Below are 144,179 nucleotides of genomic sequence, written 5' to 3'. Positions count from 1 at the left end.
CATTAAAAAAAAAAAAAAAAAACTAGAAAAAAATCCAACAAATTAAAAACTCTTAAATAACAAATTAGAAATTCTGAAATTGAAAGAAGAGGTTATTATATTGAAAATAAGAAAACTATTGAACTCAGTAATAAAACTAGGAGTTGGTTTTATGAAAAAAAACTAATAAAATGGATAAAATTTTTGTTAATTTGATTAACAAAAGGAAAGAAGAAAACAAAATGACATATCAAAAAAATGAAAAGGGTAAATTTACCACCAATAAATAGAAAATTAAAGCAATAATTAGGAGATAATTTGCCCAATTGTATGCCAATAAATTTCATTATCTAAATGAAATGGATGAATACTTAAAAAAATACAGATTGTCTAAATTACCACATGAAAAAATAAATTAATTAAATAATTCTATTTAGATAAAAAGAAATTGAAGAAGCTTTCCCTAAGGAAAAAAAAAATTCCAGGACCACATGTATTTCCAAGTGAATTTTACAAAATGCTAAAGAACTATTAGTCTCAATACAATGTAAACTATTTGGGGCAAATAAGGGAAGAAGCAGACCTACCAAATTCCTTCTATGACATGGTACTATGATTATTATTATTATTCAATATTGTATTAGTGTTATATACCTTTTTAGCATTAGTTAATAATGTTAGCATTAGCAATGAAAGAAGAAAAAGAAATTGAAGAAATTTGAGAGGGTAATGAGAAAAGCTAATGATCAGTTTTTGCAGATGTGCAATTTACCACTTTAGCTGTTCAGGACATAAAATAAAACCACATAAATCATCAGCATTTCTATATCTTACCAAAAAATCTAGTAGCAAGAGATAGAAAGAGAATTTCCATTTTAAATATCTGTAGATAAAATGAAATATTTAGAAGTCTATCAGTCAAGACAAATCCAGAAATATAATTAAAAAACACATTTTACACAAGTAAAGTTATATTTAAACAATTGGAAGAATTTCAAGTGATCATGAGTCAGTCGAGCTAATATAATAAAAATGACAATTCTACCTAAATGAATCTACTTATTCAGTGCCTTCTCTATCAAAGTGTCAAAAAATATTGTATAGACTTAGAAAAAAATAATAAAATTCAACTGAAAGAATAAAACATCAGGAATTTCAAGAGCATTAATGAAAAAAAAAAAACATACGAAGGAATGTGACCTAGCTGTACCAGACATAAAATTGTGTTATAAAGAAGCAATCATCAAAACAATTTAATACCAGCTAAGAAATAGAGTAGTGAATTATTGGAATAGGTTAGGTTTCCAAGATACAATAGTCAATGACAATAGTAATCTAGAGTGTGATAAACCCAAAGATGCCAACTTCTGGGATAAAAAATCACTGTTTAATAAAAATTACTGGGGAAATTAGAAAATAGCATGGCAGAAACTAGACACCGATCAACACCTATCACCCTATACCAAGATAAGGTCAAGATGGGTTCATTATTTAGATATAAATGGTGATACAATCAGCAAATTGGAAGGATTCCCTACCTCTCAGATATGTGGAGAAGTAAGAAATTTATGGTCAAAGAAGAATTAGAGAATATTATGAAATGCAAAAGGACTAATTTTGATTAAATTGAATTAAAAAGATTTTGTACAAACAAAACCAATGTAGCCATGATTAGAAGGGAAGCAGAAAGCTGGGGGAAATTTTACATCCAATATTTTTGATAAAGGCCTCATTTTTAAAATAAATAGAGAATGACTCAAATCTGTACAAATAAAAGCCATTCCCGAAATGGCAAATGGTCAAAAGTATTAACAAACAATTTTCAGATTAATAAATTAAAGCTATTTGTAGTCATATGAAAAAATTCTCAAAGTCTCCGTTTATTAGAGAAATGCAAATTAAGATAACACTGAAGTTGCATTTCACACCTCTCAGATTGGCTAAAATAACAGCACAAGATAATGATAAATCTTGCAGGGGATTTGGGAAAGCTGGGATACCAATACATTGTTGTTAGAGTTATGAATTGATCCATTCTGGAGACCAATTTAAAGCTTTGCCCAAAAGGCTACCAAACTGTATTAAAAACCCTTTTCATCCATCAATGTTTCTCCTATGTCTATATCCCCAAGAGATCATAAAAAATAGAAAAAAACCCATATGTGCAAAAATATTTGTAGCAACTCTTTTTGTATTTGCAAGGAACTGGAAACAGAGTGGATGTCCATATATTATGTTATCTGAATGTAATATTATATTATTGTTCTATAAAAAAAAATGATGAATAGGCTGATTTCAGAAAAGCCTGGACAGACTTATATGAACTGATGCTAAGTGAAGTTAGTAGAACTAAAGAACCATACAAAGCAACAACAAGATTATATGATGATTAATTTCGATAGACTTGACTCTTTTCAACAATGAGATGATTTAAGATAATTCCAATAGATTTTTGATGGAAAGAACCATCCACATTCAGAGATAGACTTTGGGGATTGGCTATGGATCAAAGCATAGAATTTTCACCATTGTTGTGATTGTTTGTTTACTTGTTTTTCTTTTCTCTTGTTTTTTTCCCCCTTTTGAACTGATTTTCCTTATGCAACATGACAAATGTGGAAATATGTGTGGTAACATATTTAACCTATATTGGATTATTTGCTGTCTGGGGAAAAGGGAGGGAGAAAAATTTGGAACACAAGGTTTTGTTAAGGATGAATGTTGAAAGCTATCTTTGCATGTATTTTGAAAAATAAAAAGCTTTTATTAAAAAAAATAAATTGAACACACCATCAAAGAGCTTTCTGAGAGTAAATCCCCAAAGCCATATTAATTTACATGTTAATTCTAGCAAACATTTTAAAAAATGATATAGCTAATGTAATTTGTACATTGACAATATGAATTGTTATTAAAGTAAGTTGTAATAAATTTTCAGTTTCATGTACAATTATTTCTCTTCCCCTTATTTTGTAGAATTGTTTGTAGAATTGTTGTAGAAATTCTTATTTTTTTTAAATTTGGAATTAAACAATTAATTACAATAGTATGTAAACTCTTTAAAAAAAATAGACAATGAAGGAGTCCTACCAATTCCCTTTTAAAATTATGCTATTACCTAAATCAGGAAAAATAAAAACAGAAAGAAAAATATAGATCAATTTCTATAAGGAATATTAGTGCAAAAATTTAAATACAATACTTGCAAGGAAATAATAGCAATATGCCACAAAAATCATACATGATATTCATAGCTAGACTCCAGGACTGGATTAACCTATTAGCCTGGTTCAAACTATCAATAACAAAGAAAATCAAAATCATATGATTATCTCAATAGATGTAGAAAAAGCCTTTGAAGTAATATAGCATCTAAGAAACATATTAAGAAACATTAGAGAACATAGGAATTAATGGAGCTTACCTTAAAATGAAAAGTAATATTTCAAGCTACCAGCAAGCATTATCTACAATGGAGATAGACTAGAAACCTTCCCAGTAAAATCAGGCTTGAAGCAAAAATACTCATTATCACCACTATTATTCAATATTGTAGTAGAAATCCTAGCTATCACAAAAATAGAAGAAAAAGAAATTGAAGTAATTCAAATAGACACAAAGAAACCAAACAATTACTCCTTGCAGATGAAATTATAGCATATTTAGAGAACTCTAGAAAATCCAATAAAAATGACTTGAAATAATTAAATATTTGGAGAATACAAAATAAAAAATCCACATAAATCAGCAACATTTTATAAATTACCAACAAAGTCCAGCAGTAAGAAAGAGAGAAATTCCTTTTAAAATAACTGTAGACAATATAAAATATTTGGGAGTCTACTTGTCAAGAGAAACCCAGGAACTATATGAATAGAATTACATAATACTTTTTACAAAATAAGGTCAGATCTAAAAAATTAGGAAAAAAATCAATTGCTTATGGATAGGCAAAGCCAATATAATAAAATGACAATTCTACCTAAACTAATTTTCATATTCAATATCATAACAATTAAACTACACACACACTCACCAAAAACATTTTGTAGAGGTATAAGTGATAACCAATTTATTCAGAATAAAATGTTAAATGTGAAGGAAAGTGTCCTATTTGTGCCAGTTCTCAAACTGTATTATGAAGCACTCCTCCTCAAAACTATTATGTATTGAGTAAGAAATAGAAAGATGAATCCTTCAGATAGTTTGTATATATACAACACAATATTAGATTACCATCATAATTAATAAATACAAATAATGAATTTTGGGGTATGGCGGAAGCTAGGTACAGACCAAAATCTCATACTATATACTACTATAAGGTGAAAATAGGTACATAATTTATACATAAAGAATATTGCCATAAACAAGTTAGGAGAGCATGGAATATTTTGCCTGTTAGATCTATGGTAAGGGAAAAATTTAGGACCAAATAAGATATAGAGATCATTATGAAATATAAAGTGGAATTTTTTTATTATATTGTATCAAAAAGTATTTGCTCAAACAAAACCAATAAGTCTCAAATTAGAACAAATTCAGAAAACTGGAGAAAATACAAGTATCTCTGGTGAAGGCCTCAGTTCTCAAACATATAGCAAATTGAATCAAATTTATAAGAATCCAAGTTTTTTCCAAATTGATAAATGGTGAAAATATGAACAGTTTTCAGACCACAAAATCAGAGGTAGCTGTAGTCTTATAAATTAAAAAAGTTCTAAATAATACCCAATTCATTTGGTATGCTCTTTCTCTTTTACTAATATAATTTAGAGATATAACTTTTCCTCCAATTGATTCTTTTGTTGTATCCCATAAGTTTTGATATATTGCCTAATTATTGTCATTCTCTTTAATAGAATTATTGGTTATTTCTATGTTTTATTTTTAACCCATTCATGTTTTTAATATTAGGTTACTTAATACTCAATTAGATTTTATTCTATGTTTTATAATATTGTGGTTTGAAAAGCATATTTTAATTTTTTTTGCTTTTGATTATATGAGAAAAAACTGTATTCCTTTATCTTTTCATTCACTTCTCCTCAGATATATATTACATCTAATTTATCTAAAATTCCATTCACTTCCTTGATTTCTTTCTTATTTATATAGATATATCTAGTTCTCAAAGGGAAAGATTAAATTCTCCACTATTATAGTACTACTATCTTCACTTTTAATTCATTTGACTTAAAAATAACAGACATTATTTGACACATGTAGATTCAGTATCAATATTATTTCAATGTCTAGGGTATCTTTTAGCAAAATGTTGTTACCCTGTTTATCTCTTTTAATTAAATCTGTTCTACCCATAATTTTGTTTGAGATTAAAATGGTTTCCCATGCCTTTTTTGCATCAGTCGAAACATAATAAATTTTACTGCAACCTTCCATTTTAACACTGTGCATCTCTTATTTTAAAATGTTTTCTTGTAGACCACATATCGTTGGATTCTGATTTTAAATTCATTTTACTCAATATTATCCTTCTTAGATTCTCTTTTTACCCTTTTAACCCTAACTCCACTTACCTTCCTATTTCTTATAATGCTCATCCCTCTAAGAGCCCCCACTCCATTCTCTTCCTCATCCTCCTGTACATACCTTTCTAAAAATTCCTCCCTTAGCCTTCCTCCATTTTTTTCACTTCACTACTAGCCCAGAAGATTTTATACTCCTCTGCATATTCACATTGTTTTCTTTTCAATTCAGATAAGATTAAGATTCCAACATTATCAATGTTCCACCCAACTGTTCCCTTTGTAATAGTTCTTTCTTTCACATTCATTTATTATGATATAATTGCTACTTTTTTATTTTTTCTACCCAATTTTGTATTTTAGAATCACCCCTTCATACCCAACTCAGCCCCAATCTTTCTTTCAAACAACCCTAATAATGATGACATTATTAAGAATAGTAATAAAATTTTCATATATAATTGTAATGGGCTGAGGCTTGAGTTGATGCACTGAGGTCCCAAGCACCTGAGGCTAATAGTAATTGGACTATACTCTATTAATATATATGTTTGGAGAAAGAATGTCCCCCCTCTCCCCATGCAAGTCCTGATGTGTTGTATAGGAAATGACGATTTTGGTGGGTGTAGGTAGCGAGATAGGAAGAGAGGCTGAGAGAGATTGCTGGCTAGGTTTGGTCTGGTGGCTGCTGATCTCTTGGCTTCTGGACTGTCTAGCTTCTTGACTCAGCTGCACACATTGCTATTGCCGATTCCCTTCTACCTCTGATCTTTCTTCTTCTCTACTGAGAATAAAAGATTGATGATTTTCCCCTAACCTGAATTCCTGATTCCGGCTGATTTTAAAATACGTGGTCTTCACATATAATAAGCAAATAATTTGACCTAAATTAGTAATGTCTTTAATGTTTTCATTCTATTTGTCTAAATCTTTTATGTCAAATTTTCCATCGAGTTGTAGTTTGTCAGAAATACCATAAGTTTTTCAGTTTGTAAGGAAAAGAAAAGTTTCCATTTTCCTTTTATTCAGGAATATCAATGAGAAAAAAAATGTGAAGGAATATGACTTAAGCATATTAGATCTCAAATTGTATCATAAAACAATAAATCCAAAGATCTAAATATTTGGAAGAAGAATCAGTATTCTACAAAAAATTACTGGCAAAAAAAAAAAGCAGTATGGAAGATATTAAATAAAGAACAATACCTCACACTATATATGACAAGATAGAGTCAACATGAGTACATGATTTAGACATAAATGATGACAATATAAGCAATTTAGGTGAGTATGGAATAGTTTACCTTCAGATTTATAGATAAGGAATGAATTTAGGACCTGAAAAGAGGGAGAAAGCATTGCACAATATAAAATGTCTAATTTTAATTATGTCAAACTTTTTAAAATTTCCACAAACAAAATAAATATCATAAATTCATTTAGATTAGAAGGAAAGAAGAAAACTGAAGGGGAAATTTTTCTCTAATGAAGGTTTCATTTTTGAAATATATAGAACATGGAGTCAAATTCATGAAAACACACATCATTTCCCGATTGCTACATGGTTAAAGGATATGATTAAGCAATTTTCTGATGAAGAAATACAACCTATCTATAGAGTTATATTTAAAAATCTATAAGTCACTATTGATTAGATTGCAAATTAAAACTCTGACATACAACCTCACACCTATAAAATTAACTAATAAGATAGAAAGAATGACAAATGTTGAAAGAGCTGTGGAGAAATTGGAATATATTCACTATTTGTGTAGGGTTGATCTGATCCAACCATTCTGGAGAACAAATTGGATCCATGCCTAAATGTCTGTAAAACTGTGCATACACTTCGGTACAGAAATATCACTAGTAGGGCTTTACCTCAAAAAGATAAAAGAAAAAATTGTATCTAATAGTAGCCATCATTAGGGCAAGGTGGGGTGTGAAGGGAGAAATAAAAGGAAAAAAAAAGATTTGCATGATAACTTCATTATATATTTAAAAATGAATAGCAAGTTTTATTTAACAGATTCATAGTTTCATTGCAATCACCTTTTTATTATACTGTGTTGTGGAAATATTTGTTTTATTCCATAAATGAAAAATAAAGAAAAAAAGAAAATATTTGTAGTAATTTTTTGGTGGTAATTGCAAAGCATTGAAAATTTAAGGAATAGCCATCAACTGGTGAATGGTCGAACAAGTGGTGGTATACAATTTTGATGCGACAACTTAAATGAAATGGAAGAATACCTTCAAAAATATAGCTTGCCCAGATTAACAGAGGAAGAAGTAAATATCCTAAACAGTCCCATCTTAGAAAAAGAAATAGAACAAGCTATTAACCAACTCCCTAAGAAAAAATCCCCAGCACCAAATGGATTTACATGTGAATTCTACAAAACATTTAAAGAGCAATTAACTCCAATACTATATAAACTATTTGAAAAAAATAGGGATTGAAGGAGTCCTACCAAACTTCTTTTAAGACATAGACATGGTACTGATACCTAAACCAGGTAGGCTGAAAACAGAGGAAGAAAATTATAGATCAATCTCCCTAATGAATTTCGATGCTAAAATCTTAAATAAAATATTAGCAAAAAGATTACAGAAAATCATTCCCAGAATAATACACTATGACCAAGTAGGAGTTATACCAGGAATGCAGGGCTGGTTCAATATTAAGAAAACTATTAGCATAATCGACTATATCAATAACCAAACTAACAAAAACCATATGATCATCTCAATAGATGCAGAAAAAGAAAATTTAAATTTATTTTTCTTTCACAAAATGACTAATATAGAAATATTTTTGCATGACTGCATATGGAAAATTTATATCAATTTAAATTAATTATAATATATAATATAATATATTATAGTAAATATAATATATTATATATTATAACAAATATAATATATTATAATAAAATTTATATCAATTTTTTGCTTTCTCAGTTACATTGGAAGGAATGAATAGAGGGAGAAAGGAAGAGATTTTGAAATATTTAAAAATGAAGAAAAATAATTAGAAATATATATATATACTGCTCTTTTGCTCCTCATCATAGTCTAGTGAAGTTTTTTCTTTTGAAAATTGCTATCAATTTTAAGTTTTGAGAGACTATTTGAACTTCTTTTTTTTTCCCTGCCTTGTACCATTGTCATGTGGATGCAGACAAGACTTGTTTATACCAGTTCTGTTCTTTCAGTGGGATATTCAAGAAGTGTGGGTTCAATTTATCTTAGGTAAATTATTTCATCTCTTGGACCCTCTATTTGCTCATCTCTAAAATGAGGAGAAGAATAACATCTACCTTCATATGGAGTGCTATGAAATTCAGCTGGTATTATTTTACCTTAGCATGATAAATATGTCATGTGTGCTTTGTGTGTATTGCATGTTAGATATTATAGCAATAAAAATGAAATATTTGTTTGCAATAATGTTAATATTCACTTGAAGTCATGGGTTGTTTTTATTAGACACCCAACAAGGGGACAAAATTAGGACTGAATTTACTATTATTTTTTAAGTATATTTGCTGGATATATACTATGGCCTTAGCCCATAATTCAAACTTAGTAAATGGGTATTGATTTATTTACTGATGAAATATACAGAAGAATGTGTTCTTGGTCCTCATAGAGTTTATGATGAGAGGATCCAAGTTGAGTCAAGGGATGTTGAAAAATCCTCTGTAGCTGAAGAATGGCTGCTTCTTCCTCTTTCCCAGCCCTGCACTCATTTATTCTTATCCATTTTTCACTAGGACATGTGTCTTCTAGTCCCGTACCACCTGAAATAGATGCAAACAAAACCCAAAGAATCTATGGACAGAATAACACAGAGCCTGCCTGATTCTCTGTTTTTTGTTTGTTTGTTTGTTTGTCTACCTACATGCTCTCTCCCCTATTTCTCTCCCATCCCCCACTTTTTATTTTTCCCAAACCTAGATCTATGTTCAGAGACATGGAAAGAAGGAAGGAAAGAAGAAAGGAAGAAAGAAAGAAGGAAGGAAGGGAGAGAAGGAGGAAGGAGGAAGATGAGGGAGGAGGAAGGAAAGAAGGGAGGGAGGGAAGAAAGGAGAATGGAGGGAAAAAGGGAGGAAAATAGTAAAGAAGAAGGAGGGAGGGAAGAAAGAAGGAAGGAAAGAATGGGAGGAGTGAGGTGAAGGGAAGAAAGAAGAGAAGGAGGGAGGGAGTCACTTCTGGGTCCTTAGAATTAAGGTTAACCCCTACTCCAATTCCCCTATGATGGAGAGGATCAGTAATATGACCTTACAAGTGTTTCCCTTACACACACACACACACACACACACACACACTCATGCACATTCCCCCTCTCTATTTTGCAACAGAGTCTGGTGTTCATTTTTTTATTCTCTCTGCATGTCTCTGCCTGCCTGTCTCTCAGTCTCTCTGTCTCTCTTCCCCTCCCATTAGGTACAAACCCTTTTTTTCCCCTTCCACTTTGAAACATCCAAATTTACATCATCCTCAACAAGTATAATAGCAACAACAAAAGACATTTATCTCATGATTTAAAGTTTGAATAGAGTCCTGCGCACACTGTCTTATTTGATTTGAGCTCATAGCTGATGTAATAGTCACTCCTCTAAGCTATTAACTTGTCACCCTCTTCAACAAGGAATCCCAACAATTTTCTTTGAATTATTTCCCCCCAAATGTTTCCCTTGGACATCTCACATATAAAAGCAAATGTTTGCAATGATTTGTTCAAACCAAAAAATGGTGGGTATTTTTGGGAGCAAATGATCCTGGCTGAAGAATGATTTCTAGGAATTGAGAGTATTTATATTGGTTGACTTCATAAAGAACGAAGGCTCCATATGTCCCAAACCATCAATTGTATGCTGAAAAAGGAAGAAATTCTTAGATTAATCTAAGGTTTAAGGTGATCTTTCCATTTATTTCTAATCATCCATATCATCATTTTTCACTGTAAATATATTTGGGGACATAAAATTTTAAAAAAAATGTTAACTGTATGGGACACTAGCATGTATGCATAATGCCCATCAAAAATGAAGAAAAAATGCTGAACATCTACTTTGTCTGGGATTGTTAGATAAAAATATCAGAATTTGATAGTAATCAATAGAAATGAATGTCAAATATATAGTAATCTGTGGACAGATTACTGTCTTGCTTTGATAAAAATAACAAATGATTTTTCAAGAACCTTGAAAGCTCAAATTTACAAATCAGAGCTTGGATTGGATTCGTCAATACATTTTCTATAGCAGTATTTTTGTGACATTCTGATGTTAATAATAATCTTTCAGTCCTGTTTAGCATTTTTCCATTTTGAAAAACAGAAGTTATTTTAGAGGAAATTATTCCAAGATGCTAACTTTTTCCCCCTGCTGCAGAGTTAACTGCAACATACCTTTTTATTTTTATTTTTAAAGGAACATCAGAGATGTACCAATGTCAGAAGTCCACTGCTCCCATTTCCCCAACCCAGAAGTGAATTGATGTTTTAAGAAAAAGTCAACTGGAGTAAGAAGAGTTCCTACTCATGTGAACTATGGTCACTGGGGAATAAGACAAGTGATTCATTCGGTAACTTCTTAGTGATCTAATGCAAAGGTAAGGGTTTATTTGGTAGCTCAATCAAATTATTTATCTTTATCTAAGTGAAGAAAATGATATATCCTGAAGATATATTTGTTAGGTGCAAGCAAATCTCCATTATGTACAAGTGCTGAATCAGGCATTGTAATCCCCTTAGGTCTAACAGAAAATGTGTTTGGATGAGTTGAATTGCTTGGTCCTATTCTTTGACCTGCATAAAATCTTCAAACTAGTTAAACTCAGGAAACTAAATGTCTGGAATCAGGGAGCAGAAAGAGTACCGTTTTAGCCTCTGGGAAGGAAATAGTTGGAGAGGGAGGGGAGAAGAAAAATGCTTTGTCCTGGATCCAGATCTCCTCTCCATCTCTCTTGATCATGGGAAGACATTATGAGCTTCAGAATGTTAGAAGAATTTTGTATGATATTACCTTTTTCTCCTTGGTATTCTAATAGCACTCCTACATCATCTAATAGTGGCAGAAGCTCAGGGCAAAGTAGATGAGAAGCATGAAGCTAATTTAAAGATCCATAAGGAAACCAGAAAAAAAAAGTTCCACTATACTTAAGGAAAACATCTCAAAATTTCCAGGAAAAAAAGACTTTGAAGAGCTGTGAATAATCTCTTGGCTACATTGACTCTTTAAACTTAAGCCCAGTTTCCCTTGAATCTTGTCCTAGATTTTATGAAAAGTTTGTGCCAAATTTATTATTATGGTAAATACCTCTTCCTAAAAGGTAATGAGCATTAGCTGATTAAAATTTATCAACTACTCATCATGGTGAGGAGATGTGCAAGATTCATGATCAAACAATTCAAGTGAAGGCTGGGAGAATTGCTCCAAAGAATGTACTAATTATTGAAGTGCTGAGCTTCATTGGTTCTATGCTGCTGCCATTGCCATTTGAATTTTTGGCTCCCTGGAGAGAGAAAAAAAGATTTGGTTACCCCATCCAAGTAGTGATCTTTATTATATGGTTCAGCATCTAGGTCTACATCCATTCCATTTTGCTAAAGTGTTCCCACTCTTTTCAGAAATAGAGATCAGCTACAAGGATCTAAAAAGGCCACCTGTAGGTAATATGTGGAGAATATCATGTTGAAGAAATATGCAGATCCTCACATGTTCATAATCTCCCCTTTTAAATCATTTTTCAAAAAATTTTTGAAATATTTTATTTAAAGTTTTGAATTCCAAATTCTATTCCTTCTACCCCACCCTTCCTCCTTCCTGAGAAAGTAAGCAATCTGATATGGGTTATAGGTGGGCAATTATGTAAAATCTTTCCATAGTAGTCATTTTGTTAAAAAAAAAAAAGGACTCAGATAAAAGAAAAAGTGAAAAAAAAGAAAATGAAAAATAGAATGTTTTGGTTTGTATTCAATCAATATCATTACTTTCTCTGGAGACAAATGTTCCTTTGGGATCCTCTGAGGTCATTGTATTGCTGAGAATAGTTAAATCATTAACAGTTTTTTTTTTAATCAAACAATATTGTTCTTCCTGTGTACCACATTCTCCTGGTTCTGTTCACTTCATTCATTATGCATCAGTTCATGTAAGTCTTTTTAGAATTTTTTCTGAAACCATTCAGCTTGCCATTTCTTATAGAACAATAACATTCCATTTCAATCTTATAATAGATCTTGTTTGGCCATTCCCCAATTGGTGGACATCCTTTTAATTTTTAATTCTTTAGCCACCATAACAAAAGCTGCCATAAATATTTCTGTACAGATCATTCCCCCCTTTTTTGGATACTGCCTTAGTGATCCAGAAAGATTTTTGCCCCTATCCTGAAATTCTTTGTTTCCAGAGTATCTTCTCATTATGTTGGAACTTCTAGTTGATGGTTCTGATGACTTTCCATCAGCATCACAGATAAGTTGGATATATGACCACCTTCACTTCTTTTTATAATATGAATTTTTGGGGTAGCCCTCATGGCAGCTCTTTCATATTTTTTTCATTATTCCCTTGATATGTCTCAGTATTGTAATAAAAAAATCTCTCTATGGACACATCCCAAATATTTCTTTTAGAGATCTCCCAATTTTTCTGCATTTAGAACAATAATTTATGTTTGCTCCATCCTATGTAGGCAACTGAGAAGTAGGTTAGCTCCCTGTTTGGAATATTTTAGAGAATCTCATCTGGCTAAGAATTTGGGAAACTTCTTATTGCCTCTTTTTTCATGGAGTGGGTAGGGAAGATAAGGCTCTGAGAAAGTAGAGAAGAAAGCTACTAACCCTAACCCTAAATTCGCGCTCCATGACAATATTCAATATTATTCCAGTAGATGTGGTATCCTATCAATGAGACGATCCCATTTAATACTTCAGATCTCAGATAATCCATGTGTTAGAATAATTATCATCTAATTGTTATATTATATTCGGGGCTTTTCACACATAATATTTTATGTCCATCTGCTGATAGGAAAAACACTCAAATAAGCATGTTCTCTACATAATTCTATTTTGTTAACTCCCCCCAAAAAGGGATTAATTGAATTTCTTGAGATCATACAGTAATTCCAAAGCTGAATCAAGATGGTGACTGCTACTTCATATCATTAGGTGCAATTCTTCCTTCACCAGGCTCTGCCTTATTGTCTTGTCTGTATTCTCCTTGCAAGGTCACTGCAATGCTTGGGTAGCTGGGATTTGAAATTGGATTTTCTAAGTCAAAACTAGAGAGTCATTCATTTCTTTGAAGTTGACAGATTTCCAACTACAAAGATCAGGGTCAATTCCCAATTCAGGTGTAGGTCCTTTCACTGTGTTTCAATTTCATCTTGCATACCATGGGGCAAAATAATACTCAATAAGATACTTCATGGATGTCTACCAGGAACCAATGAAATAGTGACTCCCCAGGAAGATAGAACTAGGGCTGGGTGAGTTACCTGGTTATGTTTACAAAGCACGAAGGAGTTGGAGATCTGTTAGATAAGTTCCATGAGGGTTCTATTAAGTTATCTGAGGTTCTGTCAAGTTGTAGCCTATTGACTGGAGGCAGCATTGTAGTACAGCCACAGCTCTGTTTTCTTGTGGTTCTTCTGAAGTACAAAATGAACCCCTGATTGAATAAGTAATCAAAATTATCCCTGGAATGGAATTCCTGATTCACTGACCTTCTTGGAATCTAGGAAGACCCCTAATGTTTCCAAGTCTCTGATCAGCAGGCCATTACCTGTCTTGATATGATGTATTTTATCTCTTAAAAGTTTCTTGGTGACTGCGATGAGCTGACAAACAAATGCCCAAGGATTCAGAAATCCTTTTGCCTCAGAAAGAGCTATAGTCAGAACCTCATTATGCTCATCTAAAAATAAAATCAGTTATTATGACAACTGATGGGCCAGTTGAATATGGCTTGGCTCTATCCTAGTGACACTCCCAGGATCTGAGAATTCTAGGAGGCAGCAGATACTGTCAGTCCAGAAATTTTCCTATAATGTTTTCTCTGCAACTAGTGGAAATTGTTTATTGAGTTAGCTGGAATCTACAATCCTACAATACAAAGGAACTCATGATGAAGTGGGGCTGTGCTTTTGCTTCTAAAAGCAGCTCTATAATATTCATGACCTGTGAACAAATACAGTTATTCTCACAAAAGTGTTGCTTTTTACTCATATATTTTCATTTGTAAATGGATCTTTGAGATCTTTCCATTGGGACATTCACAGTAGACACCTCACGCCTGTATCCCTAGTAATCCAGAGAGATTTTTGTCCATATCCTTCAACTCCTTGTTTCCAGAGTATCTTCTCACTAAGTTGGACCCTCTAGTTCATGAATTCTGATGACTTTCCATCAGTACCAAAGATAAATATTTTTTGGATATACAATCACCTCCAGTTCTTTTTAGAACATGCATTTTTGGGATTACAACATGCATACAACATGGCTGCTTCCTGCTTTAAGACAAAACGTTCTGCCTACTGTGTCATTATATTCAGTGTAGCTGATTCAGGGCTGGATGATTCACCACCATGCTTAGTCCTTTAGAGGGTCTTGTTGGTTTTCCATGCATTTCACATGAAAATAATTGTTCATGTGAAGGCCCAATTGACTCCTGAGCATTCACATGAATCTGAAGTTATTCTTTCTAGATATGGATAGAATCAGATCCTTCTTGGGGCTTCTGAAACTCCCCAGGAAGTCAATACATGTGCTCCCTTGGACAATTCACTTTCCTTCTTGGGATGTCAATTTCCTCATCTATAGCAAGAAGGAATCAGAGTAACTATTCTCTAATGTCCCTTCAAGCACTAAAGATGGACTAGTGAGAAGCAGGATTCAGACCCAAATCAATCACCTTTTTCTCCTCTGCACTGTTGCTTTCCTAAAGAGAGAACAAGTTCTCATCGAAAACATTTGGAAAATTCAAAGGGAACCAAAATCACATGGAGATCTAAGTATGTACTCTACACATTCACATTAAATAGCTTCTTCTATAAAGAGGATCAGTAATATGATGCCTCATCTTTCCCTTTATTAGAAACCTTCTCTGTTGATCTAACAAAGTACATGAAAATAGTTACCATAATGGAGTGATAATGGCAAAAAGAATGGAATAATAGCTATGTAATCATGAAAATAAAGTTACCTAATAACCTAGTTTAAAATAGTGTGCTAGAAGGTAGCAGGTTTCTGAAGTCCTGTGATACAGTCAAAGGAAGAAACATTCAACACCTTTGCTATTTGTTCATGTTTCATCTATATATATACTTCCCCACTCAGTGCATCTGAACTTCCACATATGAGGGGATTACTTCCTCCCTGAATGTGTTCTCTATGGAATGACCCGTACGAAGTATGACTTTAGAAACTAGTTTTCAGCTAAGGCACCAAGAGCAGCTGTTTGATTCAGTGTGTTCTAAGCAGATAGTATTTTCATCTTTATATCCTATATATAGTTCCCCTTTTATCTTCTGAGGACAATCTGGAGTACATACTTAGATCTCCATGTGACTTTGGTTCCGTTTGAATTTTCCAAATGTTTGCTATGAGAACTTGTCCTCTCTTTATGAAGGTAATAGTGTAGAGGAGAAAAGGTAATTGATTTGGGGCTGAATCCTGCTTCTCACTAGTGCAGCTTTAGTGCTTGAAGGGACATTAGAGCATAGTTAGTCTGAATCCTTCTTGCTATAGATGAGGAAATTGATGTCCAAGAAGGAAAGTGAATTGCCCAAGTAAGCACAAGGTCTAAATGACAGCATAACTCGAACTCAGGTTCCCTGATTCCAAATCTAGCACTCCTTCCACTCTGTTCACTTTTGTTGGTTAGTCATGTGGCCTTGAGAAATGCTCTTAATGGCACACTTTCAGTTTTCTTGTCTGTAAAATTGAACTTCACAGATGTTGCAAGAGCAATCATGAGGATCACATGAGCCAATGTGTGTGTGTGTGTGTGTGTGTGTGTGTGTGTGTATACACACATACATATATATATGATAGATATACATTAAATTTTATAGTGGTGGTTAGTATCCCTAAATCAATGGAAACCCAGGGGCTCCAAACTTTAAAATGGAATCAATCAATGATATAAACTAGGAGCAAAGAAGTTCTTAATCAATTGAAGAATAAAGAAATTGCATCATTGGATACAAGTACATTGGGATCAAGTACATAGTGTCTTTGGCTGAAAGCAGATGATCCCACACATGAAATAATTTGTAATTGGCAGAAAGAATCTGACAAAGATCCCATTCTTTTTTGATATAGGAAGCCATTCTAAAATAGTCAAGTAGAGACAATCAAGCTTTGGAAGCTTCTGAAGTTAGAAGTGTCTTAGAGAGACCATTGTACTGATGCCAGAAGGTAGTGGAAAATGGGTGGGAGAAAAAAAGTCAGGAAGAACGCTATACTTTTGGCACTTCCTTCCCATTGGCCCCATCACCAGACACTGTATTGATTTCTGGGAATGCAAGAAAAGGTGTGAAACAGTTCCTAGCATTAGACTTCACAGTCTAAAGTAGAAAACAACATTCAAATAACTATGTAAAAACAAACCAAAACATTATAACAGGATAAACTGGAGGAAATTAGTGGAGAGAAGGTTGGCATTGAATGGAAATCTGCATGTCATTATAGAGATTAAGCCAAGGGGAGACAATGCAGGCAACAAACTATACACATTAAGGACAGAAGCATCGGGATTCTGAGAGGGCAGGTTCCGTCAGATTCAATCAAAGCTTCAACCAAATTTATACCTAAAGAAAACTTGGTGAGGTCCCCATTAAGGGAGAGAAATATTTCCAATAATTTGAAACAGAAAGATACCTCTTTAATATATGGGTATTATAACTATGACTTGGATGCCTCACCACTAATATATTATTGTTGAAACTACAAGTCTGAACTCATTCTGATTTGTATATACTGGTAGGAAAGTGAACCTCAGACTTTGGGGACACATTTTTTGTCAAGTATTCTTTTTATATAATTTTACAACTATGTCTTTTCTAAAAGATGATTGAAGTTACTTGTGGATAATAAAAGGGAAAAGCATTAGCTGGCCTCAGTTTCTTATCTGTAAAATGAGCTGGAAAAGGGAATGGCAAACCAATGCAGTATATTTGCCAAGAAAACTCCAAATGGGATTATGAAGTGTCAGACACAGCTAATTAGCTTAATGAAAAAGTACTGGTGGCTGCCTATGGGGGACAATAATCAAAATCTTTGATTACTCTTGATTACCTCTAAAAGCCTGAAAAGAGAAATAGCCCACCTGCTTTGGCTTCAACATGCTACTGTGAGAAGTTGGATTAATAGTCCTTAAAGTTTGTTACATATGTCCAAATATTTGTAAAGAATAGAATGTCAGGTCAATACTTATGTCAAAGACTGACCTCATTCAAGGCCAGTTAGATTTTTCAGGAATAAAGTGTGAGTTTGGAGTTATTGGCAATGGACAGATTGTATCAGGAACTGAATGTCCTGAGTTCCATTTAAATGGAACTCCACAAAGCCATTATCCACTCTGAATTTCATCTTTGTGTCTTTACTCCAACTTGTTCTTCCTTCCCCTTCATTTTAGCATGGGGAATAATGGTCCACATGAATTCTAGGCATTCTCATTCTGTTCACTTTTAAAAAACTTAAATCACCTGGTCAGCATGATGATGACAGCATCCTATTGCTAAAAATTTTAGCACTTGCTGAGAAATGATGCATAATGTAAACACAACTAAGCAATCACAATAACAAGAGGCAGACCAAATCTAAAGTAAGGGCATAGGTCTAGATAACAATTGAATTTACTTCTAATTTAAAACCCAGGATTCTTTGATCTCAGGTGATGTTTATTCCAATTTTCACCCACATGGTCAGCTTCCATTACCAGATTTTCTTAATTAATGAATAACTAATAAAATTGTTTATATTTTAGTCTTTCTAAAATTTTAAAAATTATTTTTGATACATTTTAAATTCTGAACTGGCTCCCTTCCTTTCCACCTCACACTAAAGAAAGCTACCATTTCACACAGATACATAGACACACATTTATATAGATATAACATATACACACATACATACATGCCCAAATTAGGAGCATCCTTTCAACTTCCAATAATTTGCTACCACAAAAAGGGCTGCTACAATTAGTTTCCCTTTTTTATGGTTTCTTTGGGATACATACCTAATAGTAGTATTGTTGCTTAAAGGGTATGCATAATTTGGTTGCCCTTTGGGCATAGTTCCAAATTGCTCTTCAGAATGGTTGTATCATTTCACAAATCTATCAACAATGCATTAGTGGGCCAGTTTTCCCAATCCTCTCTGACATTTATCATTTTATTTTTTGTTATACTACTATACTATACGTTCTTTTATTTGTCAGTTCTTTCTCTGAAAATAAATAGCACTTTCCTTCATGGGTCCTTTATACTTGGTTTCAGTATTTGATATTTGAAATAACTTAGTTGTTCACAGTTGTTTTCTGAACAATATTTCATTACTGAATATAGTATTCTTTTGGTTCTGTTCATTATATTCATTATTTCATGAAAGCCTTTTAATGTTTTTTAATCAACCAGCTCATCATTTCCTATAGCACAGTAGTATTACATCACCATGATACACTACCACTCGTTTAGCCATCCTCCAATTCATGAGAATCCTTTTACTTCCTAGTTCTTTCCCAACACAAAGATAGTTTCCATAAATATTTTAGAAGATATAGGTTTTTTTTTCCTTTTTGCCTGATCACCTTGGAAAACAGACCTAATAATGGTATTGCTAGGTCAAAGTGTCCACACATAGGTATATTCTCAAATTCAATAATGCAGTGCAGCTAAATCCATTTGCAAAATTTGAAGTGTGATAAAAGTGCTTATAAATATAATAAATATTGCAAAATGCTTATAAATATAAATATTGTGATTATCCTTATATTATCTATTGACCCATCCTGTTGTTTGTCCTTCAATTTTAAAGAGGGCCATGGCATTAGGGAGGTGATAACATAACACAGTAATGAAATGGATTGGAAGTGAGGTGGGTCTGTGAGGCACCATCCTCACTCTGTCCTCTGGAGTCCTCTGGACCCAGTGACAAGATACAGATCAAGATAAATGGAGATGATCCTGGATACAGGACCATTCTGTGAGACCTTTAGTAAGTAAGTCATTTACATGTTCTCTTTCTTTTCAAAACTAATTCTTTATTAAAAATATATTATTTTATTTTCCCCAATTGTAATGCAAGGTGATTTTTAGCCTACATTTTTTAAACAAGATCTTGAGCTTTAGATTTCCCCCCTACTTTTTCTCTCCTTTTCCTGAAATGGTAGACAATTTGATATGTTATCTACATGCATTTATGTAAAAGTGTATTTCTGTATTAGCCACAGTTGCAAAAGAACAAAGAAATCAAAAGGGAAAAAAAAAGAAAAAAAGTAAGTTAAAAAAGCATGCTTCCAGCTGCATTCTGAGTCCAGCAGTTCTTTGTCTGGATGTGGCTAACATGTTTCATCATGAATCTTTTTATTTGTTTTAGATTATTGTGTTGCTGAGAAATTAGTTATTGTCATACAATGTTACTGATACTATGTTCAACGATTTCCTGGTTCTGTTAATTTCACTTTGCATCAATTTGTCCTAATCTTTCCAGGTTTTTCTAAAATCTTCCAGCTCATCATTTCTTATTGCACAGTAGTATTGCATTACATCCTTAAACCAAAATCCATGCAGTCATGCCCCAAATAATGGGTATCCCTTCAATTTCCAATAATCTGCTACCACAAAAAAGGGCTGATATAAATAGTTTCCCTTTTCTATGGTCTCTTTAGGATACATACCTAATAATAGTATTGTTGGATTAAAGGGTATACATAATTTGGTTGTCCTTTGGGCATAGTTCTAAATTGCTCTTCAGAATGGTTATATCAGTTCACAAATCTATCACCAATGCATTAGTGGCCCAGTTTTCCCATTCCTCTCCAACATTTATCCTTTTACTTTGTTGTCATATTAGCCAAATTGATAGGTGTGAAGAGGTAATTAGGATTGTTTTAATTTGCATTTCTTTTATCAAAAGTGAACTAGAGCACTTTTATATGCCTAGAAATAGCTTTGATACCTTCATCTAAAAACTACCTCTTCATATCTTTGATTATTTATCAATTAGAGAATGGCTTGTCTTCTTATAAATTTGACTCTGTTTTCTATATATTTGAGAAATGAGGTCTTCATCAGACCTGTTTACTATAAAGATTATTTCCCAGCTTTCTGTTTCCTCCTAGTCTTGGTGGCATTATTATAAAATGCCTTTTATTTAATATAATAAAGAGTATGTATTTTACATTTTGCAATGCTCTCCTTTTTTTCATGGATTCTTCCCTTCCCCATAGGTCTTCCTCATAGATCCCATAGAAAGGTGGACTCTTCCTTGCTCTTCTAATTTGCATGGGTGTCACCCTTAATATCTAAATCATGTACCCCTTTTGATTTTATCTTTTTATATGGTGTGAGATGTTGGGCTATATCTAATTTTTGTCCTATTGTTCTGGTTTTCCTAGTAGTTTTTTTTTTTTTTTTAATCAGATAATGAGTTTCTATCCCAAAGGCTGAGATTTGGAGGTTTATCAAACACTAGTTTACTATGGTATGTGTGTGTGTATACCTAATCTATTCCACAGTTCTAACACTCTATCACTTAGCCAGTACTAGATAGTTTTGATGATTACTGCTTTATCATATAGTTTGAAATTTGGTATTATTAAATCACCTTCTTCCTTTTTTCCTTCCCTACTACCCTTCTCCCCTTCTTCTTTTCTCTTACCTCCTTTTGCCCCCTCTTTTTCTTCCTTTCTCCCTTCCTTCCCTTTTTTTCCCCTTCTTTCCTCCACTCCCCTTTTCTCATTTCTCCTGTTGTTTTCCTTCCGCTCTCCTCTCCTCTCCCTTCTTCCTTTTCTCTGCTTCCCTATCCTCTCCTTTCTCTCTTCACCTCTTCCTACTCTGAAGGTAACTCTGAGACAGTTGTTCCAGTTGTTTACACATGTAAACGCCAATGGGGGAAAGGGGGTAGTTGAAAAGGGCTCCACCCACCAAGTCCTTTCCACTTGTGTAGGCTTCAAAATGTCTGAAGATTAGTGGTTGGCACCTTGCCTCAGCATAAGTGAGAGCTGGGGTGTAGGGTGGAGAATTGCACATGCAAAGGTGCAGGGATTCTGTTGGGAGATAATAAAAGGGGAATCATTAGACCTTCCTGAAATAATTATCCTTAAAAAACAAACAAACAAACAAACAAACAAACAAAAAAAACAACTCTTGGAAAAACTGAACCAGCACCATGAAGAACCCAACACCCTGGGGCTTCCTTATAGGATGGTGAGTACATAAAATATTTTCTTTTCAAATGCTAAGTTTACATGTCATAACTATTCTGGTTACAATATGAATTTGACCAGCCATAGTTAGACATTCATTCACGATTTCTAACCGTTTCATTAAAAAAAAAGAAAGAAGAAAAAAAAAAAAAAAGAAAAGCATTTTATTCTGGGGCCTGCATCTGAGCCACAATTCCAGTAAATTATTCTTTCCTCCATACTCTTAGCTTTATAGGCTCTGTGTGTCAGCTCGCCTCATCCTCAGCATCCTAGGCTAGTCTGTCTGAATCTACCCTTTGTTCATTTTCTAGCCTTTGAATGAAGACAAACAATATTTCCATGCCTCACTGCTTTTTCTATGCCTCCCAATGTGCAAATGTGATTTATTTTATTTGCTGTTTGTAAATGCTTTTAGAACCAGATTATTGTCTGCGACATCAGACTAAACACTGATCCTAGTGGTACCCCAAGAGATGAAATATATTGTTACTTATCATGGTCCCTGGACCTCATTCTATTTCAGCTCTGCCTAATGGAGATTACTTTCTCTGCAAAATCTTCCCTCCATGTCCTCTCACTTCATTACCCATAGTCCTTACAGTCGCATGCAAACGTGACAATAAACAGATCATCTTTGATTTTTTTTAAATTTATAGCTTCCATCTTTTGTTAGACAAATGATATTTGTTGTTTTTGCTTACCAAGTAAGAATCACTAAACAAAGCATGAAATAATAAGCAAACATTTTAGTGGGGGAAATGCTGTTCAAAATGGCATTGGGTGCCCACGTCTCTTCTACCCACCCTCCCGGATATGTTTCAAATGTTCATTTTTAGCTCTGTTCTTTCTCTAGAGGTCCAGTCTTGCACCATCAATTGCCTGCTGGACATCTCTTCCTAAATACCTGCAGGCATCACAAACACAATATTTTTTTTAAAGAAGCTAATTATCTTTCCCTTAGCCTCTAAGGCTCTTAATAATTGAGTCAGTTCACTTTTCAGTCTTATTCCATTACTTTCCCCCAGTCTGTTCACATTACACATTCTATTTCCATTGAGTATTGTGGACTGTTAGCTGTTTCCCCAGTTCACTACTCTGTTTTCTGACTTGTGCACTTAAGCTTATTCCATGTGCAGAGAATTCATTCCATCCTTGGGTGCCGATGTCATCCAGAAATTTTGTTTTCTTTCAAGCCCCAGTTCAAATTCTCCCTTTTCTGGGAAGCTTTTGATTTTCCTCCTGTTCTCTCTTCCTGGTCTTCACAACCTAGTACTCACATGATACTTATATGAGATGTCTCTGCCTACAAAATCTAAACCTCTTTAGGGGAAATGCCATTTTATTGTATTTTTTTTTTTTTTTGGTAGCTCAAATGACTAGCATACATTCCAGAAATGTGTGAATGATATTGAATGGATTTTTTTTTTTATTTTTACTGCTGTGAAATCATAGCAATTTCTTCAATATGATTTTTCAGTAGTACTTTACTCAAATTATTTTTCTATTGAAATTTCAGTCAACTTAGATTTAGCAGAGATTTTTGTCATTGTTATGAAAAATTTTGGTTAGAATCTAAATGGAAGATTTTCTGCAGATGGTGAGGTTTTATAAATGCTCCTGTGTCACGTAGTAGTTTTATGATTGAATTCAATTACACCATACCAAAATCTCTTAAGTGAGATCAATTATCATTCAAATAAGGAAGGTCACTTCTACAGAGAAAATCAAATGGTATATATAGCCCACATAGCTATTCACTCAATATCTATTCATTTAACAGACTTGGAAGATGATTAATGAACTATATTCAGAATTAGTCAATCAGAAAACATTTGTGAAATATTTACTTTATTCAAGGTTTTATGCATAGCTCTGGTAAAGAAACAAATTCAGTCCTTAAACAAAAGGAGCTCACTTTCTAAAAGGAAAGACAATATTCAAGCAATCAATATATACAACATATATTTATTATAAATGGGAAGTTATCTCAAAGAGGACTCTTGTATTTGAGCTGAATCTTGAAGGAAGCCATGGAAGTCATGGTAGCAATGGGAAAGGCAAACACTGCATCAGTGGGAACTATCCAGTGGAAATATACTAAGTAGAGGGATAGAGTGTCTTAGGAGTGGAATGACCAGAAGGCTAATTTCATTATATTGTAAAGTACTGGGAAGGGAGGAAAGTGAGGGTGGGGAAAGCTAGAAACATAAGAAGAGAATGGGAGCCATTGGATTTTGTTGAATAGCGGAGGAGGGAGTGACATGGCTTCATCCATATTTTGGAAAGATAAAATTGGCAATCAATGGACAATGGACTGGAGTTGGAGAGACTTGAGGCAGGGATATCAACTCACAGGCTACAATAAAGCCTATGTACAATGATTTGGACTTGTTGCAGGAAAGGGTTATGTGAATACAATGAAGAAGATGCATGCAAGAGACTTTGTAAAGGTAGAAATGAAGGGACTTTGCAATAATCAAAATATTCTAGGTGTTTATTAGTGAGGCATGAAGGATGACACTGAATTTGAGAGTCAAGGTGAATAGGAGGATATTATTGCCCTTTACGGTAAAAGGAAAATTCAAAAGACAAAGAAGACCCACAGATTTTCAGTAATACAATGATACAAGGAAATCCCCAAAGACTCATTATTAAAAATGCTGTCCACTTCCAAAGAAAGAACTAATAGCACTAAAACATACTATTTTTTAGCTTTTTTGGGGCTCAGTTTTCCTTCATAAAATACCTAATATGGAAATATGTTTTACATAATTGAACTTGTATATCATATATCACATAGATTACCCCATCAGAGAGAGATAGGGGAAGGAGAGAATTTGAAATTCAAAACTCAAAAACAAAAATAAAATGATTGTTTTACATGTAACTGGAGAAAGTAAAATATTATTGTAAAATTATGAGCATCTTTTTCTTTTATTTTGAGGGCATCATCCATAGGAGCACTTATTATAGTAGACAAGGATGATTTTGATTGGGTAAACCCTAAAACTTCTTTCCTGTTTTTTTGGGGGGAAGCTGTAGAGATGAACTCTGAGAAACTCTCCTCTGGGAGAGGCCTACCTCAGGAATCAAGATAAGTGGCTTCATTTTGTAATCTTGGTGGGACTAGTTGCATCCTCTATTGAGTTGAAAATTAGTCCAGGACTACTCCTACTTATCTGGAACTTAAGTGGTCTCATTCAGCTGGAAATCTAGACATGGGGGCAGTGATAACATTGAGGGAATCTCATTCAATAGGAACCCCAGTCTCAGATCTCATATAAAAAAGACAATTTTAAACTCATAACTTTGCAAAAGTCCAAAGTAGGAATATGTTTTGTCAAGGGACCTCTCTTCTTGGTACAGTTGCCCAGCAGACTCCTGCCTGCTGTGGAGACCTTCTTCTCAGTGATAACCTTTTATTATTTCTCTGCCAGGATCTTATCATTAAGAAGTCTGTTTTCCTAGCAAAGCTGACTTCTCAGTGGCAACAGGATAAACTTCCCTTTTGCCATTCAAACTTTTTAGGTTCGTGAATTCTTTCACATTGACCTATGTCAACCAGAGGGGGTTCCCATAACTCTTTGCATTGCCACTAACCACATCACTTTTACAAGAGTTATTCCTCAGGACATATAGATGAATACATGACTTTTAGTAAAAGATATCACTTTATTTTTTTTAAAACTTAAAAAAAGGATTTGGTATAGCAAAAGAGTGCATTAAAGATGATTTTCCAAAAATGCAAATCTTTCTGAAATATGTAACAATGGCAATAACTATTTGGTGAATGTTTTATTTCACATACAAGGTTAGAGATGAAACAAAGGGAAATTCATTCACTCCAGAGGTTTCTCAGCTGATCAGTGGTATAGAAATCCTGTGGAAGATGCATTTCCTACACATGATATTCTCCAAATGCTCCTATTTTTGGTTGACATTGAGCTCTTTTCTTCATGCCTTGGAGTATGATAGCACCTCCTGGAAGAGATCTGTAACTACTCAAATGGATGAAACATTCACATAGAGGGAAAAAAAGGGGGAGAATAAAGGATATATATTATCCAGATTGTGGCATGAAATTATATGAATTTGAAGATGACTATCCTATAGAGACTAAATGGTATGTGTGTGTATGTGTTTGTGTGTGTGTGTGTGTGTGTGTGTGTGTGTGTGTATGAGAGAGAGAGAGAGAGAGAGAGAGAGAAGGTGATATTACAATAAATAAGAGATTCAAGGAATAGGATTAATGAATGAAATGAGGAAAATGTATAATTAAAAAAGAGAATAAGGTGATCATCTGATGAAGACAATTAAAATTCCCTGGATGCCACATGGCTGCAAAACATGGAATGCTACATTTTCTTTTTATTTTGGGGGGAATAATAGCTTTTTGTTTTTCCAAATACATACAAAGATTGTTTTCTATAGTCACCTTTGCAAAATCTTGTATTTCACTTTTTTTCTTCCTCTCTAATCCCCTTCCTTCTCCCCTAGATAGCAAGCAATCCACTATAAGTTAAACATGTGCAGTTCTTCTAAACATAAACATATTTCCATATTTGTCACGTTGCACTAGAAAAATCAGATCAAAAGGGGGAAAATATGAGAAAGAGAGAAAAAAAAGCCAACAATGCCACCAAAAAAGGTGAAAACTCTGTGCTTTGATTCACATTCAGTTTCCAGAGTTCTCTCTCTTGATGTGAATGGCTCTTTCCATCACAAGTCTATTGGAATTGCCTTGAATAACCTCATTATTGAAAAGAGCCTATTCCATCACAGTTGATCATCACATAATCTCGTTGCTGGGTACAACATTCTCTTGTTTCTACTAACTTCAATTAACATCATCAGTTCTTGTAAGTCTTTCCAAGAGAAACCACATAGTCCAAAAAATTAAACTTGCTAATAATGAAAGAGCAATAGAGAGCCAGTTGTTCGATGTCAATTAGATATTAGCATGTTACCAATGAAAAGCTATAAAAAAGTGATATTAAAGATATAATCCCAGGGAATGACAGCACAAAGAAGGAATGGAATGGTTATTATATACTAAGGAGTAGCAGAGACATATCCTGTCATTTCCAATGGTATCCATGATGTTAAGAGAGCTGGAATAATCCTTTTAGGAAGTCCTCATTGCATAACTTCCAGAGAGAAGGAGATAAATGAAGAATTTTTTTTTGCTAAGTATCAAATATGATTTAGTTATTGGAAATCAAACCACAATTCTTTTAATGTTAATGTTCTTGAAATCCATGGTGCAATACAATGGCCAATTGGCAAGTGTCTTTTAGACTTTTCCTAAGCAATAGTACAGTAGTTTAGCTCTCTGCTAGGGCCTGGTTATAGAAAGGCCACAACCATATCTGTACATAGAAGTTGGGAGTGTATGCCTATATACAAACAGGCATGTGCATATGTATATATGCATATGTATACAAAATAGATGGAAAAGGAAGATATTAGCAGTGAGATTGGGATGGAAGCTGGAAAGACCTATTGGAGAATGGGGGAATATGAACTAAGTCTGGAAGGAAGCTAGGAGACTAAGATGTGGAGGGAAACCTCTCTAATACATAGTGAAGAACCAGTGAAAATGAATGAATTTGAGTGATAGAGATTTGTATTTGATCACTAGTAAAAAAAAATTTCTTTAGGCAAATCTTTGGGAATATCTGTTTCAGTGAAGATACAACCAATTTGTTTGGTAAAGGGAGCTTCCTCATTTCCAAGTTCCTAAGTCAGTGAAATTGAAGGTCTGATTCCCATCTCAAATAAAACACATAAATACACATACTATAAACAAATAGTGCCCAAAATGAAAAGATGACTTCAAATCCATTACCTTACCAGACTTTTGGGTGCCCCATGAGAGTGATCCAACCAATAATGCAGAGCAGTGTATTCTAGGATATTTGGGTAAAGATACAAGTACTAATTCAAAGAAACTGTTCACCTTTGAGTCTAAACTTTTCACTTGCAAGTAAAGTGATTCCCATGATGTCTTTAGGTCAGAGTCTCTGGAAACTAGCAGCCAGTTTGGAAATGTGAATGTCACTTTTAGTCCCTCATACTTCGTTTTGGAGTCTCTTTATGGTTTAATTTGAGGAACAACCATAAATATTGATTTAGTGCCTAATAGGTGTAAAGTCTAGTATTGCCAATGGCTACAAATATGAAAAACTATATACTTCTGGCTCTCAATGGGGTTTGCTTTTCTTGAGGGAATGGAATGGACTGTGACACATACAAACACATGCACATTTCCTTTGACAGTTACCAGGAAAACATGGAAACAAATCACATGATCAGATATAGCAGTTTCATGATTCTCTTGGGCAGCAAATAAGTCTAAACTAATAAAAGAACCAGTCTTTGAAATTAATAAATGAGCTTTAATGTGATTATGAGAAATCCAGTTTTAGAGATAGCCTCATTTATTACAATTTATGGGAAAGTAATATGTAAAAACAAAAGAAAAAAATAATAAAAAAATGAAAATAACCCAGCTCTGAGAGTGTTGGCTTATAATTTCTATGGGGAAAATGAATCTTGTCCTTGGCATCCATGTGACTTGAGGGAAAGCAAATGAAAAATACTCAGAAACAAAAGGAAATTCATAAGAAAATGTTTACGACTCATTTGCACATCTTGGCCATTTTTCCTTCTTTCAGCACATCCAATTTCTTTTGATAATAATCCTTGCTTACTTGTGCGAAACAGCAAAACATTTTGTTCAGCACTGTTTTTCATATTTCATAAATGCAGGTGTGTATTATTATAGAATAGGGTTTGATCACACTTGGGAGAAAACAAGCAGGCAAGCAGAGGAAAGGACTGGACACCTCTGAAGGAAATATCTTCCTTCACAAAGGTCAAGGCAAATAGAAAACCTGTTAAGAAACTCTCTTACTAACCCCAGTCCTCTCACCAAACCATGTTGGAGATCACTGAGCATCATCTATTACAGACAGACAGTGTAGAGATCTTTCCATGATTTCCAGGATGAAAGCATGACCTTCTCACCATAGCCAGGGTCAATGGGACTCCAGGTCCAGTGCTTTATCCATTGAGTCAACTAATTATGACTTTAAACACAACTCTGTACTTAGCAAAAAGTCAAAAGGAATAATAATACCATATGATCTAATCTGAGTCATATTGTCTGTACCTTTAACTCAGTATCTTTGGTAGAGAATAGATATACACTTATGAGACCTTGCCAAAGAAATGCATGAGATTGGAAAATCCATGTTCTCAGATCCCTCATATTCTGGCTTGAAGGCTGGGATGACCTTGGCCTTTCAGGAATATTTACAACACTTAAAGCTGTTTCTACTGTTTATCTACTGGTCCTTGGCATTCTACAGCTGTCAAAATACCTTTACTCAAATTGAGATTGCATTAACATTTATCTTCTAACTTAAAATCACTCTCAAAAACACATTGGAAATGTGTTAAGCTATTAATCTGAATAGTAATTCCCATTAAGTCATAAAGCCACGAAGCTTATCAAGGCATCTATTCCTATGTCTCTACCTATGATCTGTTACTTTCTGCCCGGGGAACACTATTTAATGAAAAGCCTAAGTTGTTCATGACTCCTCTTTTCTCCCAGGCTGCTGGACTTTCTTGGCTTTTTCTCTTTATCTGGGTATTGGTTCCCCACCAACTTCCTACTTCCCTCACCCCCAGGTTTCCTGCTCTCTTTTATTTGTTATCTTCACAAATTAGGCTTCTTGAAGGTAGACATTGCTGTTTGTGTTTGTATTGTCTAAATTTTATATAGTGCTTGACTCATCATAAGCACTTAATAAATCCTTGTTCTATTTGTTTATTAATTTCTATCAGCCTCATCCTCATCAGATTGTTTGCTTTTGGACACTACAGTCTAGCCAGTAACTAGTAGCTAGTCCAGTCAATTGTAATAACATTTAGCATCAAAACAGCTCAGAATGACTCTTTGGATTGTTGAAAACTGCCTAACCATTTTTTTAAAGTATAAAGCTATTGAAAGGTTCGAAGAAATCACAGGGTTTCATCCTATAAATTAGCTTCAAATTCTCTTTTTCTTTTGTGATTTTTCTCCTTAACCAGAGATGGTTAGGGTGGTAAAGAGCATCAAGTACTTCTAAAAAGTTTCATTTTTTTTTTCTAATTTCTAGGAGCACTGAAGAATAATATCTAGAGGCAAGAGTTTGTCTAGTGAGGTTGAACCTCTGTTAACTAATCACTATTGAAGCCTTCTGTAAGTTGACCATTGCAATTGCTTCTTCAAACATATACACAAAGACACATACACAACAACAACAACAACAAGAACAACAACAACAAAATTATTCTTTGGTTCCTTAGTATTTACTTTAGTAAATAGTTTTTACTTTCCATGTTTTTCCTCTTCACTTTAGCCCTCTCATATTTTTTTTCCCTTTTATTGTCCTAATTTAGAGCTTCCTGGCACTCAGTGACTCATGTTCACTTAGAATTTAAAATCACCACTATTTTCCCTATGACCTCAATTAAATTTTATTAATCATCCTTCAGTCTTCAATAATTATACAATCTCTTCTCCCTCCCTCCTTTCTTTCCTTCCTCCTTTCTCATTCCCCCTTTCCTTCTTTTGTTTCCTCTTCCCTCCTTTCCTTCTTCAATCCCTTGCTTCCTTCCTTCTTCCTCTTTCCTCATTCCTCCCTTCCTTTCTCCCTTCTTTCCTCCTTTTACTTTCTTCCTCCCTCTCTCTCTCTTTTTCCTTCCTCTTTTCCTTCCTTCCTTTCTCCCTTTTCTTCCTCCATTCCTTCACTCCTCCTTTCTCATTCCCTCCTTCTTTCATTCTTTTATTTCCCCTTCCTTCCTTCCTTCCTTCCTTTCTCATATACTCTCATTTCTTTTTTTTTATTTATTCTTTTAAGTCTTAAAAACAATTAAAGCCAATAGATCTAAAGATCTAAAGAAACATAATTCTCCAAGTTCTTAAAATAATTCAACATCTCATTATTTTGCTTAAAATTAATTTTTTCTTATTCATATTTTTCAAGATTTAATGTATAAAATGTATTTCTCTATCTCAGGGGTCCTCAAACTTTTTAAATAGGGGGCCAGTTCACTCTCCCTCAGACTGTTGGAGAGCCAGACTATAGTAGAAACAAAAATTTTGTTTTGTGGGCCTTTAAATAAAGAAACTTCATAGCCCTGGGTGAGGGGGATAAACATCCTCACCTGCCACATCTGGCCCACGGGCCACAGTTTGAGGACCCCTGCTTTATGTAAAGGGCTGAAACTCTTGAGTCCATGCACTAAGATCAGGACAGCCCAGCACTTGAGGCTAACTACCGATTGGACAATACTCTATGGACATATGCTTGGAAAATGGCCCTTCCCACTATCCTGTGCTGGCTCGATGATTGGTGTATACAAGGAATTGTAGGAGGGACTAGGGGGTGGAGTAAGAAGAGACAGAGTCACTTTTGCGGCTGTCGAGAAAGAAGAGGTTGTGGAAGATCCCCTTCACTTCTACCCCTAAAGACCAAGAATAAAGACTAAGGACTTTTGCTTATCCTGACTCCGGCTGATTCTAAGGTATCCTGGGTGCTAGTGCAGATGTCACACCTTTATGTCATTGAAAAATTTTATACACAAATGAGTCATTAGCCTACATTGTTTGAAAGGTAATTTAAGTCTTTATAATTATACCACAGTTCATTTTTTTTTTTTTGTCACAAGTTGTTTAAATTCCATTTTGCAAATCATGTTTCTTTATACACATATCTTAGTGATTTTTGTTTAACTACATTCATGTTTTTCTTTCAGGAATCAAAACAGAGGCAATACCTTTCATCTTTTATTAGCTGTTATAATTATTTTTTCTTTACATAAAAGTACTCTTTCTATCCCATCAGCATTAAATTGCTTTTTATAAAAAGAGAACTACCACACAACATCTTTATGTTACATATGTAAAATGCTAATGACTGGTATTCAGTTCAATTCAACAAGTGTGAGCAAAATTTATTATATACACCTCTAATACATAAGGCATTATCCTAGACTTTTGTATTTCCAAAATAAAAATGGAATGGAATGCCCTCTAAAAACTCACCTTCTACTTGGGGTAGACAACATGGATGTCAATAACTAAATGCAAATCATACACAAAATAATTTCAAAAGAAAAAGTACAAATGGCTGGAAGATTAGGAAACATTTTATGTAAAAGATAGCACCTGAATTTTGCTTGGGAGAAATTCAATGATTCTATATGGAAAAAACCCTTTACAGAAATAAAATGCCAATTGTCCAAAGCAGGAACATTGGTGATGAGATGTGCATGGTGAGCCATATCTAGGAAGTTTGAAGATCATATGAAAATTTGATGATCATTGCTGACTATTGTATCTAGTGACCAGTAGCATCATTGTCACCTTTAATGGGACCAAGAAGTTAAGAGAACACAAATGATCTAGATAATATTTGGGAATATATACAACCATTTGCATGAGTCTAAGCCGAGTCCACATTTTTAGATTTCAAGTTCTCCCAAAGATGTTGTATAGATCAGAGTGAGGAAATATAATAACTGGTGAAGGATATAACTAGTAGGAGGCCAAATGGCTTGAGAAGACATTGTGAACCATCATGATTTGTATTAGAGAAAGAAAGACAAAATTAAGAACATGTTTGAGGAAAGTTGGGGCTGGGTTAGTCATGTTCCATGAGTAAGGACTAGAAGATGGATAGCTGACTTCATGTCCTTTTCATTATGAAAGATCTAACTCTAAAAAAGGCTTCTTGATTTTTATTTGGATACTTTATGGAGGGAAGGGGTAGAGATGGGAGTTGTTACTATTGAGTTACTAAGTGAGAATATAAAATTCCCCTCTTTTCATCCCTTATAAATTGTCCCTCCTCTGCTTGGAATACTTCCTTTAAGCTCCAACTAAAACCCGACCTTTTACAAGACACCTGTCCTAACCTCTTTTATTTCTGTTGTTTTCTTTCTGACCTGTCTTGACCTGACAATCTCACTTCATTTTTAACTAGCTTTAATGTCTAGGATGAATATCTTCACGTCCATTCTACATGTATCTCTTTGCAGCTTTTATGAAATATTCTTACTTCGGTCTTTTGGATCCAAACACAAGAAATAGACCTGCTCTTCCTTGAGATAACCCTGAAGTACTTGGTTACACCCTTCCTCCATCTTCATTTTGTTTTTCCCAAATAACCCTCTGACATGATCTCCATTTGCCTCAACATCCTGGCTACCTTATATTGTCTATTGTCTACTTTGTCAACAGTTGGGTCCAGGACCCAATATCCTGTCTGACCAGCACAGGTAACAAGACACTATAATTAGATGATAAGGGTTTTCCATGTGTAAACAGAGGTCCAGATAACAAAACAGCTTAGTTAATCCTATTAGTTTCTGTGACAACAGGTTTTGGATTAGTGAGAATTTCAGAGCCCACTCCTTTATTCCCCTCTTCCAAGACACCTAAACAACACCTAACTTCATTTGACAAGTTTGATAAAAATAATCTCGCCTACACCCATATTTTATTGCAATTTATGGGATACTTATAAAGGCATGGAATACAGAAATGCCCCTCATTTAGGTTATTTGATGAGAATGAGTTCTGACAGCCCATGATGCAAATTGTAAAAACTGTAAGGGGTGGTTTTTATAGGAAAGGAAATAAAATGTTAGTGATGTCCATTTTCCCCTGTCTTTTATGCTCCTGTTAAGAGCCCGTGACTCCAGCAATCAGCCCAAAGGGAAAGGCCAAAGCTAGGTTATTATGGATTTTTTAATGACTTGAAGTAGGACAGGCTTCTTAGGATTTAATCCCACATTCCACACTTAGGCTTTGCCTTGGATGGACAGTAGGGTAAAATGGGAACAAGCTGACCTTGGACTTTAGAACTGGTGGGGCTAGATGTGGAGCCCTGTCTTTGACTCTCAGCAAATGTTCTGAGACTCTTGTGCCTCTATTTGCCCCTCTGTACAATGGAAAAATTAACATTCAACTCTTATCTTGCAAAATTATTGAGAAGGAAATGTCAAATACTGTGATTATTCCCATTGTTGTGACTCTTTAGGATGTCCAAACCTTGTTCCTTACAACAACCTTACTGGGTAGGAGAGATGCATTTTCCAGGCAAGAGAACTGAGTTCTCTTGAAGAGTTTCAGCAAGAGTGAGGGACTTGCACAATATTCCACAGCTATGAAGTGTAAGGATCAAGATTTGGCCCCAAGGCTTTCTTTTCTGTTTTGGTTTTTGAACAAACTTTTTCTGTCATATTTTCTCTTAGATAAATCAGAAATTTCCTCAAATCCTGCTCTCCTGTATCAGTCATACTTATTGAGAACCATGGCATTCAATCCTGTGTGTGACTAGAAGTAGAAAGGAACGTTTGCCTAAGTTCATGGTACCTTCACTATGATAAAGTAGAAGAACCAATGGCTCTTTCTTCTAGTGAGGGAAGTGGGGCAAACCACTTTCAGTTTCTGAGCCTCAATTTTCCCATCTGTGAAATGAGGATGAAAAGTATAACTATCCCAGATGTTTGTTAAAACGATTAAACCAGAATGCGGGTTAAGTGTTTAGTATGCCCTAACAGGCTATAGAAATATCATCTGCTTTGTTGTTGTTGTTGTTACTGTTATTATTATTATACAAATTCATGTATGGGAAAATTGACAGTCTAAGGTAGCAATGATCCTGACAAAAATTTTCAACTAATATAAATAATTTCAGATTATGAAATATCTTTTTTTTCCTTCTCCAATAGGCCATGTCTTCTTTTCTTTATGTCCTTCCAGTACTTGGGTATCCTGTGTGTGTTTTTCCATTGCTGTGAGAAGTAATAATTCTTTCCTTCTTGGTACTTTGACCCCCTCCAACTTTCTTTTACTATAACTGGAGAAGCAAACACCATAGCAGGAATTAATTTTAAAGACAATAACAAATTCATTCCCTAGTGACCCACAAGAGGATTTCCCTGGAATTAATACTGACTATATTATGCTTATGAAATCCTTTCTGGGGTTGATACACCAGATTAATGATTGACTATTGGAGCTGTGTCTCTCTCCCCAGGAGGGAGGCACAGGAAGGAATTCACCTGACAGCTGTGTTGGGGCTCTTAGACAACTTTGGTTAAGGGTGATACATCATGGTATATTGGGGGAGGGGGAGAACCAGGAGGCCAAGAAGGAACTGCTGCTTATATCCATGGAGGGCTGTTGTGATCATATGTGAGCTGCTGGCTATATCCACGTAGGACATATTGCCATCCACATCTTGGGAGGTGGTGATCACACTGGTCCATCAATAACCCTAATTCTGTTTCACCTCAGGTTATACAAAACTCTTTCTTTAGTAAAATCCTTAATAAATAAATACTCATAGAATTAAGTCAACTAATGAATTTAATTGACCCTACACAAAAGCTTTAGGTCTATAGGTAAGGGTTATTTTCTTCAAGAAGAATATCAGGAAGCTTTGGACATGAAATTAAAAAAAAAATGATGTAAAAGTTCCTCTAGCTCTGGAACCAGAGGATCTAACTTCCAATCTTGGTTGGCCCACTTATTATGGGTGGGGTTTGGAGCATACCATGTAATGTCTCTGGGTTTCCATTCCTTCCCTGGAAAATGAGGGGAGGGAGTTACATAGTTGTTGCCATCTCCTCTCTCTCTGGATCTAGTTTCCTTTAGTGTAGACAGACATTAATAGGAGAAGCGTACAACCCCCAATTGTTGTATACAGTTTCTTCATCTTTTCCCTAAAAGAGAGAAAAGAAATCTCCAGACCTAAAACCGAAGGCAAGTTTGGTGAGACAATGTCCTCCGAAGGAAAGGAGGCTTCCACTTCTATTGTCAGCTGTTTTAAGCATCAAACCTTGAGGAGTTCATCTAAGAGTTGTAAAAAGCAGGTGTTTGTTCTAAAACCAGTCTAGCAGAACAATGAATACTTCTAAGATAAAAATTAATGAGAAGAAAACTCATAAATGTGTCACAAGAAGATAATCAGTATTTCCCATACAAGCCAGATGCTCTCCTTTGGAATGCAAATTTCTCTTCAGGCCTGGAAGCTTTACTTTAGTGTAGAGTTTTGTGTTGTGAAAGGCTCTCACTGCCTGGCTCAGCCCTGAGACTGGGCCTTCTCTGGGTCCACGAAGGACACAGACTCTTTTCTTCAGGAAGAGAGAATGCTCAATAAATAAAAGAAGAGTTTAGGGGCAGAATCTTTTCATAAAGTGATTTTTGACAAGAATTCTTAAACTCCGGCATGGACCTTTCTGAAAAATTGTATATCCTCTGACTGCAAGCAGTTTATCCTGCAGTAGGTGATGATGTGATGGAAAGCGCTCACAATGGGACCTGGACAAAAATAAGTCTACTGTGGTGAGGAAAGGAGAGATCTGGACCAAGTGCTCTGGGCCAGGCTAAGAAGGGAAAAGGATTTTTATAAAGTACCAGCTCCTCAAAGGGGCACTGATTCCTTTCATCTGCCTTCATGCCCCTCATAAATAAGTGCCTTTTGCATCCTCCTTACCAGAGCATGTGTCCTAGCAAACACTGCCCTATGGAGCTCGAGGCAGCTAAACTGATCCATGTCCCAAGCAACATAACAACATTGGAAATCCCTACTCTTCCAAATAATGGAGGACCTGACCCAATCATAATCAAAATGAATGAAGTCAAAATAGCCAGTTAGTCTAGCCTAGGGTTAGATGAAAATGCTTTTCCAGGGTTTCCAGATAAATAGTAAGCATAAGACCAGTGCTCCCAGCCCCACCCACCCTCAGCAAAGATGGGTTCGGAGATTTGGTTTTTCCTTCTCTTTCTCTGCTCTGTCACTGGATGATCTCACCAGCTCCTAGAGGATCAATTACGGTCTTGGTCTTATCATTGCAATTAAAATGATTTCCAGAGATATCCATGGTGCTCTCTCTCTCTCTCTCTCTCTCTCTCTCTCTCTCTCTCTCTCCCTTTTGTGTGTGTGTGTCTCTCTGTCTCTTACACACACATATACACACACACGATTAGAAGTGCATGTAGGCCTGCCTTTGTTGTAAAGCCCCCAAAAAGACTATTGAAGGTCAAGCCTGTAAGCTCCCTTGTTTCCCTGGTAGCCACCATTGCAAACCTTCAATTGCTGGGAAGCGGACTGGACAGGATTTCATTGCCTGTCTGTGCTGGGACAGTTTCTGGCTGGAGCTATCTAGGAGAAAGAGGAAGAGATCAGCTTGCTTACACCAGAGTAATTGTTGAGGGACTGTAATGATTCCCGCGTTCTCCTCATTCTAGAACCTATTTCCTTTCCTTTCCTGTTCTGCCAGTTATGTTCCTTGGCTGTAAATCATAGAATTCAAGGTTAAGGTTCCCAAAGGCTGAGCTGGATGAATATGTGTTGGTCACAAGAAAGGTTTTAAAATGTCCCAATCTGACAGTATGAGAGGACCCCAATGGCCTGTGGTCCTGAGAAATAAAAACCTTCCATCATTGAGGGAGGAAGGGATCTGGCTGGATGGCCCTGGCCTTTCTGAGCAAGGAGTAGAATGGGAGGAAGTCCAAACAACTGTGTGTATATGTATTTGTGTGTATATATGTATGCTTGCTGCCTATAATATGCTGGGAACTACAGAAGCAGGCAGGAACAGAGCTGGAAATGGAGGTGAGAACCCAGGCACTGGAGGCACTGCCTGACAGAAAACTGGCCTGCAAGGATCTTCCCATCATGTGCTGGTCCAGCCTCATCTCAGTGGTCTGCACACAGTAGACAGGAAGGAAATGAGGGTATCTGAATGGAATTGGAGCAGAACTCCAAATCAATAACTTTTGCTTTAAAATCAGAACAAATTAAATGAAGGTGGCAGTGGGGAGTGTTGGGTATCAAGTCTCTCTAATAATCAATGGATGTTTTCTATTCATTTAAGCTTTAAATCGAACTAATAATGGTCTTAGGGAACTTCTCTCATCAAACTAGCCATGGGTGGTTTGCACAATGTCATTTACAAAATGTTTGTTGTCCATTCAGCCTATGGCACAATCACATTTTATAAAGCCCAATACTCCTGACTAATAAGTGATTAGAATGACTCACTGTGTGCCTTGTGAAACCGAAATGAAACTTGTGAACAGGGCCCTGGGGCTGTGGTGAGGATGCCAATTTGCACAGTGCTTGACTATCTTGGAGCTTTCCATCAGCTTGGGCCTTGGCTTTTGCTTTAATGTCCAGGGGAAAGCCATATCCAGCCTACGTGGGGTAGAATTGTCTGTAATGATCCATGGAAAGATGCTGAGTAGAAGATATCCTTTCTATGTCTATATCTGTAGGTGTATATGTGTGCAAATAAATGCATGTGCACACACATATTTGTATGGCATTATGATATACCATTGCCTTACACTCATGTGTTCACTGATATGTACACACAAATATATGCATATACATGCATGCGCATACAGAGGGGACACATATGTGTGCATTATGTATATGTACACACGTATATAATGTTTTACATATCATAGAACTTGTGGATAGTTGTGCCTGGAATGCATGCATTTGTATAAATATGTCATTTGCATATATACATAGATTATCGGGAACTCATCTCTCTGTGTTGTGGTGATAATAGTGGTTGAGTCATTTTTCAGTTGCCTCTGATTTTTCATGACTCTATTTCTTTGTTTTTTGTTTTTTTTTGTTTTTTTTTTAGTAAAGATACTGCAGTCGTTTCCCATTCGTTTCCCATTTCCTTTTCCAGAACATTTTCTAGTTGGAGAAAGTGAGTTAAATAGAATTGAGTTGCCCAGAGTCACAGAGCTAGTGTCTAAGGTTGAATTTGAACTCAAATTTTCTTGATTCCAGGCCCCACTGAGCCACCTAGTTGATTCCCTCTCCAAAGGACATAATTTTCAAAGGGAGATGCCCAGTGACCATGTGTGGATGCTACTTTTATTAGGTGAGAAGTAGAAACTCCCAGAAGCACTTTGAAGTGTTTATCAGGCAGGCAGGATTTGCTCAGACAGCCTCTAGATTAGGAGCTCAGCCAAATGGCTGCCTGCAGACGCACAATAAGTCACAAGCACTAGTGCTGCTCAATCATTCATAGCTAAAGGTGGAAAGTCAGTGACACACCTGGCTCCTCATGGCACCTGAATGATGGGCTCTGCTCTCAGTTTCACACAGTCAATTTTATTTTTAAACTCCTGTAGACAAGTGATATGGAGAGAGAAAAAATGGCACGTGTCAAACCATAGAGCTGAAGTAAAACTTTTATGTGTCTTACACAGGTTAGATGCTTACTAAAGACTTATTGAATGAATCAATCATAGGAAGGGAAAAAAAGGGAAGGAAGCAAAGAAGGAAGGAGGAAGAAAGGAAGGAAGGGAGAAAGGGAAAGAGGAAGGAAAGAAGGAAGGAAGGGAGGGAGGGAGGAAGAAAGGGAGAAAGGGAGGGAGGAAGGAAAGAAGAAAGGGAGGGAAGAAGGGAAGGAGGAAGGAACAAAGAGAGGGAGGTTGCAATGCAAAGAACAAATGAATGTCAGTTGCGGAGGGGAGGGTTTCATTCTCAACACATTCAAAACATTCTGCATATTCTCAGTCCAGTGTTTCTGTAAAAAATGGTGACTCAAAAATGCAAGCTTAGAGGACACAACAGCCCCTGCATTATACACTGCTTCTCTACATCCTTGTAGAATCACCCAAAGGTGGTCCAAAAAGTCTTTAGGTTTTAGTCACCACTGTACCATATATAAATATATTGTTTAACATGTACACAAGTACATATACATATTCATACAAACATACTATCTATACCACATTTTCTGTCAATAATTGGAGCTGTTTTTTTTTAAACCTCTCCATTGTGAATTTCTTTCTAAGTGATATCCAAAATGCTTCTATGTAGTTTTTCAGCCAAAATATTTCTATCAATCTATAAACATTTATTAAGAAAAACTGAGATTGTAGATTAGAGGCAGCAACTCATCTGAACTCTTTCAACATTCCCTTCCAATCAACTTTAAAACTTATGCCTCAGTCCAAGTTTTGGAGTGGCAGAGCAACAAAATGGTCAAGGTGAGACAGTTTTCCAGCCTAAGAAAATTTAGTGATTCCAAAAGAGAGGTCTATGGCATGAGGATCCAGATATGAAGGGAGCTTGAGCACTTGAGGGCAGCAACAATGGCCTTAGCAGCAAAAGAAAGGATTTCCAAGTATTCCTCATAAAAACACCAGCCCTGAATAGAAAATTTGACATTCAAATGCAAAACTCAAAAGAAGTACAAGATAAACAAGGAAAGAGAAATGTGAAGGGATTCAATTTGCTTAAATTATTTACAATTCTACATGGCAAAATGATATTTATAATTCCTAACAACTCTGTCATTATTAGGGCAGTTAGGAGGAGTTTGCATAGAAACAGGGCATGGGCATGAGTTGATTATTTTCAAATGATCTCCAAAAATAAATGAAGGGGGAAGAAAAATGAATGCACTGAAAGAAAGGGGAAAGGAGATAAAATGTGCAAAATATTCTCAAAAAAGGGCATGCAAGGAAGAACTTTTCAAGTGGAGGAGAAAATAAAGGGATAGAAGGTAATACTGAAACCTCAGTGTCATAAAAATTGTTTCAAAGAGGAAAGAATATATGTTTGTATGTATACTCAAAGATACATATACATATATATATATATATACGTATATTTGTATGCACATACATATTTACACATAAATACATACACACAGTTGAATATAGAAATCTAACATATACAATAGGTAAATAAGAGTTGAAGAAGATAATAGAAAAGGACAATAAGAGGAATTGTAGATCAATGCAGACAGTTGTTAGAAGGAAAACAGATTTTTTAGAAGGGCAATAAAATGATAGAGAGGAAAATAAACAGAAAAAAAAACTGAGCTATGGACAAAGACATTATGAATGTGAATGGGATGAATTCACCCATAAAATAGAAATCAATATAGCAGAATGAAATAACAATATTTTGTTTATAAAAGATGCACTTGAAGCAGAAAGACACATGCAGAATTAAAATTAAGGGTTGGAGCTGAATCTAATATACTTTAGCTGAACTAACAAAAAGGCAGATATGTCAAACAAAGTAGAAGCAAAGATAGATCTAATTAAAAGAGATGAGCAGGGAAACTATGTTTTGTAAAAGGTATTATAGAAAATGATGCAACATTAAAAATTATAGTAAGTTTTCTTATAAAAAGCCCATTTCTCAAATACCTACTAAGTATAAAATGGAATAAATTTGAGTCTTCCAATTGATAGTCAAAATATATAAACAAGTAGTTTTTAGAAGAAAAAATCAAAGCTATCTGTAGCTATATGAAAAATGCTCTAGTTATTGATTAGAGAAATGCAAATTTAAAGTTCTTTTTTGCTATTATCACACACTTTTAGAAATGACAAATACTGAAGGGGCTGAGGAAAAAAATAGGGGAAAATACATTAAACCTGTTGGCAGTAGCAGCTAGGGGGATCAGTAAATAAAGTGATAAACCCAGAGGCAGAAAATTCACCTCCCTGACTTTAAATCTGGCCTGTGATTCTTAATAACTTCTTGACCCTAGACAAGTCACTTAACCCCATTTGCCTCAATTTCTTCATCTTCAAAATGAGCCGAAAAAGGAAATTGCTGATCGCTGCAGTATCTTTATAAAGAAATCTATAAATGTGGTAAGAGAGAGTGGGGACATGACTAAAAAATGACTAAAAACCAACAACAAATGAATTGTTGGTGATGTTGTGAATGGTTTCCACTATTCTGTAAGGCATTTTGGAACTAGGTCCAAAGGACTCCAAATCTGCAGAATTTGACCCTATTAGGACTATATCCCAAAGAGATCAAAGGAAAAGGAAAATGACATATCTGTACAAAAAATATTTATAGCAGCTCTTTTGGGGGTAGCAACATGTTGGAAACTGAGGGGATACCCCTTCTTGACTAAATATGATTGTTATGAGGTACCATTGTGGTATGAAAAATGATGGGGAAATGGTTTCAGAAAAAAAAAAAGAAAAAGAAAGACCTATAAGAAATGATACAAAATGAAGCCAAAGGAACCAGATGGTCATTGTACAGAGTACAATGTACAGAGTAACTATAATATTATAATGATGATCAGTGATGAAAGACTTGGCTACTTTGATCAATACCATGATTTAAGACAATTCCTAAGAACTTATGATGAAAAAAATGCTTTCTACCTCCAGAGGAAAAATTGATGAACTCTGAGTGCAAATTGAAGTATAATTTTCTCACTTTTTTTTCTTGTTTTAAATAGGGCTAATGTGGAAAAGTTTTTCATGATTTCACATGTATAATTGATATCATTGCTTGCCTTCTCAGTGGGCAAGGGAGAAAGTGGAAGGGGGAAAGAGAATTTGGGACTCAAAATCTAGAAAGAAAAGAATAAAAATAAATATTTTTAAAAAGTAATTTATTAAAGACCTACTATGTGTGGGTGCTATGCCAAGTGCACATTTATGATTAGGTAACCCTATTTAAAACTGCTGTTTTAAAATTTATTATTTTCTTTGTAAAATCAGTTACTAAAGCTGAATAATTCTGAAGTGCCCCATGTTTTAATTTTGCTTGACTTCTGGGGCAGTCACAAGAATTCTGATCCAATCTCTTTATGATTATGCGATCTAATCAAAATACATTTGTCCTCATCTGAAAAATACTCCTGTCGTAAAAAATGGGTCACTCTCAAATTGGGTCACCAGACAGGCTGGCCTGGCACTAGGAGTTGCTTTTAAGTGCTTAACTCCTTTTTTTACTTTCTCTTTCTGAATGTTGTCTCTTTAATCAGATCACAAGCCTGATAATAGAATTTTCCTTTTAATATTTAATTTGACTCAGGATAGTGTGCTAGCTGTCTTAGGATGCTGCAGTTGCTGTTACTATTGGTGCTGCTGGTGCTGGTGGGAGTGCTACAGGTGCAGCCTGTTACTCCTCCTCAATGGTTCTCCTTTCCTTCCTCCTCTGGCCCCATTTCCTCCACCTCACAGATATTCACTCCAACTCTGGAAGGACCATCTTTGGAATCTCTGTTCTTAGCTCAGCCTTGTATCTCAGTATATTTCAGCTTCCGGGAGTGGCTCTCTCAGAAATTACTGGCCCAGGGGCAATTGTCAATTGGCAAATTGGCAAGTGACTCTCTCCTAAATCCTCCCCCTGTGCTTCATTCTACCTATGTTGCTCCAGAATCACAGGCATCGGGCACACAGTAGTAAGTGCTTCCTAAATGCTCACTGCCTGAGTGGTGGAGCTGACTTCAAGTAATTGAATGCTATCTCTCTGTAGTGCAGTCCTTAGATAGAGTCTTTCAAACTGAAAGGCTTGAAAGATGCCCCTGGAAATGAAGCTTTTAGTGGAAGACCAGCTGAATGAAATGTAAAAGGTAAGCTTCAGGATTGAGTAATCAAAGGTCACTTGTGGAGCACTAGCCAATCACTGTGGGATGTTGGGGGTACAAATATCAGAGGGAGACATAACCTTCAATTAAGTTATTAAAGAGAAATGTCATGACCACAAGTAAGAAAGGTATAAGGTATAAGATGCATGCATAATTAATAATTATCTAGGCCTTTTGGAGGGTTGGGGTAGAATAGAGAACTTGCAACTAGAAGAATTAAAAAATAAGCCCTTTAAAAAGGTGGCATTTGATCAGAAGGGTGGAGAAAAGAACAAAATTTCAAAGAGGGTAGAGATAAAAAGAGAGAGACAGAGTCAGAGACAGACAAAGAGATTGAGAAAGAGAGAAAGACAGAGATAAACAAAGAGACAGAGAGACAGAAGAAAAGAGAGAGAAAGACAGAGACAGAGAGAAGGACAGAGATAGAAGGACAGAGAAAGAGACAGAGCAGAGTAAGCACATTTGAGGCATGGGGGACAGACAATAAAGAAAAAAAGGTGGAGCATGAAATGCCAGGTCTGAGGGATAAAGTGTATGGCAATGACTTGAATAAGGAGTATGGTGTAGGAGAGTATAGCTTTGGATAAACTTAGAAAGGCAGGTTGGAATCAGATGATGAAGTTCCAGTTCCAAAAAGCAGAATTTACATGGGATTCCAGAGGTCATAAGGAAGACCCATTCACAATCACTGAAATGATCTGACATTTTAGGAAAATCCCATTGACAATTGTGGGGAGAATGGACTGGAGTGTGGGGAGGTTCATGGAAGGGAGGCCAATTAGGAGGCTGTTGTGATCATTCAAGTGGGATATTGTGATGGTTTAAATGGGGCAGGAATCCAAGAGACCGTGGCCCAATTTTACACCCGGGACAGGAGTGGAATGAGACTGTATTTCGTGGAAGATTTTTTTTGCATTCTCTGACTACCACAGTCAAAGATTCCTTCATCACAGTTGGTAGGCCTGTTCTTGACAAAGGTGGTCTTCTGCTATGAAAGCTGATCTGTCCAGGAAGCTGGACATGGTGAGCCTGTTGAAGGGATGAGCCCGACAGTGCTGGGCCAGGAAAAACCTCCAATAGTCATAGCTGTACATCACAGAGAAACCTCCTTTCAGGACTGGGCAAGGAATGCTGGACTTGGACATTGTTAGAGAAATTTGTGGCAATAGTTGATGTTCTTCATCATAATTCTAAGTTGCCTTCTAAATTATCAAAAGAAGATTAAATGATGTTCAGGAGAGTTATTGTGTTGCTCACCTTTTGGTGTTCTAATTGCTTGGTAATCAGCATATGGCTCACAGCTTGGGAACAAAAAGTCCCATTAATCAGAGAGATCTACTTCTTCATCTTTCTGGATAAATGAGGGTGTGACTTAACATAGTGCTTGTTTATTGATTTATGGTGGGAGAGAAATTTAGGATGGTAGAGAGATGCTTCTATACTTGGGGATTCCTTCCACCATTCAAATAAGCATCTGGCTCCTAGGATTTCGATTAAACCAGAGTGGCAGCCTTTTTTTCTGCCAAGGGCCATTTGGATATTTATACATCATTCATAGGCCATACAAAATTATCAGTTTATCAACTCAAGCCATAGGAGGTGGTTGTACCTAGCTTTCAGTTCCCCCTCCACCATAGTTGCTTTAGCAAATGATTTTTCAAGCCTTATGAAGCTAGTAGGCTGGAGGTTCCTGACCTCTGATTTAGAATCTTAAAGAATTGCCTGGGGCCCTTGCATGTTAAATTACTTGTACAAGGTCTCACAGCTAAAAGTAAAGGCAAAAGATCTTTTTGATTTCAAGTTTATTCTTCTATTTGATATTTCACATGATCTCAAATATATGTATTGTAGAAAATCAGGGATAACAATCCAGAATGAATCCCTTAAGGATAATGAAGGTGGTTTATGAATGAGACTTACTGCACCATATGTTGACACTCTACTGATTCAGTCATCTTATCAATAGAGAGAGGCAGGGTGGTAGAATGGTTAGATTTTTAAACATCAAATCAAGAGGATCTCTAGCTCTTACTATAGGCATATCACTTAAATTCTCAAGCTTCAATTTCTTGGTTTGTAAAATGTGCACTGGGCAGTTCCTTTCACTTGCTGGTACAGATCCCATTAAGCGCATTTCCTCATTGACATTTTCCTAAAGCAATGAAATCACAGATTTGAATAAAAATGCTGGGAGGTGATCTCAAAAGATAGTAAGTCTAAAACTAAGTAATTATAATTTGTTACCTTGAAGGTCATCTTGAGAATCAGATAAGCTCTTGTACTGATGTCTTGTGAACAAAAGGGAAAAAATAAAGAAACCTAGGAGATGTCATCCCCTAACCCTCCATTCCATTTTTCAGAGAAGAAATATTCCAGTGCTGATATTGTTGGACTAGATGCTGGGAGACCACAGGTTCAAATCTTCCTGGAGTATTCACTGAATTAGTCAATCATGTACAACTATTTCATATCTCTTTGAACCTTGAATTGAGATCTGAAAAATTCAAAGAGCAAATCTTTGCCTTCTTCTGTCCTCAGGGTTATTTGTTTAATACTTTAGAAACCTTACTTCAGCTAACTCCTTCCTTTGGTGTATGATATGACTCACTCTTTGGAGGTTGTTGTTTGTCCCTCGTACTGGAAGAGAACCAATGACATGATGTTGAGTCAGTCCAATATGTGCTCAGAAGACTGTACCACAGCTCTGGCAAAAAGAGTCTGTTCAAATACTTGGGATGCTGATGTCTCCATACTTGTGCATCTTGCATCTTGCATTTTCTTCTGGGATTCTGCTCTGCTTCTTGAGCATAGTTCCTTCTCTGATGTTGGCACTGCAAGCTAAATAGTTCTCACAATAGATACAAAATATTCTTCAGAGATCAAAGACAGAGAGATACTGTCCTTGTACTACTTCTTCTGACCTTGTATGAGCACCTGCCTTTACAATGTTCTCTAAAGTAGTCTTTTAGGAAAATGTAGAGTTGGCATTCAGACTGTGTGATCAGACTTATCAGAGTTGCATGCTTTGCAGTTTTGAGGGCTTGGCAGTTTAGTTCAAGAAAGAACCTCAGTGTTTGGTAACTGACCTTGCCAGCTGATCTTCAGATTTATCCAAAGAAAATTCCAATGAAAGGGCATGAATTTTTTGACATGGTTCTGATTGTTCAGGGTTCTCAGGCATATGACAATGAAATCAGCACAATGACTCTGCAAACCATCAGTTTGGTAAGCAGCCTAATACTTCCATCTCTGCAAAGAAGGAAGATGAATCTTCTCTTTTCCTCTTTGAGCCAAAGTTGATTTTTATATTTTGATATGTTGTCTTGTTATTATTCTTTTTAATGAAGTTATTTTTTTCTAATTTGTTTTTGACCCACTTATTTTTAGGATGCTATAATTTAGTTACAATTAATATTTTTATTGTTTTCCATAGCCATTTATTGAATATAGTTTCTGTTGCATTGGAATCTGAAAAGTATTCATTTAAATTTTTTTCCATTTGGTTGTGAGATTTTTATGCCATAATACATGGTTAATTTTTGTGGTGGCTATGTTTCACTGAAGAAAAGGTATATTCTTTTTTTTTTTTTTTAATTTCTATTCACTTTTCTTTAACATATCTAACTTTTCCTAAATTCTGTTCATCTCCTTAACTTCATACTTTATTTTTTTGGTTAAATTTATCTAGTTCTGAAAGGGGAATTTTGAAGTCCTCAACTAGGATAGTTTTACTATTTTCCTACTATCATTTATTAACTTTTTCTTTAAGAATCTGCACTTTATATCATTTATTCTAAAAAGGTTTGATATTGATATTGCTGCATGATTTATCGCCAAGCTTCATAAACTGTGGTTCACAACCTGATATGAGGTTTTGTAACTGCATGTGGGGGTTGTGAAATTATCATTTATTATCAGCAAATGTTTGATTTATGTACTTATTTTGTACACCCATATGTCTGGGGTTATGTAAACATTTCTTGGGCAGAAAGGAGTAGCAAGTAGAAAAAGTTTAAGAAGCCCTTTTCTGTGGAATCTTTTAGAAAAATGTGGTTTCCTTGTTTATCTGTCTTATTTGGATATATTTTGTTGCTTTTGCTTTGTTCAAGATTATAATTGCTTCCTCTCCCTTTTTAAAAAAAACTTCAGCTGAAACCTAATAGATTCTGCTCCAGTCCCTGATTTTTAACACAATATGAGTCTGTTTTAAATTGTCTCTTATAAACATTACATTTTTGGATTCTGGTTATTAATACATTCTGTATTCATTCCCTATTCTCCCAGTACATTTTTCTTTTTCACTCTTTAAATTTTTTTTTTCCAAATAATCCTTTTGTCACATGTTTCCTCTATCTATATGCATCCCTTCTATAACCCTAATAATTATAAAGGCTAATAGAATTACAATATCATCTTCCCAAAAAGGAATTTAAAAAATTTATTGAATCCTTTATTATTTCTTTTAAAAAATGCTAACCTTTCTATACTTCTCTTGAGTCTTGTATTTGAAAATCAAATTTTATATTCAACTTAAGTGTTTACATGAAGAATATTTCACAATCTGCTATTGCACTAATGTCCATTTCCCCCCTGAATAATTAAGCTTTGTTTTGCTGGTTAAGAGTATTCTTGGATGAAGATCTACAGTAACCTATTTAACATGTATAGGACTGCTTGCCATCTGTGGGAGGAGGTGGAGGAAGGGAGGGGAAAAATCGGAACAGAAGTGAGTGCAAGGGATAATGTAAAAAATTACCCTGACATGGGTTCTGTCCATAAAAAGTTATTTAAAAAAATAAAATAAAATGATGAAAAAAAAAAAGTATTCTTGGATGTACTCATATCTCTTTTTACTTGCTTCTTTAATGTAAAAGCTGCTAAATTTTGTGTTATCCTGATTAGGATTCTATGGCTTTTGAATTCCTTCTTGTTACTTAATATTTTCTTCTTTTCCTGGAAACTCTGGAATTTAGCTACAATACAGGTGAACATTGAATTTTCTCACTTTCTATTTTACTCTCTGGTTCTAGCATATCAGGGTAGTTTGCCTTGATTATTTTTTCCTTGATAATATTTATGTCTAAATTTTTTTTTTTAAATCATGGCTTTCAGGTTCTCTCTCCTTGATTTATTTTCCAAGAGATTTGTTTTTCCAATGATCTATATCACATTATCTTTTATTTTTTTTTCATTCTTTTGATTTTTAAAAATTATTTCTTGATGTCTCATTGAGTCATTAGCTTCTACTTGCTCAATTATATTTTTAAAAAAAAATATTATTTTCAAAATATATGTAAACATAGTTTTCAACACTCACCCTTGCAAAATCTTTGTTCCAAAAATTTCTCCCTCCCTTCACCTCATCCCTTTCCCTAGACAGCAAGTAATCTAATGTGTGTTAAATATGTGCAATTCTTCTATACATATTCTTACATTTATAATACAGCATAAAAAATCAGATCAAAAAGGAAAAAAACAATGAAAAAACAAGCAAACACAATCAAAAGGTGAAAATACTATGTTCTTACCCATGTTCAGTCCCCACAGTCCTCTCTTTGGGTACCGACGGCTCTCTCCATCACGTCTATTGGAATTGGCCTAAATCATCTCATTGTTGAAAAGACCCACATCCATCAGAATTGATCATTCTATAATCTTATTGTCACCGTGCATAATGATTTTCTAGTTCTGCTCATTTCACTTAGCATCAATTCATGTAAGTCTCTCCAGGCCACTCTGAAATCATCCTACTGATCATTTCTTATAGAACAATAACATATAACATTCATATGTTATAACTTATTTAGGCATTCCCCAAGTGATAGGCATCCATTCAGTTTCCATTTTCTTGACACTGCAATAAGGATTGCTACAAACATTTTTATATAAGTGGGTCCTTTTTCCTTTTTTAAAGATATCTTTGTGATACAAGCTCAGCCCTTTCATCTGCTGAATCAAAGGATGTGCACAGTTTGATAGCCCTTCAGGAATAGTTTTATATTGCTTTCCAGAATGGTTGGATCAGTCACAACTCCACCAACAATGTGTTAGTGTCACAGTTTTGTTACCTCCTCTCCAACATTTATTATCTTTTTCTGTTATCTTCATCAATCTCAGAGGTATATTGTGGTACTTCAGAGTTTTCTTAATTTGCATTTCTCTGAGCAATAAAGATTTAGAACATTTTTTCATATGATTAGAAATAGTTTTAGTTTCTTCGTCTGAAAATTATTTATTCATATCCTTTGACCATTTATCAGTTGGAGAATGGCTTGTTCAATTGTCATTTAAAAAATATATATTTGGGTGAAGTCAAGATGGTGGACAGAAGACTCATATTTATCTGAGTTCTCCCTGACATCCCTCAAATCAACATCAAATCAATCCTCTGAACTTGTCTTGAAGTGACAGAACCCACAAATAACTGGAGTGTAACACATTTTCAGCAGAATATATTTTGGAAGAACTTCATAAAAGTTCTATTTCAATCAAGCATGGAGGGAGGGGCTAAATGTAGGTGAGAGCAGGGACCAAGAGTTGTGTGGCATCCCACCAGTGGGGGAATAACTGGGATAAACTAATGCAATCTTGGCTACTCTGTCCTGGTTGCAAGCCAGTAAATCAGCAGGTTAGCTGGAAGACACCCAACACAAATACAAAAGTCAAAAAGTGAGCTGCTAAAAACCAGAATAATGCAGGAACTGGTCACACCCACCCAAGACTGGAAGTTAGTCAGCACCGCCCCAGGACTGTTGACTAGTTGAGTCCAAGAAGAAACTTGGATAGTCTGCTCTTTGCCCCAAACCAGAATTTAACTTTTTAAAAAATGAGTGCAAAAGGAAGAAAAACTCTGATAAGTTTTGTTTGTTTGTTTGTTTGCTTGTTTGTTTTTTTAAGTGAAGAAAGAAAAGAACAGATTTCAAACCCTGAAGGTGCTAAAAGCAGATCATCTCCAGATGAAGCCCCAAAGCATACTTTAATTCTTAACTGTAGCCCAGCACTCTATCTTCTTCCTACCAAATTCTGGTTATATCTCATTAAATATCTGCTATATCAATCCAAGAAACATTTGTTTATGATCTAACCAAATTTATTTCATATCCATAAAATGGTTAATACACCTTATTAATATAACATTTCCATATCACCTCTCAGGATCACTGGTCTTAATGTGAGATTTTTGAATGGACATGGGTGTGAAGGCCGTGTATTTTAAAATCAGCCGGAGTCAGGAATTCAGGTTAAGGGAAAATTATCACTCTTTATTCTTAGTGAAGAAAGATTGGAGGTGGAAGGGAATTGGCGATAGCAATGTGTGCAGCTGAGTCAAGAAGCTAGCTAGACCAGCAGCCACATGACCAGCAGCTACGAGCATGGAACCCAGGTCAATCTCCCCCAGCCTCTCTTCCTGTCTCTCTGCCTCCAGCCCCCAAAATTGTCATTTCCTATACAACACATCAGGACTTGCACAGAGAGTGGGCGGGGGCCATTCTTTATCCAAGCATGAATATTAATAGAGTGTGGTCCAATTACTATTTAGCCTCACTTGCTTGGGACTTCAGTGCATCAACTCAAGCCTCAGCCCATTACACATGGGTCTTAATGAAACCTATTTCCAGTATTCTGGAGCTTGGTGCAATCAACAAAATCTTACCAAAAACAAACAAAAAAAAAATCAATATTTCAAGGAATCTTATAATCTGGATCTCTTCCATATTAATATGTTTGGCAAACTCTATGATAGTGTTGACCAACTACCATAGTGAATATACTCCATAGTTTTTTTTTTTTTTTTTTTTTTTTTTTTTACTAGATACAAATAACTAGAGGATTATTGAATGAACTGGCATCTACTAGAACAACTATCAAGTCATCATTTGAAGACAATTCATTCCTTATAAGCAGTTTTGCTTTGCTTTAATGATTCATTTTATTTTATTATTTTGTTTTGATGTCATGGCAATAATAACAAAAAAAGTTCAGAAGATTTTTTTTATTTGTTTGCTTTAATTCTCTGTTCCTTTTAGTAAATTTAGTGACTTTAAAGATGTCAGTTGTGTGATGATTAAAAAAGGGTTGAGAGACATAGTTTCTGGATAATTTAATCATGTTATTAATAAGGCCAGTAGATTATTAATAAAAGAATGGTCATTTTGCCATCTGTCTTATACCAAAGACAATCATGGTGGGGGCTCACAGTTTATATAGCTTTATGTGTTCAATGAAGAGTTGAGAGGGACATTATGTGAAGATATTTTTTATACTAAGTACCCTGTGGGCTGTCTGGACAAAGGGATCTATCTTTACCCAAGCTTGAGTAGAATAAAATAGGCTTTCCCAACTTTAATTAAATTCCTTGTAAGGTTGGACTCAACCAAGATCTAAGAAAGTTAATTCCATCTAATTATCATAATGTCTTTATTAATAATCATTTCTCTCAGTTCTAAGAAAGTATTTTCCCTCCAAAGTCTGCCTGATCCCATCTTATATATCCAACAGTTATGATTTTGATGATATTCATTTGGACCAATATCTGTTGAAGTTAGGACTGTTGAGGTGAGAAAGCAAATCTTTGGATCAGTACTTGATCTTTTCTCAGTCATTTTTTGAAAAAAAAATCATGCTAATTAATACAATTTCACTCATTTGGTGAAGGGTGGGAGGGAGCAGTACATTACTTTTTTTGAGAAATCATAAAATGTATTGTTGTGTAACTTCACAATGTTTTGACTTTTAGTGGTAATTTCTTTTTTCTGTAGATATTTGCATTCATCTGCTATGGTGTTCTCTTCTTTTCAAAAATATAATCATTCTCTGGGAGCAGGTTTCTTGGGGAGGTTTTCTGGAGGCAGCCTTAGTTTCAGTTCAGATCAATAATCACCTCAAATGCAGCCAGGAGTTAAAATCCAAATCTTTATTGTCTCTTTCAAAATAGCCTGGTTAGCTTTTCTTGTCTCTGAGAGCTCGTGTTGCTAGCTTCAGCCTCCAGCTCTCTCTAAATCTTGGTTCTGAATCTCCCAACTGAATTCTGGCTCTCAATCTTTTCAACTAACTTCTCACTTCTCAATCTCTTCTTGTCTCTTGACTGAAGCTCTAAGAGCTTCTTATATATGATCTCTTAAAGGTGTGAACCCAAAGATTGACTCCTCCTCTGAGAGAGTGGGATTGTGGGTTTCTGACTTGTGAATCTACTGAACTTGTGAACTCTAACGTGTGAGCTAATGTGTGAACTCTCAAAGGTATAAACATAAGCATTGTTTCTATCAATTCTAGTGACTTAACACCTTGTTTCAAGTTCTGGATCATAATAATCTGCTTTCTAGACTTCGCCTTCTTGAATATTGTTTTGATTTTTTGGAAGCTGCAATCTGAAATTCTTGTATTAGAATACACATTTTGTGGTTTCACAGCCAGTGGAGATAAACATAGATTTCTCTAGAAGAGCTGGCAAATCTTCGTCATACATTCCCATTTATCTGTGAATATACTTTGAATGTTCTTGGTTATTTATATCTAAAATAAAATTCTGTCCAAGTTTTTTTTCCCCTTCCTCCAGCTTTTTGTTATTCAATTAATACTTCCAACGCAGTGTTATTGTTGCAATATAATAATTTTTCAAGAGATTTTTTTTTGCTTTTTCTCTAGAAATTCCATTTAGGGCTTTAAATTTCTCTTGCATATCAGGTTCTTTCCTCATAATTACTATCTTCAATTTTCACATTTTGCTTATTCCTGACCCTGATATCTTAGTTTCTCATCAAGTTCAACATCTTTATTTCAACTAGTCAACTACGAGATGGTCATATAGTAGATTTCACCATAAACTTTCACTTTGCCACTTCATTTATTTGGAACTTTTGGAATTCCTCTTTGATTATAATCTATAACTTTACTTCTCCCATTGCCTTCTTCCTAAAACAATTCCTTATGAACCATTTTCTGCCAGGAATATTTATAATATTATTTGTGGGCCATCCAAAATTATCAATTAGAAGACTGAAGCAATGGGAGGTTGTTGGACCTACCTTTCAGCTCATCATTGTCTGCAGTGACCTTAGCAAATGATTTCATCCACCTTATGTGGCCTGGGAGCAGAAGATTCCCCACTGCAATATATACAATTTCTAACACTCCCTCAACCCTTCCTTGTTTCTCTGGTCCATCATTTCTGTTCTGGCTCACTCCCTTGTTTAACACTGAAGTTAATGCATTCATGCAGTTTCTTTCTACCATTGGTTTTTTTTTGCCTATATGTCTTACTAACATTAATGCCTTACCAACCCTCAGTCCTGAGTCACTGCCAGCATTTAACTTCTCTTCTTGAACTCACCAAACAGATGAATGGTAAAGGAGGAAACCACCATTGCAAATATACATACTAAAACTTAAAAGTATTTCATTTCAATAAGTGAATATACATTTCTAAGTTGATTAAATAAAGGCAGAGATGTGCAACTCTAATTGTGCTTAACTGTTCTCTGCCCAGAATGTATTTTTAATACATAAATAATGCTGGTGATTAAACTTAGTTAAGGAGCAATTAATATGTAAATAAAGATAGTAAAAAAGAAACAAAAAAAAGAACTTAATTTCCTTTGGTGAAAGGTCTAAACCAACTACCACCTAAAGCAAAGATCTGGACATTATTAAAAGGTCATAAAAATTGGAAGGAATGTTATGAGATTGGAAAAAATCAAATGTCATGATTTTAGAAAATAGAATAAAAGACTCTGAATAGGTGAGACAATGAACTGAATCTGAAATTATTTGAAAATTCTAGAAAATGCCATGATGATAGCTTTGAAATATTTAGAGAATAAAGCACTGATCACAGAAGAAATATTTTTAACATGGCTCATAACTTCTAGATTATGAAATGCTGTCATTTACATATTTTAAACAGATTTAAAAAAAAAAACTAATCATTTCACAGACTTTTTTTTTTGTGAACAAAACAGGAAAATGTGGTTCAAAAGAAAGTACATTTAGGTAGCTTCTGAACTGATAAATTGGTTTGACCCAAAGAATGGTCATTAATGAATTAATATTGCTTTACAAAGATGTCTCAAATGGGATGCTTCAGGTTTCTTTGGTTCTCTCAGAGGTGTGTTGCGTTCTTATTAATGTCTTGGTTAAAGGTCCAGATAATCTACTTATCAAATTTGTAGATGCTATAAAGCTGGGAGAGATGGCTGCTACAATAGGCCACAGTTTTAAGAACCAAACAACCTTCCTCAAGTTGAGAAACTGGACAGATTATAATTAGCTTGCATTTAATAAGGCTACAGATAAATTCTTTGTTGCTATTCAGTTGTTTCAGTCATGTCTCACTTTTATGGCCCTATTTGGGGTTTTCTTGGTAGAGATATTGGAGCTCCTTCCCAACTTTAAAATTTTGTCATTGCTTCTGTGAAATTATAGTTAGATATTTTCCTAAAATAATCTGGATTCTAATATTTAAGACTTTGAGTAAGTTAAAGATGTTTAAGTCAACCTTAGTTTGTTTTTTAAAATCCCCCATATTATGTATATATAATATACAATATATACTTATTTATATGTATGTACATATATATAATTTTAATACATAGAAATGTTGACATACTTAAAAAAGAATAAGAATAAATAACTTGTCAATTTTGTGGTGGAAATAAAACTAGAAGAGAAATCAGATCTTAGTGTAGAAAGTAGCTTTTTTCTTCAAAATATTGGAAATTATAAATTAAAGACAGAAAAAATAAATCTTTGTACCACCAGCTTTCTATGTGCGTCATGCATGTATTCACAGCGGATTTTAAACTCATTTGAAAATTAATATTCACTGAGCTACGGTAAGCGATTTTTTTCCCTCCAACAGAACAGATTAATGGGCTTGATTAGAATAATTATCTGATAAAAGTAGTACAGCATGGGTTTGTATGTACTGTAGAAGATATTTGCATCTCAAAAGAGAATGGAATATGGCATTGCAGAATTTTGCCTGATATATTTATCTTTTATTATGGGTTTCTCAATTGGCTAGTGTGAATGAAGAACTCTACTTGAAGAGAAAATTTCTAAAGATGATATATATGGGAAGGAGAAGTTGGCTGAAACCCATCTCAGCCACCTGCTTTGTACCACGGTGTTCCTCTTCCAGGGTTAATGACATTTTCCTTTGCTTGATGCTATTCTGGGGCCAAATGTTCTTTTCAACAAAGCAGTTTCATTGAGCCAATGTGAAAGAGATGGCATCGGTCATACTCCTGAAGGGATAGAGTCTAGGGAAGAACTCCATGCTGGACTAATTAATTAATAAGGAATCAAAGCTTCATCAGAGGCCATTATCTCCTGGGACATGGGAATCTTAGAGGAATGAGACATAGTTAAAATATATGGTCATTGCATGAAGTCAGAGATGGCACAAGAGTTAGATCAGTAAAATAATGCTTCAATTTAAATACAAAGATTCAACTAATTCTCTTTTTATTTTTATTTTTTTTGGGTGAAGCCATTTCAAATCTTTTTCTTGAAAGAGGGATACAGAAGCAAAGGACATAGAAGCAAAGGACATCTTGACTTTCTTCCTCCACCAATTATCTTTGAATATATTTATTGATTTATACATGGCATTCCCTTGTAGATTGGAAGCTTATTGAGGACATGTGCTGTTTTTCCCCCACCTCCTAACAGTTTATATTTCCGAGTGACATTTCTTAGTGAATACAGAATTGGCCTCTGAGTCAGGTCTGTCTGAATTCAAATTTCACAACTTCTTAGCAGCCTTTGGCAATGCTCCAATACTATGAATTGCAGACAAGTTGCCAATCTGCATTGTTAGAAAAAAGTCTGAGCATCATTGAGTTTAAAATACTAAATCCCCATTTCTAGTAGCTAACCCATTCCCATGTCTCATAAGAAGTACAATATGCATTTGCTAATTGAATTGACTTCATCAGGGAGCGTGGGCTTTATCAAATTTCCACAGGAAGACTCAGTGCTTTGTTTATACATATCCTTAGGTTAGGTAATGTTCTATTACTATCCAATGTCATGAAAATGTCTTTCAAACTCATGTAACCCAAACTTTCAGGGAGAGTTTCTGATCCACCAATGGATGAACAGAAATGGTAAAGGAGAAATGGATTGACTCATCAATTCAATTCAGTTCATTTGATTTAGGTAACCCAAGGAGTTCATCTAGAATTATTATCTTAGTTACTCTTTGAGACAACTCATAGTAATAATTTTGCTGACATTCCATAAGAAAGGCTCTTGATGCTTGTAATTATATCACTACTTACTTTGTAGAGACCTGCTGGATTGTTGGAAGAGAAAGACAAGAACCAGATTATACAATGCTTATTTTGTTGCCCTGAGCATTTCCAGGTCTCATTTTAATAGTGTGTGTGTGTGTGTGTGTGTGTGTGTGTGTGTGTGTGTGTGTGTAGTGGGGGAATGTTGGGTTGAGATGGGGATATGAAGACAGAAGGAATGGAGATTTCAAATGTTTGGAATAGAACCTTTAAGAAAAAAACTCTTTCCTTCTTCTGATGCAGATCATCCAATTCTCTGCAAAGTCAAGTGTTATTTAGTACTGCTGGAACACAATGGGAAACATCTTAGCCAGAGTCATGTACCCAGTATTTGGTAGAAGTGGGACTTGAATGGGTGGCCTCTTTCTCAAGTCAGAATGTTTTGCTCTGTTCTGCTGCCATGTTAGGATCTTATCCTCCAGAGCAGGGCTCAATTATGTCATGCCATCTAGTCTTACATAATTCTCTTAAACGCCTAAGAGCCCTAGAAAGGCTTCCTGAGACTATCTTGGAAAGATGGAAATTGGTCCTTTGTCAGACCACTCATTAGTTACCAGTTCCTGACACACTTGATTCCACATTTGAAAATGAGGAAAATCTTTCTTTTCCTGCCTCTTACTTTAATCCTACATTCATCTTGGTAACTTTTTTCTCCTATTTCTCCATGAATCCTCCACAGAAGAGGTTCTCATGCCTTCAAAATTTTCTTCCCTCTCCTTATATTCTCTCAGTATCTCAGAGAAACTCAGAGCTCAGGCTTTTTGATACCACATTTGTGTGACATCTCCCTTTCCCTTATATATATGCTCTCTAAGTTTGTACTTCTTAGATTCATTCTCTCATCTGTCCTTCAGCTTTCCTTTGCATTTTGTAATTATCAATTCTTCCAAGATCTTTGGGTTTTATGATGCTAATACATAAAGCATTATAATTATAATGGGTTGAGATTATTGAAAGTACACTGGGATTCCCCCAGTTTGGTCCAGAAAAAAAGATCCTTGTTTTCCTTAATTCTAGGTTAGACCTCCTATCTATCTGTAGGAGAGATGCTGAAATTTACTCCATATTGGTGTCTACCTTGGTTAACCAGTGATACAAATGCACACCATATTCTAGATATTACATGGTTTTCATTCTTTCTCTTTTTCATGGTACATGGCTTTTGTTTAGACTCCCTGAAAGGTAATTTCCAATGAAAGCATCTCTGAATATATACTTAGCATTCAACAGAAGTTTCTGACAAGGGATCTAGTTACAGTTTCTTAGCACATTATAAAGTTCTTTTTTTGGATCTGATATTTCATCCAATAATTCAAATCAATAGGAAAATATCAGAGCAGAGATGGCAAGATTCCCTATGACTGAGTGGGTAAAATGTCCACAATTGGGGCAAACTTGGAATGAATTTGGAATACCTATATAGGAGAAGGGTATCCTTGGTTCAAATATAGCTCATGGACTATTCTTGTATTTTTTGCATTTTAAAATGAAATTTTATTGTATTTATACATGTAAAAAGCACTCTTTAAAAAAACAGGCAGCAGGTCAGCTTTGGTCATTAGATAGTGATAAAATGACTTCTGGAATTGAAGAATAGAGAGAACAAAATATGAGAAAACTAGTTTGAAGATTTGGTAGACCTATGAGCTGTGTGACCAATATACTTCATCTGTCTACATCTGAATTTCTTCATTTGCAAGATAAGAATAATAATACTTGTTCCACTCCTACCCAAGATGTTTCTTGAGAACACCATAAATAGCAGGCTAGTCTTCATATGCAATACACAGGTCATTGGTTTCTTGAATGCAGTCTTTTTCTGTTAGGAAATTGTTCTTATGTCATTCTCAAGAAATTCATTTATGGGAAAAATTGAAATAAAAATAAGACTCTATGAGCTCTACTCAAAATGCTTTTCCTATTTAGCAAATTATTCTTATTATTAGAAATTCAACAGCAGAGATTTGGGTTTGTTTCTTGGTTTGTTTGTGACATTGTAAGAAAAGTTACTTGATTTGAGATTGCATCTGTATTCAAACTTTGTCAATATAAATCATAACAATAATAACAATTTAAATCTTTATCATACTTTAAGGTTTACAAAGTTTATGAACGTATATGTGTATTTATGTGTACATATGTATATATAATTCATGTTTGTATATAATATTCATATATAATTATCCAGTACTATTGTGTGTATATATAGTACTCATAACTACTGCTTTATAGTAATTTACATATGAAGTATAGTGTATGCATATATGGTAACAATATGCAAATTTCTTCATTTGATCTTTCCAGAAACCCATAAAGTGTGTGTTATTGTTCTTGCTGTTTTACATATGGATAAAACTCAGTCTGAAAGAGATTCAGTGCCTATACTGGGCCAATCACTTGAATGGATTTATACATTGCAAAGTGCCCAGAGTACAAATAAAGGCAAAAACATGCTTTTCTCATTTATTCACCCTGAGTTTCTGGGCAAGATTTTGAAAACTCTTTTCCAAAGTGTTTTCTCTTCTGTGTAAAACTGGGATAGTACTATTTCTCTTGGCTTGATGTAAGGCTCATAGGAGAAACTACAAGCCCTAATGTTGTATCCTAACGTGAGTTCTCATGTTTCTTTTATATAACATCTCATTTAGTGACATATCACTGGCCATTGCCCTTTTCATTGACCTTTGACTGACCTGCAATTTTAAATTTCCTGAGATGATCATACCCTATATTGCACAATATTTAGAAAAGGAAAGCAACAATGCCCAATGGCTCGGCAGTAACAACTGTGAGTTTCAGTTTTATTTATTTTTAATATTGTACAAGATATTCCCATCCCTTTGCCCAAGCTGTCACTTTCCAGGTAACTTGAACTTATGTCACAGAAAGCTTGATATACCCTCCCATGTTTTCATTTAATTCCCATCTTTTCACTTAATTTTCATTCTACAGCCATACATTTTTTTGTATTCTATAATCACTTCTTATCATTAAGTATAAAATATAATGGATAGGATTTTTATCAATGATCTAAAATATCTTTTGATTTCTGACTGACAGTAACAGTAATTTTGTTTACATGGATTTGTACATTATACTCAGTAATCCAGCATAACCAGTGTTCTAGTCAATGAAACATTTTCATCAATAGAAATTGACTCCATATACCCTATATGGGTAAGTAATTTTCAAATACCTGGTGTACAATAAAATACATTTACCATTAAAACTGTATTGAACAGCTTTTTCGGATCATTCTGAAGGTTCTCTAGATTTCAGTAGGCCATAAGGCATTGGTGATGGATATTAATCTTTTCCCCTGCATTAGGATGTTAGAGTGGTGCTAATTCATACAGACTTTTTGTCAGAATCTGATTAATAGGAAATTGTACAACCAAGAACATATTTCCTTAAATGGCACTTTTGTAATATAATTTCTTTATCATTTGGATATTGTCAATAGCAAATACAGAGGCAAGATCATTTTGATGTTTGGTAGTTTGTTTGGTAGGATGTTTGATAGGAATTTAGGACATGTCCTTTAGGCACTGTTCATTATGTTTTACTTTAGTCTTGCCAAGAGGCCTCACTTAGAGCCTTGTGAAGACTAATTGTTTTTTTTTTTTCTTAGATTTTTCTTTCTTTTTTCCTGCCCCCTCAACATCAAATATATTCTGAAGGAAGTCCTTTATTCTTTTTCATAGATTTTAGCTTCGACATAGAAGATACATACAAATATCGTCCACCCACTCATGCCTCACATATATCGTCTCAACATAGTTAATTCAAATTGTTTAGAGGAGGAGTGGCAATTGATCATATTTGGCATTCCTCAGTTTTTCATGTACCTTTTGTTAAAAAAAGAGGATGAATAAAGTTACTTTAATAAGAGGACAATAGAGGTATTGTCTATTTTAAGGAAATGAAAAGGAACTAGTCATGTGGCAGGGTACAATCACTGATGGGGTGAAATGCATTTGTTCAACATATTAAGAGATGAAGGCCACTTACACATGCAAAAAGTGAAAAATAAGTGTTTTTTAGCCTCAAATATTTAGATTTATATACCCAAATTTCAATAATGAAACATCCGGAGCAGGATAGAAAATAAAAGTTGGTTTTGGGAGAACCAAAGCTCTTTAGTGGGTATCATATCAAGATCTGAAACATAGCATGTCCAAAGTTAAATTCATTCTCTTTTCCCCCAAACCCTTCTTTCTTCTTGATGTGTTGAAGAAGGACTCTCCTTCCAATCAAGTGTCTTCTTCAGTTCTTAAAAATTTGTGCTACCCCCTTCTATCAAATTAGCTCTGATTTCTATATCTCCCTTGCAATTCTTATTCTCTAAAACTGCTGCCACTTGGTGCAGATGCTTATTAGCTAACACCAAGACTATTGAAATAACCTGCTGGAAGGTCTCCCTGTATCAATTGTCTACTTACTCCAGTCCATCCTCCTCCCTCAGCTGTCACATTAATCTTCCTAAAGCATGTCAGTTAGTCAATAAACATTTAAGTACCTACTATGTGCCAGTTACTATGCTAACTGCTAGGGATACAAAGAATGTTGCGAGATAATGCCTGATCTCAAGAAACTCATTATTTAACAAAAAATAAATGCCCAAATAACTATCTTTAAAGAAGCTACTTCCAGGCTGGATTGAAAATAATCAACAGAAAGGACATACATATAATAATCAACAGAAGAATTAAGGAGGATTGGGAAAGGTTCCCTTTCAAAGGTGGATTTTAGCTAGGACTTGTAGGAAGTAAGGGAAATTATTAGGGAATTGGAAGGGAGAACATTCCGGTCATGGGAACCAGACTGGAATACCCAGAATAGGGAGTGCAGTATTTTGTAAAAGGAATAACAAAGAATCCACTGTCATTGGATTTTAGAGTATGTAGATAGGATTTAGCTGCAAAAACGCAATGAGATAATGGGTCATTGTCATCCTTGAATTTTGGGAACATTAATCTAGCATTTGAATAAAGAATGCATTGGGATGTGAAGAAATGTGTTGGTGTGTGACTAGGATAATGGTGGTACCCTCACCAATAATGGGAAAATTACAAAGAATAGAGCATTCAGGGGAAAAGAGAATGAATTCAGTTTTGGCCATGTTGAGTTTCAGATATCATGACACTCAGTTCAAGATTTCCAATAGGCATTTCAAGGTGAAAAACTGGAGCTAAACAGAGATTATTTCATCTCCCCATTTGACCAATTCCAGTGAATTCCTGTTGCCTCCAAGGTCAAATGTAGATTTCTCTGTTTGGACTTTTAAAGCACCTATAACTTACCCTCCTCTCACATTCCAGACTTATACCTTCCTCCCAGTCCCACACATTAGGTGACACTGACACTGTCCTTCTGGAAGTTCTTCTAACACAATCCATCTCCCCACCTCTGTATTTTCACTGCTTATTCTCCATTCCTGAAGCTCTCTACCTCTTCAGCTCTCTCGCCTAACTTCTCTGGCCCTCCATGAGACTCAGCTAATGCCTCACGTTTTACAAAAAGACTTTTCCAATACTTCTTAATATGTGCGATGTGCGTCATTCTCCATTTATTCTGTATGTGTTTTGTTTTGACATCACTATTCGCATAGTGACTCTCCCTTATACTATGAACCTCTTGAGAATATGGACTCTATTTTTGCCTTTCTTTAATTTCTTATATTCAGCACAGTATCTGGAAAATAGTAGGTATTTAATAAAATCATATTGACTGAGTGACTCATAGTAGAGTTTACATAACACTTATTTCCCCACTTAATTGTCAAGTGTGATAACTGAGTCAAACTTTTCTGTGGCTCTAGAAAAGTGCAGCGTGGTTGGGCAAGCACAGTTGGATTCTGCTCATTGATGACAGTGAGAAGGTTCCAATCAGTGAGATCACAGATCCGTTAAAGTGAGGAAACATGGTGAAAGCACTGCCAAAAGGCACTCCACCGGGACAAAAAAAAAGTCATTACAGGCATTACTAGAAGAAGAATTACTGGGGACACTCCCTAGTAATGTAATGAGAAATTCTAGAATTCAGCTCAAATACATTGGACATGAACCTGAGATTTTTTTTACTGTTTAGGTATTGTGTCAGCCTCTCATTCTTTCTTTGGTCTTTCTCAGTTCATATGTCTCTCCTAATTTCTCTAAATGTTTCATATTTATCATTGCTCTTGGCCTTAATATTCAATTAGCAATGAAAATATATTAGCAAACTTGTGATCCTTTGCAGAATTTTATAGCAATAATATTTTATTTCTGTAGCTATTCAAATTGATTTAATGTTAAAATATATTTCTTGACATCATATATCTGTTGGGAAATGACTATATATGAGTTTATGTGAAATAGATATGTAGATAGTCAAAATAAATTCATACTAAGATATATGTATCTCACTAAATAAAATAGAGAAAGGATGTATTTACCTGCATCTTTTACCTTTATATGCCTAGGTCTCAAGTAAGAGGCACCTAGAGCATTAATGGAAAATAAAGTCAAGATGGGGAGAATCAAAACTCTGTTCATGCATCCCAACAACCATCGATATTCCATCGTAATAAAATTTACATCAATATCCATAGCAGAGTGTACATAACATTTATTGAATCCATTTAGTTGCAATGTCACATAAAAGTTGGTTATGTTGAATAAATGTTTTAAAGTAGCCCATGTGCGTCATCTATTGGAAGCTGGCGAATGTAAAACTGGAAAAAGACAGAGTCTATGCTGAATTGTGAAATTTTTCTCAATAAATCGAGCCATTCTGAGGCTACATGAAAAGAATATTGAAACACTGGAGCAATTTTATCACGATTGAAATGCATTTTGAGTGTTAATCATTTTTCTGGGTGCTATTAGCTCAGCAGTTTCTATTTCCATTATGCACAGCAAGCTAAGGTGCTGTAACATACAGCACTGTCTGGGCTTCAGCCATCCTGCTATTAAGAACCACATTGCTTGTTTTATGCCTTTTACTGTGGACGTGAAAATGAATAGTGTCCAAAAGTGGTCTATGGAGGCATGAGCCTGTGCACTCAAGATAACTGCTCTCCCTTAAGTATGTGTTCTTGAACATGGTTTTCATGGTCAAGCTCCTGAAGACTCATTTTGTTGAAATTAGGAGATTATGGTATGAGTTTTTTTTTTCCTTTCATTTTTTTTGGAATGATCTCTGAATTTTAACAAAAATAATATTAAAGGTTTGAATTGCATCTCTTATTCTCTGGGAGTGACTTTAAGTAGAGAATTTTAGTATTACAGATCATATAACAAATGATTGCGTGAATTGCATTAAGCTTCTATGAAGAAAACTGTTGTTAGTGATTACTCTGAGGAATCAGCAGTGACTATATGTATAAAATAGCAAAGAAAAGAAAGGTAAAGGACTGTGTGGGTGGGGATGGACCGTTACTGACTTTGTATCATAGCAAAATAATTTTCTGTGATTCTGTTTCATTCTGAAGGAGTCCCCCTCCCCATCTAGATAGCTATTTATTATCTTTTTATGAGGTTAACCTGTAATTAGAATTAGGAATTCTGTCAGCTTCTCATAGAGAGACAGGGTAAAGAAAGAAACAAAAATAACCATTTGAAAACACTGTACCCATAAAAAGAAATAATAGAAATCTAGGGTCAGGGATTTTATCCTTAGATGGGATCTTGTACTGAGAGAATCTTAGATGGACAGAGATTGAAGAGAACTCCAAGGTGACCATATCCAGTTTTCCCACTTCATAGTATAGAAAAATAATGCCCAGCAAGGAAAAAAAAATAAAGGAAGAAGCTTCACAAGGTTTGATTTCAGATTTCCATCATGCTGAATACATGAAAATTCCTGTTGTAATTGTGCATTTCTTCCTGTCTTGGTTTGTTGGTGATCAGCTACAATTTTCTTGGGAGAGGGCACTAACCTGCTATTGTTGTTTTATGTTGAAAATTCTGTAGCCTTCAGCAAGATGACTAAAATGATTGTGGACATGGTGGCCTAAGAGATTAGGACAGAAGTGTGGTTTCAATAGGCTCCTTGAAGGCACCAATGGGATAATTTCTTTTTTTTTTTTTTTATAAGTATACACAAATATATATATATATTAATAGCTTTTTATTTACAGGATATATGCATGGGTAACTTTACAGCATTAACAATTGCCAAACCTCTTGTTCCAATTTTTCACCTCTTACCCCCCACCCCCTCCCCTAGATGGCAGGATGACCAGTAGATGTTAAATATATTAAAATATAAATTAGATACACAATAAGTATACATGACCAAAACATTATTTTGCTGTACAAAAAGAATCAGACTCTGAAATATTGTACAATTAGCTTGTGCAATGGGATAATTTCAAGAGTAGACTGGGCAGCAACCTGATAGGCACATGTGTCTCTGGGATTTAGATTTCTCCCACTATGAGTCTAGAATTTGAAAGCTTTTCTTTCCACATAGCATTGAGATTTTGAATAGTTCATGAGACCACATTTATTTTTTTAAAAATCTCAATTTTTTTTGTAGTCAATGCTATTTCTGCATAATTTTGGACAACAGTTTTGTCCATAACAATTTTACCAATTCCTGTATGGCTTATTTATTGTATCCCCCTGGTTGTTTTCTATCCCTATGAGAAGGATGGAAATTTGTCATCTCTTAGTTTATGAAAAATAGCTCACTTCTAACATATAAATGGACTGTTTAATTGTTTGTGTCTTGCTAGGTTTTTAATTAGTATATTTGTATCTTAGAGTTCTGTACGGTGAAGATTCCCCAGTTTCCTTACAAAATCTGAATTGTTCAAGAATGCAAAAAAAGGATCTAGAATATTGCTTAATTCAATATGGAATGTTTCTTTTAAGGGGTGCTTACATATTTAACCTATATTGGATTACTTGATGTATAGAGGAGGGGGAAAGTAGGGAGAAAGGGAGAAAATATGGAATACAAGGTTTTACAAGGGGGAATATTGAAAATGATCTTTGCATATATTTTGAAAAAAAAAACTATCATTAAAAGGGGAGTGTGTAGTAAAGCACCTGATACATGATAGACATTTAATAAATATTGATTGATACTTTTCTTCTTCTCTCTATTTTATTTTTTCCTCTTTTTCTCTTCTATCAGATAAAAATGGTTCTTGGATCAATCAACAAAGAACTGTTTTTTTCCTACTTAATAGAGGCAGCAGGGTGGTTCAGTGAATAGAGGACTAGACCTAGGGTCAACACAATCTGAGTTCAAATTCAGGCTCAGATATTTACTAGCCATGAAACTCTGAGCAAGTCAATTACCTTTCTTTGCCTCAAAAAAGGAAATGTCAACTTATCCTAGTAGCTTTGCCAAAATACAAATGATATCATGAAAAGTTAAACATGACTGAATGAACTGAATAGCATTTAACACAGAAAGAACTAGTGAACTGATGGGGAAATGGTTTATTTTGTAATTGAACAAACATGACAAAAGACATGATGAAAGCAAACTTATGGCAATTACAGTAATGAAGATTAGAGTTATCTAATCTTAGTTCCTGCATAGGTTTAATGTCTTCTACAATGTGTAATGGGCTGAGGTTTGAGCTGATGCACTGAGGTCCCAAGTACATGAGGCTAGATAGTAATTGGGCTATACTCTATTAATATACATGATTGGATAAAGAATGGTCCCTGCCCACTCTCTGTGCAAGTCCTGATGTGTTGTATAGGAAATGACGATTTTGGTGGGTGGAGGCAGAGAGAGAGGGAGGAAGACAAGCTGGGGGAGATTGGGCCTGGGTTCAAGACTCCGAGCTGCTGGTTGTGTGGCTGCTGGTCGAGCTAGCTTCTTGACTCAGCTGCACACATTGCTATTGCCGATTCTCTTCCACCTCTGATCCTTCTTCACTGAGAATAAAGACTGACGATTTTCCCCTAACCTGAATTCCTGTCTCGTGCTGATCTTAAAATACACGATCTTCACAACTATGTCTTTATATGCTGAAAACATTGCATTCTATAGACCTTTTCCTGTAGAGTTCTGTAGTGGTATCTGTAAGTTGTCTTAGTTTGCATTTCTTTGATCAATAGTGATTTAGAGCACCTTTTCATATGATTAGAAATGTTTTGATTTTTTTATCTGAAAATTGTGATCATATCCTTTGACTATTTATCTATTGGAGAATGGCTTGAATTCCTATAAATTTGAGTCACTTCTATATACCTTTATGTGACTAGCTGGCCAGCCTTAGGACTCAACTTATAAAAAAATATATTTAATTACAAAAAGAAATGAGACCTTTATCAGAACCCTTAAGTATAAATATACATATATATTTTCCTAATTTATTGCTTTCCTTCTAATCTTGTCTGCATTAGCTTTGCTTAAAATCCTTTTAAACTTAATATAATAAAAAGTATCTGATGTTCAAAAATAAATTCCAGTTCCTCTTTGATCACAGATTCCTTCCTTCTCCATAGATCTGAAAGTCAAACTATCCTATGTTCTTCTAATTTGCTTATGATATCACTTTTTATGTCTAAATCATAGATCCATTTTCCATCTTATCGTGATATATGGTGTTAGGTGTGAGTCAATGCCTATTCTTGCATACTTGTTTCCAATTTTCCCAGCAGTTTTGGTCAAATAGTGATCAAATAGTGATATATCAAAAGCTGGGGTCTTTGGGTTTGTCAAACACTAGATTGCTATAGTTATTGACTATTTTGGCCTATGAACCTAACCTATTCCACTGAGTGATTACTCTATTTCTTAGTCAGTACCAAATGGTTTGGATGACTGCTGCTTTATAATATAGTTTTAGGTCTGGCACAGGTAGGCCACCTTCATTGGCATTTTAAAAATTAATTCTATTGAAATTCTTGACTTTTTGTTTAAGAAGTTAAATTTTAAAGACCAAAATCCCATGTAGAATATTGGGGATCAATGGCACCACTCCAGTTCTAGTGCAATATATTAATGAAGTGTAAAAGGGGATTTTGCGATTTTTATTTATAGTATGGGGTTTTATCATCAGTTTATAAAGAATAATGAGTTTTTGGTTTATAATTATAGTCAGTAGATTTTTTTTTGTCTTGCCAGGTCTCTAGAAGACACCAATTTGCTGCATCCTTCAGTAAGGTGTTCGTTATAAAACAGAGAGATCAAAGATGCGGCCAAAGGCCCAGAACATTCTCGAGTGCAGCTGAACCAGATTAAAATGGAGTTGAGAGAAAATTTATGAAGTAATTAAAATATAGTAAAACATAGATAAGTTCAACATGTGGTTTTCTAATTTAACAAGCATTCATAGGGATTTTTATGTACATTTTAGTGGCCTCATTTCTACTTGAGTTTGACACCAGCATTGTGAAGTTGATACATCTTCATTGCATAATTTGAATAAACAGTCTCACATATGACCTTTCTATTATTTCTAGTGGTTAAGATCCTGAATATCTATCATAAAGTCTTCTATTTTTTAAAGTAAATTCATATGACTCAGCCATATTTTTACTCAGTGTATGTTTGATTAAATTCTTATGGATATTATGGATATGGATATGTATAAAATTCAAAGAGAATTTTAGTCTTCCTCTCTTATGTTGTAGCTAATGTGTAAAATGAAGAATAACCAGTTCCAGTGATACCCAACAATTCTTTCTTCTCGTTCATCCATTCTCCGTGTACCTTTTTCTTTCTAAAAAGAAAAAAAGAAGAAAAAAAGCATTCAGTATTTCATTGAATTGTATTATCCAATAGAGACATATGTCAGGCAGCCATGCTTATGCCATGAAATAATTTTTTTTGTAAGTGTTATGAAGGATTTTTTTAAAGGTACAAGTAGAAGAGTGATTTCCAATTGATGGAGAAAATCTACAGTAATTTCTGGTTCTGTTTATAACATTCTGTTAATGGTAATGCAGGTCAGAAACTATGCAGATACCTAAATGAGGCACAGCTACTTAAGTGAGATTAAAGTAATTCACACAGGAAAAAAGGAAATAAAGAATGTACATTGCCTAATTTATAATTTTTAGTCAAATAGTTCACTATGTCCCATGGAAAACTATACCTTGGGCAGGCATGGTGTGTAAACAAGGAACTGATGACATAATTAAAAATTAAATGGAGTTATACTTGGTTCACATTTAGGAAACTGTGTAGCCCTTTCAGTGACCACCAACCAGACCTGGCCTTAGGTATCTATCTTTTTAGGCATAATGATTTCCCAGTGATGCTATGTTTTCAAATCATAGGACACAATTCTCTCAGAAAAGCCATAAAAAAGAGTCACAAAGTCCAATGGAAATTTAAGTGATGAATATCAGAAATATTGATATTACCAATGGCCATCCTATACAAAATGTACTAACAGATATCCACAAGTTTGTTATAGCTCTCAAGAATAGTTGACAGGATGGAAATTCTGACTATTTTTCTGATACCCAAGAGATTATAACAGAACCAGAACAAAGAGTCAAGCATTGTGAGCAGATAACACACCTGTGAGAATTGCCCAAGGTAGCAATGAGTGGCAAAGTTTCTATTCTCCATTTCTTGCTTACTGGAGGACACTAAAATGGCATGACCACTACCCTCCGTATTACTTTGTCATTGTTGTCATCCTCTAGATGACTACTTCTTTGTATTTTTATATATATTTTCTTTATGTTATATCTGATTATATACCTGATCTCAATACATCTGATTTTATTTACTTTCTCACTAACTTGGACTTGTATGTCATTCCACATACTTCACTTGAAAGTCTTTATATAGTTTTATAGATAATGTATTCCAAATACCTTAGGAATTAGAGAAATGTCCTAAAGATGCACCTTCTTTCATACCTTTTAATTGTTTATTGCCAAATGTTTCTTATTTCAATCTAGTAAATTAAACCCTTTTCCATCTACCTTGGTTAAGCATCACCCAGAGAGACATATTTGTCAACAAGGAAGGGTTAAATTCAGCAATGGGGTAAAACACAACCCATAGATCAATATTTAACTTCCATTTCTGAGAGCACTGGCCTCTTAATCTTCATGAACATGACAACAAACCTCATTTATATCAAAATTAAAGGTCACCCAAGTGCTTTAAGAACACAGACTGACAACTTTCATCAATGCCAACATTCTTAATCCTTAGATTCCTTTAAGAGCAGGCAAATTTCCAGTTAGAGTTTTACCACCACGGGGCTCACTAAAAGCTACGTATTCAGGAAATGGGATTTTTCTTCTTTTTTTCAGTAGTGAAAGTGATGGAAATGAAAACATCCCATCTAACTTAAAAGTGAACTTAGCGAATACTCACTTCCCTATTAGAGGAACAAGGAATCAAAATTAGTGCAGTAAAATTCCAGGTAATAGAACAAATTATAGAGACTGGGAGAGGAGATAACCTCATGCTATTGAAAACAGTATCAATTTTAAGCTTCTTCCTGTTGCTCTTCTTTTCTCTCTTTTGAGTTCCAAGAGGATCAAAGATATAGCACTAAAAGGTAGCTCTGATGTCATAATCCAACCTCCTTCATTTTATGGGAAGGAAACTCAGGCTCAGGGAAAAATAGTTTCAGAAGGATTGAACCTCGATTCACTGACTTGAGAACCAGGACTTTCCTTTTGACACCATTACCTTGTCCTTGGCTTTAAGGGTTAATTCATTTTCTGCTTTATTTCCACTTGGTAATTTTCTGTGTGAAATATCCTTGTCAGTTCTAAGCATCCAATGCACATGCTTCAAGACTGAAACAGTTTTAGAAAGAGCACTGTCATAGCCATACAGATGGGCTTCCTAACTCACTTCCTACACTCAACCCACTAACATCTCTTAGGTGAGAAAGGCCAGTATGATCCGTGTGTGTGTGTGTGTGTGTGTGTGTGTGTGTGTGTGTGTGTGAGAGAGAGAGAGAGAGAGAGAGAGAGTGAGTTAGTTCCAGACAATCAACCTCTTTCTATGGTTTTATGTCAGAGTTAGTATGGTACTCTAGCTCACCTGGAGTGCTTTGGTTTGTTGATTTTACTTTACTCCTACTCCTTCCAAGATGGCATCTGTGTCATCCCCTAGAGATTGAGTACACAAATTCAATGTTAATAAACTTTGAAGCTTTCACATAAAGGACAAATTGTACCTCTGTCATTTGAAGAACAACCAGTTTAAATAATACCCATCAATAAATTTTTTGGTCAACTACTGGTGAACTTTTTGCTCATGGAAACTCAATATAACATAATACCAAGAGATATGAGAAAATGATAGAATCTCAGTAAAACTTGTCATAATTATTTATTTTTTCAGCAAACAGTGAATTGATTATTGTAGTCTTTTGATTTTTATTTAAAAAAAGACCCATGAAACATTAGATATGATTTTGCTTTCATTGTAAAGTAAGTTCTTTCTAGTTTGAAATGCTTTTGTTTTTGTCTTTGTACCTCCAGGACTTAATACCTCACTGAATTGTTTTTGAATTGAGTAGTTTTAGAAAACAAGCAAAACAAGACCAAGAACAAAAATGGGGAAAAATGTTATTTATTGAGTAGACTTTTATAATTAATTAAATGATAACAGAGCATTTATTTTTGTACTTACTATATGCTAAAAGCATTGGGGAAAGGAGGAAAAATAGAAGGGAAGAAAGTGAGAAAGAGGGAGAGAGACAAACAGACACAGAGAGAAATAAAGACACCGAGAGACAGAGAGAGACAGAGGCCTATATACATCTTAAGAATTTTGTGCTGCAACTGGAGAAGACAGCACATTAAAGAAGGTTCAGCTATAGAAGTATGGGAAATCTCAGAAGACTGAAGGCTGCTACAGTGGGGAAGACAGCAAGATCCTGCAATCCTTAGTATACATCAGCAGTTCAAATGACAGTGCCAGGTCTTTATAGGGAATAAGGACAGGGCAAATGATCATCACAAACGTCTATAGAATTTATATTATGTGCAAAACACTGTGTTCTCTCCTGGAAATCAAAAGAAAAAAAAAAAGAGCAATGATGTGCTCCTGCTGCCTTTGGAAGGATTCCAACACAAAAGAAGGAGATCTTTAATCATGAAATTATATGTCTCATAGTTTATGACTGGAAGTGTGAAGAAGGTACAGGATGCAAAAATCCTTAGCGATATTTTCCCTCTTAATTTACAAAGGACAAAAAGTAAATGAAAATTTGAAATGAAATTATTCATTGTGACAAAATGACTGTGTGCCCATTTCTCTTAAAGTATGTGGGAAGTTTCTTTGTGTAGTAATAGAACCTAGGCATGCAAAGGGAAATAGAGTATATGGAATAACTGGGTTTGAATAAATATATTTGTTTTGATCTTCCAATTTAGTTTCTAAATGCAAGCACAGTTTGTGGTGTTATAGTAGAGAAAAGAGGACTAGAGGTTGCAAAAGGAACAGTTGTCTAGTTAGTTGGTCTCTGAGCCCTGGGATGGTGTGTGGACTAAGCGGTAATATCAATCCATGTTCACACAAAGCCTTAACATTGACAACACAAGGTAGATCCATTTTCTTCATTTGATTCTCACAATGGCATTGAAAAGCAGGTATTATTATCCCCTTTTTTACAAATAAAGTTGAACAAGTGAAATGACTTGCTGAGGTCACACAGCTAGTATCATGAAGGGCAATTTGAACTCAATTCTTCCTGGCCCAAATCTCATTGTTTATCTAACATATTCCCTTTTTTCCTCAATGAAGGTGGGGGAAAAAAGGAAAACTGGTGATACAGAAAGTGAAGTCCAATCAATAACCTCTCCTGATCACTTGATTTGGGGAAATCCTCTATTATAGTAATGAGTCTTCCTCTCAGTGTCTGAGCAGGTCATTACTGGGGGGAGGCCACTTAAAGTACAATCATTTGATTGCATCTTTGGCCCACTTCATCCTAATCCAAGAGAGAAGCAAGCAGATCTATCTGGAATCATTTTGACTTGTACTCAAAGAGGAAGTGTGTCTCTTGCCACTTAGGCTGATACATATTTGTCAGTCTTCTCTAGGCTGATTAACCAACTAAACTTATTAAGTGGTGCATTGTTTTTGTGGTAAGAGTGAGAAGCTAAAAGACCTAAGATCTGGTGCCAACTGTGGGACCTCTAGCAGGCCACTGACCAGGAGGACTCAGTTGCATAATCTTTAACATGAAGAGTTTGGGCTGCATAGCTCCTGTGCCATTTCACGTTCATCAATTTTCCATATTTGAAGATTCCTTGCTGTGTCATGGAGAGAACACTTGACAACCCCGATTCTTTGTCTCCATTACTCCCCATTACAATCCTTCCAATCCAGCGAAGCTCCCTGACTTGGGGTTTCCCAAACTTGATACTATATCTCTGACTTCCATTACTTCATACAGACTTAGTACGGTGCCTGACCTTCCATGTTTATCTCTCTGCTGATATCTTGAAAAACTGTGTTTCATTAATTTAAAGTTCAGGAACCACATTCTATGGAAAACTTCCGATAAAATGATACTCCTTTTTATGACTTCTGCTTCCTATCTTCTTTATATAATAATTAGCTACTCTTGCTTACATGTTATCTATCTCATAAAAATGTGCTCTCTCTGAGAAATGAGCCTTTTAGAAAATCTCTGTAAGCAAGGCTGTGCACAAGTAGCTATTTAATAATTGCTTGATGATTGTTTAATAATTGTTCAATAGTATTGAATTGGCTTAAGTCTGAGTGTTGGCTTTACCATTTACTCATTTATAGCAAATGCTTAGGTTTCTTCATTCACAAAGATCCAGATTTTCAAGCTTCTCCTAAACTGTCCCAAACATTTCACCAAATCCTAGTAACAAAATCTCAGAACAAATATCATAGACATGCCATGTTAGTGCCCTCTCTAGGCAGGCATCCCAGGCAGAACAGAATCTATCATCTGAACCATGCTGAATATCTGTAGTTGAAAAGCATCACAAAGGAGAAGAAAAGCAATCCCTCTTTGTGAAGGGTAAATGGTGACACTTCTGACACAGTACAAAGATATTGTGCATGAAGTCAAATCCTAGCCTTAATGTTGCCTGGCTATGTGACCTACAGCGAGATCCTTAGTTCCTTAGAAACTTCCTCAAGGATATGTAAGATTTCATTCATTAAACAATCTCACAATCTACTTATATACAGAGTAGGATTTACCCATTATTTCCTTCACAAGAGCACTAGAGTATGCATAGTAGATGTAATATTCTATCCATCTTATAGACCAGGGAGCTGGAGTTCTCAGAGGAGAAAGGAATTGCCTTTGTTCCCATTTCTAGTAAATTCTGGGGTCAGAAATGAGACATAGGTCTGTGATTCCCAGCTCATCAGAAATTCTGTCCTGCCATGTCTACGGATATACTTTGCAAGGGGCACTAGACCAGATGATCTCTGTCTGGTATCCATCATTGGCTCAAGAGATAAATACAAACAAATTCATCCTATTTTGTCCTTGAGAGAAAAAATGCATCTGGGTGAATGAACTCACTGTAGCATTTGTAATTTCAGTGTGTGCTGAATCATTGTGGGGGGTTATTAGGGTGACTCTTGCTTCCTTCCCACAACATTTCCACCTTTATTGGGTGGGTGTTATTATTGCATGTTTTCACCTTTTAATTTGCTTGTGCTAATCATATCAAATGGCAGAAAAAATGTGTTACCGACAACAGGTGCACTTGTTAGCATGCCTAATCGGGATTTTGATTAGTTTGCATCCAGGGTATGCAAACAGTTCTTGATTAGATGTATAGAGCCCTGCTTTATCACAAAACTCCCAGAGAAAGTTGGGAGAAATTTCAGGATGAAAATGATCAATCACAAAAGAACCAAAAGCCGTCTACCTGGGTCAAGAGTGTTTTTATAAGGAGAACATGTGCCAATGCTGAATTTGGTCTCCGGCAGACATTTTGAAAGCTTTTGTTTCCTTTTGAAGGTTGGGGGTCAAGGCCTGTGATTTAGTCATATGACTATGGGCCGCAGATAGAGTTTGCATAAATTCCTGACTCCAGGTCTGGTTAAGTACCCACTATGCACTCTTGACGCTAAGATTTTATCAGAGTTTGCACTTGTAGATGATGTAAAAGGTTAAAGTACACCATTGCCACAACTGTAAATCAGTGATATAGCACTAATTTATACATGGAATCCAATTAGTGCTGTCAACAATACCAGGCAAAATCTCCAAATGACCACTTGAAGGAAAATTTGGCCTAATTATTTAGATTGGTTCCAGATTTAAATATGCTCAATTCTATGTTTGCTTGAAAAAATAATTAGGGTCATGAAGCCAGCAGTATTATCTATGTTGCAGATGCCTAAATTCACACTGTAATTTGGCAGCAATACATCCAATGACTCTTCAAGTACAAATTGTTCTCTTTTCTCAAATTTACTTCTGTTTGCTGGTATTAAGCCACTTCCCTATTTATCACTTTTCAGTGTACCTTGGTTGGCTACAAATTCTGTTCTTATGTTAGGGTATTTCTGAAAGAAATATCAAATCAGTGAGAAGGTACAGACTGTTCTCTGTGTGTGCTATTCAATAATGGCAGGGCCTCCAGTTATTGGGACAGATTAGGCCCGAGAGCATCCTTTTAAGTCTTATACAAATAGCAACTAAAATTGCCATGGAGTTAAATGGGGGCACCATGTACTTGGCCTTCATGATATTCCATAGCTGAAGAAAATTGCACCATGAGTTGGCTGACCTTTCAGTGTGAGCTCTGTACATAAGTCAGAAGTAGCCTGATTCAGACTAAGGCACTAATTGCAAGGGAAACTTCTCTAGGGAAACTGTGTCTCTTTTTACTTCCCATTGTCTGGGCTAATCTCTCCAACTGGGTAATGTCATATTCTGCTTTCCCTTCTCCATATTGTCTCCTTCATCCTACAGAGTTCTCCTAGTGATAGCACCAGATCTAGGACAAGCTTTAGGGCCACCAAGGGCATTCACAGTCATTTCAGTCTAATTCCCTCATTTTTATAAAAGAACAACAAGACTTAGATTTGTTATATCCCATGCTAATTTGCTGAGCTGGTAAGTAGCAGCCTTTGGATTAGAACTGAGGACCTCTGACTCCAAATTGAGCCTGCTTTCTATTCCATTCACTGTGCAGCCTCTTTCTGTGGCAGTGGGATCTGCTAGACATCACTAGATTGAATGTCTGAAGACTTAGCCCTGGCTCTTATACTTACTAGTAATTTAACCCTAGAAAACTCAAGTAAGCTCACCCTACCTCAATATTCATACATATAAAATAGGACTAACAATACTTGAGGTAACAATATAACTCTAGTATTGTGAAAAAAATGATTGTAGGCCATTAAAGTACTATCAAAAGGAGTGTAAGGGGAAGTCCCTGGGAGCCCAGAAACTAATCCAAGATAGAATTTACAAACCATCAGGTTAGTCAAAAGATAGGCCTGATGATTTTGGCAGTTGGAATTGGTCCCCTAATTGAAGCATAGAAGAAGAAGGTTGATAGAAAGGGGCCTCAGTATAACTTTAAAAATCAGTTTACTGAAACTAGCCTAACTTCTGATAGGATGACCAGAATAGTGACAAAACTAGAGAATGAGACAATTTAAGATGGGAGAGCCAAAGTGAAGGCACAAGCAACCATGCCAAAAAAAAAAAGTCAACTATATTGTATATAAAGCTGTGTGGTCCACTGGTACTTATCTATAGGAGTCATCCCTAGCTGCCTACAAATAGCTCTCCCAAGCTGAATAAATTCTCACATGATCCTTTCCCTTCTGCTAACTTTAATTCATGACTAAACTCCTTGAGAAGCCTATCTACAATAGGAAACTTCTCTTTCCATTCTCTTCTTTTTAAAATATTAATCTTCCATCACATTTTAAGGTTTGAATTGTCTCCTTTCCTTCCTCCTCATTCCACACAGCTGGCTTCCATTTGATGTAGATTTATAAACATATGTTATTTCTATGAATGTTTCTATCGGTTCTTTCTCTAGAGATAATGTCTCCCTTCTTAGGTCCTTCTCAGTTAATTTGAGTTTTTATTATATTCAGAATAACTTAGTTGTTCACATTTTTTATTTAAACATCATTGCTGTTACTGTATACAATGTTCTTTTGGTTTTGCTTTTCATTTTTCATTTTTTCATACAAATTTTTCCATGTTTTTTATAAAATCAATTAGCTCTTCATTTTATACACTACAGAGTATTCCATCACAATCATAGACTACTGGTTCAGGCATTTCCCCAGATGATAAACCCTCAATTTCCATTTTTTTTTGTCACAACAAAGAAAGCTGCTATAAACATTTTTAGAATGTGTTATTCTTTTCCTTTTCCCTGATCACCTAGGAAAACAGACATAATAGAGGTATTGTTGGGTGAAAAGATAGAGTAAGCTTTGTAACTCTTTGGCACAGTTCCAGATGGCTTTCCAAAAGGGTTGGATAAGTTCAGTTTCACCAAAAATGTATTACTGTCCCAGTAGCCCCTCCAATATCTGTCATTTTCCTCTTCAGCCATTTTAGCCAATCTGATAGATGTGAGATAATATTTAAAAACTTTTTTAAAAATTTAATTGCTCTGATCTATAATGATTTTGAACATTTTAAATGACCATATGTAATTTTAATTTATTCATCAAAAACTGCCTATTCATATTATTTTACTATTTATCAATTGGGAAATGACTCATATTCTTATAAATTTAACCTCTATATATTTGAGATATGACTTTTTATACTAATAACTATTTATATTTATATGATACTTTCCATTTTCAGAGACTTTGTGGCATAGAACATAGAGGTCCAGTGTTGGAAACTGTAAATCCTAAATTTAAGTTCTTTTTTATTAATAGCTTTTTGTTTTCAAACTACATGCAAAAATAGTTTTTAATATTCATCCTTGCAAAACCTTGTGTTCCAAATTTTTCTCCCTCCTTCCCCGCCCTTTCTCCTAGACAGCAAGTAAATCCATTATAGGTTAAACATATGTAATTCTTCTAAACATATTTCCACATTTATCATGCTGCACAAGAAAAGTCATAGCAAAAAGGGAAAAATGAGAAAGAAAACAAAATGCAAGCAAACAACCAAAAGACTGAAAATACTCTCTGGTGATGCACACTCCATCCCCATAGTCTTCTCTCTGGATGCAAATGGCTCTCTCCATCACAAGTCTATTGTAATTGACCAAAATCACCTCATTTTTTTTGACAAGAGCCACATCTATCAGAACTGATCATCATATAATCTTGTTATTGCTGAGTACAGTGTTCTCTTGGTTTTACTCACTTCCATTAGCTTCAGTTCATGTAAGTCTCTCCAGGCCTTTCTGAAATCATTCTGATGATTATTTCTTATAGGAAATTAATATTTCATTACAATCGTATACATATCTTATTCAGCTGTTTCCCTATTGCTGGGCATCTACTCAGTTTCCAGTTGCTTACAAAAAGGATTGCTACAAACATTTTTGCAGATGTGGGTCCTTTCCTCATTTTTATGATACAAAATCATTAAAAGCTCTCCTGAATCAAGCAATTAAGTTGTATTAAGTAATTTATTTCCTCTTCTGCTTATGTGGGCAATTTGTATTTTTCATAAGCATTCATTCATTTCACTTAGATGATCTGATTTATTGGCATACAATTGGGCAAAATAACTCCTAAGTATTGCTTTAATTTCCTCTTCATTGGTGGTAAGTGAACACTTTTCATTTTTGATATTGGCAATTTGATTTGGATGTTGTCTATAATAGTTTTATTTGTACAAAACTTTTAAATTTAAAGTAATCTAAATTACACATTTTAAAATTTGCAATACTATATTTTGTTTATTCATGGTTTTCCTATCCATAAGTGTAATAAGCAATGTATTCTATGTTCTTCTAGTTCTCTTATGATATCTTCTTTTATATCTAGGGCATATCTAGGGCATATAGCCATTTTGACTTCTCTGGCTTCTGATTCCATCATTCAAATGAAATCTCTCTCTCTAAAGTTAATGATGATTTCTTTGCCAAATTCACTGCTTTTCTCAGTCCACAGCCTTCTTCAATTTTCTGTAGCCTGAAAAAGTGGTGCTGACTCTTCTCCTTGATTTTCTCTTCTCTCTAGGTTTTCAGAATATCATTCATTTTTGGTTCTCCTCCTCCTCTCTGACCAATCTTTCTTTATATATTATCCTGAATTTCCATGCTGGTCAAACATTCTAACTTTGGGTGTCTCACAGTGCCCTGTCCCGGGACCTTTAGCTTCTATCTCTATATAACTTCACTTGGTCTCATCAACTCCTAGGGATTTAATTTCACACTCTATAATACAGATGAGTCTCAGATATACTTGTCAAGCCCAACTTCTCTACTGGCTTACAGTTTTGAATCTTAAACTGACTATAGATATTTCAAACTTGATGTCCTGTAGACTTCTTAAAGTCAACATGTCTAAAAATGAACTAATTATCTTGCCCTCCAAATCTCCCCTTTTTATAAACTTCCCTTTCATTATCAAGGCCACCACCATCCTCCTAGTTCCACAGGCTGACAACCTAAGTGTCATCTATGACTCCACTCTTTCTCATCTCCTGTAGCCAACAGGTCACAACCTAATGATTTTCCTTTTCATCTTTCAAATTCTCCCTCTTTCCTCTTGTGATACTAGCATCACCTTGGTGCTACCTCTTATTTTTTTCATGCTTAGACCAGCCTATCACCTGCTAATTGGTCTACCTGCCACAAGTTTCTCTCCACTCCACTTCACTCTACTCCATCCTCCAAACAATCATTAAAATGATTTTCCTAAAGTACAAGTCTAACCATCCCTCCTCTTCAGTAAACTCCAGTGGTCCCAGAGCTGATCATGTCTAGCATCCAATATAAAGTTCTTTGTTTGTTGTTCAATGCTCTTCATAACAGCACACGCCCCTACCTTTCCAATTTTCTTAAACCTTGCTCATTTCCTATTATTTATTCTTTGATCCAATGATACCAACTTCTTTGCAATTTCCTAAAAAGATACTACATTTCTTTATTCTAGGCATTTTCATTGACTATCTCTTTTGCTTGGAAAGCGTTTTCATCATCTTGCTTCTGACTTAATTGGATTCCTTCAACTTAACAGCTAAAATTCCACCTTTTATATGAAGCTTTCCCCAATTTTTCTTACTCCTTATACCATCCTGCTCTTATTTCCTATTTGACTTATATGTAATTTAATTGTACATCATTTTTATGTATTATACTATGAGTTTCTTAAGGGAAGAGTGTATTTTATCCTTTCCTTGAATCCCCAGTGCCTGGCACATAATAGAAGCTTTGAAAAGGCTTATTGACTGACTGAAATATATCAGGACATAAGCTGTTTCTGAAAAAAAAAATCTCTAGACCAGATCTCCTTTCCCCCTTTGAATTAATTCTTAAGAGTCTGAAGTATTTTGGTATGGTTTGGAAATGTATTTTTGTATTTTTTTTGTTTAAATCTTTAATTTTTCAAAATAATTTATATCAAACACCAGCATTTTAAAACTGCAATACATTTATTATCAGTAGAGAAGATGCTGACAGAGAAATTTTCCCTAAAAAACATATAGATAGACATTGCAATCAGAGAAGTTTTTCTAGGAACAGTGCCTCTCCTATCAGATTTCAGAGCAAATGAAAAGATAGAGTTCTATTTCCATTGCTAGTACTTCCAACATTGGAGAAAGAGAATTTCTACCAAGGAAGCCACTGAGACAATAGTTTAAAAATATAAGTAGAAATGATTGAATTCCCTTGATCCAATTAGAACTATGAAAGGTTAAAGCTGAAGGACATCTAAGGTCATTTAGTCATATTGTATCTCGCCAAATATCCTATCTGAATAGACCCCAACAAGTGGTAAGTCAGCTTCAGTTTTAGAAGAAATCTATTTTATCCCTTTTAGTTGTGACAAAATGGACATTTTTGAAACTTCTATCAATTTTAATTCTTCTCTTTACACAGAAGTTCTCTCCAACTTAACACAGATAATCAATTTTCCAATTAACCCTTCATATATGTAGGTTGACAATCCTTTCCTCTTCTATTTTTTTTCCCTTTCTTGGCTGCACATTCCAGTAGCCTCAATGAATCATGTGGCAGGTTATTTAGTGCTCTCACTGGCCTACCTGCTCTTTATAGGTTATTCTCTAGATTGTCTCTCTTAAACACGTTGAATAAAATACTCTCAAGTAATGCTATGATAGGATCATTGCTTCTTTATTTTTTAGACTCTGAGATATATCATATTGCTTTCTTTCTTCTTTTTTTTAATCAAAAAGGATTTATTATAATCTCTTGAGAAAGGGCAACTCCCATCAGACGAGGTTCTATCAGTTCTACTTGTCTGTTGCTAAATCATCCTGAACCCACCACTTTCATATTTGAAGGGCTTCCTCTAGTACATGCAACTTTTTTTTGTGAAAACCCATGCAAGTTTCAGGATACCCATTCAGGCTACACCTTTCCACCATCACTAGCCTACTTGTTTTCCCACTGCCTTTCTGTCTTCCTCTCTCTATTCTCTCCCTCTCAGTGCCTATGTTCTGTTACATGGGCCCCATCTTGTACTATATCATATCCAACCATTTCTTCATTCTTAGCCTTTGAGAGTCTTTTTAAAGGAACCCTGAGAGAAAGAATAATTTAAGGAGCTAGAGAAACAAGTCTTTGACCTTCTGGTCAATTTATGGCATATTCAGACTGTCAAAAAAAACTGTGTGGAATCTGTTGATCTTAATGTTTCTCCCTATGCCATTTTTCTCAGTAAAAGGACATCATCTGTCATACCTTGGTTTTACAAAAACTGTTCCTACAAGTTGGTGGGGGAAAATGTTATCTAGGAGGAGATGTTATTTATTCTTAAGTTGGTATCTAAAACTTACAGGCATGATGTCAAAAGGGGTGAACCACTGTCACCAGTCATTGTCCATATTTATTTTCTTTAAGATATTTTGAAAATTATCTCCTAAATGCCTTTCCCACCCAGGTGCAAATTGTCTTCTGGGTTCTTGTTAACCAAGTGAATTTCATGATGTCATGTCCTTAATTGTCACGTTGACCCCCTCCCCCAATTACATCAGATACTACACTGGAGCATCCAAAGGTTCTTGTCCTGCTCTCCTTGAAGTTGGAATATGATAACTAGTGAAATGCTGACATTTCTGGTTCACTGAAAAATTGTGAGCTATCCTCTTTGTACATTCATCTACATACTCTCCTATAGGGAAAAGCCTTTATTATTTTTTTTAATCATTTTTCTTTTCAAGTATAGTAACTACAAAAAAAAAAAAAAACAGTTCCTCTTACTATCCCCATTGTATAATTTTTTTAAAGAGAAAAAAGAAATCCCTCAAGACATAGTTACATAATTTGACATTAACAAAACAAATTTCCACACTTTCTTTCTATAACTCTAATTTTAAAGTCCATCACTTCTGTCAGGAAGTGAGTGGCATTTTTTATTTTAATTCTTTTGAAATCAAAGTATATTATTTTATCAATGAGTTCTAAAGCCTTTTGAGATTGCTTTTCTATATATTTATGTCATTGTATCAAACTATCTCTTAATTCTCCTCATTTTTTTCTGTGTAAATTCAAAAAAAAGGCTTCCTAATTTCCTCTGGAATTACACATTTCATAATTTTTGTATATTTGTGTGCCACAATTTAACTGATAGCAAAGATGACAGCCTTTCATTTTCAAACTGTTGGCTACCGTGAAAAGAGCTGCTATAAATATCTTTTGTATATATAGAGCCCATATCCTGTCATTTTTGAAGGGGGTAATAGTGATATAGTTATATAAAAGAATTTGCACTGTTTCTTATTTCTCTCAGCATAGTTCCACTGTAAAGAATGACTGGATAAATTTCTAGCTCTACCAACAAAATACTATTATGTCTATTTTGTCTGCAATATCTCCAGCTTTTCTCATTTTCCTCTTTGCCATCTTGCCAGTCTGATAGGTGTCAAGTAGACCTACAAATTTAGCTTTTCATTCCTTTGAATATTAATGATCAATATAATTCTATGTGATCGCTAATAGGCTTAAATTTATTCCTTGAAAGTGCCTATTCAAATCCTTTGATGGTTCATCTTTGGGGAATGTCGGCAATCACATTTCAAACATATCCTACTCTTGCTTTTACTTTTCCTTATTTTGAGGTGTATCTTACTTCTTTCTCCTTTTTCTCTCCCCTCCCTTAATAAATGTATTGAAACTAGAATATACGAGCATATATGGGGTGTTCAAGGAGGACAAGCGCCATTGATGTGAGGGCTTCCTAGCTTTTTTTCAGAGCTGTTCATATGCCTTTGGTATCTATCTGACACTCATTTCTTACCTGTGGCTCCAAGAAATTGTAGGATGCCAGCAGCCATAATTTTGGTAAAATCATCTTGATAGATGGGCTAAACCAAGCTGAGGTTAATTGATGGGCTTCAAACCCATTGGTATATAGGGGAAGATGTCTGCCCCAAGCATGTGAAGATTTCCCCCGGTAGAATAGGTATATGAGCACAATTTGTTCCAGGAATCATGAAGATGACTGAAATAGGCTGCATGCTTGGAGCTTGGTCAGGCAATGAAGACACCAAGGTCATTTGCCACATCCTTGGCCATCACCAGTCATCCTGAATTTGGACTTACCCTTGGACTTGTATGAATTTGGAAAAGAGAGTGAGACTGATGACTTTTTGCAACTTTGCTTCCCTTAAATACAATTCATGCATGAGTCAAGACATCACCTTGTGATGTCATTGATCCTCTTCTGAAAATGAAGGCCAACTATAATCACCTTTAAAAATCTGGTCTCATTGTTTCTCAGTAATTAAGGAATTAGATTGTATGCTGCTGCTAAGGCCACAGTTTCTCCTTATCCTTTTCCTTGAAAAGATGAATTTTTATCAATAGAATATCTCTGAGAAATTAAAGAGTCAATGATTTGGCTTTGGTCCATTTTGTCATGAGGAATTGACAGTTTATTTAAATAAGTCAAGTCAGTGAAGTTATAATTGTACAGTATTTTTTCTCCTTTTTCTTTAATTTGGTAATGATATTGACCTTTGATCTAACAGTCAATTACATGAGTGTGCCTGGATAGCTCTTTCTGAAATGAATAATGTGAAAGAAGTTCACACACCCTGACCATTAGCAAGTGCCATGAGATGGTGAGTTTAAAGTAAAGACACATTCTGTAAGTTGTGGTTATTTTTTTTTCTTTAAATAAACAATTCAAAATAAAATTGTGCATGGTTTAAAAAATCTACAATGAAAAAACATCAAAGAAAATATTCATTCATTTCATTTTAAATGCTGAGAACAATTATATCCACTTCTCTTACCCCTTTCCACACTTTTTGGTTAATAATATAATGATAGCTTTAACCCTTTTATTTGATTGGCACATGTTTGAAACCTATATTTTATCTCTTTTAATTATCTGAAGCCTTATTGTGGAAATCTCATGTATATATTACTCCACACATATATGCTAAGATTGAAGGAGAAATGCATGCAGAGCATTCCATCACATTCTCAGTACAACCTCCTAATGATTCAGCTAAGGACATTCTCTGGGCCCTTTTCCCAACTATCTCCTGCTGTGGTGTTTAGAAACATTTTTAAAATGATATTACAATTTGAGTAAGCAAAAAATTTGAATTATGATTTTTCTTTGCATGTTAAAATCTCCATCTATTATTACACCTACACATTTATTTTCAAAGCCTCATTGCCATTGTATCAATTCCTCTATGTATTCATTAGTTTATCAATATTATAGTTCAAACAGCTCTGAGTTTATTATTTTTTGAAAACTGTGTATTAAAGCAAGAGGGGTTGATGCAACTAGAGCATATAATGTTAGAGAACAAAGAGTGGGGTGATTAGTTTAATATTTGAATTTTTAGAAGAAATCCATTTAGATTCTATAGCCCCATTAGTGTTCACAGTTTTTTTCTGACAACTCAATATATTTTTTTTCATTTTATTATGTTTCATGTCTATGCCTGTGTCTGTATAAGGGAATACAACTGCCTTGGTGTTCATGCATGCAGTCTGCTGGAAGCAATGGGCAACCTTTGACCCCCCTGCTAATTTTTTTTGTTTGCTTTGTTTTTAGCTTTTACTTTCTACCTTCTTCCATGTTTATTAATGTCTGTATTTCATATTATTGTTGTTGTTCGTCCTTCCTTTTTGAAGAGGATCAATGGCAACATGGGGCAAAGTCTTGACTCACACATGAATCATATTTAATTTAGTCATCAGCCTCACACTGTCTTCCAGAATCATCGAAATACAGCTGGCAGACAAAAAGTCAAGATGTCTGACTGCCAGTGTTTAAGGAAGATATGAAATGCAGTAGATGACCTTGGTGTCTTAGTTCTGACTACACTCTAAGTTCTACACAACACTTGCTTCCATTATCTGCATGGCCTTCAGAACAATTTTTTCTTATCTTTTCTCCTGGGGGAAGCCTTCCCATCCTTGGGCTAGATAATTCCTCTAATTCACCAATAGGTGTGCGGTCTGTTGGTTATTTGCAATTTGGTTCAGTGGATCTGCTGAGATGGTTTTACTGGGGTATGGCCATTGCTCATGCCAGAATTTCTTGGAGCCATGGGTGAGATCTGAATGACTGATGGACACCAAAGGTGGTTGAGCAGCCCTGAAAAGAGTTCACACCAGAAGTACTACTCCTCCCTGAATACAGAAATTGGCTCACCTCCTATTTCAATAAAATTATGTGATGCAGAAAACTTGTCCAATCCTACCTAGAATATTCCATTTTGGTAGATAGCTACCCTTCCCCCATACACACTACACAAGCACAGATGCACAAACACACATATCATCACAAGTGTAGACAAAGGGCTTCTATCTGATCAACAATGAATACCCTGAAACTGTCTGTTCTGAAGAGACACTTTGGGAGAAGTGTTGAAATTGTCAATTAACTTTTATTAAATGCTTACTGTATATCAGACAATGGACTAACCACTGGAGATATAAAGGCAAAAGATGACCTCTGATTTTACATAGCACACATAACTTTAAAAAGCTTGGGGGAAACAAAATGGAAACAATTTTATAGTTAAAATATATAGCAGAGTACCTGAACATAGTAGATATTAAGTAATAGTTTGTTTCTACTCTCTCCTTTTCCCTCCCTCCCTCCTTTCCTCTCTCCTTTTCTCTCTTCCTCCCTTTTATTGATGTCTTTGGTATTTATGTTTTAAAAAATCCTAATTCTAATCCTCATATAACTAATACAACTTTTCTCCTCCTTTCCAATAAGGGGCACCAGAAAAAATGGACAGATATAGCAGATATAGCAGAATCCATTTCTGACTTATGATTTTAGCAGTTGAATTCCTTTGCCCCTGAAAAGGAAGGGGAGTTTTCTCACTTTTCCTGCAAAATCATTAATGGTGCTTGCATTTAATCAGGGTTCAACTGCTTATTTTTTTCTCAGTAACCTTGCACAAGAAAAACCATTTCTCAAATTCGAGCCTTTTCACTGGCTATATAGCATGCCAGGAATTCTGTCCCTACTCATTTCTAGTTTCTGCTTGCCACCCCCCCGCCCCAGCTTTGTCCAAATCCCAAATGAAATTCCACTTTCTTCAAGAATCTTTTTGCAATAAATTTTTATGTTAGTACTTGCCCTGTATTATCTCAAATTTTATTTTGAATATAATTATATTCATGTCAATATTTTGTCATCCATATCAGTCTGAGAGCTGTTGAGAATTATTATTTTATTTTATTAAAATAAAAACTAATTTTCAACAGATGTGGATGAATATTTCTTCAACATTGACTTTTGTATAGGTTTGCATTCCAAATTTTCCCCTCCTTCCCCCCCATCAGCACCCCTAGATGTCAAGCATTCCAATATATGTTATACATGTTAAAATATGTTAAATCCAATATATGTAAACTTATTTATACAATTATCTTGTGCAGAAGAAAAATCAGATAAAAAAAGGAAAGAAAATGAGTAAAAAAACAAAAAGTAAGCAAACAACAACAAAAAGAATGAGAATGTTATGTTTAATCCACACACGATTGCCACAATCCTTCCTCCCAGTTCTTCTTAAATGGCTCTCTTCATCACACAGTCATTAGAACTGCGCTCAATCATCACATTGTTGGAAAGAGTCATGTCTATCAGTATTGATCATCATATAATATTGCTGTTGCCATATACAGTGATCTCCACATTTTGTTCTATTTACTTAGCACCTGTTCATGTAAGTCTCTCCAGGCCTCTTTGAAATCATCCGACTAATCATTTCTTACAGAAGAATATTCCATAACATTCATATACTCTAACTTTTTCAACCATTCTCCAACTGATGGGCATCCACTCAGTTTCCAGTTTCTTGCCACTACAAAAAGGGTTGCTGCAAATATTTTTGCACATGAGAGTGCCTTTCCCTCCTTTAAGAGCACTTTGGGATATAGACCCAGTAGAAACACTGCTGGCTCAAAGGATATGCACATGATTAGAAAATGACTAGAAATGGGCTTAATTTCTTCAGATGAAAATTGTCTTTTCATATCCTTTGACCATTTATCAATTGGAGCATGTCTTAAAATTTTATAAATTTGACTCAATTATCTATATATTTTAGAAATGAGGCCTTTATTAGAACCTGTAAATATTAAAATGTTTTCCCAATTTATTGCTTCCTTTCTAATCTTTTTTGTATTAGTTTTGTTTTTGCAAAACACTTTAAAATTATATTTATAATTAATTATATATATATATGTGTTATATATATTTAATTACATTAAATATAAATAAAATGATCTATTTGATATTCATTTATGAGTTTCAGTTCTTCTTTGGTCACAAATTCCTTCCTTCTCCCCGGATCTGAGAGCTAAATTATCCTATGTACTTCTAATTTGCTTATAATGTCACTATGTCTAAATCATGACCCATTTCGACCTTATCTTGGTAAATGCTGTTAGGTGTGGGTCAATGCATAATTTCTTCCATATAATTCTCCAATTTTCCCAGAAGATTTTATCAAATAGTGAATTCTTATTCCCAAAGCTGGGGTCTTTAGGTTTGTCAAACACTACATTGCTATAGTTATTGACTATTTTGTCCTGTGAACCTAACCTATTCCACTGATTGACTATTCTATTTCTTAGCCAGTACCAAATGGTTTTGATGACTGCTGCTTTATAATATAGTTTAGGTCTAGCACAGGTAGGCTACCTTAACTAGCTTTTTCCTCCCCATTAATTCCCTTGAAATTCTTGACCTTTTGTTCTTCCAGAAGAATTCATTATTATTTTTTCTAGGTCTGTAAATTAATTTCTTGGGTATTTGATTGGTATGACACTAAATAAATAGAATAATTTAGATAATATTGCCATTTTTATTATATTCACTTAGCCTACCCATGAGCAACTGGTATTTTCCCAACTGATTGGTTCTGACTTTATTTGTGTGGAAAGTATTTTGTAGTTCTGTTCATATAATTCCTGACTTTGGCAGATAAATTCCCAAATATTTTATACTATTGACAGTTATTTTGAATGGAATTTCTCTTTGTATCTCTTGCAGCTGGATTTTGTTAGTAATATATAAAAATGCTGATGATTTATGTGGATTAATTTTGTATCCTGCAACTTTGCTAATGTTGTGAATTGTTTCTAATAGTTTTTTAGTTGATTCTCTAGGGTTCTCTAAGTATGCCATCTTATGATCTGCAAAGAGTGATAATATGGTTTCCTCATTACCTACTCTAATTCATTTAATCACTTTTTCTTCTCTTATCAGCAATGCTAACATTTCTAATACAATATTGAATAGTAACAGTCATGATGGACAACCTTGTTTCACTCCTGAAATTACTGGGAAGAGTTCTACTTTATCCTCATTACATATAATGATTGTTGATGGGCTTAAAGAGATGATACTGATCATTTTAAGGAAAATCCATGTATTCTTATATTCTCTAGTATTTCTAATAGGAATGATTGTTGGATTTTATCAAATGCTTTTTCTGCATCTATTGAGGTAATCATAAGATTTTTGTTAGTTTGATTATTGATATGCTCTTGGTTTTCCCAATATTGAATCACCCCTGAATTCCTGGTATAAATCCTACTTGGTCATGGTGTATTACCCTGAGGATAAGTTGCTGTAATCTCATTGCTAATATTTAATTTAATATTTTTGCATCAATATACATTAGAGGATTGATCTACAATTTTCTTTCTCTGTTTTCACCGTACTTGGTTTAGGTATCAGTGCCATATCTGTGTCATAAAAGGAATTTGAGTCCTTCTTTCCCTATTTTTCCAAATAGTTTGAACAATATTGGAGTTAATTGTTCTTTAAATGTTTAGTAGAATTCACATGTAAATCCATCTGGTCCTGGAGATTTTTGCTTAGGGAGATGATAATAGCTTGCTCAATTTCTTTTTCTAGAAAGAGAATATTTAAAAGATTTATTTCCTCTACTGTTAACCTGGGTATTCTATATTTAGGTAGATATTCTTCCATTTCACTTACATTATCAAATTTATTGGTATATAGTTGGGCAAAATAACTCCTAATTATTGCTCTAATTTCCTCTTCATTGACAGAAAGTTCTTCCTTTTCATTTTTTGAGACTAACAATTTGATTTTCTTCTTTCTAATCAAATTCACTAAAGATTTATCTTTTTTCCCCCTCCATAAAACAACTCTTAGTTTTATTTATTAATTTAATAGTTTTCTTATTTTCAATTTTAGTAATCTAACCATTTATTTTCAGAATTTCAAATTTGGTATTTATTGAGGGTTTTTAATTTGTTTTTCTAGCATTTTTAGTTGTAAGCCCAATTCATTGAACTTCTGTTTCTCTATTTTATGCAAGTAAACATCTATAGATATAAAATTTTACCTAATAACCACTTTGGCTGTATTTCACAAATTGTGGTATGTTGTATCATTATTGTCATTCTCTTGGATGAAATTATTGGAGAAAGATACAGTCTATTGGGGGAAAACACATGGAGAAAAGCTATACCGAAGAGGAAGACATGGAGACTGGGAAGGGAAAGATACACAGGATAGGTCAAAATATCTTGCAAGTAGGACAGTTAAATATAATTTTATAGAATTTGAAATACATTTCTGAGGAAATGGATCAATCTTGGCCATTTCTGAAATAATGTTTCCAGAAGCAATTATTTGTCATCCAGAGTAGGACTTCAGGGGATGAGTTTCTCTACTCCATAGCATCTACTATAGACAACAGTTGGCAGAGAAGAAAAAGAGGGTGTCCAGAGAGTTTAATTGTGAGTGAAGATAAGTTTCATTTGACTATCTGGCTTGTTTTATTATTGATGATACTTTAAATAAGGTTCAATATAACTGAAATTTCACTCATTGACTTCAAGTACATTCAAGTGTTCAAAGGGATTGATTTAGCTAATTTTATTTAAACTTAACAATGGCCTTAAATGGAATTGCCACAAGATGTACAATCCTTTTACTTATTTGGTTGCTTGCTTGTTTAATTATAAATAAAGAAACTGAGACTCAGAGAGGTAAGATGACATGCATGTCACAGTGCTAATAAATGCCTGAAGCAACATTTGAATCTTCTCTCCAAGAAAGCATATTGACTCTGTGATGCATGAAATTCTCTCATATGATACTCCTTCATTTGTCTCTTTCAGTCATAATTTTTTTTTTGTTCTTCCCCTCCTCCTTCCCCCAGAGGTTGAGATCCTTGCAAGAGCTTTGGCTATTATTGAGGCAGAATGCACTGCTTTCTAATTCCTCACATAAATGTTGGATTAATCTTATTTGTTTATTAAAATTTTAAAAGAAATAACAATTTAGTTATTTTTTTCCCTTCTAACCCTTTTTTTAAATGATTTTTCCATTTCATGGATTAGTTCTTCCACATCAGCTCTGGAATCAGGAGAACCTGAGTTTAAATCCAACCTCATAGACTTAATTCTTACTTTGTGACCCTTTGCAAATCTCTTAACCCCAACTGCCACACAAAAAAAGGCACTTTCTTTTTGTTTTTGAGAATTTTCTTTATATTTCTGTCAGTATTGTTTTTGTTTTAGTTTTAATTTTTTTCTTAATCCAAAATTATTCCCATAAAAGTGCAACTCTAGGTCTTCTTTTGAAATTACTGAGTGGATCCATTGCCAGGAAGATTTTCTACCTGTTTGAAACTTGTGAATTTACTATTTAAAAAAAAATACTGGGAAAATTGGAAACTATTATGGCAGAAAGTAGGTACTGACTCACACCTGACATCATATACCAACATTCTAAAAAGGTTCATAATTTAGATATAAAGAGTGATGTTATAAGCAAATTAGAAGAACATAGGATAGTTTACCTTTCAGATTTGTAGAGAAGAAGGAATTTTGACCAAAGAAGAATTGGAGTTCATTATTGAACACAAAATAGATCATTTTGATTATATTAAGTTAAAAAGTTTTTGCATGAACAAAACTAATGCAGACAAGATTGGAAGGGAAGCAATAAACTGGGAAACATTTTTATATTCAAGGATGATTTCAGAGAGGCCTGAAGAGATTTACACAAACTGATGCTAAGTGAAATGCGCAGAATCAAGAGATCATTCTATACAGCAACAACAAAATTATGTGATGATCAGTTCTGATGGAAGCGGGTCTTTTCAACAGTAAAATGATTCAGGCCAGTTCCAATGATCTTGTGATGATAGAGGCATCTATACTCAGAGAGAGGACTGTGGGAACTCGGTGTGATTCACAACATAGCATTTTTACTCTTTTTGTTGTGATTTGCTTGAAATTTATCTTATTTCTCATTTTTTCTTTTTTGATATGATTTTTCTTGTGCAGCAAGATAATTATATAAATATGTATGCCTATATTGAACTTTATATATATATATATATATACTTTTTTATTAAAGCTTTTTATTTTTCAAAATATATGATGGATAATTCTGTAACATTTATCCTTGCAAACTTTGTGTTTCAATTTCTCCACCCCCTTTGTCTACCCCTCCAATATATTTTAAACATGGTCAAAAATATGTTAAATCTAATATATGCATACATATTTATACAATCATTTTGCTGCACAAGAAAAAAATCACATCAGAGAAAAAAATGAGAAAAAATAAAATGTGAGTAAACAACAACAACAACAACAAAAAGTGAAAATGCTGTTATGAAACATACAGTTCCCATAGTCCTCTCTTTGGGTGCAAATGGCTCTCTTCACCACAAAATAATTGGAACTAGTCTGAGTCATTTCATTGATTTAATATGTGTGTGTGTGTGTGTGTGTGTGTGTGTGTGTATACACACACACACACACACATATATTCTGTTTATATTGGATTACTTACCATCTAGGGGGAAAATTGAATCACAAGGTTTTTCAAGGGTCAATGTTGAAAAATTATACTTGCATATGTTTTGAAAATAAAAAAAAAACTTCAATTAAGAGAAAAAAACACATTCTCGTTCCTTCTCTTAGCTATACTTTACACCCTTGTCACATATCCTGTTCCCACATGCAAGCCCTGATTGAAACTCCAAATTTCAGCATATAAGTTCTCACAACTTTCTACTATTTTCTAGACTCTGCTTAGAGATTAATCTACTTACTTTTGCATCAATAAAGTTACTGTGACTACAAAAAAATAAAGGAAAGAAAGAAACTTGTGATTGGTCTGAAGATGGTCTAGTGGGTCCATAACCAAGCTGAGGTGTGAAGGGAACAGGACATGTGCATGTTTTATGACTCTGTGACAAAAATTTTTTTTTTTCCATGGTTGAGTTTCTGTCTTTCCACTTACTTTTTTGCATTGTCTTTTTCTTCTCTGGTTTTGTTTATCTAACCTGAGATATGCTGTCATGATATCTTTTTGCCCTGCCACCATCCTTAAAACTTCTTAGATCTTTGAAAGACTAACTTTTCCATGTCTATAAAGACTTCTTTGGCATTACCAAGGAAAATGATTTGCATGTTCATCCTTTTACCTGACTGTAGTGTCAATATCAACTCCTTTTCTGATGAGAAGGGAAGCAAAGAGAACTAGCAGCAACAATCTGTTGGAAACAATAAAAGAAGGCTCAACATCACTTTTCCAAGGGAAAAAAAAAGTCATGACACCATCTACCAAATGCACCACAGCTGCAACACCTTGAAATTCTGAATTAATTGATAGAAAAAAGTAAGTATTGTGCTAGAGTGTCATCTGATACCCCTAGAAGGATGGTTTCAGAAATTAGCCAAAGTTAACAAGGCTAGTGGTTGGTAATCATAGTTCCACACTTCAAGAATATGTGGCTGAATTGGTGGGAGTGCTTAGTTGGTTAAAAAAAAAAAGTATTAATTTATGTAACCAGGCACAAAGCTAAACATTCATAATACAAAGATAAGCAAACTACAAAATGCAAATCAAAATTCCTTAGCAGGAATTGGCTGATGTTTTTCATGTTTCTGTGGTTAGAAAAAAAATTGCAATTAATTTGGTTATAAGACTATTTCTTAATTTATGGAACCTGCACTTTGACTGAAAGATTGGCTATTTGTTTGGTGGTCCATGCAGAATATCTTCCCTCGTAGTATGATTTTCTAAAGATTACTACTACCTGGTAAAGCCTGCTTGGATTCAGAACTGTTTCTCTTTCTCTTTTGTCAGTGGACATTAGATGATATTTGTTTTGGTTAAAAGACAGACAGAAAGATTGACAGACAGGAGACATGGATAGGATCTTGGGTATGAATGGAAATTTAAGAATTTTTAAAACTCAGACTACATTGTGATCCATTTTTTGATATTTTCTCTCAACTGTATGAAGAACAGATACTTGTTCTGTAGTTTTTGTAAGGGTCAATTTTGAAAAATTACCCATGCATATATTTTGTATATAAAAAACTATAATTAAAAAAAAATTAAAAATAGATACTTGTTCTGTGCTGTAATCTAAAACTCCATCCCTGACTTCCCAAATGCCACTTTCCTGGGGCTTTTCACACTCCTGATTTTGCAGTAGTAGCAACTGAGATAAATTGCTGTTTGTTATGTTTTTAAAAATAACTCTATTAGCTATTCAGTTGCCCAACTCAAAAGAGTAAAATGGTTTATTTGAAATTAAAAAAAAAAGGAAGGATGAGCAAAATGATTTCTTTTCTCTTTTGCAGCTGCAGAACACATTCCACATCAAAGGGTTCTACCCTTGTGATGAACGCAAGAGCTATTGGGAAAGTTGAGTCTGGATTAGAAGTGATTAGGTTTAGGATTGGATTATTAGAAAGTGTGTGAGAATCTTTGACAAGTGGCCGAATGAATTAGTCATTGCTTTTGATATTTGAAATGATATATAGGATGCAAAGAATCAAATAGTTGTAAATATATATACACATATATGTATATCTATATACATGGGTACATATAGACTACCTACATATATGTATATGCACACATATATATGTTTTTACATTGCATTCATTTCCCCTGTATCCCTCTTCATCTCTCAATATCACAGAGAATCATTCCATATTAGAAAATATTTTAAAAGAAAATTAATCATCAAAATCAATCAATAAATTTAAAAAATCTGAAACTATATATCTTTGAGCATCTGAAAATGAGCAGTAGGTAGATCTAGTTCATATTTCTGTGTTTTCTTTGGGACCAAGCTTATTCTTTGTAATTTTTCTGCATTTACTTTTGATTGTCTCATAGTTGTTGCTTTCTATTTATGTTGTATTCATTACATATGTGTATTTGGTTCTTCTTTCATTACTCTGCATCAATTCATATAAGTCTTCCCATGCTTTTCTATATTATCCTACTAATTGTTTCTCAAAATTTAGTGATATGTTATTGAATTTATATATAATGTTTTACTTAGTTTTTTTCAAATTGATAGGCATATGCATTGTTTCTAGTTCTTTGCCAACACTAAAGGTGCTATTATAAATATTTTATTTTATAATATATTTCTTTTAAAGGGGAAGGCTAAGAGAAGGGGAAAAGAAAGTAGCAGGGGAAAGGGATAAGAAAGGGGAAGGGACTCTAAAGGGGGAATGCTGGGTGAGGGAAGTGGTGATCAGAAGCAAAATACTGGGGAGGAAGGAAGAGGGAAAGGAAAGAGAAAAGCATAACAGAGTAAATAAATGGCAGGAAATACAGAATTAGTTATTTTAACTGTGAATGTGTGGGATGAACTCTCCTATAAAACAGAAGCAGATAGCAGACTGGATTAAAAGCCAGAATCCTACAATGTGCTGTTTACAAGAAACACATTTAAAGCAGATTGATACATACAGAGTGAAGGTAAAGGACTGAAACAAAATCTATTATGCTTCAGGTAAAAAAATAAATAAATAAATAAATAAATAAAAGTAGGGGTAGCAATCCTGAACTCAGACCAAGTAAAAGCAAAGGTAGATCTAATTAAAAGAGATAAGGAAGAAAAGTATATCTTATTAAGAAGTACAATAGATTAATGAAGCAATATCAATGCTAAACATATTAGAATCCAAATTCCTAGAGGAGAAGTTGAGAGATGCAAAAAAATATAGCAAATTTATACTACTAGGGGATATCAACCTTGTTTTCTCAGAACTAGATAAATTGAACCACAAAATAAATAAGAAATAAGTTAAGGAGATAAACAGAATGTTAGGAAAGTTAGTTTTGCTAGATCTTTGGAGAAAATTGAATGGAACAGAAAAGAATTTACTTTTTTTCTTAGCAATTCATGGAATCTATACAAAAATTGACCATGTGTTAGGGCATAAAAACCTCAAAATCAAATGCAGAAAGACAGAAAGAGTAAATGAACTTTTTTTCAGTTCATGATGCAATAAAAACCACATGCAATAAAAGGTCGGGAGAAAATGGAGCAAAAAATAATTGGAAATTAAATAATTTAATACTAAAGATTGAATGGGTGAAACAACAAATCATGGACATAATCAATAATTTCTTCCAAGATAATGACAATAATGAGACAACATATCAGAATTTATGGGATGCAGCCAAAGTAACCACTTTTATTAGGGAAACTTTTTTATCTTTAGATGTTTACTTGCATAAAATAGGGAAAGATAAGATCAATGAATTGAGCTTAGAACAAAAATGACTAGAAAAAGAACAAATTAGATGCCCTCAGTTAAGTACTAAATTTAAAATTCTGAAAAATAAAAGGGCAGATAAATAACAAAGCTATTGAATTAAATAATTAATTAATAAAACAAAGTTGATTCTGTGAAAAAAAAAAACAAAATACATAAAGCTTTATTAAAATGATTAGAAAAAGGAGAGAAAAAAATCTAATTGTTAGTCTCAAAAATGAAAACAGAGAACTTTCCACCAAAGAAGAGGAAATTGGAGCAATACTTAGGAGTTATTTTATCTAATTATATGCTAAGAAATTTGGTAATCTAAGTGAAATGGAGGAATATCTACAAAAATATAGATTGTTCAGGTTAACAAAAGAGAAGATAAATTATTTAAATAGTCCCATTAAAAGAAAAAGAAATACAGCAAGCTATTAATCAATTCCCTAAGAAAAAAAATCTCCATAACAAGATGGATGTACATGTGAATTTTACCAAACATTTAAAGAACAATTCATTCCAATACTATATAAGCTATTTGAACAAGTAGGGAAAAAAAATAAGACTCCTATCAAATTTCTTTTATGACACAGACATGGTGCTGATATCTAAACCAGGTAGAGTGAAAACAGAGAAATAAAATTATAGACCAATTTCCTTAATGAATATTGATGCAAAAATCTTAAAAAAAATGTTAGCAATGAGATTACAAAGTCACCCCAGGATGATACACTATGACAAAGTAGGAATTATAGCAGGAATGCAGGACTGGTTCAATATTAGGAAAACTATTAGCATAATTGACTATATCAAAAACCAAATTAATAAAAATCATGATTATCTCAATAGATGCAGAAAAAGCATTTAACAAAATCCAAAACCCATTTCTATTAAAAACATTAGAGAATATATGAATAAGTATTTTTCCTTAAAATGATCAGTAGCATATATTTAAACCCATCAGCAAGCATCATATGTAATGGGGAAAAACTAGAACCATTCCCAATAAGTTTGGGAATTAAACAAGGTTGACCACTATCACCATTACTATCCAATATTGTATTTGAAATTTTAGCTTTGGCAATAAGAGAAGAAAACAACATTAAAGGAATTAGAGTAGCTAATGAGGAAACCAAATTATCACTCTTTGCAGATGATAAAATGGTATACTTAGAAAACCCTAGAGAATCAACTAAAAAACTATTAGGAACAATTCACAACTTTAGCAAAGTTGCAGGATACAAAATAAATCCACATAAATTATCAGCATTTTTATATATTACCAACAAAGTCCAGTAGTAGGAGATACAAAGAAAATTTCCGTTCAAAATAAGTGTCAATAGTATAAAATATTTCCAATCTATCAGGCAAGGGAAAGTCAGGAACTATATGAACACAACTACAAAACACTTTCCACACAAATAAAATCAGATCTAATCAGTTGGAAAAATATTAAATGCTCATGCTAGGTGGGCCAAGCAAATATAACAAACATGACAATACTACCTAAGTTAATCTTCTTATTTAGTGTCACATTATTCAAACTCCCAAGAAATACAGACCTAGAAAAAATAGTAACAAAATTTATCTGGAAGGACAGGTCAAGAATTTCAAGAGAATTACTGAAAACAAAATGCCATTGATGGTGGTCTCTCTGTGCCAGATCTAAAACTATATTATAAAGCAGTGGTCATCAAAACCGTATGGTACTGGCTAAGAAATAGAATAAGTCAATCAGAGGAATAGGTTAGGTGTAATGGGCCAGAACTGTGGAGAAATATACTTAGGCAAGGATTCTTACAAAAAGGTGTTAACTCAGTGGAATCGATAAGACAATGGTTATCTAGTTCAGCATGGTGATTAATAGTTCTCTAGTTCAGTATGATTGAATTAATCTTACAACAAATAATGGTTCCCTAGTAATATAATGATTGGCTTATAATCAATATGATGAATAGATTTAATTGTAATAGAGTATTTAAGAGGTCAGAGTCAGACCTAGAGGGGGGATCAAGCAGACTCAGAGACAGACTTGGAGAAGTCAGAGGACTGGAGGCTGGAACTGGCTGGCCGTCCTCCTGCTTCCCCCATTGAGACCAAGGCCCATCTGAAGTCCTCCAGAAAGCTAGATGAGCCCCAGGCAAGGAGACAGACTGCGAAGGAGACAATAAAGCCTTTTGGACTTCATCACCTGGCTGTTCTCATGGTGATTACTCAGCTGAAAGGAAGACTCCAAGACCTCCAGAAAACTAACCAGAACATTACAGTTAGGGTCACAGGAAAAAAGTCAATAATTATAGCAATCTAGTGTTTGACAAACCCAAAGGCCCCAGCTTTTGGAATAAGAACTCAGTATTTAATAAAACCTGCTGGGAAAATTGGAAACTAATATGGAAGAAACTAGGCATTGATCCACACCTACCACCATGTACCAAAATAAGGTTGAAATGGGTCCATGATTTAGACATAAAAAGTGATATTACAAGCAAATTAGAAGTACATAGAATAGTTTAACTCTCAGATCTGTGGAGAAGGAAGAAATTTGTGTCCAAAGAAGAATTGTAACTCATAATTGAATATCAAATGGATCATTTTGATTAAAGTAAGTTGAAAAATTTTTGTACAAACAAAACTAATGCAGACAAGATTAGAAGGGAAGCAATAAATTGGGAAAACATTTTTACATTTAGGGTTTCTCATATAGGCCTCATTTCTAACATATATAGAGAATTGTCTCATATTTATAAGAATTGAAGCCATGCTCCAACGGATAAATAGTCAAAGGATATTAATAGACAATTTCCAGATGAAGATAAAACCATTTCTAATGAAATGAAAAGGTGCTCTAAATCATTATTGATCAGAGAAATTCAAATTAGGAGAACTCAGAGATGCCACTACACACATCTCAGATTGACTAAGATGATAGGAAAATATAATAATGTGGGAAAATTGGGACACTAATACATTGTTGGTGGAACTGTGAATGGTTCCAGCTATTCTGGAGAGCAATTTGGAACTATGCTCAAAAAGTTATCAAACTCTTCATATCCTTTGATGCAACAGTGTTTCTAATGGGCCTATATTCCAAAGAAATCTTAAAGGAAAGAAAGGGACCCAGATGTGCAAAAATGTTTGTGGCAGTCCTTTAATGGTGTCAAGAAAATGGAAACAGAGTGGATGCCCATCAGTTGGGGAATGGCTGAATAAGTTGTGGTATAGGAATTTTATGGAATACTATTGTTCTATAAGAAATGAGCAGCAGGATGATTTCAGAAAGTCCTGGAGAAACTTACATGAACTGATGCTGAGTGAAATGGGCAGATCCAGGAGATTATTATACACGGCAACATCAGTATTATACAATGGCAATTCTAATGAATGCGACTCTTTCCAACAGAGATGATGGATGCCAGTTCCAATGATCATGTGATGAAGACAGTTATCTGTACTCAGAGGGCTGTGGGAACTCAGTGTGGATCACAACATAACATTGTCACTCTTTTTGTTGCTATTTGTTTGCATTTTGTTTTCTTACTGATTTTTTTTCCTTTTTGATGTGACTTTTCTAGTACGGCAAGTTAATTGTATAAATAATATGTTTACACATATTAAATTCAACATATATTTTAGCATGTATAATATATATTGAATTACTTGCCATCTAGGTGAGTGAGTGGGAGAAAGGAGGGGAAAACTTGGAACACAAGGCTATGCAAAGAGCAATATTGAAAAATTATCCATGCATATGGTTTGAAAATAAAAAGCTTAAAAAATATCTTTCTTTTTCTCAATGACCTCCTGAGAGTATATGCCTAGCAAAGGTATCTTTAGGCCAAAAGATATGGAAATGTCAATAAATTTATTTTTATAATTTACAAATTATTTCTCAAGATGGGTGTGCTAACTCATAAATCTATTATCAATGAAATAGTCAACTTTACATCTAACAATTATCTGAAGCCACATTTGAACTCACAAAAATGAATCTTCCTAAATCCAGAGCTGATACCCTATATATTGCGTCACATACCATGGGAGGGGTATATGATATGCTTTCTGTGTGTGTGTGTGTGTGTGTGTGTGTGTATGTATATATTTTTTTCTTTTATTACTACATCAATTTTATTTTATTTTATTTTTTTTTATTTAATAGCCTTTTATTTACAGGATATATACATGGGTAACTTTACAGCATTAACAATTGCCAAACCTCTTGTTCCAATTTTTCACCTCTTACCCCCCCCACCCCCTCCCCTAGATGGCAGGATGACCAGTAGATGTTAAATATATTAAAATATAAATTAGATACACAATAAGTATACATGACCAAAACGTTATTTTGCTGTACAAAAAGAATCAGACTCTGAAATATTGTACAATTAGCTTGTGAAGGAAATCAAAAATGCAGGTGGGCATAAATATAGGGATTGGGAATTCAATGTAATGGTTTTTAGTCATCTCCCAGAGTTCTTTTTCTGGGTATAGCTAGTTCAGTTCATTACTGCTCCATTAGAAATGATTTGGTTGATCTCGTTGCTGAGGATGGCCAGGTCCATCAGAACTGGTCATCATATAGTATTGTTGTTGAAGTATATAATGATCTCCTGGTCCTGCTCATTTCACTCAGCATCAGTTCGTGTAAGTCTCTCCAGGCCTTTCTGAAATCATCCTGTTGGTCATTTCTTACAGAACAGTAATATTCCATAATTTTCATATACCACAATTTATTCAGCCATTCTCCAACTGATGGACATCCATTCAGTTTCCAGTTTCTAGCCACTACAAAAAGGGCTGCCACAAACATTCGTGCACATACAGGTCCCTTTCCCTTCTTTATAATCTCTTTGGGATATAATCCCAGTAGTAACACTGCTGGATCAAAGGGTATGCACAGTTTGATAACTTTTTGAGCATAGTTCCAAACTACTCTCCAAAATGGTTGGATTCGTTCACAACTCCACCAACAATGCATCAATGTCCCAGTTTTCCCACATCCCCCTCCAACAATCATCATTATTTTTTCCTGTCATCTTAGCCAATCTGACAGGTGTGTAGTGGTATCTTAGAGTTGTCTTAATTTGCATTTCTCTGATCAATAATGACTTGGAGCATCTTTTCATATGACTAGAAATAGTTTCAATTTCTTCATCTGAGAATTGTCTGTTCATATCCTTTGACCATTTTTCAATTGGAGAATGGCTTGATTTTTTATAAATTAGAGTTAATTCTCTATATATTTTGGAAATGAGGCCTTTATCAGAACCTTTGACTGTAAAAATATTTTCCCAGTTTATTGCTTCCCTTCTTAATCTTGTCTGCATTAGTTTTGTTTGTACAAAAACTTTTCAGTTTGGTATAATCGAAATTTTCTATTTTGTGATCAGTAATGATCTCTAGTTCTGCTTTGGTCATAAAGACCTTTGTATGTATATTCTTTAATGTTAATGTCACATGTTCATTTAGAATTTGTGAAATATAATGGAAAGTGTTAGTCTCAGTATATTTTATGCCAGACTTTCTAGTTTTTCTAACATTTAAAAAAATCTAGTGAGTAATTATTTCCTAAGTTATATTTTCCAGTTTATTGAACACTGGATACATCATTTAATTTTAATTTTTTGGGATAACATGGAAACTTATAAGCTAGGAAAAAAAGTAGTTTAGGTAAATTCAAGAGTTGAAAAGATAGTATTAAATTGTCATAAATAATAGATGTAAATTTGGAATAATACCTATGTTTCAATGAGAAGAAGCATTGTTACAGTTGGCTTTTGAGGCATAGGATTTGGCCTCAGATTGAGTTCCTGGGTCTCACTTTGTTTGTGCTTGGGCAAAATAGTACTTTATATAATATACTTTCTTTAAATATAATGAAGGAGTTGGCCCACTTGGCTTATGAGAGACATTGAAGGTCTAGATTTGTGATCATATGATCCATTGATCTTTGCTTTTTACTATTGTTATCACTGACTTAAAGAAATGCCTAGATTTTATACTGATCTGATTTATAAATGACAGAAATGTGGAATGTTTAACACAGTGATGGATGGTCAGATAATACATGTGTCGTCTGATAGACGTGGATGGGCCTCCTATAGCAAGATGATTGCAATTGGGCTAAATTAAAAGTTGCATAATATACTTCCATTCCAAAATGAAATAAAACAACAACAATTATTTAATTGGGTAGGAGGATGATTAGAAAGCAATGGTTATGGAAAGTACACTAATTTTAGGAGATTGTAAGGTCCATATGAGTCAAGAATACGACATAACAACTGAAAAAGTCAATGTGACTTTTACAAAGATTTCTATCCTGTACTGGGGTAGATGATGGGAGGAGGGAAGTAGGTTATTTCTATTATTTAAATTAATGATTAAAAAGTGAATGTGAGTCCATACTTTAGTATCAGAATCGCAGTGTTTAGTTTATTGCCTTACCATGGTTTCCCATGTTCAGAACACAGTTTCTTCAGAAGACATTATGGGGAGGTGATGATAATGCTGTTATTTTCTCTCTCTCTTTTTTTCAAGGCTCATGGCCACATATAGTGGTACTGCTCTTGCTGCTAGTGAATTGTGTCTTATAAGCATGCCTCAAAGCCAGTTTTAGAATTATTTAAAGATGGAGTCATTGAAATCACTATTTAAATATGGAGAGATTCAGAAAGGTTGGAACTAAGTTTATGTGTGTTGATGTCCAGACTCCCACCAAGGAAGAGAAACATAAGTGAATATAATTCTATAATTTGGGTTTATCTTTAATGCCAATATATTAATGATAATTTTAGGTTATGTATGTATTTATATATACACAAGCGATGCAACAAGTATTTATTGACAGATAAGTTTTGGAATCCCTTTTAGTCAGATTGAGTCATCCATTTTTGAGAATATTACAGTGATTTTTAAGATAGTTGTATCATATCCTTTATAGTATGACCCACAGAAACCCATCCATTTTTATTTTTTCTGTGAATTCAGAATTTTTCAAGAAAGAATAAGCTAAAGAAGGGATGAACTCTATTAAATGGAGTTAATACATCATGAAGTTGACAAAGTAACACAGAGGCAAGTGAATGAGAGATTTAAAACAGCTTTGGTTTGAAACTGCAAGCCCTAGGTGGTCTCATTTCCAGCAGAACAATGCCACAAGGCACAGGACCCCAGCATTGTTAGCAGCCATTCAAGTCATCTGCCATTTTGTCAGATGGCAGAGCATCCCCACCAAGGAGAGAGAGCTCATCATGGCCTTGACAACGTTGGGTTCCACATCATTAGTTTCCATTTGATTCTATAGCAACAAAATAAGAGAAAATTAATTATAGTAGATGTTGGAAACCAAATAGTGGAATTAAAATCCCAGCATTCTCATTTAATGGCCAAGAAACAAATTACCCCATTACAGCAGAACAGCCTTTTTAACCTCCTGTGCTAGTTTCTGCATTTTGCACAAATGGAGAGCTTACACTCAGAAATAAACAACTTTATTAAAAATGAATTCTGAAACATGACTGTAGAGACTTGTAGCCAACAATTCCCACTGACATGTGAAAGCTAATGATGAAACCGCCTCCCAATTTCTGGGAAGCAATGTTTACCTCCCTCTGTTTCCCTAGTAAACTGGTGTCCTATTTGACCTTGATGCTTCATAATCATCTCTCTGATGGACTCAAGCTGGTGAGACAGGATGGCAGCCACTGGCATCATCCATAAGCTCAACACTTTAGCTTCATTCTAAAGTTGATTAACACAGGGAAGGATGATGGGCTCCATCTTACATGAAATTAATTCAAATTGGTGGCTCAGACTAAGGTAACAATGAGAGTAATACAGGCAAAAAAAATTAGTCCTTAAGAAGAAACATGGCTACAGAGCTTGCATTTCAAAAAGGGAAATATAAGCTCAAAGCAACAGTCCTTAGGTTGTGGGAAATTGATAGAAGGAGTAGGGATTGGCAACTGTAGATACAATTTTGGGTTTTCCTATCATTTTTATATAATAAAAAACCACAATATGGCCATGATGACCCTCAGAGTATGCAAAGTGGGCAATCAAGGACCTGATCGTCTTTCCCTGCTTCATATAATATAGAAACATTGTATGAATATTCTACATTATGTCTCATAATGTAGAATATGTAGAATATGGTTCCACAAAGCTTGAATAAGAAGGAATTTCTCAAATGATTAACATACTGAAGATGCTTAAATCCCCCAGGTATCTAATAAGCTTCCCGTAAACTATCTTTTCTCATTTTTTGGTCTCACATTCATAACTAATAGATTGTTAACTCCTTAACTGCCGGAGCTATATTTGTTTATTGCTGCAATTTCCACAGTGTTTTGGGCATAACCCTATGAATAAAATGTGAGATAAAGGAAGATAAGGGAAAGGGGAGAGGAGGTAATGATAGAAAGAGTGGTATTTGAAAAGGCAGAATCATTCATTGATTAGCTGAACTGGGATTAGCAGAATTTGGGGTTGGAGGACATATATCTTGCCCTTACAAAAAAAGAGATGAAAACTGCATGGGATAAGAAAAGAGAAAGCATGTTATATACATGCGTGCCATTTCAGCAAAATGGTAAGGCTTTAAATAGGAGACAATATTGATTGCTGAGACACTTCAGCAAAAAGAGAGGTTTGAGTTTTCAAGTCATTACTGACCCCTGGGTTTGTACTGTTAGGTCATGGCAATGAACCCAGAACATCACCTTTTATGTTGAGATTTTGCCTTGGGACTTTGGAGTTGGACAGAACTACAATAGCAAAGAGGACCGAGAATCTAATTGGTAATGACTCCAGGACATATAGAACAGAAAAGAGTTGAAAACAAAACCGAACTACTCCCCCAGGCCTGGATAATTTGTATTGAACCCAGTGTCTTTTAAGTTGGGTAACTACATAACAGGCCTTCTATCATCTACTATTTTTCAAAGTCCATTCAAGTTCATGCTCATTATTTCTATGACACTGTCTATCCCTCTTAAGCTTTGCCATTCCCTTTTCATTTTGTCTAAAATCTTTCCCAACATCAGGGACTTTTCCATTGAGTCCAATCTTCTCATTATGTGAAGCAACGTATTTAAGTCTCAGCTTCCATATTGCCCTTTCAATGAATAGCCTGAATTGATGTTTTTAAGTATTGACTGCTTTTTTCTCCCAGCAATCCAAAGGACTTTCACACGTCTTCAACACCATAATTCAAAAGCATCAATTCTGTAGCACTCATCTTTCTTGATAGTCCAACACTCACAATCTTTTAATTTCACATCTGCACTTCCTGTCTGGAGTGATCTTTGAGCCCAAAAATATAAAATCTGAAACCTCTTCAATTTCTTCTATGATTTGCCAGGAAGTGATGGAACCAGTTGCCAAGATCTTAGTTTTGTTTTGTTTTTGATGTTAAACTTCAAGCCAGGTTTTACACTCTCCTCTTTCATCCCCATCAAGGGGTTTCTTAATTACTCTTCTCTATTTGGCCCCAAAGTGTCATCATCTGTATATATCAGATTATTGATATTCCTCCTGGCAATTTTCTAGATTTTTATTTCATGGCATTTTTTTTTTTTTTTGTGATTTACATTGCTTATTAGTTCAAATTAGTTAAATAAATAACTAAATGAATGAATGAATAAGGTCTAAATATATAGCCTTGTCATATATCTTTTCCAATTTTAGACCAATCAGTTGTTCCATGTTCAATTCTCAGTATTGCCTCTTGGACTGGATGCAAACTTCTGGACAGGAGTAAGATGATCTGGTACTCCCATCTCCTGGAAGACTTGCCACACTTTACTGTGATCACACAGTCAAAGACATCAGTATAGTTAATGAACCAGAAAAGATTTTTTTTTTAACATCCTTGATTTTTCCCTCATCCAATGAATATTGGTAATTTGGTTTCTAAATTTTTTTTTTGCTTCTTCAAAAATCTGTTTGCTCTTCTAGTTATATCTGGTTCATTTATTGTTGAAGCCTCTCTTGCAGAAGCTTAAGGATAATTTTTCTGGTATGTGAATTGATCACAGTAGTTTGATAATGTGAATATTTCTTGGTATTGTCGTGCTTTAAGACTGAGACATAAACTGATTTTTTCCAATCTAGTATCACTGTTGTGTTTTTCAAATTTTGGGGATTATTGAGCACAACACTTTAATAGCATCACTTTTCAAAAATAGCTTAACTGGAATTCCATTACCTCTACTAGCTTTATTGTTAATAATTCTTCCTAAGGCCCATTTCTCCCCAAGCAATGCTTGTAGATGAGTAATTATTCCATTATGATTGATAAGCATAAGATCATTCATGTATAATTCTGTGTATTTTTGCCACCTGTTCTTAATCTTTTCTGGTTCTGTAAAGTCCTTAAGATTTTTTTTTTGTCATTTATCATATTGATTTTTGCATTAAATGTTCCTTTGATATCTCTAATTTTCTTGAAGAAATTTCTTATCTTTTTATTGTCTTATATTATTATCTTTTTATTGTGCTATTTTATTGTCTTTTTCTTTGTATTTCTTTTCTTATCTCTCTTTGCTTTTCTATGGAATTTTGCAATCATAACAAGATAACGATGTGGGGGGCAGTTCCTGAGGACAAAATCAATCTTCATGTTGAAAGGGTCCTGTTTTAAATATAATTTTAGCCATCTCTACCACAACTTAGTTAAGAATAAACAAACAAACAAAAACCCAACAAGTGCATTTGTTTTGAATCCTAATACTTCTAAACTTGATCTCTGTGTCTCATGTGATAGAACTTCGTCCAGGTGCTGCTTCTTTTTTATGGATGTCCTCAAAAGCTCTGTCCTGAGCTCTTTTTTTTTCTCTTCTATTATTTTGACTGATCATTTCATTAGCTCTCCTGGATTCCAGCTTAATGTGTAAACAGATGATTCTCAGATGTGTTTATCTATGTCTTAATATGTCCAGTATTACAACTTCAACTACTAGATGACTTGAATTCGATTTCTCATTGATACCTTAAATTCAACATGTAGCATACTGAACTAATTATCACCCGTCAAAAAACAAAACAAAGCAAAACAAAAAAAACCTTCCAACATTGGCTATTACATATCTGTGTTGGGTTGACAATGGGTATAATAGATTGCTAGTGTATGGATAGGACTATTTGTTAATATAGGGTAACAACTACTCTTTCAGTCAAGTCTTATAATCTAGATGGCATTCTCAAGTCCTGTCTCTCTCCCTTTCCCTTTCCCTTTCTTTTTTTCTCTTCCTTTCTCACGCTTTTCCTACCTTACTCTCTTTCTCTCTTCCCCTCCTTCCTTCCTTCTCTCTCACCTTCTCTTTTTCCCTGCTCTGTCTGTCTCTCTCTTTGTATGTCTTTGTGTCTCTCTGTGGGTCTCTGTATCTCTGTCTCTATCTCTCTATCTTTCTGTGTGTGTTTCTGTCTCTGTCTGTTTCTCTATCTCGGTCTCTTTCTTTGTCTGTCTCCTTCTCTCCCTCCCCTGCCTCTCTCTCTCCCAGTCTAATCAATTACCTGCTGAAACAATTTAGTGGTGTTTATTGTGCTTCCACAATATCTTCTGTACAGGACTTTATCTCTCCTTTAAAACTATCATCACCTTGGTTCAGGACCTAATTACCTCATATTTGGGTTATTACTTTTCTCTTTCCATTTCTGTTCAATCTCCATTACATTGCCAAAACTATCTTTCTAAAATGCCTATTTGAATGAGGTGATTAAGGCCAATCCCAATAGTTTTGTGATAGAAGGAGTCATTTGCATCCAGAGAGAGGACTATGGGAATTGAATGTATTTCACAACATAATGTTTGTTGTTGTTGTTGTTGTTACTATTGTTTCATTACTTGCTTTTTTCTCATTTTTTTGATCTGATTTTTCTTTCACAGCATGATAAATGTGGAAGAATTTGTTTAGAAGAATTGCACATGTTTAACCTATATTGGATTGCTTATTACCTAGGGAAGGGAGATGAGAGGAAGGGAGAGAAAGAGATTTGGAAAACAAGATCTTGCAAGGTTGAATGTTGAAAACTATCTGTGCATATATTTTTTTGGGGAAAAGGCTATTCTAAAACCAAAATAAAAATTCTGTTTGAATCCACCAGTCTCACCTCTTCCAATTCCTATAGTTTCTAGTATTAAATGTAAAATCTTCTATTTGCTCTTTTAAAGTCTTTCAAAACTGCCCTCTTAATACTTTTTCAGGCTTCTTGTTACCTCCAGGAATACTCTAATATCCGATGACATTGACTTATTTGCTGTTCCTCACACAATACATTTTAAAGACTAACTTTGTACATTTTCAGTGACTGGCTTTTATGCTTAGAATACACCACTTCATTATTCTTACCTTTTGACTTTCCTGACTATTTAAATCTCACTAAAGTCTCAACTCCTTCATGATGTATTTCCCCATCTCCCTTAATACTAGTGCATTTACTCTAAGATTCCTTCCAATTTACCCTGTATATGTCTTGTTTGAACTTAATTGTTTGTCTGGTCTCCACAATTAGAGTGCAAATTGCTTGTAATATCACCTGGTTTTTGCTTTTCTTTGAGCCCTCCAGCACTTACATTACTCAGCACATTGTTGTTTAATAAATGCTTTATGAATAAATGAATTTTCTCTAGAAGAGCTTGTGTGGGACTTTGATGTTTATCCCCTGAAAAAAGGACCTGTTCTTGGGGAATTGGACATTAATAATAACATACAAAATGCCAATGCTTTCACTACTCACTCTTTGAATGACTGAACTCAATGGGAATTAAATCAATAACTATTCCTTTTTCATGATGACTACTTCCTTAGAGTTCTCTTTTTCTCTTATATCCTTAATATAAAACAGAATGTTGCATGTACATGCATATACACTTTTGCATATATTCACACTAGCATATCAGCCTGATGACTAAAACATTGTCTTTCTAATTGTCAAGAAGCTTGGTGTTTGTCAGAGAACCCTCTAGTAGTGGAACTACTTCATTCTAAATGATTTGATTTATTATTGTTTAGTCCATATATTGTAGTTTGATTTCTGTATCCATAGAATTCATTAATTAATTCTGCCATGACACATGTCATAGTGGGAGTGGGGTCCTTATCCATGGACCCTCCAGAAAACTACTCCAATTTTGAGACACTTTTTTATAGCATTTTATTTTTTCTGACATGTGCAAGCATGGTTTTCAATATTTATCTTTGCAAAACCTTGAGTTCCAAATGTTTTTCCCTTCCTCCTCTCCCCCCTCTTCTACACAACAAATAATCAACATAAGTTAGACATATGCAATTCTTCTAGACATATTTCCATATTTGTCATGATGAGTAAGAAAAATCAGATTCAAAAAGGGAAAACACGAGAAAGAAAAAAAAAAAGAAATTAAAACCCAAAATTAAATACTAAATTAGAAATTCTAAAATCTAGAGGAGAGATTACTAAAATTGAAACTAAGAATTATCTTAATTTTAATTTATCTAATCAATAGTGACCTAAAACATTTTATATGATTAGAATTGGTTTTAATTTCAATGTATGAAAATTTTTCGTATTCTTTGAACATTTGTCAGTTGGGGAAGAGATACTTTATACATCATTATTCACTCAAAAATCACAATGAATGTACCCAATTTTTTCTTTTACTAAACCAAACAGAAGACATGATATTTTAAAAATAAAATATATACAAACACATACACAAATACATTTGTGAAAAGAAATATTCCCTCTGTACATAGGGGGATACATTGTCTCACAGGTATCTACAATCTCATTGGTGAAGGTCACATGATCAGGGAATCCATATGAATATTTACACAGCTTATGCATGTTTTTAGGGGAAAGGTAAGAAGAGTCAACTATGTAAGATATGATGGACAGTTAATATACATGAAAGGAAATGGAAGCATTCAAGTGTTTCCATGTTTTTCTATGATTATTGAGTTCATCATTTCTTATACTACAGCCAAATTCTATCACAATCACATATCATATCTTGTTCACCCATTTCCCAATTAAGGGAAATCTCTGAAATTTTGAACTCTTTTCCACCACGAAGAGCACTCCTATAAATATTTTAAAACATGTAAGTTCTTTTCTTTTTTCTCTAGTAATCTTTGGAAATAGACCAAATAATGTTGTTGTTGCATCAAAGGTTGGAGCAGTTTAATAACTCTTTTGGTATAACTTTACATTTCTGTCCCAAATGGCTGGATCATTTAAAAAATTCCATTAGCAATAAATTAGTGTTCCAATTTTTCTACATCTATTCAACATGTTACTTTCTCATGTCATTTTAGTCAATCCAGTAGTTATAAAATATTATCTCAAGGTGATTTTAATCAACATTTTCTAATCAATAATGATTTAGAAAAAAATTTATATTAGTATAAATTGTTTTGATTTGTTCATTAAAAACTGTTCATATGCTTTGACTATTTATCAATTAGGGAATGTCTCTTATTCTTATAGATATGTTTTTTTTTATATATTTGAGATTTGAGATCTTTATCTGATAAACTGTCTGATCCTCCCAAGTTTTCTGTTTTCCTTGTAATCGTGACTATGTTTTATTTGCATTAAAACTTTCAAATTTAATGTAATCAAAATTATCCATTTTGTACCTAACTTTGCTTGCATTCTCTTATTTGTTCGTATTTTATTCACCTCTTCGTAAGTCTAATAAGTAATATTTTTCCATGTATATCCAATTTTCTTTTAAATTCTCTCTTTATGCAACAGCTTTAAATAGTGCCTGAACATGATTTCTGGAACAGCCAAACACATAAAAGGATGGAGTGAAACAATTTTCCAGTGTGAAAAACTTAAAAAAGTAACAGGAAAGGCCTGTCACACCTCGGTGAGAGTGAAAAGCAACAATAAACTCCAGGAGTGAATGAATTTAGGGCTTATTTCTTGAGCTCAGTCTACACATTGTGAGGATATCAGAAAACCAGTCAAAAGAATATTACAAGGGAATCTGTTGCTGGGTATAAGGCACTCTTACATTTCTCATTTGCAGATCTGTAAACAGCACTGGTTCACAATCCTTGGATGAAGGGGAACACTAGCACTCTAGAGCTTGGAGCCATAGAGGTGTTGGAACCCTGCTCACAATTCCAGGGCTTAAAGAGCATTTCTGGTAATTCAGAGAACAGAATACAGGCCAGAAGGTGAGTAAACATATTTCTCCTTAGATCAGACCACTTTGGAAGAAGTGAAAGCTTACAGATACACAGAAATAAACATCTGCACACACACACAAATAAAACCTTGGACAGTGTTCCTTCCACTTCAGGAGCATAGTGTAACTTTAAAGTCAGAAAAGCTCACTAATGAAAATAATTCCTTAAAAATTAGAGTTGGATAACTGAAAGCTAATGACTCCATGGGACATCAGGAAATAATAAAACAAAATCAAGAAAATGGGGAAAAAAAGAAAATGTGAAATATCTAATTAGAAAAAAAAAAGGAAACTCACTTGGGAAATAGATCCAAGAATGATAATTTAAGAATTATTGTTCCACCTGAAAGCTATGATTAAAAAATAATAATAACCCTATATGAAGACCGCGTATTTTAAAATCAGCTGGAGTCAGGAATTCAGGTTAGGGGAAAATCGTCAGTCTTTATTCTCAGTGAAGAAAGATTGGAGGTGGAAAAGGATCAGCGATAGCAATATGTGCAGCTGAGTCAAGAAGCTAGCTTGACCAACAGCCACATGACCAGCAGTTACAAGCATGGAACCCAGGCTCAATCTCTCCCCACCTCTCTTCCTGTCTCTCTGCCTCCACCCACCAAAATCGTCATATCCTATACAACACATCAGGACTTGCACAGAGAGTGGGTGGGGGTCATTCTTTATCCAAGCATGTATATTAATAGAGTGTAGTCCAATTACTATTTAGCCTCACGTACTTGGAACGTCAGTGCATCAACTCAAACCTCAGCCCATTACAACCCTGGACATAATCTTTCAAGAAAATATCAAAGATAACTTACCTGATATGGCAAAATCAGAGGGCAGAATAGAAAATAAAAGAATTTACTGATCCTCCTCTGAAAGAGATCCTATCGTGAAAACTCCAAGGAATATAATAATCCAATTCCAGAGCTCCCACGTCAAGGAGAGAATATTGCAAGTAACCAGGAAGAAACACTTCAAATATCATGGAACCATGATTGGGACAATATAAAATGTAGCCATTTTAACATTAAATGATCAGAGAATTGGAATATGATATTCTGGAGGATAAAGTAGCTAAGATTACAATCCTCTACCCAGAATAATTGACTATAACCCTTCAAGGAAAAATGGATATTTAATGAAATGAAGGACATTAACACTTCCTTAATGACAAGACCAGAGCTGAATAGAAAATTTGATATTCAAATAAGCTATTTGCATTCCTATATAGGAAAACAATATTGGTAACTCCTAAGAACTCCTTTCTTATTATTAGAACAATGAGAAGTATGCTTGGACAGAGGACATGGATATGAATTCAATATAATGTGGTGATATCTTTAAAAATGAAATTAAGAAATGAGAAAGGGATATGTGCTGAAAGAAAGGAAAAGGTAGAATGGAGTAAATTATCTCACATAAAAGAGGCATGAAGGAACTTTTATAGTGAAGGGAAAGATGGGGGAAGTAGAGGAGGACGACTTGAACTTTACCGTCACTGAAATTGGCTGAAAGAGGGAATAACAAACACACCCATTTGGGTATTGAAATCTATCTTAACCTGCAGAAAAGTAGGAGAAGAAGGGGATAAAAGAAAGGAATAGTGCTTGATAGAAGGGAGGGTGAATTAGGAGATGTGGTATTCAGAAGCAAAACACTTGGGTAGATGAACAGGATGAAAGAAAAGAGAAGAATAAATAGGGAAATAAAATGGAGGTAAAACCATTGTAATCATAATAGAAAAATTATAGCAAATTTCTCTGATAAATAAGTGAGTTAAAATTAAAATAATACAAATAATTTTTTCAATTGTTAAATGGTCAAAGATTATTAACAATCAATTTTAATTGATTTAATTATAATCAAAACTATCTAGCATCATATAAAATGTTCTTAATCACTATTGATTAGAGAAATGCAAATTAAAGCAAGTCCAAGGCACCACTTTGTACCTAATAGATTGGTTTATATGATAGAAAAGGAAAATTATAAGTATTAGTTGGATGTGGGAAAATTGAAACACTAAGATACTGTTGGTGAATTTGTGAACTTAATTCTGGAGAAAAAATTGGAAGTATGCCTAAAGGGCTATCAAGCCCTTTGATTCAGCAATATTACTACCAGATATGTGTCTCAAAGAGATTTAAAAAAAACATATAAAAAGGAAAAGAACATATATGTATATAAATATACAAAGGAACTCTTAGTGATGGGAAAGAATTAGAAATTGAAGGGATGCCTATCAATCAATTGGTGAAAGACTGTACAAGTTGTTATATGATTATGGCAGTCTATTATTCTACTATAAGAAATGATAAAAAGAATATTCTCAGAAAAAGCTGGAAAGACATTAATGCAAAATCAAATGAGTAGAACTAGAAGACTATGGTACACAGTAGCAACAATATTTTAAGATGATCCAACTATGAATGAGTTAGCTATTCTCATGATTACAGTGATCTAAGACAGTCCAGAAGAACTTATGATGAAAATTGTCATCCATTTCCAGAGAGAGAATAATGGAGAATGACTGCAGATAAAAGCATACTTAAAAAAATCTTTATTTTTCTTTGTTTTCTTTTTTTAAAAAAGTCTTTTTTTCTTTTACAATGACTAATATGAAAATGATTTGCATAACTGCACATGTATAAGGTATATCAAATTGCTTGAAGTGGGGCTAATGTGAAGGAGAAAATTTGGATTTCAATATTTTAACAAATGAATGCCAAAAGTTGTTTTTTAGAGGTAGCTAGGTGAAGCAATGGATAGAGCACCAGCCCTGAACTCAGGAGGACCTGAGTTCAAATTTGGCCTCAGACACTTATGTTATTGGGGAATATAAAATACTAAATAAATATATTTTAAAAGTAACAAAAAAGAACTCATAGTATTGCATAAATAGCCAATATATTTTTCCTTTCTCTACAGTAAATCTACTTTTCCTAGTACTCTAGACCCCTAGCCTACTCTCTTACCATATATTGATTGCTTTCCACATTGACTCTGGGGCATCCAGGTATCAGTCTAGGTTTACAATGCTATCTTGTCCTTGAAAGGGATATTATCTTGGTATTGTTATATAAGCAATTCTTTCCTTCCTTTCTTCCCCACTCCAACTTTCTGTTAAGTTCTTTTATTTCAGAGATCCATATGTGCTCATGATTTATTGCTTATTCTCTCTCTCTCTCTCTCTTTCTCTCTCTCTCTGTCTTTGTCTCCTTAGCACAATGCCTGGCACATAGTATATACTATATAAACATACCCTGTTTTTCTTATTCTTCTTATTGTGTATCTTGTGAATAAAATGAGTTTTGTAAGTTACCCATCAAAGTGTTCATTGTAGCTTGGGAAACAGGCATTCTTTAATCACTCAGCTTTTCCAAGTAGGGAAACTATGTATAAATTACACCTTGAACTTATTTTTTAAAGGAAATACTAGTGATTTACAAGTCATTTTTGAGAACCTTTCATTGACTCCATTTTACATCAGTTCTCTGGATACCTTGGAAATGATACTGCCTCATCCTATGTTCTTTATGAAAAGAAATTTGTCCCCACCTTTATAGAGGTCTTTTTCTGTAGAGTGGATAAAGTACTGCCATACCAAGAATACAATAGCAAAAATTAGGAAAGGCTTGGATTCCATTCCTATTTATTAGTAATGCCATTATAATGCCTAGCTTTTGAGGTTTGTAACATACTTTATAATTATTTTTAATTATCAGATTTGTCCTCACAGAAAACCAAGCAGATGGGGGCAGTTATTTTTCTCATTTTCCAGATGTGGATATTGAGGCAGACAGAGATGAAATGGTTCTGATAAGGATGGCACAGCTGGTATCTGACAAAGGATTTGAAGGCAGATTTCCTGAGTCCAGTCAGACTTATTCTCTCTACAGTGTTACCTAGCTGCCTCTGAAAATGAAGAAACTGTATGACTCTCAACAAATCTTGAGCCTCAAAGTCTTCATCAATGAGACTGACAAGCAAGCTAATACTTCATGGCCACATGTGGACTCCATCATCTTATGATCCTGAAGCTGCCCTATTAAATGTCTGTAAGTTTCTGGCTCTATTCATTTAGTCTGAATTGCTGGAGAGGATAATACTTTAATGTCATTGAGCCAATGAGTGACCCTTCTTGTCAGTCCTGTATGGCACATGATTAAAATTGCACATTTCTTGCATTTAGCTTGTGTGAAGGCACACTCACTCATTCATGGGGTTCCTTTGAGAATGGCCATTTCCAAAATTTCTCCCTCTGCTTGAATGGCCATCATCTCTCTGACTATGCCTCCTCCCTACCCCAGGTAAGATTTGTTCTCCTGTTGCCTTGCCAAATGCCTCCAGGCAGTAAAGACTCTGGAGAGTTCTTTAATGGACTTGTCCATTTGGACACAACTTAATTAACTTTGAATGCGACATAGCCATTAGTTTCTGGTGCCTTCCTCCGGGGCAAAGTATTGGCAGTAACAAAACATCATTCTCCTAACTTAAGAAAATTTTCTCTCCTCCAATAATACCAGGAGATATGAGTCTACTTACTCACGTTCATGAGAATGCATCCTTCTATCCCAATAGAAAGTTCAGAGGTCAATACTCGGCTTTTGTCTATTTGACAGCAGAACCTTTCTTTCCCTTACATAGGTATCATTTTTCTGCTTAAAGCCACTGTTTCTATTTGTCTCCATGGAGCAAGCATACAAGTATGGAGGCACAGACGATATGGAAATGTTGCAAATATGAGATCTGACTGTAAAGAAAGGCAGTATGGTGTAGTGGATAGCATGCCCAACTTAAATCTTAATTGTAATGGGCCAGCATTCTGGAGAAATTCTTACAAAAAGGTGGAATTGATAAGACGATGGCTATCTAATTTAGCATGGTGATTAATAGTTCTCTAGTTCAGTACATGTAATATAGTTCTACAAGATTGACACCTATTCTACAAGATTTACACCTACAATGATGTAATTATAATAGAGTATATAAGAGCCAACAAGGACTGGATGAGAGACATTCACTTCATCTCACACGACCGTGGTGGCTGGCCTGTCTCCCCCCCCCCCCCCACTGAGACCAAGGCCTGTCTGAAGGGCCTCCAGAAAGCTAGACAAGCCCCAGACAAGGAGACAGACTATGAAGGAGACAATAAAGACTTTTGGACTTTAACACCTGGCTATTCTTCTGGTGATCACTTTTCTGAAAAGGCTAGTCCCAAGACCTCCAGAAAGCTAACCAGAACATTACACCTAATGACCTAGATTCAGTTTATTTCTGATACCTAACTGTGAAGGGGTTTCAAGAAATCACATAACCTCTTGGAACTTGTTTCCTTTGGGGGGGATTGGGTCAAAACATGTAAATAATACATGGAATCTATGTTTTTGTTTTCCTGTGTAAAGGATTTCCTAAAACATAATAACTATATAAACATAGATGTCACTTAGAAGCATGATCTAATCAAGCCAATTATTCAATCAGTCATTTATAGTCTTTCTATATCTTTCTACAACTTTACTGTGAGATCACTAAGTTTGAATGACATCACTGCAATAAATCTTGTTTCTGATGTTATCCCAGCTGAGTCACCCAAAGTTTTGGGTAGAATACACATAAGACTGACATATGAAGCAGAATCATCAAAGAAGATTAAACAAAATACTGTAAAGGTCATGTGGTGGAGATGGGGAGAGGCTCATTTTTTTTCAGGAGGTAGATGAGCCTTAGAACAAACACAGGAGAGAGAAAATAAACCAGAAGGAATATGGTCATTCTATTCCTTGCTCCTAAAGTACAGCAATGCAAAGATGGAAGGGAGTGAGACTTTTCAGCTTGATTCAAGAAAACAATAATTGGGGCAATGGGGATATTCCAGAAAGGGCATATTGTGGCTCAATGTAAGAAGACTCAGAACTCTCTTTAGTAGAATGTCTGGAGATGGTGAGAGACTTTTTCCTCATTGGAGTCTGTGGGTAAGAACTAGGTACCCTTTTACTAAATTCATTTGACAGAGTTGTTTTTGTTTTTGTTTTTGTTTTTGTTTTAATTCAGAGCTCACAAACTGGATGATTTTAGAAATGCCTGCTAGTTCTTAGTGTCTGGGATTGATTTATTGAAACAGGGAACAAAAGGGTGAACCTCATCCATCCTTAGGGTTTCATATTTAATAGACAATTATAAAGAAATAATTAAAAAATGAACAGCATCTGGAATGAAGACCAGGGGTAGTGCTTAAGACCTGGATTTGAACCTAGAATTTCATGGGAAACTATTACAGGCGATAGAGCTAGCTTAGCAATTCCTATTCTATGGAAGAGAGGAAATGGGAAGTAGAAAACAGATAATGTTTAGGATTCATTCTGGTGCACAACAGCTCATCCCCCCTTGACTGAGAATGGCTTTTCTCTGATCCGTGGGCATTAGTGGGAGACAGGAAAAATGGGAATGTTGGTCTATTTCACAGAAACTGCTGTTTTCAATCCAATGTTTTCCAAAGAGGATGGTCAGCAGCAGGGGTTGGACTCAGCTGGACAAAGGAATGAAGAAAGAGAGCCTGCTTTTCAGGTTAAGGAGTGAGAGAAATGCTTAGCTAGTAGCTGCAGGCCAGTCTGCAGGGGGGCCTTCCTTATATCAGCCTCAATGAGGCTATTTTTCAAGAGTGTGAACAAAAATGGTTTGCTTCGTGTTCAAGTGCTGGCCAAGCCAAGTGTTGCTGGAATAATGTCTTATTAATAGGGCTAACACTGTAATGCGTTTTTGATGTTCCTGAAGAGGCATCATCATATATCATGTTTGCCCTGGGGAAATGACTGGATGGCAGACCTACAGAGCACATGAATATACAGTCTGGTTTTCTAGGAAAGAGGGGAAAATAGAGTTAGCACTTGGAGAAGCTACACAGTAGCTAAGGCCTAAACAACCAGTCTGTAGGAATTTCAAGGAATTTTTTTTCAGCATTGATAAAACTAGTGGAAATTTGAGCCAGAATCAATGAAGAACTATTTTTCTTCAAGTTTACATCATTCGTGGAAAGTATCATTCCTGAGAATCATAGAAGTTTAGATTTAAAAGGACATTGGTCATCCTTTAATATAACCTTGATCTCTAGTAATGGGATTTATATTATAATATCCTTGACAAATAGAGGACAGGCTAAGCTTCTTCCTTTTACTCTCCTCATAGTGATTCTCAAGGAATAGCAATTTGCTAAGATCAAATGACATACCATATAGCACATGATTTTCCAACCATAAAAGAGTAACATGGAATTCTAGCCATCAGGTCCATTTGTCTCTATGATCATGGATAGTCTTTCTGGGCTGCCTTACCAATTCATTCAGAATGGTAATTTTCTGTGAAAGTGGGATGGAGGTTCAAGTATTCTAGGATTCCACATTCCTGCTACTGTAGCTCATGAGATCCCATCAATGTGTCATTAATCAACCGGAGAACAGAAATCACTTACAAATTCAGAATTTTATAGAAATGGAGTAATACAATGCATCTCCTTTGCCTTATGATCTTACAGTGCATTTTCACATAGATACACCAATGTCAGCATGAAGAACATGGGTTGTAATTACAAGGGGCACCCGTGTATGAAATAATACCAAGAAAGACAATTCACACTTCCTCCATTGCAAGGCTGCTGATGTTGTCACATTACTTCCATTGACCTTGGCCTTTGATTCTCTTCTACATGATCACTGTTGAAAATCATGGTAGCCATTAAAAGAAGAGAGATATTTGCCCTAGGACCACTAGTTATTGTTTGAGAGTTGGCTTGGAAAGCCACCCATCTCCTGAATCAGAAATGCTGAGTCACAGGTGCTAAGTTTTTTAAACCAAAGAACAAAATCACCCTAAATATCTATTTATTTTAGGTTTTCACCCATCCTGCTATGAGGTTTAACTGCTTGATCAGAAAGCTCACCCTAGCTTATGTGAACTAACTAATATTTTCATAAATTTGTATACCATCTTAGTAGGCTGACGTGAAGGCAATGTCCATCACCTTCATAAACACAAATTAATTCTGATGTTCTTTTCCCTTTCACCTTTACCTCTATTTCTTTCAATTGCTCATATAAATGAATGAGTTAGAAAAGAATACAGAGGTTCCTTCTTCCCAAGCATCAAGATCATTTTCTCTTTCATTGTTCTTAGAATTCCTGACTTATTTTTACCAAATGCTGCCCTTCAAAGTCTTTAAAAGCTTTGTTTCCCCATCTTTTCATCTGTCATTTTGTAAAGATGATTCTTGTTCATGGAGGGAAGAATTATTCTTCTGAGGTTATTTTTGCTTCTGAGTCACAGAATTCTTTAAAGTGGCCATCCAACTCCTATTTTAGGAATTTACTGGATCTCAAGGCAGATCATTACACTTCTGAACAATTAATTGTTACGGAAATGTTCCTCTTTATCTTCTTTAATATCTCAAACTTCCTTATTAAAAATCATTCACTGTTTCCCAATAATGACCTAGTAAGTGAAACAAAATGAATCATTCTTCAATTTGACTCATCCTCAAATACTTAAAAAAGAGTGATCTATTATCCCAAATCCTTTCTTCTTAGACTAAGCAGCCCCATATTCAGTAGGTGATATATATGTGGAATAGTTCCATCTCCTGTAAACATTTTTAACAATATCTTCAAAATATAGCACTAAGAATAGAATGGGATTCTCTAGACATAGTCAGACTTGGTCAGCAGGACCACCATTGACTTTTTTTTTGTTTTTTACCATCACCATGTATCTATTCATGAAGTTGAAGGTTACATTCATTTTGATGACTGCTATGGTACATGACTCCTAACTTACAACAAGCCTGAAACCCAATATAATCTGCTAGATTCCCTCGAAAATAAATGTTGTCAAACCATACTCTTATCTCTGTAAAGTGGAACTTTTGAATCTAACTAGAGATCTTTACATTTTGCACCCTACTGTAGTATATCTTAGAGTTGGGACATCAAAATAGATCACTGAGAAATTTCCAATAACTTTCTTTTCACTAATACTTTCTTCATCTCTATATTTGTATTACACTACTCTCTGCTAGTTTCCTTCTTTCTCAGATAATTCCTTCTCATTCTTCTTTATTGCATACTCATCCAGGTCACACTTGTGAACTATTGGGTGTCCTTCCAATCTCTATGTTAGGCTTCTCTTCTCCCTGTACTACCTCATCAGTTCCCATATATTTAATCATTATCTCTATGCTTATCATTTTCAAATATACCTATCCTGCTCTCATCTCTTTGATGACCTTTAGGCTTGCATCTCCAAGTGTCTTTTGGACATCTTGAACTGAACATCCTGTAGATATTTAAATTCATCATGTCCAAAATGTAACAATATCTTTTCCCTCAAATTTTCCCCAGTTCCTAATTACCTTATTTTTAAATTTAAAAAAATATTGAAGCTTTTTATTTACAATGCATATGCATGGGTAATTTTTCACCAGTGACTCTTGCAAATGACCTTCTTTTCAAATTTTTCTCCTCCTTCTTCCCACCTCCTTCCCTAGATGATAGGTAGTCCATTATGTGTAAAATATGTTAAAATATATGTTAAATCCAATCTATGTGTTATGGACCAGAACTTGAAACAAAGTGCTAACTCACTGGAATTGATAAAAAACAATGCTTATGTACTTAAGTTCATACCTTTAAGAGTTCACACATTAGTTCACACATTAGTGTTCGAGATTCACAAGTCAGGAACCCACAGTCCCACTCTCTCTCAGAGGAGGAGTCAATCTTTGAGTTCCCACCTTTAAGAGATCATATATAAGAAGCTCTTGGAGCATCAGCCAGGAATCAGATGAGGAGATTGAGAAGCCAGAGACTGCAGTCAGGCAGAACTGGAGATTCAGAAGAAGAGAGGCTGAAGCTGGAAGAGGCAAAGGACTAGCAACAGGAGCTCTTGAAACCAAGGAGAGAGAGGTAGGCCTCTAAGAAAGCTAACTGGGCCATTTTGGAAGAGACAATGAAGGACTGGATTTTAACTCCTGGCTGCATTTGAGGTGATTATTATGTTGAACTGAAACTAAGGCTGCCTCCAGAAGCTCCCCAAGAAATCTGCTCCCAGAGAACATTATATCTTAGAAAAGAGAACACTGCATTTTGGCACCTGAACGTGGGAAAGACACGATCCTGATTTCAGTGGAAAAGCCTCCGATCTTGATATCAGTGAAAAACACTCTGATCCTGATTTCAGTGGAAAAATCTCTCTGATGCAGAAATTACAGCCACATCTTTCCATTGTAATCCTGCTTGAAGGAATTTTATCTTATTGATTTCAGTCCAATGCTCCAACTTGTCAAGATCTATTTGTCTTTCAGGGCATATGATAACTATTCATTATCTGTCAGGATATATGATAACTTTTCATTCTGGTTTTGTAACATAGGAAAATTAGATGAGCAAGCCAACTAAGCTTACAATAACAAGAAGCATTTAAATGCTGAAACACCGCGTTAAATGCTGAGGAGTGCAGCTTGTTCTCAATCAGCTCACAATTTATTGGGGAAGACTACATGCAGACATGCATATACAACCAAAGTATCTATAGAATAAATTGAAGATAATTGATGAAGGAAATTATATGACCTAAACTTGACAAAGGGAGTTGAGAATCAACTCTAAAGGACTTTTAAGTGACAGCCTGATAAGATATTGTTTCTTAGTTTGGTTTGGTCCTGGAGACAATAAGGTACCCTTGAATGTTTTTTGAGCAGGAAGTAACATGATCAAATGGCTCCTTAGGAAGATAATTTTGGTGGCTTTGTGGAAAAAGAATTGGAAGCAGGGTAACAAGGGAATAGACGGAGGCTTGACTCCAATAACAGTTGATTAGGCCTAAAATAAGGATGTGTTTACAACTTCAAAAAAGTAAAAAGAGACACAGAAAGTGTTGCAAATGGAGAAGACTTGGAGAGTGAATGCAGTTCAAAGAAAGAAACAGGAAAGGAAAGGAAAGAAAGGAAAAACAGAAAGGGAAGGGAAGGGGAAAGGGGAAGGAGAAGGGAAGGGGAAGGGGAAGGGAAGGGGAAAGGGGAAAGAGAAGGGAAGGGGAAGGGGAAGGGAAGGGGAAAGGGGAAGGAGAAGGGAAGGGGAAGGGAAGGGAAAAGGAAGGGAAAAGGAAGTCATGATATGATAATGATTCTGATTTAATGTCACAACTTCTAGGAGATACCTTTATTCTGTCATTGAAACTGCAATAGAATGGCACTATTCAACAAGGTTGAGTGTGAACACCTCATGAATTGAAGAATTATTGGAGCATGTGACACAGTTGTTAAAGTATTGAAATTAAATTCAGGAAGAAATGAGTTCAAATTCAGCTTCAAAATTTGCCAACCATGTGACTCTGGGCAAACCATTTAATCTTAAGCTGAATCAGTTTTTCTCATATGTAAAATGGTAATAATCATAATTATATTTAGCTTGCAGAGTCTTTGGGAAGATATTGTAAAGCATTAAACATCATTTCTGGCACAAAAAATGGCACTTGAAAAATGCATGTTCCCTTTCTCTTTCCTTTTCAATTGTTAAGTGTCTGCTATGGATAAAACTCCATACTGCTTATTGAATTAATTTAAAAATATTTAATAAGTACCAGTATCCATATCAATTATCCAAGTCTCTTTGAAGCTTCCTTGGCAAAGCATCAAGGATTCTGTGCATGTTCTCCTTCCCAGTTCTGTGAAGAGGTTGATATTCCCGTACTTCAGGAAGGTAGGTTTTTTTTTTTTTTTTTTGTGCATTATAATGAACTGGGATAGATTTATAGATAGATAAATGAATAAAGTGGAATAAAAATCTCAGAAGCCATTCAACCTATATCCTAAGTTAAAATTTTCCCCAAACTCTTTCCAGTCTCTTATTCCTTCTTTCTTTATCCAAGACATTTTTTTTTTTTAGTGAAGAAGTAGTTGGACTAGGAAGCAGAAATGGAAAGAAGCAAAGAATTGGTTAGAATGTTCAAAGGATGTCTCATTTTTGCATTTCCATCTCTTACAAAATTAGAGAAATGGGGAAGACCAAAGCAGATGTCAGAGGATATTTAATTGATGGCATTATGTAGTACATTAAATGTCAATAAGCAGCTTTTGCTCTCATAATGTCAAGCTCTTCTAATACTCAAGTGCCTATTAGCATGAGCAGGAATGTAAAGATGGCTAAGTCTAAGAACTGTTTCACCAACCACCAACTGCAAAAATGGCATAGAATTGGTGTCAATGGAGATATGAGACTCTGAAAAGGGTTGACTTCAAATTTCTCAGAAATATAGGCTTTGCCAAGAAATATAAAAAGGGACTGAAGAAGATGCAGGCCTATAATTTCAAAGTCAATAAGATCTAAGTAGAGATCTTTGAGACATACAAGGCCAATCTTCTCAGGCCTAGATCATCAAGGTCAATGTCCAATTCACTGCTCTCAAGATTACCACCAAGCACTCTGGTCCCAGGGTTGATACTAAGTGCCCAGGTCCCAGGATCATGAAGTCCATTAGTCATGAATTACCAGAGTCATTGACTCCAATGCTGCCAACTGAACTGACTTCCTCAAGGTCAACAGGTCTGAAAGCAAAGTAACCAAATCTAGTTCCAAGAATTCCAAGTCTGAAAAAAAAAAATTCCAAGTCTGATCCCAAAGCAGCCAAGTCTAATTCTAAGGTTACAGAGCCCAGTGATTGCAAAGCTGATTAGCATACTGACTCCAACTCTGCTGAGTTCACTGACCCTAAGGCAGCCAAAACCATAGCTGCTTTGGCTAAGCTTCCTAGTCCCAAGGCTTCACAATAGGAGTTTGGAGACAGAAAAAAAAAAACTTTTTAAAATCCTATCCCATCACCCCCCACCCCCACCCCAGCCAAGAAGTGATTATTCACTAGTTTCTACAAATAATGGAAATTGTGAGTCAGAAGAAAAAAAGTCAATAAGCAATCAGATTTATAACTAACAAAATCAGAAAGTTATATGTGCTTCTTCCACCTTGCCAGGCCATTTTTTCCAAATATTTGAATTTTTGGAATTGGGAAAACAGGTTTGGAAATCTTGCCAAAACCCTACTATGCTTTTTTTCAGTACTTAACTGCATTAGGCCTGCTCAGAGCACAGGAGTGCAGAGGCAAGCAAAAAAATTTAATTAAAAAAGTTGTCTGAACATTCTGAAACCTTCAGAAAGGTTCATGTCAGCATCTGCTTGCTAAATGTGTGAGCTTTTTCTTTTTTCCTTTTTTGGATGACAGTTTTTTCCCACCCATTATCAAACATCTATTGTTTCAAACACTTGACTACACAGCCTGGGAATTAAGGTGTTTGGGTGCAGGCTGTGTGTGTGTGTGTGTGTGTGTGTGTGTATTTTTATATGTATGTGTTTGTATATGTATGTATCTCTGTATACATGTGCGTATCTGGGTTCTTACCATGGATAGTACTCAGAATTTGAAGCTTAGTTACATTTCTGGAGGCACAGGTGTGGAAAGCCAACAACATACTGCTTCTGAGCTGGATAATTTCCCACAGGGCAAGAAGGGTGCTGCATGGCAAATAGTGCAAGTGTTTTCAAGTGGCAAGGGATCATTCCTACCCTAGCTGCCTCTTAAAGCAAAAATATTTAGGTGATTTGAATAAATTTAGAATTATGTGAATTTGAAACTGTTCTGTGTCCTTGCTGCCCTGCTGTGGATATCCTTGAGTCTAACAATGATTTACCTCCAGTTCAGCACTCACAAATACTAGATGTGGTTGCAAGTTAAAATTAAATGTCTAGAAGTAACCAATATGTCAGAGCAAAGGCAGTGACTCGGCCTAATTCTCCCTCAAACCCCTCCAAATACCTTTAAATAGTGACTCTGAACATCTTTTAGCATTTCAGAAACTAGAAAAAGATAGACTGAACAATTTTCCAGCCTAGGGTAACTTGGAAAGTCATCAGGAAAGGTCTGTCACATCACGATGGAAAGAGAGTGGAGTGCAGCATGGACTCAACAAACAAGGAACAGGTATCTAGGCATTGGTATCAGTAGCAAATTATGGGTATCTCTTTGCCAGCACTGAGGATGGACTCTGTTGTTTTCCCTCTACTTAGAATTGGTTTCTGTCCTGGGTAGCAGTGTCAAGATGAGAAGGAATACTTATACTCAAGAGCATGCAGCCAAAGTGGAGCAGAGACCCCTCATCATAATTCCAAGGAAGAAAATAATGTTTGTGGTCACTCACAGAACAGAATGCAAACCAGGATAGTAAAAAACATACTTCTCCATAGGATCATAATACCATCTTAAAGAAATATCTCTGAAAATAGCTGCAAGAAACCCTTGAAGCTTGTGACATTGCACCATCCACCCTAAAAACTGAGCCTATTTTAACTGAGTTTGAAAGTCAAATAATAGGGGGGAAATGAGCAAAAAAGAAAAAAAAAAAAGATTCTGACCATAGATGGTTATTATGGTGACACAAAAGATCAAACATAAGCTCAGAAGATAACAAAGGCAAAGCCCCTTATCCAAAGAAAATGTAAATTGGTTTTGGACCATGAAAAAGCTCAGAAAGGAATTTGAAAGTCAGATAAGAGAGTTAGAAGAAAAATTGGAAACAGAAATAAGAATGATACAATAAAATCATGAAAAACAAGTCAATAGCATGATAAAGGAGACACAAAAATAATGAAGAAAAAAATCTTAAAAATAGAATATGACAAATGATTAAGGAACTACAGAAAGCCAAAAAGGAGAAGAATGTCTTAAAAATCAGAACTGGGCAAATGAAAAAAATCCACTGAAGAAAACAACTCTTTTTAAAATAAAATTGGACAAATAGAAAATAAAATACAAAGACTCATTGAAGATAATAATTCCTTAAAAGGTAGAATTGAACAAATGGAAGCTAATGAATTTATGAAAAATCAAGAAAAAAGCAAAATAAAAATAGAAATTAATGTGAAATATTTCATTATAAAAACAACTAATCTGGAAAATAGATTCAGGAAAGATAATTTAAAAATCATTGAACTAGCTGAAAAACTGCCCTGCTATTCTAGAACTAGAGGGTTAGGTACAAACTGAAAGAATCCACTGATCACCTCCTAAAAGAGATCTCAAAATGACAACTCTCAACAATATAGTCAAATTCCAGAGGTCCAAAGACAAGGGGAAAATATTGAAAGTGGCCAGAAGGAATCAACTTATAGTCACTATAACACAAGATTTAATAAGAATATGATGTTTCAAAGGGCAAAGGATCAAGGATTACAACAAGAATCACTTACCCAGAAGAACTGAGTATACTTCCTTAAGGAGAAAAAAAAGGATATTCTATGAAATAAAAGATTTTCAAGCATTCTTGATGAAAAGACTAGAACTGAATAAAGAAAAAAAACTTTCAAGTACAAGACTCTAGAAAAGCATAAAAATGTAAACAGGAAAGGGAAATCATAAAGGACTTCATAAGGTTAAACTGTTTACATTTCTAGATGGGAAGATGATACTTACAGTTAGTTAGAATATATCTATATCTATATATTTATATCTGTATCCTTATCTATCTATGATTACACATGCATAACCTATATTGAATTGCTTTCATTCACCATGAGGCAAAGTGGGTAGGAAGAAAGGGAGGAAATATGGAATACAAAGTTTTGAAAACAAAAATTAATACAAAAATTGCATTTCAATGCAACTGAGGAAAATAAAATAGAAAATTTTTTTTAAATGGAATAAAATGGGGATGTAATGAGAGTTGGCAGAAGTTGCAGATGACATGTGAAGGTAGCAGATAACATAGAAAAGATTTAGAAACTCATAAAACCATACTTTGTTCTTTTTTTTTCTTTTAATCTGTTTCTTCTTTCACAACTATGACTATTACGGAAATGTTTTACATGATAGTACATGCATAATCAATATCAAATTGTCTACCATTTTTGAAAGAGGAACAGGAAGAAGGGGCATATTTTTGGGATGTTGACAACATCTTAGTTTTGTATTGTAAATTGGATTAAGAAGTCAACGATATTGCCAGCACAGCAAACCTGGATTACTGAAAGGATGATGATAATATGAAATTTCTTTTGTTTTTGGTGCTATCATGTTAAACTTTTCATGACCCTATAAACCCATAGCACACCAGGCCTTCCTAATCTTTACTAACATTTGGCATCTGTCCAGGTCCATGTTAATTATTTTCATGACACTATCCATCTCATCATGTGGTGTCCATTTTTCTTTTTTGCTTAAAATGTTTCCAAATATCATGGTCTTTCACAATAAGTCCCATCTTCTTGTTATGTGGCCAGAGTATTTAAACTTTAGCTTCCATAATTTTTCTTCCCATGAATAACTGGAATTAATTAAAGTATTGACTGCTTTGATCTCCTCACTGTCCAAGGGATTCCCAAAAGTCTGCTTCAGCACCATGATGTGAAATTGTTGATTTTGCAGCACTCACTTTTCCTTTTCCAACTCTCAAAGCCATATATTACTAGTGGAAAAATTATATCTTTGACTATATAGATCTTTGTCAGCAAGGTAATGTCTCTGCTTTTAGTATGCTATGGGGATTTGACACAGCTTTCCTTCCAAAAAAAACTAGTATGTTTAAATCCCATGTCTGTGGTGATTTTTGAGCCCAAGAATATAAAGTCTGATACTGCTTCCATTTCTTCGCTATTTGTCAGGAAATGATGGTACCCGTTGCCAAGATCTTATTTTTTTATGTTAAGCTTCAAACAAGATTTATACTCTTCTCTTTCACCCTCATGAAGAAAGTTCTTAATTCTTGTTTACCTTCTGCCAGCAGAGTGGTAACATATGCATATCTGTTATTGATGATATTTCTCCCAGAAGCTTTCACTCTGGCTTTTGAGTCATCCAATCTGTCATTTTACATGAAGCACTCTACATATAAGTTAAATAAGGTGAAAATATACAGCATAGTCACACTCCTTTTCAAATCTTAAATTATTGAGTTTGGGTCTAATAGCTGTTTCTTGGCCATCATATAAGTTCCACAACAGGCAAGGTGATGTGATACCCCCATCTCCTTAAGGACTTTCCACATCCCATTGTGATCTACACAGTCAAAGCGTGTAGCCAATGGAGCAGAAGCAGATTTCAACCGTCTTTTGCCATCATCCACTGGATGTTGGCAATTTGGTCTCTTGTTCCTTTGTCTCTTCAAAACTCAGCCTGCTCTTTTGGTAGTTCTTGATTCATATATTGCTGAAGCCTCACTTGCAAAATCTTATGCAAGCCTTGTTGGGGTTTCAAATGAATAGAATTGTTCAGTAATTTGAACATTCCTTGGCATTGCCTTCCTTTCAGATTGTGATAAATATAAAGTGATCTTTTCCAATTCTGTGTTTCTTTCTACAAATTCCCTGGCATAATGAATAGCACTTTAAAAGCCTCTTTTTAGCATTTTAAATAGTTCAGCTGGATTTCCCTTACCTCCACTAACCTAATTGTTGGCACTTGGCTTCATTCTCTAGGATGATGGCTCTAGATCATTCACTTCATCATTGGTGATGAAGATCTTTTTGGTATTGTTCTTTTGTATATTCTTGGTAGTTCTTCTTAACCCCTCCTGCATCTGTGAAGTCACTACCATTTTGGTTTCTTATGCCTATTTTTGCATGAAATGTGTCCTTGTCATATTTAATTTTGTAGAAGACATCTTTTGTCTTTCTCATTCTATTTTTTTTTCTATTTCTTTGCAATGATTATTTAAGAAAACCTTATCTTATGAAAGTTTTGGGGGACAGTTAATGGGTTGCATTTGGTACATTTTTGAGACTGAAATGACTGTACAATCCAGTTTAGGACATTCAAAAGATGACTGATGAGAGGACTGCAGCTCAAGAGATAGTCTTAGACTTTATATGTAGAAATGAGATTCCTTTGAATAGAGATGATTATTCAACTAGTGGAGCTGATAAGATCACTTAGTGAGAAAATATGAATAATAATAACAATAATAATATAAAATAACATTTATATATAGCACTCAGTATGTTCCGCGTACTATAGCAATTATTATCTTATTTCGTCTTTATAACAACCCGGGGGCATAGATGTTATTATTACCCCCATTTTATAGTTGAGGAAACTGAGTAGAATGGGGGGGGGGTGTTGTTTCTTACCAAAATCACAAAGCTAGTGCTCCTGCCTAGCACTCTAGTTTCTGTGTCCTCTATCTACAAGGTAAAGAGAGAAGACATAAGACAGAGACTTTGGGAAAAAAAATCCATAGTTAGTGCACATGACTTGGAACAAGATTTGATAAAAGATACAGAGGAGAAGAAATGTAGAAGGAGATCCAAGAGAGAGGAAATACTGTCTGGTTCAAGAGATGATCAGCTGAGCCAGATAGCCACAACCATATCATTGCTTCCAGTATATATATTCATGGCTATTGGAATAGCCTGGTAATTGATAGATCTTCTGGGATTTCAAAACTATTCTCGGTACTCACATATGAGTGTTTTTTCTTATGATCATCATTCCTAGATGAGACAATTCCAACCACTCTGAGTTCCAGTTCCATTTTTCTGGTTGTCATAATCCTTTCCTACTTTAGTTCCTTCTCCAGTTTTATTTCACTTGCACCATCTAAGTCACTGATAAAGATAATCATTCTATCAGTGATGGACAATTATCATTTTTTTTCACCAAGGTCAAATGCTTTATATGTACCTTTAATTCAATCACCTTAAATTTCCTGACAGATTTCCCCCAGGCACTGCAATCAATTCACAATTACTGATGGATTCATTCCATGGTTTTTACAAAAATGACCAAATGTCTTCTTCCTGAAAGAAAAAAAAAATAATCTTCACTAGATCTTCAAGTTAACATTCATCATATATTTCCTCTCTTCACAGTCAAACTTCTACAAAAAATCTGTAGACTATAGGAGGCAGCGTATGACAAGAGAAGAAGTATAGTTTGGCCCTAAGGTGTGAAAGGCCATAAAAGCTACCAAGCAGTTTCTATTTAATTGTCCTGCATGCTTCTCTTTGTATACTTTCTCTGTTGATAAACTCATCAGTTCTTAAAGTTTTATTCATTATTTCCATATGTGTCTTCCAGACACACAAAAATCAACATGTCAATCAGTCTATGTCTAATATTTTCAGCCATAATTTTACTGTATTCCTGGATCACTAACTGGCTATTGGATAGCACATTCTGGATGTTGCATATGCATTTCACTGTCATCATTTCTTAATAAGAATTCACCTTTCTCTCAAATAATCATTTCTCATCAACAGCTCATTTTTCTCTTCACTACACACACACACACACACACAGAGTTAGTTACTCTTGTTAATTAGACCTCCACAATATATCTTAACTCTCTCTTTGTCTTTCCTTGCTCTGCTAGCTATGTCCATAATTCAATTATTTTCCATCTATTTCTTGGAGATTTCCGACAATCTCCTAATTTCTCTCCCTGTTAGGGGCCTCTCCAAATAGCCAAGCCGAAAACAGAAGGGTCAGGTAAGGGAACATTCTCACGGAAACAGAGGAACATGCTGAGGGCTTCAAGGTGTGTGCTGTCACCCGGCCTGGCTGTTTGGAGAGGTCCCTAACATCTCCCTCCCATGGGTCTCTCTCATCTCCTGGTTTCCCTGGCTTTCTTCAAGTCCTGTCAAAAATCCCATCTTTAGTGATGAGCCTTCCTGCACCCACTGTGAGTGCTTACCCCCTATTGATTGTCCCGTCTATAGTTTGTTTGTTTTTTTTTTTTTTTTTTTTTTTTTATGAACAATTGTTTGCATGTTGTCTTCCTTATTAGACTGTGAACTCTTCAGGAACGGGGACTGTCTTTGCCCTTCTATGTATGTCCACTGTTTGGTACAATACCACGGTAGACACATAATAAATCTTTATTGACTGGCTAACTCTTCCTTCTTCAGCCCATCCTCCACTCAGCTCCCAAATTGATTTCTCCATAGTACAAGCTTGCCCTTTCCCATGATGTCTGGTGGTCAGAATCACTGCTCGGCTCAGAGATTTGAAATTGATGGTCTTATGATTTGTTCTATTATCTTCCAAGGCATCACAATGAAATTAACTGAGCTTTAATTGCAGGGCATCTTTATTCTCTTGTCCTTTTTTACAGACCTGAACTTGCTTTGCCCTTTTCCAGTTTCAGATATTTGTTTTACTAATCCCAAGTCTTTGAAATGTGTGCCTGATAATTTGGTAAGTTAAATCATTTACTCCTCCAGAATCCCAAGAAGCATGTCATCTTATTGAGCATCTGCATATCATTTTGTTTTTCTTCAAATGTTCTCCAAACACTTTCTGCCTCCTTTTAGTATGGATTTTCTCCTTTCAAGCAAACTCAGGGAGTTTCATTGCTGGTTATCTGATCACAGCTGAATGCATTTTATAAAGACAGGTTTTAAGTATGAAAAGCCTTTGGCTTTTCATAGCAATATGTTATCATCCCACCTCACTCCCACTTGGTGTCTATTAAGGGGGTAGTGTTTTATTCAATCCCCCCACTTTGCCTTATATACTTGAATGACATTTTCCTGGCACCATTCTATAGCTTACTGAAGACTTCACCTATTTTATTACTTCAAATTTTCTGATGTTATCTCTGTCTTCCTTTGTACTAGTCTGGTACCTTCCCTTATTTTCACCTTGTATAACACTTGCATTTGTCATTCAGCTCTCAGTACAGTCCTGGAAATTAACAAAAACTCACTCATACTGCTACCCTCTAAGGATTTCCTAACCCATAACATCATTAATCCTTGTACCCCACAAGTATCCAAAGAACATGAATTCTCTTCCCCTCTACCATTTTTTTTACTATTTCACTAACTGATTCATTTATTCATTCATTCAACAAAGCACTATGCTAGATCATTGAGAAGTGAGGATAAAATAAAAAAAAATAAGCAAACAAGCATCAACAATCTCACCCCCACATACTCATACTATTAACTGTTCTTATCTTGAATGTTCTATGACTAGAGTAAGAGAGGGAGGAAGAGAATGAGAGAGCGAGCAGAAGTTATCCAAGACCACAACATAATTAGCTTTGTAGCTAACTGATGAGTTCCAAAAATGAAAGAGCAATTTCTAAGGTCTAGGAATTAATGATTTATTTGGAGGGAGTCTGATCCAACATCGTGTAAGAGAATTCTGGGCCCAACAAGTAAAAATTAAATCTCTCTAAATAATCACTTCTCTTTTAACTGAGAAATGATTTCATTCTCTTCATTGATTTTTTTTTCTGTTTTGTTTTTTTATTTTGTATTGCATGCTCTCAGCTATATGTAAACTCAGTTTTAAACATTCTTCTTTGAAAATTTCAGTAACAGATTTCCTTTCTTTCTCCTTACCAAAACCCCCTCATATTAAGAATCTAAGCAATTAGATATAGCTTATACACTGTAATCATATGAAACATTATCCATAATAGTCATATTGTGAAAGAAAAGATAGACCAAAAAAAATCCTCAAGAAAATAAAGGAAAAAAAATTCTTCATTCTGTATTCAGACACCATCAATTCTTTGTCTGGTTATGGATAGCATTTTCATTATAATTCCTTGAAAATTATCTTGGATCTTTGTATTGCTGAGAATAGTTATATCATTCACAGCTGATCATCTTACAATAATACTATGACTTTGTATACAGTGCATTTCTCTTTGTATTATCTGATGGAAGGCTTTCCAGGTTTTTCTGAGAGCATCCTGCTTGTTATTTCTAATAAGACAATAGTATTCTATCATTATTACATACCACAATTAATTTAGCCATTCCCAAATTGATGAGCATCCCTTCAATTTCCAATTCTTTATAGCTTCCTCCCAAATAAAGCTAGTATAAATATATTTTGTACATATAGGGTGTTTTTTCTTCTTTTTAAAATCTCTTTTGGGATAAAAATCTAGTAGTAGCATTAATATGTAAAAAGGCATACATGGTTTTATAGCCCTTTGGGCATACATCCAAATTGCTCTACAGAATATTTGAATCAGTTCATAATTCTGTCAATAATGCATTAATGTCTCATTTTCCCCACACCCCTGTCACCATTTGTCATTTTTCTTTTCTGTCCTATTATCCAATCTAATATCTATGTGGTGGTACTTCAGAATTGCTTTAATTTGCATTTCTTCAATCAGTAGTAATTATAGTGTATTTTTCCCACATGACTATAGATACCCATTATATGAAAACTGTTCATGTTCTTTTGATCATTTGCTAATTGGGGAATGGCTATAATTTTTGTAGATTTAATTCAGTTCTTTATATATTTGAAAAATGAAGCCTTTATCTTCAATTTTCCCCATGGTCTTGTTAATTGTATTCCCCCTGGTTATTCTATTCTTTCTTTCCTTTAACCCTGTTCCTCCTCAAAATGTTTTGCTTCTGACTACTCTTCCCTCAACCATCTCTCTCTTCTATTACCTACTCCCTTCTCTTATCCTCTTATCCTCCACTTTCCTGTAGGATAAGATAGAGTTCTATAATCAATTGTGTAGTGTTCTCTGGTTCGGTTTCCTTGGGGGTCTCTGGAAGTAGCTTTCATTTCAGTTCAGTAATTACCACGAGGACAACCAGGTGTTAAAGTCCAAATCCTTTATTGTCTCCTTTCCTGGGGCTGGGCAACTTCCTTAGAGGCCTTCTGAAGTCTTGGTTTCAGTGGGGGAGAGCAGGAGGCCAGCCATCAAGAGCCTGACTGAAGGTGGAATAAATTTCTGTCTCCTTGATTCCGAGAGCTTCTAGTGTATTTGTCTTCTGTGGCTCCCTTTATGAGCTTCTGAAAGCTTAAACTCCTGCCTCCAGTTCTCTTGTCTTCTCTGCTTCTGTCTCTGGCTGAGCTCATCCGAGCTTATATGCTCTTTTATCATAGGTGTGAATCTTGTAGAACTATTTTAAGTACTAAGTACATGTACTGAACTAGAGAACTATTAAGACCCATGCTATACTAGACAATCCTTGTCTTTATCAATTCCACTGACTTAGTTCCTTGTAAGAATCCTTATTTCAGAATTCTGGCCCATGACATGATTGAGGTATATATTATTCATTTTTTGAGCCAATTCCTATCAGAATAAGATAAACTCACTTTCCCTTACCTCGTCCCTTTCCCCTGAATTGTAAAAGCTTTATTTGACCTCTTTTATTATATAGGATAATTTACCTCACTTTACCTTCTCTTTCCTTTTCTCCCAGAACATTCCTCACTTACTCTTTAATTGAATGTTTTTAGATATTATCCATTAACATTAGACACACATTTATGCCCTCTGTATATACTCCTTCTAACTAAGGATACTTCTAAGTATCATCTTCCAATGTAGGAAAGTGAATACTTTAATTTTATTGAGTCCTTGACTCCCTTTCCTGTACACTTTTTAGGGGGTTTGCAAAGTATTATTTTTAGCTTTTTATTTTCAAAATATATTCATGCATAGCTTTCAAATTCATTCTTGCAAAACCCTTGTGTTCCAATCTTTTTCTTTCTCTCTGCCCTCCATCCCCACCCTTAGACAGTAAGTAATGCAGTATGGTAAACATGTGCAATTCTTCTAAACCTATTTTCACAATTATCATGCTGCACACACACACACACACACACACACACACACACACAAAATCAGACCAAAAAGGAGGAAAAAAACAAAAAGCAAGCAAACAGTAACAAAAAATGTGAAAATACTATGTTGTGCTCCACATTCAGTCCCTATAGTACTCTTTGTGGATGCAGATGGCTCTCTCCTCATTAGTCTATTGCAACTGGTCTGAATCACTCATTGTTGAAAAATGCCACATTCATCAGAATTGATCATTACATAATTTTGTTTTTGCCATGTGTAATGTTCTCTTAGTTCTACTCACCTCACTTGGCATAATTTCATGTAAATCTCTCCATGCCTTGCTGAAATCATCCTGCTGATCCTTTATTATCAAACAATAATAATCCATAACATTCATATACCAATAATGTATTGAACCATTCTCCAACTAAAGGGCATGCACTGTTTCCAGTTCCTTTCCACTAAAAAAGGAACTACTTGGTTGCTTGGGATGATCAACTATGAAATATTTGGTTCTTCTCAGTGGTGCAGTGATCCAAAGCAATCTGAACAGATTATGAATAGAAAATGAGGATTTGCAGGCAGAAAAATAACCGTGGAGACTGAATGTGAGTCAACACATACTATGTTTACTTCTTTTGTTTGTTTGTTTTTTTTTCCTCATTCATTTTTTTCCTTTTCTTCTGAGTTTCCTCTCCCAACATGATTCATAAAAAAATTTGTATTAAAAATAAATTTTTAAAAGGACTGTTATAAATATTTTTTGTATTTTTGGGTCCTTTTCTAGATTTTTAGTTCACTTTGACATATAGACCAAATAGATACACTGCTTTATCAAAGAGTATGCATTATTAATAGCCCTCTTTGAATAGTTCAATATTGCTCTCCCGGATGGTTAGATCAGTTTACAATTCTACCAACAATGTACTAGTGTCCTAGATTTCCCACATTCCCTCCAACATTCATCATTATCTTTTCTTGTCATCTTAGCCAATTTAAGACATGTAGTAGTACCACAGAGTTGTCTTAATTTGCATTTCTCTGAACAATAGTGATTTAGAGCACCTTTGCATATGAGTAGAAATGGTTTCAACTTTTTCATCTGAAAATTATACATTTATACCATTTGACCATTTATCAATTGGAGACTGGCTTGAATTCTTACAAATTTGAGTCAATTCGTTCTGTATTATATAAATTAGGCCTCTAACAAAAGCCTTGGAGGTAAAAATTTGTCGCAATTTTCTGCTTCCCTTTTAATCTTCTCTGCATTGGTCTTGTTTGTACAAAACCCTTTTAAATTTAATATAGTCAAAATTATCAATTTTGCTTTTCATAACATGATCTTATTTTTCTTTGGTAACAAAGTCCTTCCTTCTCCACAGATCTGAGAGACAGATTATTTTTTATTTTTCTAATTTGCTAATAGTATCATTCTTTAGGTCTAAATTATTAACCCATTTCAAGCTGATCTTGGTATAGGATATTAGGTGTTTTACATTGCTTAGTTTGTGCCATACTATTTTCCAATTTTCCCAGAAAATTTTGTCAAATAATGAATTCTTATCCCAGAATTTGTGGTCTTTGCATTTGTCAAATACTAAATTACTATAGTCTTTGACTATGGTGTCTTATGAACCTAACCTATTCCACTGATCATCTACTCTACATCTACTTTTTTCATTAATTCACTTTAAATTGTTGACCTTTTGTTCTTCTAGATGAATTTTATCATTTTCCCTATATCTATAAAATAATTGTTGACAGTTTGATATGCCACTGAATAAGTAGATTCTTTTAGGTAGAATTGTCATTTTTACTATATTAGCTCAACCTATCAAAGAGCACTAGATATTTTCCCAGTTGTTTAGAACTGATCTTATTTGTCTGGAAATTGTTTTGTAATGTAATATGTTCATATAGTTTCTGATTTTTCTTTGGCAGGTAGACTCCCATATATTTTATATTATCTACAGTTATGCTAAGTGGGATTTTTCTTTGTATCTCTTGCTGATGGACTTTTTTGGTAACTTATAAAAATGTTAATGATTTATATGGGTTTATTTTGTATCCTACAACTTTGCTAAATTTTTGAATTGTTTCTAGTATGTTTTTTAGTTCACTCTTTCTGAGATTCCCTAAGTTTACCATAATATTATCTTCAAAGAGTAATGATTTTGTTTTCTCATTGCCTGCTCTAATTCCTGTAATAGTTTTTCCTTCTCATTATTAAAGGTAATAATTACAATACAATATTGAATAATAATGGTAATAGTGAGCAACCTTGTTTTACACCTGATCTTATTGGGAATTGTTCTAGTTTCTTCCCACTCCATATGATGCTTGCTGATGGTTTTTCATAGATAAGACTGATCCATTTTAAGGAAAACTATTTATTCCTATGCTCTCTAGTGTTTTTTAATAGGAATGGTTGTTGGATTTTATCAAATGCTTTTTTGCACTTATTGAGATAATCACATGATTTCTGTTACTTTGGTTATGGATTTAGTCAATTATGCTAATGGTCTTCCTTATATTGAACCAGCTTTGCATTCCTGGTATAAATCATACTTGATTTTGTTGTATTATCCTGGTGATAACATAATGTCATCTCTTTGCTAATATTTTATTTAAGATATTTGCTTCAACATTCATTAAGGGAATTTGTCTATAGCTTTCTTTTTTGTTTGTTTGTTTGTTTTGGCCTTACTTGTTTTAAGTGTTAGCACCATCTATGTCATAAAAGCAATTTGGTAGGACATTTTACCCTATTTTTTTCAAATAGTTTACACAATTAGTTGCTCTTTAAGTGTTTGGTTGAATTCACATTTAAATCCATCTGGCCCTGGAGATTTTTCTTAAGGAGTTAATTAATAGCTTGTTGAATTTCTTTTTCTAAAATGGTTCTATTTAATTGATATGTTCTCAACTATTTTAATCTGGGCAATCTATATTTCCATAAGTATTCATCCATTTCACTTAGATTATCAGATTTACTGGCATATAGTTGGGCAAAATATTTCCTAATTATTGCTCTAATTTCCTCTTCTTTGGTGGAAAGTTTGCCCTTTTTATTTTTGATAGTAACAATTTGATTTTCTTCTTTCCTTTTTCTTATTAAATTAACTAAAGGCTTATCTATTTTTAAATTTTTTTATCAGACAAAATCTTAGTTTTGTTTATTATTCAATAGTTTTATTACTTTTAATTTTATTAATCTCTCCTTTTATTTTCAGAATTTCAAATTTGCTATTTAACTGGGGTTTGTAATGTGTTTTTTTTAAGATTTTTTAGTTGCATACCTAATTCAATGACTTTCTCTTTCTCTATTTTATTCAAGTAAGCATCTAGAGAAATGAAATTTACCATAAGAACTGCTTTGGCTGCATCCCATAATTGTGGTATGTTGTTTCATTATTGTCATTCTCTTGGATGAAATTATCCACTGTGTCTATTATTTATAATTTTACCCACTCATTCTTTAATTATTTAGTTTCCAATTAATTTTTGACCTATTTTTCCCTGTAATTTTTACATGAAATTTTTATTGCATCATGATCTGAAAAAAAATGAATTTACTTTTTCTGACTTTTTTATTTTATTTAGAGGATTTTATGCTCTAATACATGTTCCATCTTTGTGTAGGTTCCATGTACCACAGAGTAAGAATCATATTGTTTTCTGTCCCCATTCAAATTTCTCCAAAGGTCTATGATACCTAACTTTTCTAAAATTTTGTTTACCTCCTTAACATTTTTCATGTTTATTTTATCATCTAGTTCTCATAGAGCAAACTGAATTACCCCCACTAGTGTAGTTTATTGCTGTCTATTTCTTCTTGCAGCTCTCTTAACTTTTCTAGGAATTTGGATGCCATATCATTTGGTGCATTTATGTTTAATATTGACATTTAACAAAATGTAGTTTCCTTCCTTATCTCTTTTAATTAGATCTTTTTCTTTTTCTTTTCTTTTTTTTTTCTTTTTCTTTATCGGAGATCAGGATCACTATCCTTTCTTTCTTTCTTTTTTTTTTTTTTTTTTTTTTTTTGCTTTAGCTGAAACATAATAGATTCTGCTCTAGACTTTTACTTTTATTCTGTATGTATCACTCTATTTTAATTGTGCTTCCTGGAAACAACATATTATTGGATTTTGTCTTTTAATCCACTCTGCTATCCACTTCTATTTTATGGAAGACTTCATCTCATTCACATTCAATGTTAAATTAGAAACTCTGTATTTCTTGCCATCTGACTTTGCCAATTATGCTTTTCTCCTTCCTTTTTCCCTTTTCTCCCCAGTGTTTTGCTTCTAACCACCAACTCTATCTAAAAAGCCCATCCTTTTTAAATCCCCTCCTCCCTTTCCTATTCCCTTCCCCTTCTACTTTTTTTTTTTTCTCCTTTCTATTAGCCTCTCTCTCTTCTTTCTCCTTTCCCCTCCTACTTCCATATAGGGTTAGTCTAATGTCTCAATTGAACTAAATTTGTTTGTTATTCTCTCTTTGAGCCAAATGCAAGGAGTTTAAAGTTCATGCAATGCTCATCCTCCTCCCTTATTTCCCTCATAACAGATATATATATTTTCTTTTCATGTGATATAATTTAACCTATTACCTCATCTTTCCTCTTCTTTTAGTACAATCCTTTTCTGCCTCTACTTTCTTTTTATACATAAAAATAAAGTCAAATTATACCTACATCCTCTAAGTATACAACTAACAAAGATAAAGTTCTAGAGTTAAGCATATTAACTTCACATATAGAACTTCACACATAGTAAATTTTTTCACTTTAAAAGTATTTTTTCTCTTTCCTTTTAATCTTTTTGTGCTTTTCTTGAATTCTGTATTTGAAAATCAAATTTGATGTTCAGCTCTAGTCTTCCCATAAAAAAGGAAATGATATTCCCTTATTGCATTGAATGCCCATCTTTTTCTGAAAGATAATGCTTTATTTTGCTGGGTAATTGATTCTTAGCTATAGTCCAAGCTCCTTTGTCTTCCTGAATATCATATTCCAGGCCTTTTGCTCCTTAAAATGGAAGCTGCTAGGTCTTGGGAAATTCTGATTAAGAATCCTCAATATTTGAATTGTTTCTGGCTTCATGCAATATTTTCTTCTTGATCTGTTAATTCTGGAATATCACTATGATATTATTTGTAGTTTTCATTTTAGGGTCTCTTTCAGGAGGTGAGTGGTAGATTCTTCCAATGGAGATTTTACCCTCTGGTTCTAGGAGATCTAAGTAGTTTTCCTTGATTATTTTTTGAAAGATGTTGTCTAAACTCTTTTTTTAAATTTTAGTTTTCATGAAATCCAATAATTCTCAGATTGTCTGATTGTCTCTGTGGATCTATTTTCCAGGTCACTTGCTTTTCCGATAATGTATTTTACATTCTCTCCTAATTTTTTAAAATTTTGTTTGAATGATTCTTGGTGTCTCATTGAGTCATTCATTTCCATTTGTTCGAATCTAATTATCTGTGATTTATTTTCTTCAGTTAGCTTTTTTTGTTTTTTTACCTACTTTGGCATTTGGCCAATTAAACTTTTAAATCAGTTTTTTTTTCTTTCTTTTTTTTTTTTTCATTTCACCAGTTCTATTTTTCAAGGGGGTGTTTTCTTTTTCTATTTTTCAAAATCTTTTGTTAGGAGTTTTCTTCAGATAATTTCTGTTTCCTTTTCCAAACTCTTCTGCAAAGCTTTAATTTCCTTTCCCCAGTTTTCCTCTAACTTTCTTTTAATATAGCTTTTAAAATTCTTCCAAGAGAGCTTTTGACTTGGAAGCCAATTTATAAACCCTTTGAGGCTTCTTCTGGAGATGTTTTCCTTTTAGTGCCCTCAAGGTTTGAGATCTATTCTTCCCTATCTCCATTATAGCTATCTATGATTAGAAACTTTTTGCTTTTTTGCTCATTTTAAAGGTTGAAGTCTGCTGTTAGGGAAAAGGGGATATTGTCCCAAGCTTTCTTTACAGGTGACAGCAGCTTCCCACTGGCCTGGAGCCAGTGTGGCTGGCTTCCTTTTTTTGTTGGGTAGCAGTGGACAAGCCATGCTTGTTATACTAGGGTTGAAGGGATCACTATTTGCCTTCTGTATTTATGTTGGAGGTTTCGTAGGCATTCTACTAATCCACTGGTTTCTGAACCAGGATAGAGTAGGAAATGCTGCTTTATTTTTGCTCAGAACTTCCCAGTAGACTCCCCCTGTACATAGAGGCCTCTCCATCCTGGGTCCTGGCTCTCTACCTACACTGGGCTGCATTCCCCTTGCCCCATTTAGACAAACATTTCCTGAAATTGTTTCAAAATATCTTCTGATGGAAATTTGTTATGCTCCAAATATTTGTGGATTCTGTCTCTTTATAATCTGTTCAGAGTCTTGATCTGGTGTTGATCTGAGGGAATCCAGGAAGAGTTCAGACGAAGACCTATCTACTCTCTGTTATCTTGGCTCCCCTTGCCTCCCATCATTTACTTTTTTATGCTTCTCTAGAGCCATGAATTTGAAAATCTAGCAATCATTCAATCAATCAATCAATTACAAATGCTTGAAAGTTCTTTATTTCATACAATTTTCATTTTTTCCCTGAAGAATCATACTGTTTTGTGGGGTAGGGCATTTTTGACTAATCCTAGCTCCTTTGCCCTCCAAAATATCCTATTAGAAGCCCTTCTAGGTATGAATCTCTTAATGTAGGAGCTGCTAAATCATGGGCTGCCCTTTGTTTCCATAATACATACATTGTTTTTTCTAGCTTCTTGAAATACTTTCTCCTTGACATGAGAGCTCTGGAATTTGACTATAATATTCATGGGAGGTTCCATTTTGGTATCTCTTTGAGAAAGTGATGGATGGATTTTTTCAACTTTCAACAGAGGGTATTTTACCCTCTGTTTCTAGAATATCAGGGTAGTTTTCCTTGAAATTTTCTTAAAAGATAATGTCTAGGCTCTTTTTTTAATCATAGCTTTCAGGTAAACCACTAATTTAAAAATTGCCTTTCCTGGATCAATTTTCCAGGTCAGTTTATTTTTTTTTAATTTCAATTTTTTTATTTCTTTCATATTTTTTGGTTTTGCTTTATCATTTATTTCTCATAAAGTCACTAGCTTTTATTTGCTCAAATCTAAGTTTTAAGAAATTATTTTCTTCAATGAGTTTTTATGCTAGAATTTATTTAGTGTAATCATTGAAATTTATTTCTGGGAGAGTTTCTGCCTTTACTCCACCATCTTGGCTATCTATGCCTTTGATTCCCTTCATTTAAAGTGACATAATATTTGTAAAATACTTAGCACAATGCCTGGCATATTGGAAAAGTTTAATAAATGCATATTTCCTTCCTTTCACCTCCCAATCTTGTTTTTTAACTAAGATCACATCAACTCTATCCATAGATAGAATAATAGAACCAACAGTATCTGCCCATTTTATTCCTGTTGTTTCTTTCCAAATGGATTGCCCAGAAAAACTTGTGGTACTTTTGTCTTTTTTGTTTGTAATTTTCTTTGACCCATTATATTATTTTGTGATTCTTTTCTTGGAAGTTATATTCTCTTCTCCCCGAGAAATGTTCATTTGAAATTTCTGGAGCACAGGGAAAGGGTTATCTACAAACATTCTTATGCAGTTTTGGGGTTGGGAATCTAAATATGACAATATCTTTCCTTCTTCTTAAATTCAAGCTTCATTTTACCCCAAATGTTATTCAGCCTTCCTCTTCATAGATCTCAGGACCCAATTTGTCAAAATCTATCTTAAACAACTCTGCACAAGCAATCGTGTTCAGTGCTGGAGATAATACTCCTTTCTGTTGACATTTCCTCCAAAGTGGTTCTGTCTGTAGCATTGACAGAGTCCTCTCAAAGAGAAATGCAAAGACATGAATTTATCTCCTCTAGTTTAGTAGTAGCCCTGAAACTTGAACCCATGCTTTCTGCCATGATGAAAGCACAAGGAAAATCATTCAGCCATTGTGATCCTTAAAAGAAAATGTATTAAAGAAATTCACATTTTGACAATGCCATGGATATTTGACTCTGTTCACACAGCCAAGATTAAAAGTGGGAAATTATAGTGAACATCAAGGCTGTATAGAATAGATTTCTCAAGTCTTACTCAATAACAGGAAGGAAATATCAAGACTCTCACTCCTGACTGCTATTGTATTGGTCTTGAGATGGAGTGCTGGCTAGTTTCCTTCAGTGGCACAGAAAACTTTCAAAGTCTGTTCTAGCATCCTCTTTCAAAACTGAGTAATTAATTTTGGAGCTTCGATGAGTGCCTGCACAGTATTTTTTTCAGATGAAGGAGGTCCAAACCAGCAGCTGGGATCATCGCTCTAGTCACTTTTGAAGCTCTGGAAATTAATTGAAAGCTACTGCCTCATTTTCTAATTTTGCAGGCAGCAGCAGAGATAGCAGCAGTGAAACTTCCAGGACTTTAATTAATTAATTACCCAAATTTGATGGACAGAATGTTGAGGGAGTATTGTCTTAACAGGCTTTTGCTGCCAGGTTGTTCCAGAAGGAAGCCAGAGACTCTGGGCCTAAACAGAAGAAGGGGTGATGAGGCAAAATGACTTTAATTAGCTCATGGCTATTCTCATTCTAATAATTCCTGTCTCAGACTATTCTAATTAAGGTGAGCAGAAGCTCAGTGGAAAACCTGTTCTGGCTCATACAGCCCTGAGCTATAGGAGCTAGGAATTTTATTTCTTTCTTCCTGAGAGCAAGTAGGAACTGAAGTATGCCCATCACTTTAGTCCTTAGGGTGAGGTTTGATAATCAACTAGTCAAAACGGGCATGGAATGGAAGGCGGAGGATGAGAGGTGACATCAAGCTATAGAATGGAAAGCTCACCATAAATCTTTGAGCATCCTTAATAATGTCTATCACATGTCACATTTTGGAAATCTCTAACATTGTGTTTGTGAAGCTAACATGGAAGGTGGGAGGAATATTTATTAATTTCTCTGTAAGATGATAATCACATCTCTATGTGATATGGTCCCAATAGGTTCACTGGCTGGTTGACAATGGATTCTTGCTTTTCCATCTTTGATAATGATTTGGGTTTTTAAGACAACAAACTGTGAGCAATAGCAATCAGCAGATGTCTTTGCTTTATATCAAACTAGTCATGTGTAGGCATCAAGAATACCAGATCAAACACAAACATTCCTATTTACCAAAGAGAAACTGAATTAAAATAGACACTTAATTAACCCTCTACTGCTCCAGTCCTTGAATGCCTATCATTCTTTAAATTCAGGATGATTGGTCAATCACCTCTTAAATATGAGTGGGAGTATTCTAAAGTCAGTACAAGATGCCTTTTATTCCCAGTGTTGATATTGTTCAAAGCTCCAAGGTTAAACTTAATTCCTATTCTCAATTATTCCCAAACCACTGAGCTATATAGGCAAAATGGGGATGCTTCCTCCATGATAATAATCAGGGCTTCAAATTTTTGAAATAGTCTGTCCCCTACTTGAGTGATCATTGTTTCTTTTTCTTTTTAGATTTTCCCTTATTAATAATAGCTTTTTATTAAAAAAATAAATGCAAAAATAGTTTTTAATGTTTACCTTTGAAAAACCTTATGTTTCAAATTTTTCTCCCCCCTTCCTCCCACCC

General features: G+C 34.7%; 1 long non-coding RNA gene across 2 annotated transcripts; it reads right to left on the bottom strand.

Moving 5' to 3' along the window:
• Window positions 1-68,121: 68,121 nt before the first annotated feature.
• Window positions 68,122-129,766, bottom strand: LOC116419326. 2 transcript variants are annotated; one of them, XR_004229598.1, is made up of 3 exons: window positions 129,670-129,766; window positions 70,651-70,718; window positions 68,122-68,350 (listed from the first exon to the last, which is right to left on the bottom strand). It is a non-coding gene; the product is annotated as an uncharacterized LOC116419326 (long non-coding RNA). The 2 variants fall into 2 exon arrangements; XR_004229597.1 differs by lacking the exon at window positions 129,670-129,766 and adding an exon at window positions 92,666-92,736.
• Window positions 129,767-144,179: the final 14,413 nt, after the last annotated feature.

This window comes from Sarcophilus harrisii, chromosome 5 (assembly GCF_902635505.1).
Source record: "Sarcophilus harrisii chromosome 5, mSarHar1.11, whole genome shotgun sequence".
In the NCBI taxonomy this organism is placed as follows: Eukaryota; Metazoa; Chordata; class Mammalia; order Dasyuromorphia; family Dasyuridae; genus Sarcophilus; species Sarcophilus harrisii.
This window is presented reverse-complemented; position numbering and strand designations above follow the sequence as displayed.